At 35.0% G+C, this 144,179-nt stretch overlaps 1 protein-coding gene across 1 annotated transcript; it reads left to right on the forward strand.

The window, feature by feature from the left end:
* The first annotated feature begins 35,254 nt into the window (after nucleotides 1–35,254).
* Nucleotides 35,255–110,564, forward strand: LOC117411784 (contactin-4-like). Its single transcript, XM_058988687.1, has 23 exons — nucleotides 35,255–35,408; nucleotides 74,875–75,009; nucleotides 79,730–79,856; nucleotides 80,709–80,884; nucleotides 84,690–84,785; nucleotides 88,266–88,469; nucleotides 89,219–89,321; nucleotides 89,538–89,722; nucleotides 93,229–93,371; nucleotides 93,993–94,122; nucleotides 94,380–94,530; nucleotides 97,893–98,020; nucleotides 98,750–98,925; nucleotides 99,593–99,710; nucleotides 100,846–101,004; nucleotides 101,915–102,064; nucleotides 103,085–103,155; nucleotides 104,085–104,319; nucleotides 105,057–105,172; nucleotides 105,520–105,700; nucleotides 106,071–106,183; nucleotides 108,555–108,723; nucleotides 109,138–110,564. The coding sequence occupies exons 2-23, from the start codon at nucleotides 74,955–74,957 to the stop codon at nucleotides 109,239–109,241; spliced, it is 3,090 nt and encodes a 1,029-aa protein (XP_058844670.1). The 5' UTR covers nucleotides 35,255–35,408; nucleotides 74,875–74,954; the 3' UTR covers nucleotides 109,242–110,564.
* The last annotated feature ends 33,615 nt before the right edge of the window (nucleotides 110,565–144,179 follow it).

Below are 144,179 nucleotides of genomic sequence, written 5' to 3' on the forward strand. Positions count from 1 at the left end.
GGAAGAACACCCAGGAGGACACCACTTTTGAAAGAAAAACATAAAAAGCCAGACTGGAATTTGCTAAAATGCAAATTGACAAGCCACAATCCTTCTGGGAGAATGTCTCACTTTGGACAGATGAGTCAAAACTGGAGCTTTTTGGCAAGTCACATCAGCTCTATGTTCACAGATGAAAAAATGAAGCTTTCAAAGAAAAGAACACCATACCTACAGTGAAACATGGAGGAGGCTCGGTTATGTTTTGGGGCTGCTTTGCTGCGCCTGGCACAGGGTTCCTTGAATCTGTGCAGGGCACAGTGAAATCTCAAGACTATCAAGGCATTCTGGAGCGAAACGTACTGCCCAGTGTCAGAAAGCTCTGTCTCAGTCGCAGGTCATGGGTCCTCCAACAGGATAATGACCCAAAACACAAAGCTAAAAGCACCCAAGAATGGATAAGAACAAAACATTGGACTATTTTGAAATGGCCTTCTATGAGTCCTGATCTGAATCCTATCGAACATCTATGGAAAGAGCTGAAACTTGCAGTCTGGAGAAGGCACCCATCAAACCTGAGACAGCTGGAGCAGTTTGCTCAGGAAGAGTGGGCCAAACTACCTTTTACCAGGTGCAGAAGTCTCATTGAGAGCTACAGAAAACGTTTGATTGCAGTGATTGCCTCTAAAGGTTATGCAACAAAATATTAGGTTAGCGGTACCATCATTTTTGTCCATGCCATTTTCATTTGTTTTCTTATTTACAATATTATGTTGAATAAAAAATCAAAAGCAAAGTCTGATTTCTATTAAATATGGAATAAACAATGGCGGATGCCAATTACTTTTGTCAGTTTCAAGTTATTTCAGAGAAAATTGTGCATTCTTCGTTTTTTGTGGAGGGGTACCAACAAATTTGAGCACGTCTGTATATATATATACAATGATAATGTTATCTTTTTTCAATTTTTTTGTTTACAACAGTGTGTTTGTAAGGCTGCCTTGATTCTTCTGTGACCAAAATGGAATGTTACCTACGATAACATTTGGTAGTCCAAGATTAATAATAACCAAGGCTTGTAAAACTAGTGTCAGTATAGTGCTGGATTACACTATTTAAGGTTTTAAAAATGGTATGCATATGGAATAAAAATGACTGCATTCCTTATGCACCTGCTTACAGAAACCTGGATGTCAGACCCAACAGATCCATATTACCCTCAGTGAAGAGATCCCAAAAATGACCAAACATGTTGGCTCTTTGAATACTTGTTGGGTCATTGCTATTAAAGGTAGCACAGACCGTATCTGTACAGAGGGAAACCCATTCATGGACATCCCCAACACATTGAAAAATGCAATACAGCCAAAAATCATAGCTATAAATATTTCATACATAACATAGTGAAATGGGTTATTTACACAAGCACTGTCATCCTAATGCTCTTCATCCAAGGAAGTGAGTAAGTGTGAATACATGGCATTAACAATGAATGAATCCCAAGTTCATGCTTAGGTGAAAGAAGGTGATTTACAGAATGGAGGTAAAAAATGACATGTGGACAATACAAAAATACACAGGCACCTCTAAGATGACATGGAACCATTACAGTTTATGAAAAACTAAACATGTGCGCCTACATAAACATGTTACCAAAATATATAAAGCAGTATTCAGCTGTAAAGGGTTCATAAACTTGTGTGTTGAGTGTTGAGTTCTCAGTTATTTGCAGTTGAGCCCAGCAAAAAGACTAAACATCTTAGAAATGACCCAGAACCTCACAACATGGACACAACATGAAAACTATCACCTTGGGCAAATTTCCCAAGGTGATGGTTTTCATTTTGTTTTACCTTGACACATTTGAGACCTGTCAAAGCTGAGGAAAGAGCAAAAAGAAACATTTTCTTCAAGATGGATTTGGAGTCTTGGGAAGTGATGCTGGCTCTTGCTATTAAAGTTTAACAATTCAATAACCATTACTTTGAGCTTTCTCTAAGATCATCCCCAAATGCTGTTTCACTTGAGGAAAAAGAATATATAAATGCAGCCCTGGAATTTAACCCATAAAAAACACACATTTGTGAATATATAGTACAGTAGTTATATACAATGCCTGGACACTTTATTAGAACCTGTTTAACCAGTGGAATGTGCACTGTGCCTGAATGGTGCAACTTCAGGCATCGTCCATGGCCAGTACAATCCCTGTATCCCAATGCAGCTGAGCATGCCCAGGATGAAACTGATTTATGCTTTCATCATCACGATCCTCTGCCTACCTATTTGTTCCAAGTGTGTAAAATATTATTGACTGAATGGATTAACATCCCTTAAGACACTTTCTAGTACCTTGTGGAGTGCAATTACTAGAAGGCATAGTAAATGTACGGTATATTTTTGTTGTGCCATATTATCATCATTTTATTTGTACAGTTTATTATCAACGTCTTACTTATAGCCTGGACAGGTTATTGATTTTAACAGTTTTGTGTAATGTTATTTTTTATCCTTTAAGAAAGTCTCGTTCCTCCTTGTGAAAATTGATCATTCATTGGCATTATAAAGCATATAGATGTGAAAAGGCATAGGACGATGCATCAGTAAAGACAACAAAGTGGCCTTAATCCATTATGAAACGATGCTAATCAAACAGCATTCCTCACTTACATGAAGGCCACCTGGTAAAATAATTTAGGAAGACTTCATTTGAACACTAATAGCACACATGTCACTAACCATTGTTTATTCTATAACAGATAGTAAGAAAAAGGCATTATATGAGTAAAACATTCCAGCTTACCATGCCACCTTGTGCATAATCACTATGGTGCAGATTTTCTGTCAAATTCCTAAATTCAGGCATTGTCGATAATAATTCCAACTGTGCTGCCAATGCCTATAAAATATACTATAATCTCAGTCTTTCTTTATAATAATAAAAGAGCCATAAAAGGAAGATGCAATATTAGACGTACCAGTGTCTAGTATTGTCAAACCCCTTAGTACGTTTGAATGACCCTGAAACTGACATCAAAGCATCCTCAGGCTCATCTTCAGGCATTTAAGGAGGCTGTGTGGTCCAGTGGTTAAATAACAGGGCTTGTAACCAGGAGGACCCGGTTCAAATCCCACCTCAGCCACTAACTCATTGTGTGACCCTGAGCAAGGCACTTAACCTCCTTGTGCTCCGTCTTTTGGGTGAGATGTAGTTGTAAGTGACTCTGCAGCTGATGCATAGTTCACACACCCTAGTCTCTGTAAGTCGCCTTGGATAAAGGTGTCTGCTAAATAAACTAATAATTTTCAGCTGTCAAAAACTCCCTTATCCCATTAAATACTGCAAGGACTTAAGAAACTTACACCAGATTAAGACATTAAAAAAAATCTGGGGTGTTCAATGGTTCTGTTTTATAGACTTGTCAGGAAATGTGTTTTATTTTAAATTTTAAGGTTAATTCAGATGCAGTACATGGTATTGCTGTTGTAAGGTGGAAGAAAAATAGACTTCCATAAAATATGAATCTGGATCTAGGCATAAGGCCTTGAGAGAACAAGTGGAAACCAATCAATAAACCCAAAAGAAAATGACTGAAACCGTCTACACATTTAGTGATGTATGGCTACCCTAATCAGCTCATTCTAGTTAAAAAGTCTAGAACAATGAATTCATCTGAGATGTTTTGGGAATAAAAAATGGTATTGATAACTTCAAGGAGAAAGTCCCTCTATAGCAGCAAGATCCCAACATGTTTTTTTTTTCAATAACAGCCTCCTATTTTTCCTTCAGGCAAGCTGGGGTTGGGAATCTACAGAGATCTCTGTTCTCTAGAATGGCCTATAGTTATCACTTTTGGGACTTTCTCATGAAACATTAGTATTGTGTACAAACCTGGATACAGACGAACCTGTTAACCAAGCACACACACAGCACTCTATCAAAGGCTGTCTTGCAACAGGGAAATGCAGCAATTATATTACACAGAACAATGCCAGGGATACTGTTTTCATATTTTCAATATAAGCCATGTGCAGACCTGGGCTCTGTAAATGCTCATATTTATGATGATGACATTTTTTTTTTCTTCCTCCTACAGTATGAATTATTCAAATAAATCAGCACTGTACCACCTTCCGTAGGCATGACTTGTCACAGCTGCCTGTAGCCCTGAAAGCACAGACACATTTCTTCAAGTAGAAAGCTTGATTAGGGTTTTAATTTTTTTAGGCAATTAGCCTTTTTGTCCTCCGGTCCTTACCATTGGTCATGTTTACAAGGTCAAGTACAATTGCCTGCTGATTTTAACTTTAGGGCCTAGCGTTGATTCCTCCATCTGTCTGATGATTGAATAATTCATTGGGCACTGATTAATTTGTCTTGTACCAGCTGCATCGCTCATACTATACATAGATCTCTGGACATGCTTTTTTCTTTTCAAAATATGTTATGTCATCATATGCCATTTTATACACATAAAAGGTGTTGCCTACCTTGCAAACATAATATATACAGAGTATCCTTGAAACATTCATGTACTTTACAGTAGCTGATGGCTGAAAACCTGACTAGCAACCCAAAGGGTTGTTGGATTTTAATGAATGTAAGATTGCTGCTCAAGCATATATCCCATGAGGTACATAGATAAATAAATACATAATTAAATAAATAAACAAACAAACAAACATACAAGAATCCATACACGCATTGTACAGTATAGGACAACACTGTCAAAAACACATTTGCATGAAGCTTTCTAAAAAGACTATTTGTGTTATGTCACTTCATTTTTAGCAACAATGTTTGGTGGATTAATTTTACCCCAGTATTCAAATTGAAACATCTACCAAACGAAAATTATGTTTAATGCTAGATGTATTTATTATTTCAAAACGACAGCGGAATCAATTAATATGGCCTGATAATTTTGTTTTTAAGTAATTCAAAGTTGTCTACTATAATATTATTTTAGTATGTATTGGCTTCTCATACATTATGTTTTCCACCTTGACTAAAACATCATTAACTTAGCTTTCTCCCCATTTATCAATAATGTACTGTAAGCTCTAAGCACACTGCTGGACGTTTGTAAGATCTATCTGCAGTTTGGGAAAAGAAGACCTCATTATTCAAACCCCCCTCATCATAACACTATGTCATTTGCATAAAGAATTACCCCTGTCCTTTTACATTATTTTTGTAGGTCGTGTACTAGATTCTAGATTCTATGTACAGTACTATGGAATTGCCACATTTTGTAATTTGGCCAAATGTACTGTTGTAGCCGCACCTTTACTTCTAAAATGTAGTCATTTGTAATTACAATTTCATATTTGTCTGACATTTTTTATTACATAGTCTAAAGATTGTCATAGAAATGTACATTTTAGGAAAATAAATCATCACGGTGAACATACTGATAAGTCATTTTTATTTATATTTTATTAAAAAGTACTATTCACAGGGGTTAATTTGTTAACAAAAAGGTACCGGATCTTATAATTAAGGAAGCGAGTTAGCATTTTTGTTTGTAGACCTAATGTACTGACTTTGATTTACAGTCACTCCCATATATGCTTCTAATCTGATGAACAGGAGTGATGACACTGTTGTTGTTAAGAGCACTCGTTTTTTTTGGCATTTTGCCATTTGGGTTGTAAAAGATTTTCTAGACTTTACAACCTAAAATATATAGCGTTACAGTACACTTCTGTCATTCAATTAATGGAACAGGAAACCATTTTTTTTTTCATAAGGTTCCTCATTTCAAAACTATAATTCTGGCCTGTCAGACAAAAAGGTAGCAGATCTGGGATCTGGTACGATCCAGCACAAATGAACCCATAACTACTTAATATACGACTAAACATTGCATATTTTAAAAGACAATGCCCCTGATAACATAACTGCAAAGCATATGGTTTTTAGGTGCATGTTTATGTCATGCTTTCCTCACAAAATGAACAATTGTTTGGATATGCTGGTTTGCTACATGGTCAGAAGGTCGCGTCTTGTTTTTAGAAGTTTGAAAGATTTTGGTAATAACTGATCTGACAGGTTTAGCTTCCTTGCAGTACATACACTTGAGCTGCATTTGACTGCTTTCAAATGTAATGTTTGAAAAACAACACTTGACAGGGTAATACATCATTTTATGTATAAGATGATGTGCTTGAGTACCCTTTATTCAGTGAACTGCAAACAATATTTTTAAAACCACAGTGCAAATAACATCTCTGGTGGTATTTTGTAGAAAAAATGTTGCATTTCCACTTCTGTTAAATCAAAATATATTGATTTCAGATTTTAAAATCATTTGAGATTTTGAGTGCCTTAGGGACTTTACTTAAGAGTGATGTGTTGATTTTTCATATGTGATTTACAGAATGTATGTTCATATTTGCATAATTCTTGGATTCCAGAATTTGAATTATTTAAAACTCATATTCTCTTGTCTGTCCGTCTCTGATTTGTTTCTTCCATGCAGGAGGTAATTATGAGTCTTAATTAATACATATTAAATCATACTGTGTAATTTTTAAACACCCTTCTGTGCTTAAAAAACAACTCTGATGCTTGGTGAAACTCATTCAATTCTTCGATCCTACTAACTTTGACTAAAAACACATTGCTCGCATTAAAATTGTGAGAATCTCTGCTACAGTTCCAAGCTCAATTAGTGTCATATGGTACTGTAGTCACTATTCATTTGTTTAACATGTGTGTTAGAAAAATACATTTAAAAGCACCAAGGTTATACTAGAGATCAGACACGATTTATGCTCAGCTTTCCTTTTTTTAATAACAGATTTCTCTTACTCTTAAGACGTTATTAAATGGACCATAGTTTCGAAACATTTCTTGATCATCCTTGTTATTTACTGAGCTTGTCTGTAATTAACATTATTTTACTATGCCTTATTGGGTGCTGTCAGAACCCCCAGTCACCTAAAGAAAATATAAAGGGGTGCATCTACATTGCTATAAAATGGCTATAATTACTTCCTACTGTTTATCGTTGTGGCCTCTTGAACGCATTTGTTGAATTTCTCTGTTCCAACTTCTTCTAATTAAGTGATAAATGGGATATTTTAAAAGTGAATTGAATCTGGTGATAATTGCATGTTGACCTTTCCAAGTAAGTGGCCTACATTAATTTGCAAGCAAGGAATATGCATCAGCATAGAGACAAAGCTGCAAAATGAGGCATTCAATCAAGCTTTATGAAAAAATGAAAAAAGGAAATCTTAAACCCTATTCACACTTGTTGCATGATGGATGATCTGGATTCATTCTTTAATCAGTAAACACTTTTCTTCACTGTGCAATATGCATTAACATTTGCCATTTCAGATCCAATGTGAATGGAATGCTCATTGCTCATATGCGTAATTCCATGGTATGACTGTGACACGGAATAATACTACACACAATAATATTCAGTTATAGGACAGCAAGAAGGAATGTAGATATAACCATGCAATTATATAAGTTAAAGCAGGTGATGTCAACCACATCGATATTGAGAATAAAGAACGGTAGAAACTCAGTATGGTATGGTTGATGTCATGGATAGGATCCGATTGGCTGAAAGCTCCTCAGCAGTCTCTAATATACATTTACCGGATGGCAGACAGCATCAACTAAAATTAGTTCTGGTGTACTGAACGGTAGGATGAAATTAAATCTTCTGTGGCATTATTTTATATCTGAAATGAGCAGATGTACCCACGGATGTTTAAGATTTCCCTGGACATGTATTGTAATGTATTTAGAATATCAGAATATAAATAATATGTATAGCAGGGCTTTTTACAGTACAATTGGAAGTCAGATTTATTTTCTTGAGGAGAACATCTGTCATAAAGGGTCTGTCATGTAAGATTACATTTTAGATGCTCAAAGAGAGTTATTTCTAATAAGACATTGTTGCAGTAGATTAAGGAAAGACTATGCCAATTAAATGAATCAATGCTACTAATAAGCACTGTACTAATGGGGTTCTAAAAAGGCGTCTTGTAGGGTTAGAGATTAAATATAAAAACGATATATGTGTTTGAGTAGAAGGGAATGAAATACACACACAAATAGATTTTGAGGTATGATTTATAAGTCAGTAAGTAACCAAGTCTGACACAATAACAGATAAGAGTACTATCTTGTCTTCACCATAAAACAGTGGCTGATTTTAAGAAGTGTCAGGTGGCAAAGTTACTGTATTTCTTGTAGGATTTGGTTATTTAATCTGATGCTGTAACACAGTATAAGACATTCATGAGGACAACTGAAGGGGTGAGTTAACACCTCTCTTAATGCCTATGGAGACACTGTAGGTAGGGGTCCCGACTGAACTCATCCTCAGGGCGTATTTGTTTATGTGGCAAATCTGTGATCCTGCTTGATGTATGTGTGAGGATGTTGTGTTATTTCTCTCTCAATACACAATGTACAAATGGTGCAAAATTAGTTTGTTAAAAAAAAAAAAGGTCACTGTACTGACCTGGTTGGAACAAAACAAGTTCATAAAGAAAGCAATGCAACATTAATCTTCCAGTGAAAAACAGGTTTGGTATTTAACTTCAGTGGGATCCAAAAGAAAAAAGAAATACACAGGCTTCCTGACCTTTGTAATAGCAGCAGCTGCAAATAACTATGGGGCAGACTTTTCCATATTGTTTATTACCTTTGTCGTTTCAGTTCCAACTCAACTGTCAAGTACTGACAACTTGTTCGAGTTAATGCCACCTTCAACAGATTTCGTAGGATGCTTAAGACCCAAAAGACTTGAAGTATAAAACGACTGGTGTGTTGTGCTCGGCTTTCTTGGTTTATGTGTGATGTCTATAGAAAAGACTAGACGTGGGTTAGTAAAATGCAAATAATAATACAGATATTACATTTTAATCAATTTTCCTGAGATGAGAATGTTTTATTGTAAAGGTTTGTGAAGGTGAGTTTGTTTCCCAGTGAATTATATACACCTTTCATCCATCTATTAAATATATTTTCTTGCATTGCTTAAAGCAATAGTATTACAACACACAGCTGCCAGGGTCCAATATACAGTCGATCTGCTATATGCTGAGGGCCACATACCAAGACAGATTCTGTAGAGAACACACTGGTGCAACTTATGTTAAATGATTTCAGCAGTGTGTGCCCACTAGACTTACAGCGGCAGCTTTCAGGGTATGATGAATGAGATTGAAGGCAATGTGTTAAATGTCTTGTGAAGAAAACCACAACCTAATGTGATGCTGAGATTAATTTATTAACAGCATTTTGTCTATATGAATAACACTTGACAGAAACATAGTAATGTTCTTGTTTTACATAAAAAGATGGCCTTGAGCTTCTGAGGCAAAAAAATATTTTCATGCATTGGTCAGAAAACGAACTTTTAGCAGACTTTGGTGGACTCGTAAGTTATTTGGGGATAACTGCTTTTGAAAAAATATATACAAAAGGCATACATCTGTTTAAATATGGTGTTTTAATTGTCTTCATGATGACTTAGAAATAAAACACCTACATTATCTCTTGTTGTCAATTGCCTATTGTTGACAAATGCATTCAGTTTCTGGATAAATGATGTAAAGTTTAATTGTATCCTCATAATGCAGGATCCAAGCCAATTCCACAACAAGTACACTACCGGTATATTCTCCAGATGGTAGGAATCTCATTATGATCCTTGACTCAGGTTGGCATATTTTTTCAAAGATACTTTACACTGAGAAATCAGAGTCATCATGTTTCATTAGCAGTAAGGCTGCAGGTTGTGTTTGTGCCATGCAAACAGACCACTTATGGCACAATTAAGCACTATACAATCTTCATTACTGAGACGCCAGTCTTTCTAAAATTAGGTTGTAGCTTTTGATTTTATGTTTTGTCTACGGTTCTCTGTGATATAATTTCCATTTACTTCTTCCAATATTGTCTTAAAAACATCAACCCATCTGTGAACTTACAATCTCATCTTAACTCTTGTTTTTAGCTTCACCAAAGTCTGAAATGCTGAGTGATCAATGTCGTTATTAGTGGTTTTGCTTTTCATTTGTTACATAGGTGACACTCAACTTTCAACCTCTCTGCAACAGCATATATGCATGACATAAAATAGATCTTGTCTTGGGTCATATGATCTGGTATGATCCTTGACCAGAGAGGTCTTATTATCCTGATATCACCAATGTTTCTTTTTTTAACATGGCATGTACCGATGTTCCCAATGAATGCTAACATCTGGGTGCGTATGGCATTTCTTCCATCTAGGTTTGACTCTCAAGTCCCTTGTTTCAAGAAAGCAGCTTGTTAAAAGCTTCTTCGCCCACAACCAGCCAACACATCATGACAATGCTGTCAGCTTTATAGTGGATTTCATTTGAACCTCTGACTTGATTTTGAAGTCCTCCTACACGTTTACTGTGTCACTCATGGTTTTTGTGCCAGGTTAAAATAATATTCTTGTGGTTGAATTAACCCCAAGAATTGTTCAAAAATGTTGTTTTCATTGCTTTTTCCATTTGTAAAGAAATAGGTCATACTTTGTACAATATATGGAATCATTAAAACAATCTAATTTAGTCTTATTTGTCTGTTAGCATTACTGATGTATGGTTGTTGAACCAGACCAGATGTCCCTTTGTCTGCTGGTTTTATTACAGTAAATCATTAATTTTTCAAGCTCTGGATTTTAAAAACCTGCTATTAATTCACATTAAAATCACTTACGGTAATGTCTTCCACTTTAGTGGCCATCACTATGACCTATGCTGCATCAAAAACATAAAAAAACAAAATCATATTGAACTAGAACTGCAGAATAAATGACAACAAGAACTACAAAGCAAACTTCCACACAAAAGAAAGACAACTAATGGTATGTTAAACAAAGATGTGATTCAGATTGGAATTAGGTACAAATCCTTGAAGGAATGCAGCGTATGAGAAAATACATTACAGAATTAATCTTCTTGACAGCCAGGAGTCTGTTGAACCATTTCTACAGAGAACAAAGTCATACATTATTACATGCTAACAATGTACTCGAAAATGAAAATGCATTCTGTTATTTATGGTTTTTTTTTTTTTTTAAGCTTGCGCAATTAGGTTAGAATAAAATAAAGTAAAACATTAAAATGAACAGACAAAAATAGAAAAAGCGAATCCACATAATTATTTCACAACACACCTGCAAATTGTTAAGGTGGCTGACAAAAAAAAAAAGTACAGCCACACTTACATGTGTATTTTAAATGCATATTAAATAAGCACTCCAATTTAGAAACTTGCAAACTGTACATAGTTTAACTACTTTGAAAATTACTGCCTATGATAAAAACAGGATTTTTAATTAAAAGTCAAAGGTATCTAATCATTGGTAATTTGAACTGAGGCTTCTCCCTCGTCTCCCTACATTTTCCTTTTACGTTCTCAGTTATAGATGTATTTTTAACTATCTATCTATGTGCATTTATGTTTCCCACCTACTTTTTATATTTCTATTTTACATTTCCCTTATTTTACAATTTCAAAAAGGGTGGTTCTGGGTTCTGCCAGCCTTATGTGAATGCAGACAAAGAACAGGTGGGGCAGAGTTGAAAGGTCACACTGTCACATGATTAAAATGGAATAAGGAACGTATCTTAGTGTCGGCACTTCGGATGCTTTAGACAAGTTCAAAGCAAGTTGAAAGGCAGGTAGAAAAACAAAAAAAAAAGATAACTCAGACAAGACCCAGAACCACTGCCAACAATGAAATATGAAGGTAAATGAGAAAAAAAAGATATTCAAATGACATCAGAAGCTATTTAATCATCACTGACAGCTTGATAAAGTGAGAGTATTGGTGTATTGACTCAGTGATGTTTTTAAACTAAAGAAATTGTTAACAGAAGCAATGCTTCATTTTATTATCATCGTGCATGTGCATTAGACATTTAAATGTGGCTCCCAGTTGTATTCTTAAAAGTCTACAGTTCAAAGAAAGTTATTTTCAATCATTATATTTGCATACTCCACTGGATTTGATTTGTTTTCCATGTCTGTTCACAGTCTGTCAGGAAAGGAACAATTACTGTGTTGTCCTCTAGTTGGTAATAGTCTTAGTACATTGACACATACAAATGGCAGTGTAATACATATGGCAAGGTATGTCATTAGATTGTCGATGCAGAAGAAAACCTAACCAATTAATAAACATTATTTTAATGTCTGTGTACTTTATATCCATCTTCATTGTTGTAAATCAGTTTCTAAACACCAAGCCACGACATAATTATACATATCTCTGGTGATCATTGCTTTAGTTTAAATAATGATTCTGTTTTTTAAATCAAAGGCTATTATTTCCATTAAAGTAAAACATAATAACTTGGTTTCTTTTTTGTTTGCCTGTCAGTTTACTGTCTTCAGGACCTACAGGCTTTAAGAAAATAATGAGGTAGACTTAGACAACTACAGGGAATAAATAAAGGGCTATTTAGGATGTGATACCTATGGTCACACTTTTCAAATCAATCTAACTTGCCTCCTGCCCAGAGCATAATACAGATGTCAGACTGGAAGGAACCAGCTGTTCTTATGCAAGTAGTACAGTAAATGCTCCATACTGCTTTGATTGTTGTGAGCCAATAATAACAGGAAAAGTCAAGACTCATTATTACCTTGCAGGAGGTTCAGATAGGGCTCTACATTGCCTTTATAGAAAGTCAACGTTTCACAAGAGACGAAAGTTAGCAACCAGCTATGCCTTCCAGACATATGGGACTAAGAGTATTCTCAGTTCCGTAATAAAGCAATATAATAAAGGGATATTTAAGAGTCTAATGGATTTTGCCTTTAAGGTTTACTGGTTGTAACATTATATGTATTTCAATTCAGTACATTGCCTTTGCAGGATATCAGAATCCGTGAAGTCATACTTATAAGAAATGTTAAGTAGATTAACAGAAATATGATTTTTCCTGAAATAATGGATCCGTCAGGTAAGTAATAGATACAAATTATCAGATCAAACTGATTTATTGTGCTATTGCTACACCTGTAAAGTCTGTCAGACTATTGAAGAGCTGAAACTGGGTGATGGAAAACTAAGAGTCTGCATTGGATTGTCTAGTCAGAAATAGACACATGGAATTGTTGGATCATTGATACTGTAAACTCTTAGTGAAAGTGGATTGAAGTTGAACAACCACCTTTTCTAGCAGTAAACGTACATCAGGTGCTTTCAATGTTGTTACAGAGCATAATAACAAACCTTATAAATCACAACAATCTTCAGTTTTAGATGGATTCTAGGATTATGGTAAAACGCCAACATTCAGATTTGGGGAAGTGGGGAGGTCTCAGAATAAGCCAGTTTTGGGAGAAACCTCTATCAAGACTTGGGGAGGGACCGAATCAAGTGGGTTTGATCATAAATACAGCTTTTACTGGGCTTATTTTCCTTTTCTATGGCAATATTCAGTCACGAATTTCAGAAAATGCAGCAATATGGTAAGAGTTTTGCTTTTGTCTCATCTGACCAAATGAGTTTTTCAATTTCACTTATGTAGGGAGGTGATTTGGATGTCTGATTGAATAGCACCATAAACAAAGGAAAATATATGTCTGTAGTTCTGAGTTGTTTTATAGGCTGCTCTCCTAGGTAGAAATATGGTGGAGATCCATACTCCAAAAATACTGGTTTTGAAACAAAACTGTGAATAAATAACATGTAATTGTAGTAGATTGTAGGACTGTGTTGCCGAGGGAGAAATAAGTGTGAGATACCTAAACCTTTTCACATAAATGCATGTGCTTGCTTATGGAAACAGAAATGCAACTTAAAAATTAATCTCAATGTGTCAGAAAAAAAAAATACATTTTGACAACAAAGGAAAGAAGATGGAATGTTAAACTGGGGAAATAACTGATTGTACAATGAAGATGAATGTGTCTTCATCATATCATCAGAAAATCAAATAGTAAAAAAGCAAAGACATTAAAATGGGCAACAGATGGTCAACACATGGGGGAGAGAGCAGTAGCGATAAAAATAAAGGAGCTGGAGATGGGGCAGATGGAGGAACCAGCTCGAGACAGGAGAGGTAGTGAACATGGTCCATGCTTTATACACTACCAAGCTGAAGAGGATTTAGTAAATTACAGTGCAGAGCCACAGTACAGAGATACAGAACTCTGAAGGTGCAAACAGGATTTTGTTTGGCAACATTAACATTGACGGTAATTGCAAGGGTCAGTGATGATACAGTATACAGCAGTCATATGACATTAAGGGACAGGACAAAATAAGTATATTTTATCTCTAGCTTGATCTAGTAATGAGTACTTTGCATTTTATCAGTCTAGTACTGTACCTACACATAGATTCACCTAATTTCTCTTGCTAGTATTCTGCAGATAACGTGGACAACATAGAAAAGGTTGTGTTTTTGCCTGGCCGATCCCTGATGTTAGAACAAGCTGCACACAGAGAACTCCAACTATGTGGACAGCACAGCTCCTTTGCAGATACAAATGGAATTGCTGACATCGAGTGTAACAATGAAAAGCTAATAACCCATATTACTTGTTTTCTATATGATAATACCAGGGTATGAGTAGGCTGCAGCTTGTCCATACCTCTGCAGCTCGTATTATAACATAAACTATGGCTGGACAGCACATTACCTCAATTTGAAATTACTTAATTGGCTTCCGGAGCAATGCAAGGTTTTATTACTGACCTACAAGGACATACTCGTGATCCTGCTTATATTGCAGAGGTGTTAATTCCATAAGTCCCTAGTAGTGACCTGCTGTCGCAAGATCTTGGATTATTGGTAGAGCACAAAGTTAGACGTGCCTTCTCAAACTGTGTGCCAGGAACTCAATTGCAATAGTATTGGGGACCCAGATTATTTTCAATACTTCAAAACTAACTTAAAGATTTATTTATATAGTTTGGCCTTTGCAACTGCTTAGGCCTGTACTGTATTTTTGTATTTTAATAGTGTAGTTTGTTTTCAATATGGACAGCGCTGTGAGGTGTGTCTCACACACAAATCACTGTATAAGCCTGTTTGTTGTTGTTCTTCTTGTTGTCATGTTTTAAATATTAGCTTCTCCAAATTGTAATGTTGCAAAAATGTAACTACTGTCAACATTTAAAATATAGATGTATTTTAAGTATAAGAAAAGCCTATTGACTTTTAAACCTCATATATAATCTGCCTTTACCTTTTAACAACATTTTTCAAGGCAGTAGTCAGTCAATTAACATTATTGAATTGAACAATACTATTAATTCTGACCATTTTTCTTTCAATGCAATGTAATTAGGCCATATGGTTATAATATTAAGGTCCTAACACCACAAACAACAATATGCTTAAATGTCTCCTTTTATTGAACTGAAATACTGATAACGAGAAAAAGCCATGCATTCATTCCATATTTAATTAACAATATTGGCGTGCCCTTTCAAATGGTTTAGACGAGTATCCTGCCTTTTTTCCATCACCCTTTCATTAACTACCAGATCTTACAGTGCCACTAAAATATCACACTTGTTAAATACAATTTCCACAAGCACATAACCACCTTTAAAGCATTAAAGCCAGAATGACCCAGCAGGTGTTTTTTGGTAATAGCCTCTTCTCATGAGTTAGCCTTGTTCATGAGTTACTGTACATCCTGCTTAAATATCTTCAAACAAACAATGCCAGGTCCTCCTTGTAAACAAAATATGAGCAAGGTCATTTCAGGAAGATGTAGAATATCAATTCATATTGCAAATAAATGTATATTTTGCTTTGATAGTTACATATTATCAACACATTGGTTGAGATGCTTGAGATGTAATTAATATATATTACCTAGCTATGCAGTAGTGTTACCACATGTTACCATGGAAATTCAAAACAAGTTTTCATAGAGAAAGGCATAATGGCTCCCTGTTGAATACATATTATGTATTCAATAGCTATGTATTCTTATTTTGTCACCAGTTTCAGTAATGACTTTTGTGACACACTATTTTGTCTTCATAAATATCACGTTTCATTTAGCATTGTTTATAGAAACAGCTATGTGTGATACCAAAGCATTTACATAAAAGCTATATTTGCTTTGCGTCTTTAGGTCCTAAACTTAATGAAACCGGAATGGGTTATAATCTTAACAGACAGGCATCTTTGTTTCTTCAGAAAACAGTCTTTAGCTGGGTATAGACACCTTTCCGACAGATATGAATTGCTGAGCTAATGGATAAAACAAACCCCAAATGATCCAGAATCCTGATTAGATGCAAACACTCCCATAGCATTAGTAATGCAATCCTTAACATGGCTGAGCATTTATGTAAGGAGTCAGGGAACACAGGATTGCATGACATTTTGTATAATACTATCAGTTCTAACTGACTGAATACACTGATTGTGTTTGGTTTCCATTCTAGCATCCTCGGTTTGGAAATTATTCTATTCATTTTCTGAAGTTTCTATTAATTATCCTCCCACATATATGTCTGGATCTCTTGTTTATTAAAGGATTGAGAAGTATAAGTGGGAGGATAATTAAGAGTCACACTTTTGTATTCGGCAGCTAGAAATTCCAAGGCTACAAGGTAGTTGTGGTTATAACCAAGAACACGTGGAATTCCAAATAAGAAAATGTGTAGAAAATGATGTTATTACATGTCTAAATCATTTGAACTATCAGTTTAATAATAGCTACCCTTTAACTCAGAAGTTTAATCTAGAATTGATTATTGTAATGCACGTTTTTCTGGTATCCTAAAACGTGTGGTATCCCACTTGCAGCTTGTTTAGAATACCGCTGCTAGAATTCTGACTAAAACCAGGAAAAGTGAACATATTATCCCTGTTTTGGCCTCTTTACACTGTGCAGTATAGAATTGATTTTAAGATGTTGCTGTTAACTGACAATGTCCTGAATGGATTAACACCTGGTTATTTGCAGGAGTTACTGACCCCGTATCTTCCAAACCGCACTTTGAAATCACAGGATACAGGGCTGCTGGTTGTTCCACAAAAGCAACACAGGAGGTTGGGCTTTTTCTTGTTGAACTCCTAAATTATGGAATGCTCTGCCTTTGTTTGTCAAGGAAGCTGGGACCGTTAAGTACAGACTAAAAACACACTTTTATAAAATGGCTTTCTTATCTTAGTGGGTTTTGATGTAACCTTAAAATTGCTGGTTTTGTATTATTATTATTATTATTATTATTATTATTATTATTATTATTATTATTATTATTATTATTATTATTATTATTTATTACGTGTATACAGTTAATTAAATATGTTATTTAAATGGTCTGATTGTGGCAGTTGTATGTGTGACATGCTATACAAATGTATTGTGGTGTGTTCTTTTTTTCTGCTATGTACTGTACAGTGCTTTGTGATACTTTTGTATAAAAAAGTCCCTTCAATTAGCTAAATAGGTCTCAGATGTGCAGTTTTGAAAGAAACACATGTTATTTTCATTTTAAAACATAATAGTTGGTACTACTTTAGCCAAAGCATGGGTCAAAGCATGTTATTGGCTGAAAACATGTCAGTCAATAGGCGAAGCAGCTGGTTGGTAATGAAAGGAAAGAAAGCAGTGAAGGGGTGGAGACAATTTCACCCTCCAGGTGAAACGACCAGGTGAGTGCAGCACTAACTGCAAACCTATATCACGTTTTAAAATAAAAAAATATAAGTCGATTGTAACGTGTGTTTCTTTCAGAGTTGAACATCTGAGACACAACCTGTAAGGTGGATTTATTTTTTATATATACAGTATATAGCTACACTCTCTTTAACAACTTGTTGAAACTGACCAAACAATAACGATTCCATTCATGCTTTCCTGAGTGATACAGTATCCCAACTCAAATGGATACTATTATCTTTATCCTAATTCACATCACGAGGTACATTTTGTAAATGGCCGTCAAAATACTCAATGCAAATGCCAATGGCAATGCCCACTTAGCATTCACTTTCAAGCCAGCTGCATGTCACCCTGAACATGAATGTTAATGTACCTAAAACTCGGTTATTTTCAGAAGGCAACGGCCAAGTGTCTATAGCTGCAATTGTAAAGGAATACTCAAAAGCAATTTTGCTGGCATAGTTTTGATCTATTCAAATTGAAAGAGAAATGCAACAGCTTCCTGCATACCAACATTGAGGTCAACCACCAAAGTGACTGACATTCAGATTCTTGCTTAAAAGCCTGCTATTATCCTTCACAAGATGATTTCTAACACATGCTTTTAAAGGATCAGAAACATGTATTTTGAATCCTTTGGAATACCACTACAGTGTTAGAATTGTAGTAAGCTATCTTCTGCTATAAATTTAGAATAGTAGTATTATACTACAGAACAGATTTATAGCATATTGAACCAAAGCTTGATGATTTAAAATAAAATACTCTGCTTTGCTATTCCCCGTCCAGACCTAAGGATATGGAAATGGTGAAAGTGCAATGTAATGAGAACATTATATGAACATGAACAGAAATCCTTGGTATTTCTTAGGGAATTAGTGCAATAACACAAATAGAAACAGGCGTATCAAACTATTTGATCCTCAACAGTACATAGACGGAGAATGGATTGAGGAAATGCGCCTCTGGGGCAAATCTATTAATCTCACATAAATGCTGCTCTCTCAGATCAACATTGAAGTATATTCAAAGCATTAGGACTACAAGTCTGTTTCCATAATTATTAACCAGCATCTGTGTTTATGAAAAGTAATTATTACTTTGTTTTTATGGTAGAATTAAAGGTTCAACACAACAGATTCTGAGAACACCTTCTCAGGGGGGCAAAAGTAATGTGAAAGTATCCAGACAATTGTGCCCCCTACTAGAACTAGCATAGTCAAACCACCCTACAGGGTGTTCCTCATAGCCTAATGTGAAATTGGCTTTCATTTTAATATATATAAATCCTTACCATGCTAATAAAATACATCAACTCAAGTACATAAGCCCCTTAAATCATATTTTAATGTACAGTTAATTTAGTGTAAACACCTCCCCCCCCCCCAACCCGCGGTTTCTAGATTAAGAATATCAAACCCAAACAACAACCCCAGTAAAATGTTCAAAGCACTTGAGGCATCATATTCTACACTATATTCTTTCACAGACACTAAAGATTTAACTGATGGATTGAGTACATTTTAATAACGCAGATAAATGTTTTTTTATGGTTCTTCTAAGTGTATCATCAAGTCTCTGTATTATCAGTCTATTGTCTAATGCTGTATTCATAGTCCCAACACTGTCCTGATAAAATGATAGGGGTGTGTGTGTGTGTGTGTGTGTGTGTGTGTGTGTGTTTGTTGCGATGTGCTCATTAACTTTATTACCATATTCTTTTTGTATTTACAGTTCTAAGAATATCATTTAGATTCCACTATATATTAGAATGAGTCTTCAAACTCACAATGCAGTACTGGGCACATCAGTTTAGAAATTGATATTCCTAAAGTATCGGGGCTTGTGATGCTTCAGGAATTGTCTATACAAGTAGAAAGGTCCTTTGGCCCAGTTATCCGATGGTATGTGCATATTTTCAAAGCGTTGCACTTTACCATTGCTTTTTGTGTAGATAATTTTGGTTATGGATGTCATAATCATTTTAGCTGCCATATCTACTAATATACTGTCTATCCTTACCTAATGAACAATTCCTGCTAATCTGTTTCATTCCGTGAGGGAAAGTCTAATATATAAAATTGGTATTACAAAATATTTACTGTACATACAGTACCATTTGCTTTTAAACATCTATACTGGTACTAGTTTAGTTTTTAGAACTACATTAAACCATACTGCATGTCAGTGTAAGTATTTCTAATGTAAATATCTTTCAGATAAAATGTGCTTTCTTACAACTTGGTACCTCTATGCCCATTACATTTCTTAGTTTTAGTGCACTGTGACAAATACAATTAAGCCAAACCCTATTCCATTGTTATATCCTCTCACCCAGAACCAATAGCTCCTGCTATTTCATTTAAAATGTTCTCTTCAGCAACAGAGAGTGAATTACAATTTCACCTCATGAAACCCTTGGCTGCTATCCTAATATTGAAAGCGTTGCCGATTTTCCACCCCTCCCCCTTCCAATCCATCCCAATATCTGTTCAGTCCCGAACTCACCCTTGAGGTGCAGTCAGCATCACAGCGCACATAACATCTATATTCGTAGTAGGTTTAACCTCACTTGTCATTTGTATCAATGTACTGTCCAGTTTCGCGATGGTTGTTATTCATAAAGGCAAGGCATGGCATTGTATATGTTTTTACAGTTGTTTTGAGTATTCTGATTCCAGTAAATATGTAGATTTATAACCTGACTGCATCAAGATCATACAATAAAGAGGCTTTGTTTGTGGTTTAAGTCTACACATTTTGGTAAAGTACGAATGATAGCGCAAACAGCGAAGATTAAAACGAGCTGACTCAATGACCCTCCCAGAGAAAGACAAAAGTGAACATACAGACATGTGTTTAAAGTGTAACACATTTCTTGTGATTCAAATCCAGCACTGTATACCATGAAGAATGCTGTGTAAGTCGAGAAAAGTGTGCGAGAAAAACAAGTGGCATGAGCTCAAACTGAATGTAAAACAAACCTGGTGCTCATTTCACAGAATAAAACTTGGACAACAAAAACACATATTGTGATGTTATTAATTAGCAATACTAATAATTACTATTTAATTCAATATGTTAATGTAACCTTGTTCAGCAGGTTTCATTCAACTTTATAAAGCAAAATGAGTTAATTCTATAGGGTGATGCAAAACCTTCGGCCACAGCTGTATGCTTTAGTTAAAACTTTAGCAGTTTAATATTTAAATCAGTATATTCAATTGCAGTACCAAGTAATTTAACTTAAAATATGTCATTTTCTTCATGACAATGATACTTAAAATGCTTTTGAAGATTCAGATCAAGTCCATAAAAAATCGCATGGTTGAACACAGGGTTATCGCTGACTGCAAAGCTAGAGCCCTAGCTTGCCCATAGCAATATCATCCCATGAGAGTAAAATTAGATCCCATAAGAAAATCATGAATAATGTCTTGCAGTTAATTACTTGGGACTGTTTGAAGTTTTCTATTACTTAAGGCAACAGAAAAATGGTTGACTAAATTCTTGCCAAACAAGAAAATGCTTCATCCATTCAATATTTATTCTGTTCACGAGTCTTTGACTCATTTTCTACTCAATTTCTTAAGGTCATACTATGCAAGAGGTGACTGTAAAAATTGAAATCCTGGAGGTATAGCCATTTCTGTGCTGCCAGGTGGATTAGGTTGTGAACTTTTGTAGCAACAGGACATATTTTTCAGATCGTGATTGCAGTAGACAGGAAGGTCGCTCTCTTTAGTGATCAGGTAAGTGGTCGCCCCTCCTGGAAGAAAGAATTGGAATTACTGTCAGCTCCACACTGTCACTATAACATTGCCTAAGGATAAGCAAATGGTGAGAACAGTGGCTATTGAAGTCCTCCATTTTATTTGCAAAAGAGAGAGGTTAATCTTAAGCAATGACAAATTGAGCACTGATTTCACCACCCTGAAAAATATAGGCCATAGCATTTCTGTGTAAAATTATACTCTCAGATTTCAAGTAACACTTGGGGTAGGGTAACCAGATTTCCAAAGCTCACAACCGGGACACATGGATTTAAAATACTTTTAAAACTTTCCAGTTCATGACCACGTTTAACTACATGTTATAGCCATATGTATTGTGATTTTTACCTTTAATGTCTATCATTTTGCATACTTTAATTTGGTATAGTAATGTATATGAAAAATATTATTCTGACCTCTGATTGTTTATGTAATTTATGTAGGCAGTGCTCTCTGGCGTCATTAAAAACCAGGACTTTTTAAAGTTTTAGGGAAAAATGTTGGGACACCATAAGCATACTAATGTAGTCAAAAGCATGACTTGACCTGAAACTCATCTGTTTCTGTACATTTTTCAAGTAACTAGTTGCCATCATTTGTGTAGAGGAACTGCTTACATTTTTACCAGGTATCCCTGATAAAGTGACCAGTATATTGAAAGCAAGACTGAGGTAGTAAATTAGTAGGAAAGAAGTAAAAAGTGTCTCATTTTTATTTATAGCCAAGACAACAGTGTGTCAGGATCATTTTTTTATTTTAGACTGTGACAGTGGAAATAGCTTCAACTGGAAAGGAATTACACCATGATATTGTTGTGTTTGTTTGTTTCACTTTGCAGTGATCCAATAATTAATCAGCACACTAATGACACATTGTGAAACAGTATATTTTATTATTTCAAAATGTATTTATTTTTAGTTTGCAGTCACAGGATTAATTTGTAAACCTGTTTTATTGCCTCCTTTGTCTGTTTTCCTTTAGGGAATACATGCTGCGTTTCTGGTGAGTACAGTACATAATGAAATCCAACAAATAGTGTAAGTAATCTTACAATCCCTTTATTAGAACCACTGTTTGAATCTCACTGCTGTCAGATTACAGGATACACACAAATAGGAGAGTGGACAAGTACTATTGTTTGTTTTTTTTCAAACTTTTGACACAAATCAAGGTTAGATGCTACCCATCTGCTCCAGCTCATCCAAAACTCTGCTGCTCGCCTCTTATTTTCCCTTCCTCATTTCTCCCAAGCTACACCGCTGCTCCACTCTCTGAACTGGCTCCCTATTGCTGAACTCATCCACTTCAAAACTCTTGTACCCACCTATCGCTGTCTTGACCTTTCTGCTCCCTCTTATCTCCAGACTATAATTTCTCCCTACACCCCCTCTCGCCCCCTCTGCTCCTCCACTCCCTGACCTCCAGAGCCCCCTCCTTCTCCACCCTTGCCCCCCAGTGGTGGAATGACCTAACCACGGATATCAGGACTGCTCAGTCCCTGGCCACCATCCAACGCCTCCTCAAGACACACCTGTTAAGACAGCATCTGTAAACCTCACAACTTTCGACCATACTGGACTACATGGCACCCATTTGTACCAGTACTTGCATCAGCTTGTACCTGCACTGAACTGCTCCATATCTTGCTGCATTCAACTACTGCTCCTAACTATAACTACTTACTGTATCTTGTATTTGATTTTACTCTTATAGGTAACCGTACTGACGTTTTTTGTAATTGCTCTTATTTGAAATCATTCTCATCCATTTATCATACTTACTATTGGACTTTACTCATATAAGCAAACATTTACTGTATGTTTTAACTGCTCTTAGTTGAACTAGCTGTTAGTTATAATTTACTGTATTCTTTATTTTGCTCTTACTTGAATTTGATCTTATTGTACTTTCATAACTGCTCTAATCTGTATTATGATATGCTGTAATGTGATATTTTATAATGTGATAACTTGTAATGTGATATTCTATAGTTCGATACTTTGTAACAATTTGTAACTGTGATATTCTGTAATAATTTTAAGTCGCCTTGGGTATGGGCGTCTGCCAAGAAATAAATAATACTACTATGACTACGACTACGACTACTACGACTAATAATAATAATAATAATAATAATAATAATAATACAAAAGTGCAATATTCACGTTAACACTGCAAACTATTTTCATAACTGGTTGGAAATAGAGTTGTTCCACCACGAGTTTCATCTACCAGGGTAAGGAAATTAGATATAGACTTGGACATGGTCAAGATTAGATATTTTCATCAGTAGGTTTGACATTTTGTGGATGTATTTATCAACACGGCTCAGAAATACAGTTTAAAAAATATATATATTTCACAATTGCCAGGGCAGCTCTTACTGTAGTAGAACATGTTTATTAGTTTGCAGAATACTATTTTATATACGTTTCTGTAAAACATTGTATGTGTTTCAACTCAAGTTAGTCTGTTGATCTGTTAATTATCATGTCTTGATGTGATAATGTATTGTAATTTATTTTAATCATTTCTAAACAGCCTATTAACCATATTTTAAAATACACTTTATAATTATTATATAAATAAAAAATTACAGATTTGTGTATCAACATGCTGACACGAGTTCCTGTTCCTAATCACAGCTTTTATAAATGTGTAAATTACTTTGTTTCTAAAAACTTTCTGCTAGGCAATTTTTTAAAAGAAATGTATCATTAATGAATAAGAAAAATTGATAAAATTATACCCTGGATAAAATTATTTAAAACTAACCACAACTTAAATGCCATAATTGCCGTTGTTCTTAATACACAATGCTTGCTTTACAGGTACTGTATTTTAGTGCTCAGTTATATTCATAACTGCTGCTTTATACCTTGTAGGAAACAAACAATATTATAACTGCATATTAAGTATGTCAGGAGAATTTTAAACATTTAAAAAATGTGAATATGTGTTGTGGTGACTGCCCTTTTAACTTACATGTGAGCAAACATGCAAATGTAATATGGTATATATTCAGAGCTTACATCAGTCATGCATTTTGCACCATACAGTGCAAATTATCATAGTAATGCCTTTGTTAAATAAAATGTAAATCGCATGGCAGAAAATATGTGAATTTATTGAAAAATGAAAAACGTATTGAAGTTAAGCTTCCTCTTTACAAGAAGCAGTGAAAGAGTTACGTTACATTCACAACAACAAGGCCATATTGACACACAACACACATACAGAAAAAAAACAAATTAATTATTCATACATTCATCTTGCGCTATGGTAATCAAGCAAGAGAGTTTTTGAAAACTGGCCCATTACTGTTATGGTATATACTAGCTGATGGAAATCAAGTTCATCTGTGGTAGATTTAATATGTAGTACATTTATGAACCTTACAGCATTTAGGTATGAGATGCCAAGAGGAGCTATGAATACTGTTGCTGAGAGTTCAATCATAGTGGGTGGAAGCTGTAAATGAGAGAGTTTCTTAATGGTGTCAGTGAGGCCTCTGCCACATAAATATTGAAGGTACTATAAGGTAGCAGTATGTAAAGCTGGGCATGCTAAGTGTACATGCCAATCATTTGGCTGCAATCCACTGTAACGTACAGGACACTCCCTACTTTCAATATAACATTGATAGTAGAGTGATGGCTTGGCTGGTGCTGATTGTGTATACTAACTGTGCCGAACATGAATCGATTGTGTGCTGTTTTTCAAGTACAGTAAATATGAATCTCTCGATGCAATTGTGGCTCTTTTGATGCCACTTGTCTCAAACAAATCTGAAAGTGTAAATAGTTGATAAGCAGACTATTGATTAAGAAAATGGGTTTTGACAGTACTATTCTGTATATTAATGAATGCCAATCCTCTTTTTAATATAGAAGTACTGGTAGTGTTTTGAGATGCTTGTTAACGTCCACTTATTCAAATGTTTTATGAGACTTGTTTATTGTGCTATTATAAGTTTGCAAAAAACACGTTTGCTGTTCAGATCTGTCTTTCCTCAATTGCAGACACGGACCACCAGATGGTGCTATGTGCTAAGTAAAAATCACATTAGAATAAACAGAGGATATGACATGAAAAACCATGAGATACGGTATTTCTGTCATGGGCCCTTGGGTGAGTTTGTTCTCCTTCCGCTGATGTACTCCCATGACAGAAATACCATGTCTCATGCTTTTTCATGACGTGTCTTATTTATACTGTGGATGCTTACATCAATAAGAACATACTGTACATTTAATTTTGATATAAACACATGCCGTTGCACCAGATAGTCCCTTCTGACAGGTGGGATGAGTGTGGAGGAATGCAGTCTTCACACTCAGTGTTTTGTCAAGTCTTTTTGAAATTCCTTTATTAAAATATCCTCATCTTAAAATAGTTTGTATTTTGTGATTATTATCATTTTGCAAACTGTTGGTTTGAAATGATACGCTGTATGCTTATAAAATGTAAAAATCACCTGTTCTCTTCTCCATTACCTTACATTCACATAACATCCTTTATTGTAATTTATTTTTTTCAATTGCCTTCTCCTTAAATGAACATGAATATGCAGATGAAAAATTAATTGTCAGTTCCCACCTTTCCCTAATTTTTCATTCATAGCCAATTAACAGGATGTACTGTAACTTAAACTTATGGAATTGAACTGCTTGTTGTCAGTAGTAAGGTCATATGATACAAAAACACTCAAATATTTTAAAATTCCTTTGGGTAAGCAAGACAAAGGGCCCGGAAAGGATGTAATCAGCCTTGATATGACAAACTATTACAGGACTGCAGTGGAAACACATCAATTTGTCTATTGGGAGCTGCCCATTCATCATGGAGCAAAAAAAGAGTTCAGAAAATAAGAACAGGCTGTTTCAATTTCACATTAAACTTTTTTTTTTTTTTTTTTTGCACAATCATATACTGCACATAAGATTTATTCAATATCAATTATTTTCTTAATATTTAAATAATTTATCACACAGGTTATATTATTATAAAATGGGGGTGCCAAGGATCCCCAGTGGCTCACTCAAAAAGCACTTTAGCTAATGCGTAAAACACTGCACAAGGTAAACAGAGATTCACAACATGACATAGCAGGAAAAAAAAAAACTAAATTAGGGCCATTAAGTAGCACCACCATATAGCTGTTTTATCACTTGGATTTAATTCATATACTAATTTCACCACTTTTATGTATGTATGTATGTATTTATTTAGTCAGTTCAACCGCATTTCTAATTTGAGGCAATAGAGAATTTATTATAGTCTTTACTCTTGGCTATAGGCCTTCGGTATCTGTCATATGTGACACTTTCAAATTTGTCACGTTAATGCAACTATTACCATTCTAATAATGAGAGGGGAAAAAGCAATTGAAAAGCATAGCTTATTTGTAATTTGATATAATATAAAATGTATGCATAGTACTGGAAAAAATACCAACCCATCATAGTCTGCATCTGTTTAATTGACCATTATGGCTATTGGAGCAATATAGCCTAGAAATATATTGGAAATATTATGAATGCTTTTGCAATTACTCAAGCTGCCTCTGGTCATGCATACTACCTCATGGGATAGATTTAACAGTTGCTAAGAAGAAAAAAAAAACTATACAAACTTGACAAAAACTCAATCTAAATACAGAGAATCAGAAACCATAGGTCTCTGAAACAAAACTAGTCAGTGATTATCTAACCTCCATCCCACACACATAGAAATCTTGAGTACAATTAAAATTGTAATTGCTAAAAGTTATAATGAAACATCTACTTACTCAGTGATTGTGTTCTCAGAGTGCTACAATGAAGGCTAATTGTACATTTGCAGATTTTACCTTTTGTCGTTTACCATAGGAAATGTGCTCACTTTTTGATGGAACATGTAAAAAGAGCTGTTATTAAGAATTTAGATTGTACTTTTGATCTGTATCATCATAAAATATAAGCTATAACAACAGTTAGTACACGAAATTGTCACAACCTAAACCAAATAACTAGAGGAGTGTTAAGGACGACTTTAGGCTCAAGATTCAGAACTGAAGAGTATTAAAAATGCATAGCTGGCACCATAGCTGTTTCTAGATGAGAAAATGATTGTAAACTTGGTATGGTTCAGGGGTGTGGTTCACCTCCTTGAGGGCTGGCTCTCAGCAATACCAAGGGGGGCCCGCAGCTTTACCAGTACAAACCACTCAAGTACAAAACCACTCAAGCACAATCCAGTCTGGCACTTTGGACATGTTGCTCCTCTCCACTTAAATTATGCATGTGTGAGTTTAAAATCCTAGTACAGTTCATTTATGTTAACATAAATGAACATTTGGATCCCAGCCTGACAGGGAGATCTCAGAGTCAGACTCACAGTGACCTTGTTATGCAACCTACAAGGGTCCCTGCTTGGTGAGAAACTGAAAATACAGTTCCTGTTTAAAACAATATTGATGTAATAACAGGTACACTATATGAGGTGAGGAAAATATTTATACTGGCACACAACTAAGTCAATCTGTTTTAACATCATGTCATACTTGCCAACTCTCCTGTATTTACCGTATTTTTTACCCTTCTCTCGGACGGCTCCCGGGACAAGCTTTCTCCTGTATTTTAAACTTAATATTTTTCCAAAGTAATTTTATTTGCTAATTTATAAGCCACCTGTATCCCATAATGATCCTTTCCAAATTAAGAGCCCTGTTTTGTGATTTACTATTTTTTTTTTATCCATCTTCAAGGATTTCAAGTTGTTTTTCATTCTGTGACACTGAAAATTATTTCAGCTGTGTTTTTAATTTTAAGATTTCTGTATTTTTATTTGCAGTGGTGAGGTTAGCAGAGACACTTCCACAGCTGAAATTTGATGTAGATGAAATGATTGAGTTCCAGATAAGACAGCACAGATATCCTCAAAGAAGGGAAGGTAGACAGATTCTGGGGAGTTGTGGGAAAGCAGGCAAGATTTAGGCACATGCCACCATTAATGAAGGCACTTCTTTGAATCCCTCACAGCAGTGCAAGCAGTGAGAGAAATTTCAGCATGGTTAGGAAGATTGTGACTGAGAACAGGATGAACCTCGATAACTCTACTGTATGCGCTCTACTGTCATGCTAAATTAACTACCTTGAACCGGCTAACAATATTGTCCTTCTAGCAAAGTACTGGCTGCTGCCAAATCTGCAACCTATGCTTACAACCAGAGCCTCAAGGGCAGAGAGAATGTTTGAATTTGATGGCTATGAATTTTGGTTGCCTCTGATGTGACCCAGACCTGGGACAAACATATTTACTCTGTAATAAAAGTTTAAATTATTTTTAAAAATAAAACTGTTATGTTAATGTCAGCATAAACCTATTCATTCATTTAAAAAACCTATTTCGGACACCACACAATATCTCCCTTATTTTGATAACTTAATGTTGACATGTATGTCATGTATGATTTTGTAATTCACAGATCAGGAAATGGAGGTATTTGCAGGCATTGTAGCCTCATTTTATTTAGAAGGTAATCACGTAATTGTTTTTTAAATGTGAAATGAACAGTCAACACAATCATTTCCATCTCAGTGAAAACAACTCTAATGAAATGAAAGTAAAACTGTACAAGAAAAATGCACTAAACACATCTTTTATTTATTTATTTACTTTTGTATTGACATATTTCAGCCTAGTACATTAAACATTTAAAGACCACCCCAAGGGTTGAGACTATAGAATAACTATATCAACAGTTATCTCAATTATCACTCCTTCACTTGGGAGCATTCTTAACACCTGCTTAGCTCTCACTTCACATTGTGCCTTCAATGACCTGTGGCAAAATAGAGCAGAACATTGAGTTAATATTTGTTTAAGAACAAGGACATTACGGCTGTTACATTGTTAGAAACTGGGCTGGGTTTTCCATATTGTTTTAGTAAGCTGTATTTAAAATGTTAATTCATTTAATGTAAATAGACATTTAAAGCACATTCATTGTGTAAATAAATGTCATTAAAAAACAAAAACAAAAAAAAAAACAGGCAGAATTCCAAATGTGATTATAATTTCTTTTTTCATCATACTAAATGACATAAAACATTACAGTACAGAGTAAACTATACATGGGACATCCCATTTGTACGTAGTTAGTGTTACATTAAAATCTTACTTGTCTGTGATGCCAATGTATCATATTTACGGCCTTAATATTTATAATTATAACATGCTAAGGTGTGCTTAGACAATCAGAATGGAGGATGAGCAGTCTGAACTACACGGTATAGGACTGCTCAATGCTCACTATTCGATTCAAGCAGTATTTGCAATCTTGAGCATTTTATTTATTTTGTTATAGCCCTGGCCATCCAGTGTTTAACACTCAATCAATATAAGGGCCATAAGCAGGATACAGTAGCAAGTAAAGCAAGTATAGGATTTTTACACCTGTACATTATCATATTAAGTGAGTAGGATTATATAACTAATTATTGACAGAGTAACACGATTCATGGGGAGAGTGCTGTACCATCTTACCAACTTTACAATGCATTAGTAAGACCTTCTGTAGAATACTGTGTTCAGTTCTGGTCACCTCGCTACAAAAAGGATATTGCTGCTCTAGAAAGAGTGCAAAGAAGAGCGACCAGAATTATTCCGGGTTTAAAAGGCATGTCATATGCAGACAGGCTGAAAGAATTGAATCTATTCAGTCTTGAACAAAGAAGACTACGCGGCGATCTGATTCAAGCATTCAAAATTCTTAAAGGTATTGACAATGTCGACCCAAGGGACTTTTTCGACCTGAAAAAAAGAAACAAGGACCAGGGGTCACAAATGGAGATTAGATAAAGGGGCATTCAGAACAGAAAATAGGAGGCACTTTTTTACACAGAGAATTGTGAGGGTCTGGAACCAACTCCCCAGTAATGTTGTTGAAGCTGACACCCTGGGATCCTTCAAGAAGCTGCTTGATGAGATTCTGGGATCAATAAGCTACTAACAACCAAACGAGCAAGATGAGCCAAATGGCCTCCTCTCATTTGTAAACTTTTTTATGTTCTTATGTTCTTAATAACACTTTTTATACTATGCTTTTTATTACAGTTTATATGACCTTTAAATATAATAACAAGATAGTATAGTATAATATTGCATAGGCAGCCTTTGGCAAACTACTTAGGCATTTCCACATTAGCCTTCATAATAAGAAAATGTGGGCTTATAGTTTCATTTCATCATGTTACAGTTTAATATTATGGTCAATAACCAATACTGAATGTAGTTGTTTTCCTTTGGAATTATTAAAATACTGTAGTCTTTAACAAAGAGCACCGCACTAAATTATATTAAAATGCATTTGTCGCTTCAACACAGATCTTTGCTAAAAAGAGCTAAACAACTTTGAGATACAGTACTAGCTGTGAGAGAACTCAATGTCTAATGTTGTTTCATCTGATAGTAAGTTGATTAATATTGCTTTGACTCCCAATAAAAGGAAGTATTTTAGTTTTTTCTTCAAAATATAGAATGCTGGTTGAAGCCATTGTGTAAAAAAATAAATAAAAAGATGGTTACATTGAGTAACTATAGATTTGAGACCCTGGCCAATGCAAGGTGCACACTATCCTCTTTTTCATGGTCACCTATTGCTACCTACAAAGTTTCACATTGAAATTTGTCACATACAATATGCTGTATTGTTATATTTTCATAAATACAGCCTAATAAGTTCATCTTTTAATGAACTGTAGGAACAGGCTTTCAGGTAAATTGCAATGTCCTTCGAGCTGTTCAGAAACTATAAATTGTTCTTGTAAAATGCAGTGTCCTATTTTTTAAACAGTGCCAGAAAACTGAAAATGCATGCAGTCACAAGTTACACTCATACAAATGTGATATATTTTCATCGTGGCTTCTGTCTCCCAAATCAGTTGTGCTTCATTTCAACCATCATTTTCACCATTCAAAACTACTTTTATCAAGCAACAATGACCTACCTTTGCTACAAAATATACATAGTCAAGAAATATATTGTAGGTGGCAGTATTATTTTACAAACCCTATTTATAAGCTATTCAATTTTTATATTATAATAATTGACAATGCCTGTTCTTTTTTTACTTTTGGTTTGGGAATAGTTTTAGATGCATCAAATGCTCCTGCAGCAGTGAGTTATTCAAGCATAGTAAGTTATTTGCAATGTACTGTAATCATGTAGTTACACTGCAAAGTCTTCTTGATATCCTGTAATTATTTCCTGCCACTGCAAGCTGTTCCACATCTCTAACAATTCAGAGCCCTATAACTGCAAGAGCTCTCTCAGGTAGCAATGGCATACCATGACACTGCGCTACAAAATATAGCAAAGCTGTAAGGAAGGGTATTGGCCAATCTACAGTAATTCATAAACAGGGAGACAATTCACCTGGCTAACAATTAATAAATAATACAGTTTTGAGGAAAGAAGGTGGAAAACAAATGATCTAAGGTACTTAACATGAAGGCGGAGAAGCAGTTTAGATATCCTTATCAAATTCACTGAACAGGCAAGATAATGCTAATTTTCAATTACATTTTTTTTATAGTATTTTCCTATGAAAGCCACACTGTGCAGACATTTGATCAAACAAGCTCCTCAACTGCATTCTGGCCTCAGGTTCTGGCAAGTAGCATCCATGTATTTACACAACCTTGGTGTTAAGACTACCAGTACTGCTTAATTGGAGCTTACTTAGTGATATCAATCTGTTATATTTTGGGAAGTAGTCCGACAATATTTTCAGTGACTGTAATTCTGTAAATATAACATGCTTATTAAAAGAAGGTGTGGTTTGTGTCTATATTGCTTCGTTTGTTTTGGAGGAGGTCAGGCAAGGCTAGTTTTCTGGTTTTTCAGTTGTCATGGAGTCGTTTGGCCTTGCATTACTGCTGTGCAAAGCATCAAACAAATTCAAAACAATAAAACTTGACATGCTGAGGCACCAGACGACAGACAAGATTGTAATTCATGTATGGTAATTTAAATGTTATTAAAAACAGAAGTCACCCTCATGGAACATAAGAGGGGGTACTGAGTGACTGATTCAATATCACTTTAAAATATCAGGTCAAGTGGATGTCCAGGATCATGTTGTTTGTCTAATGTGCCTTCCCAAAAGAGTTCAGGTCACATATCTACTGGATCCAGACAGTATAAAATAGGGATTTGGCAATGCAATCTACATGGGATCTTATCTGTGATTCAGACAGTGATGTCCAATGTACAATTAAATCAATTCTCTCTAAAACCGGTGAGCTGCTGTAGCTATTTGATTTGGTATATATGCACACATAACTTGTCTTTGAAAGCAGGCCAAAGAGTTGGAAAGCTGTCACTTCCACTTCCTCTAACTGCTGAACAGAACAACACAAGACTTTCCACAGTACTGCAGATGCTCATTGAAACCAGCAGGGGGCCAACATTAATCATTTATGAAATGAATACCAATGGAATCCCTGTGAGAGGGAGAACGGGCTCGCCTGATACCCAGCACCAGAAATTAAAATCGTATCTCTTAACCTAAAAGATATTCTCTTAACCCTAATCTTCAAAGTCACTTTCATTTGAAGTCTGTAAGGTTTGGTAGCAATGCTGTAGGTCTGGTCTTCTCCTAAGTGGGATGAGGTTTTGGTCAACACAAAACAATAACACAAATCAGCTAGCAGGGAATGCTGCTTTAACTTGCATGCATTTGCTTGATGACTTTGAAGTTGCTGGTTTGACTCCCTTTTCAATCTTCCCTGAACTAACCTGAGGAAATAACCATACTGTCTACTGTTTCTTATATGTAGTAGAGAAACCCAGCCAAGAAGTGTAAAAGCTGAAATTACAAAGACTGAATATTCGGAATACAAAAGCACAATGGTAGACTAAGACCAGATAGATAAGAGTACATATTATTAAAATGATGAACAAAAAAGTTGGAATACCTACTAGAATATATCAAATAGGGACACGCTTGAGACTGAATACAAATAAAAGACATGAAACATACATAACAGCGTGTGGAAAGAGGGCACAATGAAAGCATTGAAATGGGACTCTGTAATAGCTAGCAAAAAGGCAAATGTATGTCAGAGTCAATAGAATGAAAACATAACCATTTTTTTTTTTACTTCAAGATAAAAAAAAAAAAACTATATGGATGGGCATGCTATTTTCATCATAAAATATACTATTAAGTTTGAATGATAACCAGGACACAACTGTCTACAATATAATAATAATAAAAAAAAAAAAAAAAAAATAATAATAATAATAATAATAATAATAATAGATGCAGTACAGGAATTCCACCCCTCCCCAATTACACCCGCAATATATATATATATATATATATATATATATATATATATATATATATATATATATATATATATATATATATATAAAATACTGATGCACAAAAAATAAGATACACTCAGGTCTAATGGATTTAATCAAATATTATAAACATAGATATCAAACAAAATCACAGAAAATGTGAACAAAAATACAGATTAAAGAATCATACGTTTTCAGTATGAGACGTGACACACTGTCAAAATGAAAACATTACAAAGTTATTATCGGGTCTGACCTCCCTGAGCGTTAACACAATCCTGGCAGCGTTGATGCATAGATCTGATCAGCCTCTGGATAGACTGCTGTGGGACATTCAGCCACTCTTCCTGTGCAGCTGTAGCCAGCTGTCGAAGGTTGGCTGGTCGCAGTTGTCTCCTGTGGATGGCACTGGCGATTTGGTCCCACAGATGTTCTATTGGACTCAGGTCAGGAGAAAAAGCTGGCCATGGCAGGACCTGTAATCCTAGCACTGTGTGGTCTTGCATTGTCCTGCTGGAAAATCGACACTTCCGGATTGGCTTACAGGAACGGAAAAAACTGTTGCCTCAAGGACTTTGTCAATGTATCGTTGAGCAGTAAGGTTGCCCTCAATCTGCACCAAAGGCATTCTTGTGTTAAAGGAGATTCCTCCCCACATCATCACACTTCCACAGCTCCACTGGTTGGCTTGAACAATGCAACAGTCAACATAAAGCTCACCGCCATGTGGTGAGCTGGTGTGGTGACCCTTTGCCTTCCAGGACGTGGCCTGTCCCTCACAGAGCCGGCTTCCTGGTTTCTCTGGACTCATCTGCTGATTGTTGAAGCAGAACATCTCATTCTATGGGCAACTTCTATAGGCAACCATGCTGATAGCAACCAGGCAATCTTCATTACTCAAGCGGGGCATGGTTGTATCTTTTGCTGTTCTTACATTAATTAAAATCATGTATTTTCGAATGGCTATTTATAGAGATTCTTAATCAACTAATTTTGGCATAACTCAGCTTAAATACCAAACACTGAGCACCTGGCATTTTTATGAAATCACATGACTTGAGCTCAGTATTTTGTTATCCCAAGGAACAATTCTACTGAAACAATAAAAAAAAAAAAAAAACCTATCTGCTCACAAGTTTGAAATGTAAATAACATTATTTATGTGCCCAATGAGCCATTGATGTAAAAATTAGACTGTTGCGTTTTCATTTTGCATCAGTATATAAATATGTAAAAAAATGTATAAAAAAATAAATAAAAAATAAAAAAGACGATTCTATAGTTGCTTAAAATAAAAATAAAAAAGTATTAGGTAGATGGGTTATTAATATATTATTGTGTTATTATTATTATATGTATTTTTTTTAATGCATTAGCAAAACGCAGTGCCTTGTAGCGGTTTTCTTCTCTATAATAAAGATTGTATGTGGGACGGGGGAGGGGTTTACTGCTCAGTTATCCTGCAGTCAACAGTCAGGCGTGCAGCAGAGCAAACCTACTCTGTTCGGACAACAGCTTGCATATTTCTGCATCTAAAGGGAGGCTTAAGCGAATGAGAAATATGTGCAATATTCGACTTGCTGTATAAGTACGTCTCAAGAATCACCTTTTCTTAGATCATCCAAAGGTAAGGGGGGGATTTATTTCTTTTTGTTGCGTTCGTCTTTCTCTCTCAGTGTCTTTTTTGGAAATGATAAACGCATGCCAGGAAAAGAGCACTAAAGTGCTCGTGTTCTTTTGCCCTGACCATTGCTCAGCGAAAGCAGAATGATTTCTCTGAGGGCCAATGTCGTTTTAAATGGTGAAATATAATGCTGTAGAGGTTTGGCATTTGCCACCGCGTTCAGGTGTTATGCACCAGACACTGTAATAATAATTCAGATTCATGAACTAGGTAGTGTCAAAACTGGTATGCTTTTGACTGTGGTATTGTCAGACAGTTCATTTACGTATGCATTTTGTTTTGGTGGTAATATACAATGTCAAAGCATAACTTTCACAGAAAAACGAATTTCTATCAAAAGTAATCAAATCTATTACGAATCTGTACTTTCCCAGTGTACTATACCTGTACTGTAGGTTTGGGAATATTAAGGGGCCAGTAGCACAAAATAAGTTCTTTTGCTGTGCACATGTTTACTGAAAATAAACATATTTTCGTTGATTAAAAGTGTGTGGCTTGTGGGTGAATTGTGTTGTCTATTTCCACTGCTTTGGAATAATAATAATAATAATAATAATAATAATAATAATAATAATAATAATAATAATAATAATATGCAATTTCACAATTTAAAAAGCTGTAAAGTAGCATTCCATTGTATTAATGCTCAATTTATTAGAGATTTTTTATCTCTATTTTTGATATTTCTCACACTCTGAAATATGAAGAGACATTTTCATTTATTTCTGTGGAGAGTGGGCTGATTGCATGTTAACAGCTTTTTTGAAACTGTTAATAGGGATTTAGCAAATCCCAGGGAGAACGAATAAACCCTAACAGGAATCACAAATATTCTCACCAGAAAGGTAAGAACTGATATAACATAAGCTGTTTTGTTACAGATGCAACAGTAAACGACTGATTTTGTAATTGCATTGTTCTGTTACTTAGTCTGGAAAAATGATGATTATCTTGCCACTTTGTGGTTTAATTTCCAAAGCAGTGACTTTATAAACCCACCATCTCTGCTGCCCCGTCAATTCAGCTAAAGCTAGCCATCTACCAAATAAATATGTGACTTTTCACATTATACCATAGCCTCTGAAGTAAGTCAATAAGCATAGTTGAAATATTCTGCTCATTGTGCCCAGCTTTAGTGTTTAAGTAAATCTGTAGTCATGTAAGCATAGGTACAGATCTACATGTACAGCTATGGCCAAATGTTTTGCATCACCCTATACAATTAACTAATTTCAATGGAACCTGCTGAATAATGTTACATTAACATATAGAATTACGTATCGCTTTGTAGTTTTCCATATACTTAACGAAAAACTGACAAAAATGTAAACATTTGACATTTTGAAATCTAACATGAAATGCTATACTACAATCGTAGCTTCCAGTAGACAGTTTCTTTGATTACACAATGTTAAATAAAAGATCTGTATTATGTTCGTATAGTTAAAATAATATATAAAAAAGGATGTCTCAATCCTAAAATTCTAGGTGGTGCTAACGGTTTGGCCAGAGCTGTATATAAGGTTGGAATACTGTATTATTGTGCAAATATGCACATTGAAATTATGTGTGGGACTACTTTAGAAAACATTTGAATAGAAAGAAAAAAAGTGAAAACCTATTATAAATTCAACTACTTTTAGATGGCATTTTATCAATATCGCTGACACATTTAAGTAATACAAATGTATAAACATATTAGCCCCCATGCCTGGCATTTGCATAATCCCTTGATTTTACAGTAATGCTGCTCTTATAAAGAAGTGTGGAATGGGTAATGAAATGATAGTTGCTAAAACAAAAAAATTATATGTAATTAATGATATAGGTTATTTGAATATCATTTCACATGAGCAAACCACAAACTCCACCTAACACACCTTCTTTATTGCTGATGCACTGGTATGTTCCATTGCAGTAACAAGACATAGGTGGCTAAGATTGTATCATCAGTGGAGTGATGATAGCAATGCCAAATGGAACAAGCAATTTGGTGTAACAGCAAGAACTCAGTGTTGTCTGGTGGGGTCAGCTGTGTGATCTCAAAGTGTACATTTAGATAACACCTCGCCACCTTCTTATTACTCTGTTGTTGTCGGTGCTAATAGCTCTGGGTGAGCCATAACCGTTCAGCATTCACAGCCATGTTTCTTTCCACAAATACTTTGATTAATGCTGCATTGCTACTCAACAGTCTCAATCCTCTACACACTTTAAATGAAATACAGATTTGGCTCAGACCTAGCTCAGCTGCTGGTTCCGCAGAATAATCTTTGAATGGAGTATGGATTTAAATAGCAGTGGAGACTCATAATTACTGGATATACATAAAGGCACACACAAAAACACACTAATCTAGCTACTGATGTGTTTATTTACCATTGAAGCTTGGGTGGTACAGAGCTTTTCAGTAAGTAGATGGTTAACAAGAGAGAAGGTATACAAGTCCAGACAGGTTACAGTCAGGCAAACATAGACAAGACCAAGTAGGCACAGTAAGCTAAGGAATAAGACTGCCCTAATATGCGTACTTATCAGATGAAGGGCTGTCTTGACATGCTCCACTTTCCACTGTGGTCAAATTGCCTATGTAATACTGTGGATTTGCCCAAAGGGAATGTATGGGTCATTAGCCTTTTCCTGAGGAGACCAAAAAGCTGCCATGTAGTTTCAGATTAGTACTCTCTATTCCTCCATTCAGGACAATAAAGGGTATGATCTGAATTCACTTACCAGCAACTGGCAAAGATATATAGCTATATAGCTATATTGCTTGTATCTTATTTGATTAGTTTAATGAAAGTAATGACACAATTACACTTATATTTTACAACAATCTGAGATCTGAGTCAAAATATGTGGGAGCAAGTTGAAGTAATTATTTTCTGCATTGACCTTTATAGTGTCAGCGTTTTCCTTACAGGTTGAAATGAGCAGGTGGACAATTCAACTCCCCCACCCCCTCAGTCAAGTAATCCAGTTTGTCAGCTTCTGTTAAACAAAACCCCTAGTTCAGCATTTTTTTTCACAGGCTATTACAGCACACTAACATAAAGTCTCAAAAAATAAATGGGCTGGATAAGCATGCTTTATTTCACGCAACATACGTTATTTAAAAAAGGAATAAAGTATTTTTCCGCTTGGTGATTGTCAAGGAATCCTATCAGCAAATTTCATGTGTGGTGTAACAGCAAATGGTTATTTGTGTTACAGTATTATTATTTATTTCTTAGCAGACACCCTTATCCAGGGCAACTTACAATTGTTACAAGATATCACATTATTTTTATATACAATTACCCATTTATACAGTTGGGTTTTTACTGGAGCAATCTTGTAAAGTACCTTGCTCAAGGGTACAGCAGCAGTGTAGTGTCCCCCAGCTGGGATTGAACCCACGACCCTCCAGTCAAGAGTCCAGAGCCCTAACCACTACTCCACACTGCTGCCCTGCAGTCCATGTCATAGAGATGTGGTTAAAAAGTGTTGTTTGACAACTCATTTTGATTCGGAAAACGCTTGTCTCAGCAAAATGTTACTTTTTGCTCTTTAATTTAATGCTTCTCTAACACATGGTTTATGAATAAATAAGACATTTCACTGTAGCAGGGCTTTGAACGAGATGAGAAGCAATGGGATTATCACAGATGCTCTGAAACCAAGAAGACTTCAGTGTCACAGTGCTGTTTTTTCTACTAAGTTCAAACCAATCCTCACTCATGATTCCACTAGATGTGCTTACAGTATTAACAGAAATCTGGAAAACATTTGCTGTCATAGTCTATGCAATCTTTCAAGCTAACTGTATTTGTTTAAACAATAACCTTGTTGGTAATCAATATTTCATCTGTCGGTGACTGTGAATTAGAAAGATGTATTTCAGATAAATCGTTCCCATAGACTTTTGTCTTAAGGAGCAACTCAACTTTCATTGGAACCCCGAATTTAATTTCTTGATATAAGTCCATTTGAATCTGAAGGTGATTTAGAAATCAGTATATTTTTTTGTCATAATTGCTTAGGAAAACAAAATGTTCTTATATGAATAAACAAGTAATATATCATAAGTAATAATAAGTAATCCTTATTTTTTATGGCACAGTGTGTATCTATGTACCTTTTGTTATATAATATAGTTTCATAAATATGTACTGTAATATCTGCATTTCTGTTATTAGAAACAGATTATTCTTGGTTCTCAATATGCAGAATGATATGTACAAGAATGAAAAAAGGTTCTTTCGTATGGGTTATTCTTATGTAAAAAACCACTCATGACTTCCAATGCACTTTGCCTGGCTTTATGCCCAAGTTCAACAACATTTTGACATCAGCAGTTTCTGTGATGTCATGTTTTCTAATCTGTGCCATGGTTGATAAAGCTGTAATAATGTTGTATGTGACCTGACCTTTACTTTTCCACTTCAAGATATATCTGAAGGTCTTTATAATATTGATGTCATCTACTTTACATAATGCACATCTGGGTGTAAATACAGGCATTTTTTTTTTATTTAGCAGACGCCTTTATCCAAGGCGACTTACAGAGACTAGGGTGTGTGAACTATGCATCAGCTGCAGAGTCACTTACAACTACGTCTCACCCGAAAGACGGAGCACAAGGAGGTTAAGTGACTTGCTCAGGGTCACACAATGAGTCAGTGGCTGAGGTGGGATTTGAACCGGGGACCTCCTGGTTACAAGCCCATTTCTTTAACCACTGGACCACACAGCCTCCTATGCATTTGTATTTAGTCAAACATTCATCTAGAAGTCAATGACTGCATCCTAAAGTTCTTAGCTATGAAAATGTTGAAAATAAAATGTGTGACTTTGGCCTTTTACTCAAATCTGTATTGATTTATTTTTAATATCCAGGGTTTAGATTTTTGATTAAAAACATATTCTAGAGGTACACATTTTGAGTGCACTCAGAAAATAACTGACAGGCGGAGCAAAACTTGTGGGCTATTGATTTTACTTTTATAACCCTGGTGCATCAGAATAACAGACTGCAATACACAAAACTACTCAAAATAAGTACTGAGGGCAAGCAACAAAGAAAATAAGTCAAAGCCAGTGAGGTAGTGATGGGGAGTAATTGACTTGCTCAACTCTTCATTCATCATTTGTACAGAGCAAAAAAAAGGAGACAGAAAAAACCCTGCCGGTTTTGCCTCTGTAATGCGACACCACATATTTCATTTGAAAAAATAAATTCCCATTGTTGAAGGCTCAATTGTCATACCACAAGTAGCACATCTCGAGCGAAAGGCATAGGCTTTAATGGAAGTTGAGGTGAAACTACCAGATGCTAGAGCCTTCATTCAGGGTACGATCATTATTTTAAATTATTATAATCTTTTTTTTTTTTTCCTCCAAAACAACATTTAAAGTCTGAATTTGTCTGGTACCCTTCCGCGTAGTAATTTAAATATCGTAGACAAATTTAGGAAAAGTAATGCTAGACAGGAAAAAAAGTGAAGCCTTTTCATTATATGTCGTGGTTGCTTTAAGTTTATCTGGACATTGTCAGAGACTTGTAACATGTAAAAACAAGCTGCCTGGAAACTGAACTGCTGCTTGTTGTTGTTGAAGCATGAAATATAGGTTGGACTGCAGAGCATATTCTGAAGTTATAGCTGTGCAGCTTTTGAACCAGCATCAGGGAATCAGATGCTAATCTGTGCTGATCTTCATTGATCCCATATGGACTCCAATAGATAGACATCCAATTATTGTGCAAGATATGGGAGATTTGTGAAAACCTCAATGTGATTTTAAAACAAATCCCTGAGCCCTTAAGATCAGTGGATAGATGCTATGTCATCTTGGTAGGCTCCCATCACAAAATAAATATGTCTTTATATTCAGGTAGACTTCAACTACCATATGTCCTTTCCATGGTCACAGACTGATCCCAGTACAGATACAGCCTTATGGGAAGAACTGATGTCTCTATGCCTAGTACTGCACATTCTGCTTGTGGGTGCAAAATGGTTGATTTCTGATGTATCAGGGGACCGTTGAAGCTTTTGTTACAGTAACATGCTACAGTATTTGTGTTGACTGTAGTGTTTTTTTTTTCATTTTTTTGTTGCTAAACTGCTACTGAATTGATAGAAACGTAAATGTTTATGTTATTCATTTAAGTGAAAGAAAGTAATATAGACCATTTCTGGGATTCTGGGATTTATTCTTTTTTTTTTTCTACAGAAGCCTGAAGGCCCATTTGTTTATACTTAAGCAATACAAATTATAGGGCATTACCATCTAGCTGATGACAGTGTCCTTGAACTTGAACTCTAAATACATTGGGCATGGTTGGCAGTTCGATTTTTATGCAAAAGATTTCCAACATTCCTAATGTAGGCGACTATATAATTATGTGTTTCATTGTATCTAGTGTCATAGCTGATGTTTTTGACTACACATGAACAAACAGTATATGCTCTTTTACTTGACAAATAAGTCACAATGTATTTCAAAAAGGATAACATTCTTCTTTTTAGATTTTGTTCCTTGTCTTTTGCTTTGGGTACAAGATTAAATTAATTGAAGTTCGGCAATGTTAATAATATCAGTTTTATGAGATACTTGCTAATGGATTGGAAACATTTCAGATTTATTATTAGAGAAGAATGTTTAGTGTCTATCTCTTTGAGGACAGACACATATGTATAATTTTGCAAACTGGAAGTGAATGGATGCATATTTATTAGTTGGCTGCACATAATTTGGTCTTCCATGTGGTTTAGCATTCAGCTTTTCAAAGTTTGCAGTATTTGCTTTTATTCAAATACAGTTTATAATTTACATTTTTGAACATGTTTAAATATAAATCTGTGTATTTGATTTAAATGTAAATCAGATATGAATGTATTCCTCTGCAAAGCAAATGGCTAGATTTAAACTTAACCTTCAGGTTCCTGATATGACATTAAAACATTCACATGTAGTGTAGGGCAGCAGTGTGGAGTAGTGGTTAGGGCTCTGGACTCTTGACCAGAGGGTCATGGGTTTAATCCCCGGTGGGGGGGGGGGCAACACTGCTGCTGTACCTTTGAGTAAGGTACTTTACCTAGATTGCTCCAGTAAAAACCCAACTATATAAATGGGTCATTGTATGTTAAAAATAATGTGATATCTTGTAACAATTGTAAGTCGCCCTGGATAATGGCATCTGCTAAGAAATAAAATATTAATGATAAAAAATAATAGTGTGTTTGCATGATACATAGTGTGTTTGCATGATACATCAATTTAGGTTTCTGCTCAAACCTTCCAAAAAACATAAAAATAAACCAGGAATAAGAACTGTAGGTATACCATTACCATATTATTATTGCTAAAACATTTAAGTAAGGTTTAAAAAAAGGTTTAGCCAACCCACTCCAAATTTATCTGACCCTAACCTATGGCAAAGTACAGGCATTGGGCCCAGGTTTGGATTTGTTTTTTGTTTTTACCTTGCACTGCCCCTTTAAAAGCAAGCCTGACCTCTTAATCTCAGTCACAATTCTTTGAATTGGGCTCAGATTGTCATGCATCAGCCTGCTATTTCATACTGTCCAACAGAAAGTGCAGTAATCCATCAACAGACAGGTGGGTTGCATTATAACAGCCGATGTTGACATTTGGGTACTATATAGTAAAGTAAAGGAGAATAAACTAATATTCCTTTTTTATTGCAGTGAGTCAGACTTTTGGCATACGATAAATAATTAATTATATTGATGTTGGGTTTCCTTACAGTATTATTGCATCCTGCTCTTGTCACTGCGTCCACAAATTAGATAACTGGGTAGGGGGCTATGACATATGATAAATTAAATTAGATCAACATTGGTGGGGGACTCAACATGAACAGAGGCTGTGACAAAAGTGAATCCAGTGATAGTGTTTTGTCAGTACTTTTTGTCTAAATTTCTGGGTTAGCCTTTCTTGGTACTACAGTATGAAACCCACCCTCATTTCAGGATATCTGCAGGAGCTCAGGGAATGTGAATTACTCCCTGAAGATACATATAAACCAGTCAAGGAAGTGAGAATGTTGGGGCTACATCTGGATGGAGGAGTCATGCAAATGGGTGAAGTTGGCTAAAGGGCAGTCCCTGTTAGCCATTCTCGAGTGAGGTTATATGGAGGTGGCCTAAAAGAGTTGGAGCATCAGCTGGCTATAGCAGGGGAGTGCCAGAGGTTCCATCTGAATCACAAGTCTGTAAAATGGCCGTGGTGGCCACAGTCAGCGAGCTTGCTTGGGAAAGTGCACACAATGGCAAAGTCTAAACAGACCCCTTATGCCATGCAGCTGCAGCTTCAAAAATATAGCCGTAACAAGAACACTTATTTGCAAAGAGGATTCAGACTGGGTTATAGAGGGCACTGTTTCTTCACAAAACACACTCAACCCAAATGCCATTGAATTGATGGAACATAATTTATTTCCAATTGGAAACCTGGCACTTTGAAATACAGTGTACACTTGGTACAAAGCTTTGATGTTATTTTGAAGCTTTCTTGGCAGTCTGCTGTGGCCCCAGTTTCATGTTCCTGATATTAAAGACAAACAGACCTCCACACCTACTGTTATGGGGAATGGACCGTTACATGCTGCAGGCTGGTTTCAGCCAGGCCAGTGATTTCGATTGTATAAAGACTGCATATAAAGTTGCACCCTAACAGTGTTGGTTCACTTTATTTTTATTTTGGTTGATAGGCCATATAAACTACTGCTGATGAACATGAAGAGTATGTCATCTTTAGCTGCCATTGCAGGTCTGATATACTGATGGCTATCCCAGAAAGGTCTTAAGCTCAGAGAAAGCTCTGAGAGTGTATGACAGGGTGTTTTGCACTTATATTTCTCCAAGTTGCTTTGCATTGCTGTTCTTTGCTTGGGAAAATGTCACACAAAATGGTTAAGCCCCTACCACAGTTTAAAATGGTATACATATATGTAAAGTCATAACTAAAACTATACTGTAAATACTACAATACAATTAAAACATGTTTTAGCTCTTGGAAAGTTACTGGGTGAATGCACATTTCAAGGAACATTTGATGGCAATGGTGATTATCTGGGATAATATGCTAGCTAACATATTTCTTCTAAAGTTTAGTTAATAATGCAAAGGGGTTACACATATCAAAACAAATGTGATACCGCATCTCTTGAGTTTACACAATGCAAATCAAAGGTTTAATGTATTAATGTTTTCCTCAGAGAAGTACATTTTAACTTCTAAATTCATGCTCACTTTGCCGAGTCACTGTGAGAAGAAAAAACATTTGTATGGCAAACATTTGTATGAGGCTATAATATATTTACCTGGCATTATAAAGACATTTTACTCAGCGCATTTGTGATGACACAAGGTTTTATGAAGTTGGCTAAAGCCAGACATAAGACAGAAAGCAAAGAGAAAAGCTAAGTATTTTGTTAAAAACAAAATGTTACAGTTTAAAAAGTCTATAGTCCTGGTAGTAAAATGTTGCAGTTTGTATATGCTGATGTTAATGTCTAGAACATGGTTGTTAGGTGAAAAGTCATAAAGAACAGCTTCTCATAAGGTGACACATGGGCTGTAGCTGAACCGGTAAAAAAAAAAAACAACAATGATGGATAAATTGATGGGTGGCTATGGTACTAAAACTCGCTGCATTTGACTAAGAGTGACTGGTCTGTTTTGGTATCCATAACCTCCCTAATTACAATAAGGTTAAGGACCTGGATGGTACCCTTGTATATACCACAACACCATCATGCATATCTGTCCTTGAGTCTGCAGGGGAACCATTGCAAAGCAGCAGGAAACAACGTTCAGACTTTATCACCTACAAATGTTATTGCCACATGCTGCATTCTACATCAAAGACCCTAGTAGAATTACATTGCCAATTTTATCAAAGTACAAACACCTTCAAAGCTGATTTCAATGGGTGTTATTATTTAGGAGCAGTGATTACCTTTATTCCAATTAAAAGTGTGCACTTTTGTGCATGCTCACAGAGCTTGGCTATGTGTATTCCACTTTAATCTACTGTATTGTGCAAGGGGACTCAAGCATTTGAAAAGCATTTTACTGTTAGCTTTTTAACTTTATTCTAAATTAAACAGTTGATATTGTGCTTGAAACTCCTTCTGTAGGCAAGGATTGATTTCAAAGACACATATTGTACTAAAGGGTAATCTTGCGTGTTTTGCGGTCCTACACTGTATATATTTGTAGCTTGTGTTTTTTATTAGCAAAAGCTGCTGTCACTTCACAGTTTTAAAAAATGATGATGAGCACCGGTGATTTTGTCAATGTGTGTGTGTGGAATGAAAGTGCTATGATCTGTAAAATTAATAATAATCAAAAGGACTTATTTACAGTTATAAAATATTTTAACTATGCCTTACCCACATTCCAGCTATCTTCACCTGTCCTCCAGTATTGTTATCAATGAAGACGTGTTTTGTCAACTCATGTACAGAATGGTTATTCACATCATGGCTTGCACATTCCCTTGTGGGTGTTAAACGCTTGTCAGAGGTCTTAGTACAACTGAGAATTCAATGACATGAAAATAATTAGATTGTATTCGATTCTTTGCAAAGCTACTCAATTCCTATTCTAGGGATCTCAGTCTTTCAGCCTAGCTTTCCTCCCAAGCTTCATAATGCCTGTAGCTAAAAACATTGTTACAAAATGTTTGCATCTTTTTGTGCTTTATGTGTTGTCCAGTACAATAACACGTACATGTGCACAATCCTCTTGAGATTGTCAACAACAACAGAAAAACTTCCTTTCCATGTCTCTCTCATTTTAAATGTATGTGCTAACCCACATCTACACATATAGAAAAGGTTAACCACAATTATGTCAATATTTACAAACATATCAGTGCAGAAATGAGTTTGGTAATCAATTATGGAAGATAAAGCAAGTGTCTGAGAATGAAACATTCTGATTTCCTTACACCTAAAGTGTATGAACGTAATCCATCAGAAATAGTTTGGGCATAATATTTCTTAATATGTTTATAAACTATATGCTGTTACGGTAAATTGTCTCAAAAATGTATTTTACTCAGTGAAATCAATGTTTTGTTTCGTGGTGTAGCATTCCTGTCTACACCACTGAAACTCTGCTCTGTTGCTGACATCATTCCACTGTATTTCCATATACAGACCAATATCAAGCAGACATCACAATGTGCTTAATTAGAGACCAGGCACCTAGCATGTCCCTGTTGTAATCCATCAGTTTGCATGCTGTTGCAGGACCATGGACAGGGCCATACAGTATGTTCACATCTTATTGATGAAAATGTAATGTTGCACTGAGTCTGCAACTCTTTATTTAAGAACCAAAATCATTATGTTATAATTCCAAGGTAGCTATTCATATCTGTTTGTGTCTCTACGTGCATAGACATCCCCATATAATGCCACATGTTCAAGCAGTGTGAAAACGCATGGATATTTTTGGGGAAAGTGCAAGGGACTCTCTCTATTAATATTTTTGTATATTTGTCAAAACAGTTTGGATTTAACTAGAAACTTGCTGAATTGTTAATTAAATTATTTCTTAATCATAACATTTAAAAAAATGTAAGAAATGTTCATATTAGTTACCCTAAGCATATTTGTACTGTACTCAAATGTAGAAAATACACATACACTCAAATCATGCACTATTAACCCTAACAAGATCAGCTGTGTGAATTGCTATTTTGAGTCCATGCAATTCAAATACATCTTTATAAAAAGACTGCCAACCCATTTATCAAAATCATATGGCTGAAGTGATATGAAATTGCTGATTATCAATGCTTTGCTCTGACAGTACTGTCATACAGTTCAATAGTTAGACATTACTGAATCTTGTAGTAAAAAAACACATATTTACTAAAATGTTCTTACTTTTGAATACATAAGTGTTATTAAGAATAAAACCACAAAGAGTAAAAATAACTTATTAAATCAATACCAAGGAAAATTCAATTGATACCATACCATTTTAAGATTTAAGATTCAAATTTAATAAGCAAGCCAACAGCAAACTTTATTTAATATGTATCAAATCAGACCTAAAAAAACAGATCCATCTTCTAAAATACTTTTAAAGAGGTTCACTTTTCCCAGAGTAGTCGTCAGATGTCATTTAACTTGTTTGAAGTAGTTTAAGTTGGAGTGCCCCAACCAGCATGGAATGATGTTAAAGGTCAGGGTAACTAATATGAACATTTCTTATTTCTCCTCCTAATTGTAAGTCACCCTGGATAAGGGCGTCTGCTAAGAAATAAATAATAATAATAAATAATAATAATAGATGAAATCTAGCTCTGTAGGTGGTCACAAGCAAGTCTTAAGGGTAGAAAGTGCTTTTTTAAAAAAGAGATCTTCCAGTTCCCACTAATTCAACTGTCGTATTTCTGAGAGCCCTGCTGAAATGAGTGGTGCAATCTCTAATGCTTCTTTGGTGTATAAAAAGGTTCTCTCAGAAGATCTAGCTGATGTGCACTGACAGGATAATGGTGCGGGAATGTGCTGTTGTTTCATATCTACAAGTTGACCTTAGGAACTTTTGTCTTGGGGAAATATAGCAAAAAAAAAAAAAAGGAAATACATGTACACATTTCTCTTTTATCAAATTGATTGTTAAATTGTGAAAAATACTGTAATATGGTACTGTAAATTACCATAGAAAATATGGTGTAATACGATTTATAAATGGCAAATTAACGAGAATGGTGTTTTTTAAATAAGTAATACTAGTTAAAAGTATAACTTACTATAGTTGCTGGATTTTATAAAATACTATATATTGTATTACAAACACTGATGAAAAGGAACTACCTGAGGTGATGGATCAAAAAGGTCATTGAGATTAGAAATAGGGTGTTAGTATGCTGCCAAGGGCTGACTGAAGTGTTGACAGTGCAGTGCTACAGTAGTTGTAGGTCATCCTTCAACTACTTCCTACAAGATGCTGACTGTTGATTTTTAAACAAACATTTAAGCCTTGAAGCTTTTGTTTGTGATTTCTCAAAATAACATTGATTTCTCTACCCTACTCACATATAAAAACAATTCTAATTCAGGACTGGTTTTCCTATAACATTAAAGTAGGTAAGGTGCTGACTGTTTAAAAAAAAAATGGAATTGAAATTTCTGATCGAGTTGCATTAGATCACGTTCTACTTCCTACCAGCCAGAATGACATGTGCTTTTGATTGCCATGAACTAGAAATGGTATGCTCCATGTTCAGTGATTCAGCTGTTCCATTCCAATGGTATGCTCCATGTTCAGTGATTCAGCTGTTCCATTCCAATGGTATGCTCCATGTTCAGTGATTCAGCTGTTCCATTCCAATGGTATGCTCCATGTTCAGTGATTCAGCTGTTCCATTCCAATGGTATGCTCCATGTTCAGTGATTCAGAATCAATACCAGGAATTTATGTTCGAATGGTTCCCTCCATATTTCTCATCCTCCCCCTTTCAGGCCAGAGCAGCTTTTTTATGGAATTTGTTGCCAGTGGAAATTAGAACCTCTTCTAGCCTTCTTAAGTTTAGAAAGCTGTTAAAAACCTTTATCAAAGAACATTTGGCTAACTTTAGAGAGCTGGAATGGTTTCAATAATCTAATACAGGATTTGAAACTGTATAATCTTGCACAGTATATTTACGTTGTACTGTACTGTGTGTTTTTATATTGTTTATGATGTACTATGTTTTTATCATATGGTATTATATGTTAAATGATTTTAATGCTTTTTGCCTTGTACAGCGCTCAACCTCTCTCTCCCAAAAAGTTAAAAGTCAAAAAGTCTTGCTAGATATTTATGTCTAATATAACACAATTATAGACAGGTCTTAAGATAACAATGTCTTACGAAAATTAACCAAATATTATTGCAACCGTATCGTACTGTTCTTAAAATATGGAAGAGTTATATGGTTCCAGCTTGCTTGTAGAAGAGGTCCTTTGGTTGTCACATATAGCTGCTGGTGCTGGGTGCTTCTCTAAAGTGAAGCAAGCATGGGTCTTAAGGCTAGCGCTGATCCATAGGGCCTCTAGTTGAGATGAAGAAGGCGTGAAGGAAAAGAAGATGAAAGAGAGAGACGGAGAACTGGAGAAATAGAACACATGTTGAAGCAGCACTTCTTGTTGGAATCATCCAATTAAAACAAATCCACCCAGATGATGTAGAGAAGTGAACACTCCTCTCCATGTCTTCTCCCTTGCTAATAACTGTGATATTGGTTATCATATGGAAAGTGGACAGTTATTACAAAAAGGTTACCAAGAGGACATTTTATTTGGAACTCAGGGTCTGCAGCAACAGTGACACATCTTGGTTAAATAGCCGCATGGACTCCAAAGAGTCTGTGTAAGGCCATAAAACACACACTTTACTGATCACAGAAATGTACACTCTGGGAAGTGGCAAGGCAGCCTAAAGGAATCTTTCCTAAAGACAGATACTACTCATGTTACACAGGCTGAAATTACAGAATAAAACATGCATTTAAAGTAAAATACAACATTTTTATTCCACAGTGCAGCAAAAACTGCAGCAAAAAATTTAAATGCAATTGCATATAAATACAATTTATTAAAAGATTGTATCAACATTTCAGCACACAGAACATCTGCTCACGATATTGATCATTTAAACTAAACAACGGAATAAGTTGCAGCTTTACATAACATAATTGTACTAAGAAAGATTGCTTTGGTCATTCAGGAGGGTATCATTGTGGGTACTTTAGAATGAATGAGGTAAATCTTATTGTCATTTCTATTATCTTTTATTGAAGGCGTATATCAAAGCTATGTTCTAGATGCCATGCCTGATAACATACTGTGTTTATAACCAACCCATAGCATTCAAGAGAATATAATCAGAAAACAGCATAGTGGGTAATAAATCCACACATTGTGCAGGCATACAAGACATGCCTTCATTTCTTTCATATTAGACGCAATTACGAGCAAATGTAAAAAGAAAAAAAAAAGGCTTGTTTACAGAGATATGTGCTTAACTTCTGTCTGGAAAAAGATTACCTTGCAGATATCTGGCACTTATTGTATGCTTCCATTCAACCTGTAGGAGAATCATTTCATTTGTATCAATTAGCTTCTGCATCTCCGGGAATCAATGAAGTTGATCAAACAATACATTTCTTATCAGAGCCTTTGGCATATATAATGAATGTTTTTATTTACTTTAGCTATGCTGGCATTTTAGAAATCAGCGCTGTCAGAAAGAATGTGTCACGTTGTGTATTGGTCCAGCTGAACTTTGTCATGTCCTTAATTACAGTATGAGTCTTTTCTTTTTAAATATCTCTGGGCATTAGGGGATAGCTAAATAAAAATGTTTGTGCTTTTTAAAACTGTCTCCACTGTTTTCCACAGATCACATTATTCCTTTTTCAACCAGATGGAATTAAAAGGAATGCATTATGTGATGACCTTGGTGTAAATGAATAGTGAATTGAAAGATGGACACAAGGGATTTTAGGAAACAAAAGAGGAATGTTTTGCCAAGATAGCTCATACACTTTCACTTATCTCTACTTTACCCTTTTTCTGAAAAAGAAATGCATAAGCAAACAATATCCATTTATACTGTTTGAATCATTGACCTTCCTGCATGATTTTTCCAGTAGTTATTTGAGGATGTTGTACGTGCTACTGAAATGCCTGTGTTTGTATTATTATCAGACTGTTATCAATACCAATAATACTGTATATATATATATATATATATATATATATATATATATATATATATATATATATTGTGACAAAGCTCTTGCTGGGTAAGTGAACTTGTACACAAATCGGTATTGGAGACACACACAAGAAGGTACAGTCACAAATAAAGTTTGTTCCAACAAGATGGTGCTTGTATGTTTATTACCTTGTGCCGTGTTGGACACATGGCCCGCAGGGTCAGGGATATCAAGGGTCAGTTCACAAGCTGGGTTCTCCGTACAAATCAAGTTCACAGCCAGTAGGGTTCTCAGTTGGTCCAGGTCATACACAGTAAATCAATTCAAAAATCCACAAAACAGTAATAGCACACTCCCCAATGCCCCAATGCCCCAATGCCCCAATGCCTCACCACCTTCTACTCCTCTCTCTCCTCACTTTCTGGTCTGTGTTGACCCTTTTTTATATTGGCCGGCCACACCCCATGACTGTTGTGGGTGTGGCTGCCACGCCTCGGCACATTGCTCTAGCTGTTGGGGCTTGTAGTCTTTTTGGGGCGGCCATTTCGCGAATTGTAGTCCCCCCTCTGGTCGCAATCCAGTGAGAGGACAGAGCCCTGTTAGCAGTTCCGCCCTCACATACTTGCCATTTATAACACGGCCCCTTGGTTTGTCACAATATATAGATAGATAGATAGATAGATAGATAGATGGTTCAAAACACAAACATTTAAATGATTAGTGTTAAATATGTGATTTAGGAAGACCGCCACCACTGGAACGAAAGTCATTTTCCTCAGTTTAGTAACTACAAAATCTTTGGGCTTGTGAAAATGGCTGCTGCTCTGGTCTAGCCGCCCCCACCTCAGAATATGAGATGTGATGCTAGACGTAATAGAAAGTGTACAGTTTACAGTACCTGAATATAGCAAGGGTGTAGACCTTTCATCAGAATAGATGCTCTGTTTAAATAGACTGTTTTACTTTTAGACAGAATATCAAAAACAGGACAAAACTGAGTTAACAGACAGATGGAGACACTTGAGGAATTGTTTGTATTTTCTAGAAGTTTTACCTGACTTGTAGTTCTTGATTGTCACCATTAAGTGATGTACAGTCATTCCATAAATAACAAAACCTAACCTGTCCAAAACCACAAACTATTAGTAGTAATGACATATGCATGTATTGCTTAATTACAAATACGTAGGCCAATAAATAAATAAAAACATGCATGTGTCAGCATTGGAAAGCCTAAGGTACACACTAGAGAAAATATCAAATCTGCTGAAACGTGTAAATTAAGCCAGTGAACTGCTGACTTACGTAAGCTGCACAGACCCTCTGTAACCAAAAGATAGCACTGGTGCAATTAAAAGTGGGTTTGTCTGAAAGAAAGCTACTGTTAGGAAAAGTAGACTGCCACCACTGGAAATCATTTCAGTCATCCCCAAGTGATTTATGTCTTTAGGAGGTTTTTCAGTCAGAGTAAACCTTTTAATTGATGGCTGGAAGATCAAAGTTCTGAGGCTTTGGCAGGGATAAAGGATAAACCACTGATAATGCACTGCAGTCTGGCAAGTGTAGGGAACAAAGGGTTCAGAACAAGCACCATCATCCTGAAAGCATTTAGACAATTGCTTTTATATTTGCACCTGTAATCCAAATTCTACAAGTATGGCAAGGTCAAGGAGATTACAAAAGTCACTACAGTTCTGTGGGGATTTGAAGATTGTCATGTGTGCTTTTGAAATCAGATAAGCATGTATAATCTGTGTGTATGTGTTTACCTCTGGACAAAAAACTGTTTTGAAATGCACTTAATGATATTATTATCCTATTAGCACAATGCCACGGGAGATTTTTAAATATGCTGTAGGTTGCCTCTCCTCAGAGTTTGGTAAACCAATAAATAATCTTTAATCTTATGCAAATTAACTGTTAGATTTCAGTGGTACATGCAGTGTGAGGGCTAAAGCATCTGTGTTATTTTACAAGATTATTACAGTGCCTTTTTATATAATGTTTTACATTCTAGTCATCTGGGTACAATCACGAACATTGTATTAGTGACAATTCATATTTACACCTAACAGGACAAAGTACAGTTTTGATAAACAAATGTCACATAGCATAGCCTACAGCTGGGTGATTGATTTTGCTGAAGACAGATTCAAACCGGTATAAGGACTCAACTGTTAAAATCCACAGCACTGAAGCTTATGTGACCCTTAAGCATGTTCAAATGTCCATTAAAATAGGAGTGAATGTGTACTATTCTTCAATACACATTCTATGGACACTACTTAATCAGAACCATGTACCAATTTCTATGTATTTTTAGTTTTAGCAGCAGGCACTCCTTAAAGCTTTCTTGATACTGGCCTCTGTTACTTTATAAAAAGCTATAACAATACCAGAGTTATTATACAAATCTATTTAATTTTATATAATAATAATGGCAGTGGTAAAGCAAGCAAAATGAGCCTGTTTTATAAAGCAGCACATCACTTTAGATGGACATGTTTTTATGGTGAAAAAACAAATTATAAATGTTTTACTTACTTTGATAAAAGGCTAAACACATCAGCACTATTCGTTGCTAAAAACAGCACTGACAAAAAAATGAGCTGAAAAGGAAAAGGCATACATTACAGTGCCTTATCTCCCAAGAGCTTTTCATTCCTGGAGGTCTAACTGACTAAGCCTGACTGAACATCTATTTAATTGAGACCTGAGAGATCAATGCCTTAAGGGTAAAAGAGGGGTAAAGAACTACGAACATTTTTTTTTTTGGGGGGGGGGGGGGGGGGGGGGATATCACGTGCAGGCGAAATTAACATTCTTTATATCTTTCATACTTTGTTATCTCAACTTGTGGTGCTTTTGGGATGGCTTGAATTAAAGGCTTGCCGCAGTTTTTCAGGTAAGGCAGTCAGAGGTGACATTTGCTAGGGGGGCAGGGGGGGCGGGTAGTCCCCCTCCCGATCTATATGATATTATGTCTTCCACTCTTTGACCCCCCCCGACACATAATATAATCACATATAAGATGGTCGAAGTTTTCTTCACACACGAATAAAATATGTTTTTCAAACATCATTCTTTTCTAATCTAACCCGGATCCAGAATGAAGTCAGCGACGGTTGCTATGTGATGTAATTGCTTGTGCTCAGAGTCTCAAGGCATTGGTGGCAGTCATTCATTTTTGATTGATAGTTCATCGTTGTCCAGTGATTATATCGACAACACAGAATTACATTCTACTATTTCTATACTAATATAATATTATTGCTATCATGATGAGTCAAAGAGAAATGTCGGATATGTTTGACACAGCAGGAAGAAACTAATAATATATCCAGTTGAAATTATTTATACATGCTCTGAAGAAAAGGTACCATAGATTTGAAGATTTTGGCTCGTGTAGGGCTGTGCTTTGCGTTTTTGGGTTTCAATTTTACCTTATTTCAATTTTATGTGAATACAGCATTATTTAAATTATCAATAGTATTATACGATATAGCGGTCCTCGCAGAATATAATTTAATCACCACAAAAAAAAAACATGGTACTAGTTTTAGAATGGTACTGGAATGCATAGCTGCTCTATATCACAGTGGATTGGCAGAAAATGATATTAAGGTGGTACTACAGTATTAGATACATCCTGGTTGACATTTACTGTTTGAATTACTGTTTTAAAATGTTACATTGCTTACATATGCATTTATATGGAAATAAATGATTAGGCATTGTTATACATGACAATCAATGGATTTTTATTCTAACATATTTTTCTAACAAATGTTGCTATTTTGGTTATTGTGAGCCAACTCGACAAAATAAAAGCATTAGACTTATAGACTGGTGTTGACAAATTTGCCAAATGTGATTATCTGTGTAAACATGTTATTTAACACTTTAAAATAAGTAGTTAGACTGCATTCTTACCCCTGGCTCTTTTAGTAAAGCCATACAATACATGACATTTCTTTCATTTTTTTTTCAATGATCTGTGTGAAAGCAAAGCGTCACAGCCAAGGCTAGTGAAATGTCAGGCAGCAGACCCAGAGACAAAAATAACAGTTTAACAGTGCTGTTGCACACTTGTATTAAACATAAAACAAAGAAACAAGCATAAGGGCCAAAATAAAAGGTTTGAACAAAGCAAAATCACACTTGTAGTCTGGGCGTTCACCTTCACTACTAAGCTACGTTTGACACACAAATCACAAAAATAACACACAGGTTACTCACCCCGATTCCCTCTCCCAAACAAAGGATTTCTGGCTCCTTATATGGAGCTGTGGCTGGAGCTTAATCATCAATTTTTCAATTATTCACTCCAGCCACATTCTCAAGTGGAGTTGGCAGGGAGAGATTAACTCCTTCCCTGTCAACTCAACACAACCCATGTGCAGGGCCATAGCCCTGTCACACTCTGAAATGAGTAGGCTGATGTCCCTGGCAGCTACTCTAAAACGATTTTTAAAAATGATGTTGTACCGCTATTTGTTTACACTTATACTTAACTGTGATATTGGAAGCTGGCAGAAGGTAATCTGGTTAGCGTTAAAGCATCTACCCACTTTTAAAACACAAACGTTCAGTGAAAACGACGACCCTAACCTTACACACTTTATTACCATAAAATGAGACTGAGTGGAATGACATTTCCGAGTTTGTTAAAAACCAGTGCCGTGCTTTAAAAACACTTGCATTGCAATTAGAATAATTTATTTTAAGAATAAGAACGATGTTGACAAAGCGCGACACGCTATCTCGCTGTAAAGTGGCCCAATTACTGTCTCTTTTCTCAATCCTAATGGTATTTGGGACAGAGAATGTTCAATGTTGACACAACTTTGCCGCCCCTTCCCCTCCCCAGCATTTTTCTGAAATGACGCCCCTGAAGGTAGCAGCCCTGCTTTGTTTCTTCAGTGGTTTACTTCAATCTCTTAAAGGTGAGATTTACCACTTTCCCGATCTGAGGAAGCTTCTATCATCCTCCTCTTGATGGTTTCTCTCACCCGGCCTTGGTTGACCTCTGGCAGCTGTCAGAAGTCTCAACTTGGGCCACAAGGCAATATCCTGGGCTGCACTTATCATTTCCTCAAAGAAATATTCTAACGCTAAATCATTCTGTCTCCTCACTCACTATCTATAACACACTAGAGCTAATAACCCGAGTACCCTCCACATTACCCAATAGTTGTAATAACATAACATGAAGTACCCCTGTGTATTAAGAGTACCTTTTATAAAACATATCTAATATCCAAACATCTGTCCTTATCAAGTATTAATGTCATTGAGTTTGAAAGAATCCTGTTCCATATTTTACCAGTGTTTCTGTGTCAGGTTAGTATATCAGATATCAAATAAACTATGTTATTGCTGATGTATATTGTGCTTTCAACTATCTGTGTATTATTTAATTGCTTTAACTCCTTACATTTATTAGAATGCTCCAGCACATTATGTGACAGTCTTTAATATTAATATACCTGCTTTTAATAACTAGTAACTGAAAAATGTGACACTGGCTCTAAACTTGTATATGTATTATAGACATTGAATATGTACAAGCATTTGTAGTAATGCTGTAACAAAGAAGAAATGTCATGAGCGCTATCTTTAGCACACTATTTCAGCCACACTCATATCAGGACATATCAGACAAATGGATTTAGACATGGACTGTAGCTTTGAAAGCAGGGTTTGAATGAGAATAATTATTTACAGAAATATCCTATATTACAAACAAATCCAGGCTTTGTTTACAGCGACGCATGTGAACTGGCCTTAAATACATAACAATAAAACAGTGTTCATTGTTATATATATATATATATATATATATATATATATATATATATATATATATATATATATATTAAAGTTAATTCACTGGTTCTGTAAGGGTAACATTAAAAGAAACATTTTTTCCTTGATGAAAAACATATTCTTTTAGGCTAGTTATGTATTTTAGGACCCCGAGTAGAGATAAGGGGGTTAATTTTAGGACTTTCTTTTTCTTTTAGAGAGCTCTTCCCTCAGGTTGCAGTCATTTTTTGCAATATTTATTTGTATTGTTCTTTATGTTTTCAGAGGCTGTATGTTAAACCCAATGTCTTGTTTGTTTGGATTAGCACTTCTCAGAGAACCTCATCTTTTTTCATTGCTACTTATGGTCAGTGTTTGTACTACTTGCCAGCTACTTTGATCTTCTTGAATTTGCAGATGTGGTAATGCATGTGGGTGGTGGCAGCATGGCTCTTTGAAGCTGTGTGACCAGATGGATGAGACCTTGCCTACCAATCTTTAAGAAAATACACTCTCATTACACAGTACAGTGCTTTGCCAATTATTATAGACTTGCTCTCTCGATTCCCAACTATCATCTACAGGATACTGACATTTTGCTGCTTGTAGATTTTTTTTTTCATTTCATTCAGAACTGTACTGAAGACTATTCAATTGTTAAGGATACTAATTGCCAACCTTTTTTTTATTTCTTCAAAGCAGACTGCAAGCTACAGTAGTCCATATGTTCTGGTTTTGAGGGCTGAATTTTCATGTTATACTACAGCATAGTGTTGCTATTAACTGCAGCAAGATATTTTTAGAATATTAGGTATATAGCTTGTTTAGCATTCCTGCGGTGTTTGGAATATATTTCCTAAAATAATCTTCAATATAAAGTACTGTATATACATTTTTTTTGAGTGTATATGTTCAACTTATTTATGAAGGTCTCTCCTAGGTCGGTTTACATAGTGTTTATCATCTTTATGTGTTTATGACCTATAAGTAAGATGGCACAGAATGCTTCCTTCATCATTCAAGTAAGTGACAGTAGTCTTTCTCTCTTCCATGTCTTGAATGACCCAGTAATGTTGACACATGTTCAACAGACACATTCTTTGTTAAAAGTGTATTAGTGGGCTCTATTTACAAAAAAAAAAAAAATCCTTTTATACTGAAGTCAATATTTAAAATGCAATTAAGCATAGATGTTTCTTTTCTTTTTAAAATTTCTAATACAGAGTAGTTTTTGCACATTTTCCATCGTCAAAACCAATTTTCATTAAACAACTATACAATCAGATTTGGGTCAGGCGAAACATACAGCATTTTAATTACAGAATAATTCTCGTTTTAAAAGTTTATCTTGCTATGCGTTATCATTTAAAGGAAGTGGCTATTGTTACAATTGACATGTACTGAATTATATACAAGGACAGAATTACATAATAATAATAATAATAAGAGCAAGCAAGCACTTTTGTACAATGAATGATTAAATGCATGTTTATAATTGCATTGTGGTACTCTAGGGTCATGCGATATGCTGAGGTATTACAACTGGAAACCTCATTTAAATCAGCAGCCATTGTAATATCCTTATACTTTGGTTTTCATAAATAATATATTTTAATGTTCAAATCTATAATCACCACCAAAAGGAAAAAATGACAGGTTCTATTACATAAACAACTGTTATATTTTTTTGTAAGGGGAAGAAAAAGGGTGCTTCTAAAAGGCTATATTTTATACAATCAAAAGGAATTTGGTTCTCATGTACTACAGAATGTAGGTGTCCTTTCCTAATGGTAAGGCATTACATGGACTGATCAAAAGAATATGAAAGCCATAATACAACAGACTTGAATCTTTCTGGGACTGTCATTTGATTCAATTAATTATTCCTAAGCAGGGATGTAAATGAATGTAAAAAAACGTTTATTTATTATTCATAATCTAAGCAGCAACAGTAATATAACCTCACCGTTTAACACTTTGTAGCATGTCAAGAAGGCAATATTATATTGAAGCATTTAAAAAACAAAAAACTTTTATTAACTAGTGCACAGTATAAGAACCCTCAATGGCTTTCTTACACACTATTGAGGAAAACATATTGTACACTGTGCATTACCAGTCATTTCTTATTCAAGAAGCAAAGATGTTCCACAAACCAACACAATCTTTGGCATGTGCAATGTCTATAGAGTGAGGTGGAGGTTTTAATAGTTTTGGTTTGGTCTAGGGGTTTCAATCTGTCTCTTTAGTGAGAAGGGCTCAAGCTTCCAAGGAGCAAACACCATGGCAGAGGTGGTGGAGAGACATGCCTGGGGTTTAAATAGAGAGACAGGTTAGTGGATAGAAAGGGCGATATAATGCAGTAGAACAAAGTGAGTGTCAAGCTCCTTTTGTTTTATCTCTGAAGCAGAATTGGATGAGTTGTTTATCTTTGTCACTAAACAGTTTTATGAACAAAATACTTTGTTGTCAGAGAAAAGGGATTCTCATTTCTTTCTCAGGAGTGGCAGTTCATTTACAAGCGATCAGCATTCTGAACTTTACTGTCACAGCTACATATGTGGATCCAGACAAAGCACTCTTAGAAGACGATAAGAAGGGAACGTTGAAGGCAATTTATTTGAAGGAATGTGGTAAAGTGCCCACCCCTTGCGTATTTATTTATGTATGTTTTCATTTGTTTTTACATATGATGATGTGAGCTTTTGAATTACAGTAAATATTTAAAAAAGACAACTTTATTTCATTTTGCGTTTAACCCTAAATGTCCTTTATGCATTTATTTGCTGTTTTGATGCAAATATTTGGTTTTGCGCATTGTATTTCAGGATTTGAAAGTATTATTTAATTTTGCAAATTTATATGCAGTTTTGCAAACAAGAAGACAGTTTTTTTGTGTGTTAACAGTTTTTATAACTCAATAAATGTGTTAAATCAATTGAGAAAAACTGTAACGCGAATTAATTATTCATCAGAGCTGATTAAACGCCACAGAAAAAAACATTAAGACATTTGTGAATTACAATGGAATCAAGGAGTAAAGTTTGGAAGAGTGATAATAACACACCTCCAGTCTTAACTGCAGTTGTACCATCAGGCCATACTTAATTAATCATGTGATATGGGCTTCAGCAGTCAAAAATGTGAAATGTATTTTTACGTCATAGTGTCATTCACGAATCTACTTTGGCTAGATCCTACAATGTATGTGTAAATTCAAGATTAAATTAACATGCATTTTACAGGGTAAGGGAGTTCTTTGTGAACCTATGAGGCAATTGTGGAATGCGTGATTCATTTGTGAAATTCAATAGTTGAAACGCATTTGTTTTCCAGGTTAGTAGGCTGTTGAGCATTTTAAACGTGGAATAAGATACATGACTAAATATAATGTTCACCAAAACTTTTTATTTGCTGAAAAGTTAACAGCAACTATCAACTCAATAATGCTGGGAAACTTTGATTTTACCAAAGTGAAGATTGATGGAAAAATGACATAATAATATGTCTTAATAAAAATGTCTTAATAATTGTGAGGGGGAAATGCAACATGGCAAATGGTTTATGATTACCTGTTTTAGACTTTGACAGCTCAATATTTTAACTTGTCTTTTTCTGGACGTATTTGTATTTTTACTATTATGTGAGGCACCATGTGATGTCATTGATTATAAGGTACCATATAAGTCAAACTATTTCTTCTCTATCTTTTTTCATCCTTCATTTCTTGCTAACTGTTCAAATCAAATCACCATGATTACTATTTCTGTTATTGTATACTAAATATGTGGAGAATAAGGCTTTCCTTTCGATGCGACAATAATAGCGACCATACCAGCAATAAATGATTGCAGATGCTGGTGGGTATACTTGTGATTTGGAAGATGAACGTCCTGAAGTATATATCGTTAAATGGGGATGAGGAAAATGCATTAAAAATATATTTAATCTTTTTTAATATATTAAGTTTTAAAATATTTATAACTTTTTTTTTTACATGTTATACCTTCAACAAATGCTCTAGATATAACAGCATACAAAACAATCAATTTGGTAACCTTGATTTTAAATTCCCCTGGAGATCAATTATAATGGAGCAAAATATTTAAATATTAATGCAGTGAATCTCCCTGTAAATGATGAGTGAATGACACTGCATAAATTGGCGATGTCCTTCTTCAAATTGATTTGTGTATGAAATATTAGGCTAATGGACTTTAACAAAATACTGTAGGCAGAGTTCAAGATTAACAATGTGAATTTAACTTTTTAGTAAGAATACTAGGCTAAAGTTATTTTCTGCATTTGAGTAATCTAACACTTGCCCACTGACATTAAATATAGAGAACAGATTTACAGATGTATTTTGTGATGTTCTGTGGCACAGTAGTTTCCATACTAGTTGATTAAATGCACAGTATTGATTATCGGTACTATGTTTTCTTTTTTGTTAGAGAATAGAAAAAAAAAATCAATATTAAAATATTCTGAGATTATCCATCCTGCTGCAAACTATTTCCAGTGCAACTTTTTCTATGTTTATACGGTTAACTATTACAATCCAGTACAATTATTTTTGTGTTATGAGGCATGTCTAATATATTCCAAAAAACTTGCAGAGATAGACATGAAAACAAGTTGCTGACTGCCATGCATTATAAATAATTCATTGTAAATTAACTGAAACAAATCCGCTTTCTAATCGAATAGCATAAATAAGTGCTGATGGTTAAAAACACAAGCCGTGAAATCCGAACAGTGTGGTTTTGTTGCATATGTCTGAAGAACGTGATCAGGAATGGTTCATAAATATAAATAATCCAATGGGTATCATTGATGTAAAGTGGATTATATATCTGCTAATCAAAAGACGGATTACGTCTTGTAATCAGTTGTTCTTCTTTTACGCTAATCATGCTAATTCAATGAAGCAATTTCTCTCTACAGTCTTCCTTCATTAAATACTATTTTCAGAGAGTTGGTAATTCCAGTAAAACTGGATCTTAAATATCACAGTTGCTGAAATGTATTGAAACTTGAAGGCTAAAAATAAGAAACCAGTAACAGTCAGCCACTCTGGAGACCTGATGTTTGAGACATATGCATACGGACAGATACATAAAATGTTCCCTTATGACCTCTGTGGCTTTGTATTCTCTTCATTTTGGGTTAAAGATCTGTAAAAGCTGGCTTGTTGTTTCCTGCGAAAGACCTTGAATAAAGAAATAAAAACCATCTCAAATAAACACTAGTTCAGCTGTGATTTTGTGGTGCGTAAAAAACAGGAGGTGGTCTTGTAGCATTCTTGGAAACATTCCCATGTTGCTGGCAACATTTTTGATAATGATACAGTGGGATGCTCCCCCAGGACTAGGCGTTTTTTGGCTGCATTTGACGCTTCCTATAAAAATTCACAAAACATCAGTTTTTTACAGTAGCATGGTATCCTTTTTTTCAGAACACTCTGGGGGAACATTATAAAGTACTTCAGAAATCATACAAACTTTTTGCTTTTTGTTTCAACACAATATTTCATTTTTTTGTTTTTGTTTTTAGTATTTTTGTATTATGTATTCTGCTTAGAGATACATGTACAATGTGTTATTCTGTGACCCGAGGGACCTTACAATACTTCCTGAAAGTTTTGTTGAAAAATATTGATGTTTGGGTAAAGATATTGTTTCACCCGAGTGATTGCAATGACATAATACACATTTATTCTCATGGTCTTCATAAGTAATAATGGACACTGCACTTGATTATTTTCTCAAAATAAAAGTTAAAGGGTTAATAAAATGTTATAAATGTATTGACTTTTTTCCAAATATTATTATTTTATACCTATTTCAGGGGTAAAAATACCAATTACAATAATTTCAAAATCTGGTACGTGGAGTTCACATTCATTTTTGCATCCTGAGGAAGAGGTTAAAAAGCTTTTGAAAAGGAACTTAATTTCATAGCATGGCATTCTCAAAAATGACATTTACAAGCATTTGGCTTGCAAAGTTCTTGATACGTTTCTTTTGATTAAAATTGTATATTTTAGTGCTAAAGTGTACTACATAGCCAATAATGTTTAGCACGGTAAGACTGGGCTCATAACATTTTAGACAGAGCTGTAAAACAAGTGACACACATATCAGACCTTTATAGGCCTTTTGCAACAGCTGTTAAGCCGCAATTGAGAGGAGTGGCAAACTCTCCAGTTTTAAAAACCTTCTGATTAGATTACTTTACAACAGTTGAAGGACAAAAAAAGTTCAGAAAATTGCAGCAATCTACATTTAATTAACATTAACATATAGTTATGAAGCTTCATGGATGGTGCAGTGTTTAGACAATGTGGAATGTATAATTACTGGATTCTGCCCCCGACCCCCCTCTCTCAAACAATCTCCCCACCTCAAATTTAAGATTAAATAATTTGTGCCATGTACATGTAGTTTTATCCCCGCATTGGCTCACAGCAATACTGTATTGGATTACAGAACACCTGACTGATTTGAATAAAGTGAAGTAACAAGCCTATAAAAGGAACGGTTGTTGCTTATTTTCGTCTGCATTTAAGGTCGTTGTTCAATCCGCAGATAATAGACCCTTTTTTAGTAACAGAATCATTAACAGAAAGACGGAATCCAAATAAGGTAAGACATTGCTGTTTTTCTTTCATGAATAATATCTCATTATACTCGTACATTTTTTTAAAATCAGCTAATACAAAGTAATGTTATAGTATCATCTCTTGTCAGTGACCCAAAAATACAAAAGTCAACATCATCGCCTCTGTCAAGAGTATCTGAGCAGAAGTGTAACATTGCAGGCAATCTATACCCAAGTGGTTACCATTTCTAGCTGAATTGCATCCCATCACAGATTTTCAGAGTGCTAGTTTCTGTCACAGAAAGAATTGTTAATTTTTTTTTCCCTCCATGAGTAAAATGAGATTGAGAGAATGACTGCTTTGTTGTTTGCATGGGAAGACAGGTTACTCTTTAAATGAATACTACCTGGAAATGTGCATCATACACGTTAATGGGCATTTCAATGCAATAGTTGTAGCAATTGTTTGAATTAGGTTTAGTTGCTAATGAATAAATAAAATAATTGGGTGCAACCACCAGTTTGAGAACCACCACAATAATGGATATTTAGTGTTAAAAAAGGATCCTAATCTAATCTATATAAATATTATATTATCCATCATGAACAAATAATAACATGAATTGTATTTATGGTTGCAGCAATAGAACACTAATGCCCATGTTTTGTTGTTTGCATTAATCATGCTTAGTCATACAGACCCAGAGGAACTGGTGTGCAGGGCAACTGTTTCCTCCTACTTAGTGCATGTCTCATGACTGAGAAATAAGGTTAACTGCCGTGCTGTGGAAACCTGAAAAGGTCCCAATTATTATTCCAGGCTTTTTTCAAGGTTTCTCAATGCAGTAGACATGCTTTTGTGTACACATCCTTGGCTTATAACATTCAGCTTTGGTCATCTCTGTGATATATCCTGTATATAAATAATCATTCCTGTATAATTTGCTCCTGAAAAACCCTGGACACGTACTTACTGACTGAATGAATGTACAGTTGCACAACATTCAGGTTTGTTTTGTTTTTAGCACTTCTGTACCCTTGATGTTGTCTTGAATGTCGTTCAATTGGCTGCTACTTTTTTGTTTAGCCTTCAAAAACAGCTTGTCAAGCCTTAATTGTATACCTTTATACAGGCAGTGCTGTTTTTTTATTTGTAGATGTCATCTTTATTTTTTTATCTTTATTTTTATATAGCACCTTTCATAGTGGACCACCATCACAAAGCGCTTTACAGAGGTAGGCTGTGAACTGTGCATTATATGCAGATTCACTTACAGTAGGACATTGATTTAAGATCTCATCCACAGGATGGAGCACAAGGAGGTTAAATGACTTGGTCAGGGTCACACAGTGAGTTAGTCAGTAGCAGAGGTGGGATTTGAACCGGTGACCTTCTGGTTACAATCCCTGGACTTTAACCACTGGACCACACTACCTCCTCATAGAAATATTTCCTTTGGAAGATTCCAATTAAAGAGCTTTTCTTTCATTACTTCTATACCTACATTTAGAGGACATCTATATTGCTGCAAAATTAATTTTCCTGAATGCAAAATCTTACATAATTAATAGCGTACATGTTAATTCATTCATATAACTGAATATTAAATGGTTAATACATAGTTACCACTGAGTTATTAAGATTGTGCTTGTGTTGTTTAGGCATGATTTGCTGGTTAATCATCTATTGCGGCAAAAGCTGTTTGCAAATTCCAGAACTCCATGTGCTACTGATTATATCACTGTCTAAACACAATGGGCATCCCATTACAGCTATATTAACATCTTCAAAGAGATTTCGCAAACTCTTGGAAAATAATCTTCTGATCTTAAAGGCCTATGCCTATGAATTAGTGTTGGTGTGTTTGTTACAAGATATGCATTGCAATGTCGCTCTCTGTGCTGAGCTTCTATTCATTTCATTGAGCAATGATGTGTACAGCAGATTGGTGTATACAACTGAGATAATCTGCTTTATCAGAACCTTTCTCTACCTGAATTACATTTGAATGGTTCAAAACATGCAAGATAATCCTAGAATTTCTGAAGTGACTCCATCCAAGTTCACATTAATTCAAAGCAATTCCTCTTTATCATTTTAATCAGTAGGCCAGCTTGTTGAAAACAGTAATGGCAATTTACAGTTTTTCTATAGGCTTCTGTTTTAAGGTATCTTGCCATGAATATGTAGAGCCCTTGCTGAGTAGGTTTGATTATTGTGCTAATTGTGTGTATTCTCTGAGGAATACAGAATAAAGAAGTATGCTTTCTGATTGTGGTTGGTGCAGACACATGTGCTCAATAGATAGCAGTCAAGCATCTTGTCCCAGCTGAGACAATGATTTCATTATCACATAGCTTTAAATTCAACTCAGTTTGTTGATCAGTACAGTGGGACTTGTGTGAAAAGTGAGTGAATGCAACCATTCTGTAAGTGTATTTTTTGGGTCTTTTTGTTTTTGTATGTGTCATTAGTTTACAGGCTTATCCATTAATGACTTACAAAATTACAATTTCCACGTACTGTAGTCTTTTATAATGTAAGGCAATTAATGTGAGCAAGGTTTCGTTATGTGCTTTTGTTTTTGACGGTTTTGTATATTTAAAGGCTTACAGAATGGTGTTGTGTGTAAATATATTTGATGAATATATTTGTTAAAGGCAATGAGAAAATGCTGTCTGTGTTTCATAAACTGTGTGTGTTTGTATCCACATCCCCATAATACTCCTTCCATGATCTAGCTGGAAAGGAAAATAATTACCTGTATCAAAAGGAAACCTGTTTTATTTTAAACTTTAAGATCTTGAATTCTCCATGGAAACCTGTCATAACTCAACCAGAACTTTCACATTATTTGGAACACGGACAATTAAGTCTCTTCATAACAGTTTTATCCATGTAGGGCATGCAGTTGACACAAAAAGTTGTGTCTTTCGTGTAAAAATAAAAGATGATAACGTGTCTTCCATCTCTTTCTGTAGTTTATTTTTTATGACAAAAAGAAACAACTTACCCTGATTAGCACTAACTGTGGACCACCTTGCCCAGTATAACATTTGTAGCCCAAGATAACTGGTAAAAAGGGTCTGTGAAACCAACCAAAAGTGCCCGGGTACATAGTTGGCCTAGTTGAATGGTTTTGAGATTAATTTATGAACAAGAGAGTTCTGAAATAATGCAGCTGGAAGACAGTAGCCTAGAATAAAGTCCATGTTATATAACAGGTAACTCAAAATGTCCTTGAGTTGTATAAGCTGCTCAAAAAACCCACAAAGTCTCAGACACTGCATACTCCACACACAACTACTAGCCTACCCTATTTATAATGTCCTCTGTCTGCAGCACAGTGAACCACCACTAGATCACCATCTTTCTCTTATACTCTAGCTGTCATTGTATCCACTCCTCCATGCATCCTCTACAGCAAGAGTGTCAGTCATATCTTCACCAGCAGCATTAGTCACCTTTGCACCTACAGGTGCAGTCATTATGATTTCCCCCCGACAACGCGATTCTGTGTGTTTTACGGTACATTGTCACTGCGTTGGGGCTTGTTAAGCGTTTTTCTGACCACTAGAGGGCAATACCTAGTTAGAAACTGCTTTGACTATAGATTAATAGCAGGGTCGAGGTCACGTGATAAAACTAACAAATAACAAAAGGGCAAAGCTAACTTTTAGTAAACTCTTTTGTGTAAGGCAATAGCCCAAAATAAACAAACTGTACAGTAGCATATATCAATAAGTTAAAGCATGCATGCATTATGCACATGAAGGTGGTTTTACGTTTTCCTAGTTATTATAAAAAGTACGTTTTTGTTTTTGTTTTTAAGAAAACAAAACTATACAGTAGGCTACTAAAACCATTCCACAAATATTTGCTTTTATCAGTAATAGCTAATAAAACAAAACCCGGGGTAGCCTATAGTTTGACACGTAAAAACAGAATTTGATTTATATTTTCCCAGGACATTTGGCAGCTTTAACTTAAAATAAACATGACAAGAAAGGTTTGTACTTACTGTTTATAAGCCACTTCTCTCGCGCAATTTTTTAAAGAACATATTCTGTGGTAGAAAGGTAAGCCTTATGCAGTAATATTTTCTTTATGATGCACTAGCAATATTACGACCTTGGTCAAACCAAACATGCAACGCAATTGTTTTATTTTTACACATTTCAGACAAAAAATAAAAAATAAAATAAGAATTATTTGGATATAATTTTGGGTTCTTGTGCCATTTACAGTTTGCTTCTATCATGTGTACATCCAAAGTTATTAAACTTTTAAGTTTGAAATACAAACCAGCGCGTGGCGATTTCGTCATTCAATACCGTAGCCTAAGTGTTGTTCTTAAAAAGCTCCACATGGGGTTTGTGTTTGTCTGTGCAGAAGTGGGAACGCAGCGTTTGGAGCTTAGAACGATGAGTAAGAGAGGGTGAAACGGACCAGTAAATGGAGCATCCCGACTAAGTATTGGGCTGGTATGCTAGTGCTGAATAATGAATGGGAGTGGCTTGAGTGTTTTTAGCCTGGCGGTAGACGACAGGAATTTAGGAAGTGGTACAAAATAGGCTATACTGTGATGCTGGTTTCTCTCTCTCTCTCTGTCTCTATCTCTACGTTCCCGCCCCTGCACTGACATTGTGTGTGTGGATTTTTTATAGACCGTGATATTTTGTTTTTTTGTATTATGACAGTTTTACTGTGTCCTTAAATATGCATATTCCCTCTATTCGCTGGGTAGCAGCGTTGTTGCACTTTAATACATGACCTCATTAATATGAGCCTTGTTTAACAGTTCGAAATCCCATTAGCTACTCGTGGATAGAATGATTGTCTCTTAAACAAGTACCTTGTAAACAATGTGTGGCTACTTTAGGATTGTACAATAAACCGTACCATGTATACTACTACGACTACTGTTATTGTAGTAATACAGTAATATAATAATATGAACATGATAAAATAACATGTCTGTACACAAATCGCATTGTTTATTTTGTCGGGATCTGCAATACAGGAAAGCAACCAAAATTGCAGCTTCTCTTTCTCAGAAAGTTTCTGAATGGTGTTTGCAGCAAAACATTAGACCATGCTGTTTACTCTTTAAAAAAAAACAAAAAAACACATCAATTACTTTCGCCATATAGATTAGCCTGCTAGTTGATGTCATACTAAAGAGGCGCATTTTATATTTATTTTGCTCCCTTGCGCCATCTGGCGGTTGACTGGCGCCATCTGGTACTGCGTCTGTATCGTGATGTCGGGAGACCACAATCTGCCTCCCACTGTACTGCTGTTCTTTTCTTTCAAACATCTCCATCCGTTCCAGCTGCTACCTCTTGGTAAAGCATGCCAAAATATACGAGGGTGTGTGAAATGAAAAGGGAACTAAAAACAAATCATGAGCACAACTTGGCAACTAATGCAATGGGTCGACTATCAAGCCAATAATGAATTCAAAGTGGTGGGTGTGATAAGCAAATGCACTTTTGAAGAACAGATCTAAGATTTTTTTTTTATTAAGAAGCAATGCTGCTACAAGACTCTTATTCTATGATTAAGTGTATTAAATTCCCAACAACCCAACTCATGAAAACCTATAACATATATCATGATAGTGGTACAGCATTCTATTGAATATGATGCTGGCAAGAAATCAATACTTGATCTTTAATCTCATTAAATACAGTTATTAGAAAGGGTGTTTATTCCAGAGAAAATGGGAATACTAGCTGTAATTTCTCATCATATGCTCATCATAAAAATGCTTTAAACTATTTAAAACAATGGACTTTAATATCCAATTGCTGTGCCCTTCAAATAACAAACGTATATTCTAATGTGCTTGCATGTTGGTGGCCAGACACACAGCTACTGTATTTTCAGCAGTTTTAATATCACTTAAATATGGCAAGTGGCAATACTGCAGTAATGATCTTAATGTTCATATTGAAGTAGATTACAATATTCTTTTCATTAAAACGTGTTGTTCTATGTTGAAATTAATGTTCAGCTTTCATATTTTGTTGTGTACTCATTTAATCAAACCAAGTAGTGTAAGAAGACGTTTTTCAAAACAAGTAAGCTTATTTGTAAATAAAAAACGACAACAGACTCAGTCCTTGTTGTGCTGCCAGTGTCATTAAAATCATAAAGTACAACTTGGCAGCGGCCGTTCTCTCTTTAGCGTGGACGCAAGAACTGTGTTGAGAACTTTAAGAAAATGAATTTGAGAGCAAAAGAGATATAATGTATACACAAATTATTCTACACCAGATTATGTTTTCTTTTCTTTTTTTTTACATCGTCACAAAACTATACAATCATCACTCTGGTTACAAACAGTAGTGACATCTACTGTCAGTTCTACAATGACAATACGTATGATCAATGGATTGTACCACCATGCATGAGCTTAGAGTTATAAATAACAATTGATACAGGATATGCAGGCTACTTCAAACACATCGTAATTTCTTTGTACCATGTTTGTACATCACCGTATTGCGTTCTTTAACTACTATAATACTGGTATCTAACATGTAGGTTAGTGATCATATGTAATTGTGCACAGCAAATCCTCTGGTACTTTTTTCTATAGGCAGATCCTTGACTTAAGAATTAACTTTAAAGAATCTTAACTGATGTGTTATGAAAATGCGATCTCTTTTCCTTGTTGTTTCAAGGCAATAATAAGCCATGCGGAAATCCTTTTTTTTTTTTCAGCGTCTTCAAGCAGGGTTGCCAATTTAGCAAATTTCTCGCCAAATCTAGTGACTTTAAGGGCTAACTTGGCAAGATTTGTTTGTCATCGGAGAATTTCAGAGATGTAAAATCGGTAAAACGTTTCGATTATCCTGTATTAGCAATGTCCTTTTATAAGAATCATTGTCAGGGTAATTAAATGACATCCAACAATGCCACACCAATTCAATACGTCATTTGCTTAGCAACGGGCTTAACAATGAGCCTGTTCCCAGGGAGACCAGATTTCGCACCGGCATGATCACCCAGCCCCCCCCCCAGCATTCCCGTACTTGCAGATTTAGGGCTACACCACTGCTCCTGTATCATCAGCAATACATTTTGCAGAACAAGAAACCGTGATCTAAGATGTTGACATTTTACGACTAAATAAATGTGACGTATAAAATATAATTATGTACCGTTTTTGCTGCTTCCTTCAATTTGCCTCCCTAGGCGGCCGTCTGTTCTGCCTATATGGTTATGCCGGACCTCTGGACATCTGGACTGATTGCTGGTTTATGGAACTCTGAAAACACACAACTCTATAAACCAAATACCCAGGTAGCCTGTTGGGTTTCCAAATCACACTGAAATGGATGTACACATATTTCTGTTCAGTCAGCATACATAAACTGGTATTATAACAATTCTGAGGGTTGATGTGATTTCCATGAGAACTAAGGGAAGTGTATACTAAATGTAATAAAAATGTAATAAAGATGTGTGCGTGCAGTCAGAAAGTTATAGGGCCCTATTTCACAACAAATGCACATTTTCGGAAAGGAATACAACAATTTTAATTTTGAAATTTTCAAGAAACAAGTTAGTTGTTCTGAGCAATTCATTGCACGTTTTATACTTACAATTGTTTAATACCTTTTAGAAAATGTGCCTTTGAAAACACCCTTCACTGGAGCTATAACATTAGATTTAAACACCATCCATTTCACCACCTGTCAAAAATTAAATAGTTAATGTCCTTCGGTATAATCACGATTGCTGCCAATTACTCAACACATAATTCCCTGGAAGATTGCTCATCATAATGCTCCAGGTGCGCTTTTGTCAATGTAATTGCTTTTACGATGCTATGGACCATGACACATTTATATGAAAAAATAGTTTTCAAATACACCATTTTGTAAAGAATATAAAATCCTTAAAATAACCACAAAAACAACTATACCGTTAAAGCAGTGTTACAGATCAATGTGACAGTTACTGCCATTAAAAAAAAAATAATAGAAACTGCATGTAATAAAGAAGAAACAATTTAAGATATTTTTTATTGAGTAATATTTTTAACTGTATCAAAAAATGAGAACAGCTTAGAGAGCTGACTGATAGTTCACAGGCATCATTAGCCAAGATTCATCCCACTTGGTATTTTGAACACCTGTGACCAGTGTCAGATGGGCATAAGAATTATTACCACTTTATATTTCTTGGGTATATTAATTAATCATGGGGATCATGAACAACTACTTCAAATTTCTGGACTGTAACCAAGAAACACATCCTCCCAAAGGATGTCAAACAATCTATGCATCATTAAAAGAAACAGTTTTGATTGTGTGAGCAGACAGACTGTTGGCCTGTTGAATAGGATCTTCTTGTGTAATGATAACCAAACACAAAAGATAATTTTACATTGACAGCAGCAATAGAAATGTATGACTTTTGGGTTCCTCTGGGCAAGACATACATTACCATTAGTGTTATTTCGGTTGAAAGGAAGTTGATATTATACAAGGGAAAGGGGACAGCTAACTTGCGTGAACATAAATTAGCATGAATCACATCCCCTGAGCAGCCACATTAGTCTGTGGGGCTTGAAGTGAAGTGTCTTTGAAGGGTGATGTTCTTCCAGCCATGATGCAGTGAACTCTCTTTTGTGAAAGTTGTTGAAGGTGAAGGTGGCACATTATTTATGCTAGATACATTTAGCATAATACAACATTAAAACAAGTAATGAAATGTCATACGTGCAGTAGAACACTCCGTAGAATGGTAATTTATAGAATGCTACCAGTGCTGTAGCTGTGCGTTGACCAAGCTTGATGCTTACACAATTTACTTTTGTATAAGGCTAGATTGATTTGGGATTAGAAAACTTAATTTTAAATATTAGTTTACAAATGTTTTATTCTGCATAAGATAAAGATAACATCTTAGGAGCAGCTGCATAGGAGTAGAAAATGTCTCTAGCTACAGACAGCCTTCGAAACCAGAATGTAGGAAATAAGAACCTGCCAAAGACCAAGATACTAACCTTACTTTTTAAGATTTCAGCTCTAATGATTGGTGACAAATCACTCCACATTTTCCAACAGAAACATTCTGAGCATTAACCATCATGGTTTACATAGTAGATATTTAGAATACATGTTTTTTTTAATTACTAAAAATGACTTTGTAGCTTTCTGAATGTGTGTCCAGATGTTATACCTATTCAATCCTATGAATCTCATATGCATTTGAAAATGTTACTGGTAAGTTTGTTTTATAGAGGAACATAATGTTGATTAAAAATGACTTAGTGCATTATTTTCTGTAAATCCTGAAGTATAACCAGGCAACAAAGAAATGTTTCCTGTGACACCGTGACAGGAAAGTAAGGATTAGTTAAAGATCACTGAGTCCCCTGTTGGTGGTGGAAACAGATACAGCAACTGTATGAGAAAGAAATTCATCGTTTTCAGTATCTATTATATGGAACAAAACAAAAACAAAATTCCTGTTATTGACTGCCTCATCAGTATGTTAAGACTCTGTTGGGGAAATTGACAAAGAAAAGGCACGAGGTTAACAAATAATAAAAAAATCAATAATCCTGATTTAGAAAATGAAGGAAAGAAGGTCCTTAAGTAGATTATAGAAGTGCATAATCAATTCCATTAAATTAAAAAAAAAATATATATATATATATATATATATATATATATATATATATGGCATGGCAACACAATATGGATTTGTCATGAGATTTAATAAATACTAATAGAACCTTTATATTGAATCAGCTTTCTCATGTGGTTAGTAATAAAAGGGAACATTTTGTTTACGTTATTAAGCATCCATTATATATTTATAAAACATTACTAAGCAGTACCTTAATATAAAGTGTTACCAGCATCATGTACAGATTAGTCATACCTGTAGGACCGGTTTCTTGTCTGGTTTATAGTTATGGAGTAGTATAATACATCGGATAAGGTTCTTCAGGGGATAGACAATGTACATAAGTCAGATTTAAATATAACTATATGCTATTCTAATAGACAAGTTTGACCATTAAACTAATATTGGTACCAACTGTATTCATTTCGATAAGTGCACTACTTATAGTGTTATACAATGTATTGAATTCATCCTGCAGGGCTTTACACTATATAAAGTAATACTATAAAGGGAATAAAACATATGGGAATATTTGACTTTCACAAATTGCCTACTGCACTTCTAATTTAGATCTTATTGCTGTGCGCCTGAAGAAAGATGGGCTTGTATTTTTGATTGACATTTATAGGAAGCTCTGGGAATTAGTTGCATGGAAGGATGCTAAAAAAATTAGAGATTAATTGTCTTAAGCTTGGAGATTTCTCAGAGGTTCGATAACAGTTTAAAGCATCTGATATTTCTGATTCTGTGTCTTTTTAAATAGAAAAAGCAACATTCAATTCCGTTATAATTGTAAACATTTTATTCTAATTGCAAGATTTCCATACTCTATAACAATAACACATAACACAGTGTCTGATTATGGTGCTTCAATGTATTTGACTTTGTTTTGTACTCCATAAACAAACTCCATAAACAAATTCAAACACAGTCTTTGTTTGCTTAGATACCCAGACAATTTGAAAAGTTTGTTAACAGATCGTTGGCATTTTCCAAGACGTTTTATAACTTTCGTATTGTAGTATTGAAGCACACGTCCATATAGCACATGTATAGATGTAATTATAAATGCAGCAGTGTGTGTTCAATAATTGTGGAAGCCTGGTTCTAGCATTGCAAAATATATTCCTATTGTATTTATTACCAGGCTCAGACACTGGCATCTTTCAAGTACTTTAGAGGGTAATATAGCCTGTGTCATACTTTTACTTTATTTTACTCTATGTAAGTTACTTTCAGGCAATAATGCAGAAAATGATATATTACATTACCAGATTATACCAAGTAATAAAGAGTAAATATGTAAAATAGTTTCAGGGAAAACCAAACATTGCTCTTGGCAGTGATTTGTACTAGTTTTTTGCAGTTGTAATGCTTTAAATGTTTTTTCTTTCTTTGCTCTTGGGATATTGTCGTTTCAAAATATAAGTACACTAAATATCAGTGCCAGAGGATCTCTTCCTCTTTTCCTACCTTAGGCATGCTATCTTGGCTTGAATGTATTTGAATGTTTGAATTATGTATTAATCACCAGTCAATTTCTCTGTACTTGAACAAATTGTACAAGATTGTATTTTTCATTATCCATTGCCCTTTTTTATTTTACAGATAAGAGGTACTATTTGCAGAAGAACATTTCTGTTCTGTGGTGATTGGATGGGAGGAATCTTTAACCTTGGAAACTGAAGATGTTGTTACTATGGAAACTGCTAATACTGTTGTCATTCAAGGACTGTCTTGCAGGTACAGTGTCCCACTCATTATCTTTGATTCAAAACATTATTTGCATACTTTCTTCTTTATTACAGTAATATACTGTTTGAAGAAAACGTATTAGCTGCTCATGTATAGTTTACTTTGAAAATTCTGATCAATGAGAATTAAAGATTGCTAAATGACAAGCTTGGTTTCTTCTCACCCAAACTAAGCTGTATTAATAACAATCAATGTTGTTATAATAGTGGGAAACACTAGTGGAGGAGTAAATTGTTGATGCTTATAACATCAATATATATTGTAACTCCTAAATGTGTCTAAGACTTTTGCACAGCAGTTTATATTTATATATATATATATATATATATATATATATATATATATATATATATATATAGGTATTCAGTGTGCATTTGGGCAACTCTTTGCGCTGGACTGAGTGTTCAGGCAGTTGTGCTTATTTAAATTTCTACTGTAATCGTGGTTGTACCTTGAGCTATGAAGTGTCATATAATTCCTTTCAATGTGTATTGAACATTTTGACACTTTATAGATTGTGAATAGTTTATATAAAATGCATCAATAAGCACACAGTTCAGATTTACTTTGGTGTTACTACATTTTCTGAGTAGTTTACAGCGATGATAATAACCCCACACTAAAAACAGTCCTGATTTCAACAAACTCTGTAGAGAAAGGTTACAACAACATCTTTACATAAAATGTGAGAAAGCTATTGTTGTGTGAATTTAGTACTGTACTGTAACTCAAATGTAATATAGATCAGTTATAATATTCTATGGAATTTGTATTACAGTCATACAAATCAATCCATTCCATATTCCATACATATTGAGCAATACCTTATTTTTATCATGACTGATATTATGACTGAGCTCTCATAAAAGTCCTTTTAACTATTAGCATTCATCATATTTTATTACCCCAACTACACATCTATGGTTCCTAGAGACTTATAACATTTTGAAATAAACCTTTGAAGAGTGTTGTGCATCTAGTGCATTTTAATTTCCCTGGTGTTCCTTTGTTCAATGAGGCAACATCACCTCTATGTTAGTTACTATGCTTCTTTAAACAGAAACCTTTATAGTTCCCTTTGGACAGAGTTCGCTTTGTATTAGTGGAGTAAATTAACTTCCTCATGGGACCTGCAACATGGCTACTCATAACAATGTCTAGATTTGTTTGATTGAGTGTTTTCTACCATGCACTAATACAATAAATACCAATGCTACACGTCCAGGGTAAATTGTATAGGTTGCATTTCTATATTGTTCACTTTTTATTGATTGTTCACAATATTACTATTGTTGATGTACAAACAACATATAGTGGTCGCACTGATAGCAATACATACACTACTTGAAACAATACAGATTTAACACATTATACTTGAAATTATTGTTATTTGTATTTTTAATTTAAGCGATACGGAACATACTGGGGCATTCTCACTATTGTTAATCCCTATAATTCTTGCTTCCTATATACTATGTTTTATGAACATATATTTTTAGTCAGATGGAATGGGACTTGTATTTTGATAGAAACATGTAACCACATGACATTTGGATAGGAACTTTCTACAAAGACAATACAGTGAGTGGGTTGTGACATTATCCCACAGTTAATTTAGGATTTTATTTTTTAAATAGCAAAAGTTTGCAACAATATGTAGTACAATTCTTTGAAATCTGTTGAAACGTGTATAAATGTTTTTTTTTTTTCTGTAGTAATTAAATTAGTTCTGATTTCTCATGTAATAAAGATGTGATATAATTATCTGGTGCATTACCTTTGCAGTACGGTATAGCTTAGGTTTTGTTTTGAAACCTTCTAATTTGACTTTCTCCTTATGACAGCTCTTTTGAATTTTATATCACTACAGGCATGTACATCCTAACAAAGCAGACTTCTCCCTTACGGTATTTTACGGTTCACTGCATCTAATTAAGTGATTTCATTGCGTACACTAAGGTTAATTAATTTAAGAAAATGACATTCTGATCAAGGTTAGGTAGATATAACAGCACAGATGTTTTAGGATTCCACTATTAACCCTTGCTTTTTGGCTCCCTGACAAATATAGTTACGTGGACCACAGTGTTATACCCTGAAACTCTGTACAGTTCCCTGTTCTGGTCACATCCATATTGAGGCTGTTTGGTGACTGAAATAGAGGTTTTTCAATGTATGTATTATGAAATAAATATTACCAAAGAGCTCATTCTTAGAGCTTATGGTACTACATAGGAATGCTTACCAATGATAATATTTCTAACCCTGCTCTTAACAGTTGCCTGTAAGCATGTGTTTAGGGTTGAATTTCAGTTGGTATCAGAATAGTGAATTATGACATCAATTAATCATTTTACTGCTCTTGGCTCAGTATGTTTAGAGATATTACTCAACTGGAGCGAACCTCAACTAGGCTTTTTTGGACGCGGCCAGCAAAGATAGTTCAGTCTATGTGAGGTTCAAGCTTATCAAGTGTTTCTATGGATGCAGTGTTAATAATATTGTTTGTGTTCAAAGTAAAAACAATTGATTCTCCCAAAAAATAATAATAATAAAATAAAAAAAAAAGCCTTGCCAATGTTCTCACAATGTCTTTAAATAATAAATTGAACCTATTAAACCCCTAACCAAGTCCTAATGCACTTCATTGTTTATTTATTTAATAAAATTAGCTTCCTACCCCTGGTAAACAGTACTTAGTTACAGAACTTCAGTTTGTTTCTGTAGGAGCTCTTGTTTGTTTCTCATGTGTTGTTTTTGTATAAGTTTAGCCTGTGATTTTGCTCATGTAAAGAGCCAGGCCAGTTAATCACATTATTAGTGTTCAGCTCAACAGGTAATTAAAATAAATCGCCTTGAGCTGCATACAAAAGCACATTGAAACAGATCAAATACAGCCTTTTTAAACGCAGCTTTAGACTTGTCAAACCTAAACTCTGCTGCAGTTCTCAGAAAAGCTGCTCTTAGAAACCTCTCTCATAAGTACACTTTGAAGTAATAATTAATTTATTATATTTATAAGACATCCAAAGAGCGAGAAATTAAGGTTATCCCATTGGAGTCTTGACAGGTAGTCCATTGCTCAAGGCAAAGTTTTGACTGATTCCCTCGTTAGCATGCGTATGCACTATCAAGCAGTATACACTTCGTCCTAGCCAAGGTTACAAACCTTTAAAAAATGAAACCAACATTATTCTGACCCAAGTGGGGGGGGGGGGGTGTTTTAATTAAAAATAAATCTCATATACAGTAGTACACATTTGAAAAGTTTGAATTATGATTTATTTCCTTTGCGAGTAAAATGCTTTACATAAATACAGATACACAATGCTACTCAGCCAGTTGATTCACACATTATCATGTGTAGTGTTCTAAAGCTTTCAGACTGTAAATGAGTTGTGTATACTGAAACCAGCATCTGGGTTACCGTAGTACACTCCTCAATCAAAAACACCACAGTAGCCTATAGTATAGAGAATACTGAGCAACCTGTATATAACTCACAGACATTTTTTAAAATATTGTACAAAGGTGCATAATATAACTTTAACATCCTGTTACTCTACAGCACAACCTGTGATTAACTTCAACCCAAACATATTTGTAACAGTCACAGAATCAATTCCACCCCTGTGTAAAGAAGGGATACACAGGGATCCCTAATTGTAAAGAAACACATATTGTTCAATCTTAAACTTAACAAGTAAAGACAATTACTGTAATCAATGGTCTCCTTACCATCGAACACAGGATCTATTACGCCCCAGTTTTGAGCCTGCTATCACCACTGTCTATACCTGTGTTGTTTTGAGTGTGATGTGAGAACACTAATGATTGGCTGTAGATGAGCTAACGTGACTGATGTTGTCTCACACTGTTTGGATTGGATACGGGTCCTGCATACCACTGGCTGAATGGATTTTTGGATGTACCTATACATTGAGTGGTTTGAGGTTGAAGACTGGTTGCCAACCACAAGCCTGTATAGTTTAGTAATTGTTAAGACAGTTTCTGTCATGCACGTTGTAGAGTAAATGTGTGAATAGGTGAGCCCAGTTGAGGTGTAAGAGTAGGCTTATTCCATGATAGAATCGCTATGATAATACCCTTATAAAAGTGTACCATAATAAAAGTTTAATGAGTTTAATGAGTGAACACATAGTGGAGCATAGATAAACATTGCAAAACTCAGAGAGTCTATGGTAAAGCAAATTAAAAAACATAGTGAACCATTGTAAACTATAAATAATTAATAGTATAGCGATTAGAGCGAATGGAAAAACTGCAGAATACTGTGCAAATTTACTGTGGTAAACCTTTATAAAGGTAGATGTACAGTATATGTGGTGGTGTACTTTGTGTGAAATATAATAATTAATCAAAGATACTAGTAGACTATACACTTGCTAGTTAAAACCTTGAGAGTAACATTCCTGGTACTTGTAGTATTGCAGCCTACGAGTATATTTCAGCCACATATTCAGTATCTCCAATATTAAGACATTAACGGTATATATTGTCTCAAGGCACTGTAGTAAACCCAGTAAAGAAGTTGTATATATGATATCACTTTGTGGTTTGCCACGCTAATTGCTTTGAAATGTTTTTTTGTGCGTTTTTTTTTTTTTTTAACTGACTGACTGATTGTCTTCATTTGTTAGCACTAACACTTGCTGTAATCTAATCTAAATTGTTTTTCCCAACGCAGAGAGACATGCATTACATGGACCAGTGTTCACACAAGAGCCAAGTGACATTACATTTCCTTTGGATTCTGAGAACAGGAAGGTTTTTATCAATTGCAAAGCACAGGGAAACCCACTACCAGAGTACAGGTATTATATTTATCCTTTTCAAGTTCTGTCTCTTCAGTGCTATTAAATTGATTGTAGATTATATGGCTGTGTTTTTTAATTTCTGTATTATATTAATGCTGTGGTAGGCAAGTCTGTGTCTCATGGACCATTTAACTCAAATTTTAATAGGTACCATTAGATAATACCAAATTTTTAAGACACCATCAAGGTTAATAGATTCAATATATTGCTGTGTTGTAAAAGTGCAGTTAAGAGCAGAGGAGCTAGTTTTGATCATAATGCATGGATATATTATAGGAGGCTGTGTGGTCCAGTGGTTAAAGAAAAGGGCTTGTAACCAGGAAGTCCCCGGTTCAAATCCCACCTCAGCCACTGACTCATTGTGTGACCCTGAGCAAGTCACTTAACCTCCTTGTGCTCCGTCTTTCGGGTGAGACGTAGTTGTAAGTGACTCTGCAGCTCATGCATAGTTCACACACCCTAGTCTCTGTAAGTTGCTTTGGATAAAGGCGTCTGCTAAATAAACAAATAATAATAATAATAATGTATTCATTTTAGGATAAATGGTCCATGGTAATAATAACAATATGAAAATGTAAGCCCATTTTTATGGATAAACCATAACTAATCTCCATATCTTTGAATAGGATCATTCATAATACAACAATAATTAACACAGTAAATACTATTATGCATTACTGGGATTCTTAGTATGTTAAATGGTTTCTTCTCTTAGTTTATAGTAAATATTAGTCCTGTGTGCATTTGGATTATTATTTATTTTTGTCATGTTGGTATTTTTTCAGGATCCTTACCTTTGTTTAATGCATTCTTGCACAAAACTACTTTTCTACTAACCTTTTTCTGTAGGTGGAAGATAAATGGAAGAGACATTGACCTTGGTATGGATTACCACTACAGTTTGGTGGAAGGTAACCTATTGATCAATAACCCTGACAAAAACCGCCATGGTGGAACTTACCAGTGTTTTGCAACCAATTCATTTGGAACCATTGTGAGCAGAGAAGCAAACGTTCAGTTTGCATGTAAGTCATTTCCTGTTTATTTGTACTTGACTTATGTTAAAAGGTCTTCCCTTCTGTACAAGAGTTCACTGTTTGTCGAAGGTGAACTTTTTGATTCTCACCCAGCCAGAATGATTTTTTTTTTAGCTCCTCACTAGTTCCAGTAAAATGATGGTTGATTTTAATTGACCTGGGCATTTCACAGAAAAGAACTGAACAAAATAAATCTTCCCAGGACACAACCAAGGTTAACTTTATCAACGCACAAGAACCATGTCTTAGTGTTTCAACGGTTTTGTAGATTGTACATTACATTTTCTGTCTTAGACATTCAGCCCATAGAGTAGCTGTTGCTATATTTTCCATATTGCTAAGCAGAAACGTTTTAACACTACAGTATTTATTTTACTTCCGCTGAAGAATTGACTTGACATAGGCAGACCCTCAAGTTTGTACCCTATGTTTATGTTATCCAGTAAAAAACAAAGAAATATTTATAAGTATAAATCGATCATCATTCTAGAGCAGCATGACCTAAAACCACTGAGGAAAAATGTGTGACAGATGCCTAAATATATCCCAATTTAAAAAAAAAATGTAACCAAGTTTTATCACAACTTAATGAGAGGGTCCTCTATTGCTGTTAGAAATACAGTGCTCACCCGTTATAACATGCCTCGTTATAGTGTGGAATCGGTTATAACACGGTAGGGTCGTGGCTCCCATTTACTCCATAATGCCATTACAGTGACCCTTTTATACTCGTTATAAGGTGGAACACAAATAGCACATTCTTGTAACTATGGTTCCCCACTATAGCGTTATAAAGGGTGAGCACTGTATATATATTTAAAGGTTTTTCTGTATATTTAAAAAAAAAAATGCAGCACTAGATTTTGTTGAAACTCAGAATTCCAAGTGTTGTCTGGTAACCTTCAGGCTTCAGTATCACAGTGGTGGATGCTGTCGAGTCATGGGTATTTGCAATAGCTTAAATAATAAAACTGTACTAAAAAAAAAATTCTACTTACAAGGAGCTGTTCTTCAGTTCAGGTACCTCGTACACAAAGCGAACTTGGTTAACAGTTTAATCTTAAAAATTGAGAGATGCTGTGTTCTAATGATGATATAAATAATTGTAGCTTATTAAAAATATAATAATGCTCCCCCAGGACCAGGGATTTTTTGGCTGTATTTGACTCTTTTTTTCAGAACACTGGAGAACATTAAAAAGTACTTCAGAAACCATAAAAAAAAGTTTTGCTTTTTTTCAACATGGTATTTCTTTTTTTTAATTTATCTTAAGTGTTGTTTTATTATTATGTATTTGCTTAGAGAGAAAATGTGTTATGCTATGACCTGAGGGACCTAACGATACTGCCTGAAAGTTTAGTTGAAAAGTATTGATGTTTGATGCAAATTACAAGACAGTGTTTCACCTGAGTGATTGCAATGCCATAATAAACGTTTATTCCCAGGGTCTTTCTAAGCAATAATGGACACTACTTTCGATTATTTTCTCAAAATAAATATTTATAAATAAAATAATAGTTCTTCATTCCATTATTACCAGTAATAAGGAAAAAAGACTTGTGTGATAAATTTAGAAATTAAATATTATCTGTTCCAATCACAGGCCCAGAATGACACTTCAGTATGATCTTGTTTGCGCGAGCACGGTCCTTAAAGGGTTAATAATCTACAGTCACTAGTTTGAACACATCCTCTAAAAGAAATAAAGAAATAAAGTTGTATGACTAGTGGTCATACAACTTTAGTTGACATTCTATATTGAATAGTTTTTTGTCTTCGTTACACTGACAGTTTGGATGTAATGAAGCAATCTGTTTGGCAGATGCAGTGTTCAGTACAAAGTGAATGAGACAAAAGTCTATCACCCAACTGTGGAATGTACATATGCTGTTTGAGATAGCTCTCAGAGTCCAATGAGTCAACGATGCATATATCTTCCATTTTCAATGTATTTCCTTGGTGGTTAAATGGGACAAAAATCCTCCCACTGCCAAACAGATTGCTGTATTATAACTCAAAATGTTGGTCTTTACAACTTCAGATCCCAGTGGTTCTTGGATATTAATTTTCAGCATTGGAATGTAGACTGTCAAAGTGGAAGAAAAATAGTCTATTGAACCAATATGCTGGTACATTAATAATCTTCTGACATGCAGGATGATAAGTATTTTAAATGAATCAGGAAATTCAGCTCAATGGTTCCAAGGATGGTGCTTTGCTGAAAAGATCAAAGTGAGACAAAGGTCAACTACATTTTAATAAAAATGTTTTTAATATGGCATTTTCCAGATTCCTTTTGGGATATTTGATTTATATATAGATCCCCAAAGCAATTTATTCCTCAGCCTATATTGGTGTTTGATGAAAAGTTAGTTATTTACCACAAGTGAGTTCGGAATCCATTACACATGTCAGGGAAGGTGGTTATAAATATTTTGAAATGTTATGTCTAAATTGCAAGAGGGCCTTGTTAATTATGTGAGGAAAAAACATACAAGGCATGCGTTGATTAATACACCCTAATACTCAGTTAAACACCATGATTTATTTTAATCTGGCTAATTTTCCTATGTGGGTGTAGATTTGTTTAAATTATTGGTAATACAATTTCTTGCAGTTTGGAGCTGTTCTTTGCTTTAAGTTGTGTTCTTCCATTATACGTAATACTTTGCAGTTGTGCAGGTTAAGTATTTCAGAAGTATTTACAAACTGCTACTAAAATTGCTTTTAATCTGCATGTGCAGTTTCTTTCAGTTATACCCTTACATTCAATAGTTGCATGCAAAACAGAAATAGCTGAATGGAATACTAATGGCTTGCTTCTAAACAGACTATCCAGCAGCAGGCTCTAATCAAGTATCAAGTAATCCATGTCAGAATAACAGCATATCACATAGATAGGGCTATTTTAATGATGCAAACAGTGGTGGGTCATAATACTGCCACCTTAAACTTTCCAACTAGCTGCTTCACTGTATCCTTAACATGTAGTGTCAGAGTATGCTAATAAACTTAGTTTTAAAAGCAGAAATATACATGTTTCAAAACACTTGTGATAATGAATTGTGCAATAATGGAATAAAGTACAAGATTTATGAAGCCAGAAGGATGTCAAAGACAGATTTGATAAATATATCTAAAAAGTCTATTCAATCTTTTTATATTTTAAGGTTAAAATAAAACAGTACATTTGTGTTTAATTCTAGATATTAAATGATTTTGCAGAGAAAGGTGGATGATTTTTTATACAATATGTCAGTGGCTATACAAGTGAAACTCCATGAATAATTCAACGTCCACAGTTATCAGAACACAAAGTCTGCTCTGTTGTCTGATCTTTTCAAGAAAGCGTGGTTAAGGAACAGAAAGTAATTGAATAAGAATGTACAATGTGTGTAAAATAGTATGCTTCAGATATATTTGTAAAAATCCTGAGATGTGTTTCTGTGCTGCAGTTTATAAAATAAAGTTTTTTTACAGTACATACAGTCTTCAGTTTTGCTAAGGGAAATATTATTTAATGTAGAATGTCCAGTTATTTAATGTAGAATTTACAAATTAAAAAAAAAAAAGTATGATTCTATTTAAACCCTATATTGTTGTTTATTTAATTCTATTACATTTTGCTTTTGATAAGTTGACAAGTTGTAGATATGGAGGAGTCAACATGTTTTAAGCTTATTTAGGTAAAGTATTTTTTGTTTAGTTTTGTTTTTTAAATACAGTGTTGCCAGTAAACAGCATTTGTCAATAACGGCTATGGTTAAACAAATAACTTGTTATTTTTCTCCAGATCTTGAAAACTTCAACAGTAAATTAAGAAATGCAGTTCCAGTTCGAGAGGGACAGGCTGTAGTACTGCTGTGTGGACCACCACCACATTCAGGAGGTAAGGCAGTTAACCCAATATGATAAACCTCACCAATCGTCTCAGCCAGTCAGGTACTGTATCCCACAGTATGATGCCCTCTAAAAGCTAACTGAATTTAGAAGCTCACTGTAAACAATGACATACATCTCAAGCAGCCTGTTATCCAGTACAAAATATAGCCTAAAACATTTAAAAACACAAATACATGTGTTTGGTGTATAATACCATTAATATCATCTGCAGATGGCATTAGCTGTAGATAATTTACCTTTTATTTTGTTAAGTGGAGATAATTAAGGGTTCTTTAACTAGCAGGTAATGAATGAGTGGGAAAACTAAGCATAAGTGTCAACAACTAGGTAGCTGAAGGATGCCCACTAGAAAAAAAAAAAAATCTTTTAATATTTTATTTTATAGCAAACCAGAATTGAGCCTCAAAGGTTTTGCAATAGTTACTTTTTTGACGTTTTTGTTCCTTTCTGCCTCATTAGGTGGAATAATACTAAAGAGTATGCCAGTATGCACATTAAGTGATTTTTTTAAGGCCTAAATTAGTCTACCTGCTGTTTGATGGCAGGGTATTAATTTGTTGGACCAGTCAGTCATGAAGCATCAGCTAAAAGCTAGACATAACATATGGAGGTTATATTTAAACACCAAACTAGAAAAAAGGAAGCTGGAGGTATCTCCATTTTAAGGGTGTATATAAATGAATGACACTATATACTGTATTATCAAATAATGTGTTAGTTAGAATTTTGGTTAAACAACTCGTGTTTTATTTTAGGTTGTAATTGGCATTAGTTATTAAATAATTTTGCTCATAAAAAAAAAAAAAACAAGTTGACCTGACCCATTAAATATTTTTATTCAGGCACTATAATAGACAGCCCTGCTTGCATGGCATGGTTCGAAACAGGAGATTCACAAAATGAGGTCCTAGACGTGTTTTTCCAGTATAGCCTGGCACTAGAGAGCCGTGAATGCGAGTGTTTTGCAATGTTACTGCTGCGTTCTATGACAGCCCTACCTCGGTGAGGTAAACAAACATTTTTTAGACAAAATCTTTACAAAAGAAGAGAAATAGCGACATCGAACGCACAAGTACATATTTTCTGATAAATATATATTTGTTGTTCTTCTTAACTTCTTTACTGTTTATGGATCACAAGTCAGCTGTTTGGGTTAGGTTGCCATGGTCGTCAAGTAGCCACAGTGAATAACTCTATCTTGCATCACATGATCAGGGCCCTGAATAATTTGAATGCGTTTCTTTTTTTTTTTCTTTTGCACATTTTCCAATGTTCAGTTATTTTTGGTTGTTTTTGGTATATATGTCCATAATTCCTTTATTTATTATCCAATTTGTTCATTTTTTGTTCCCTACATGTTCAAGTTTTGTTGTATGCTGTCAGATTTGAGCTGGCCATGCCAAAAATAAAATTATAAACAATAAATCATTTTCTAAAAAGCGTCTCTCTTTTTCTGTGGTTTTTGTTATCTGTACTAAACAAACACAGTCTTAGACTATTTAACTTTTTTTTAAGGAAGCAGTGTGTGTACATTCATTTCATGTATGACATGTACCTGTATGCTTTATAGTTAAAGAGTTATAGGCACACATCTAACAACAGTAAAATAAAACAGGCGAAAATAGCATGGACCCTAAAGAGTTAATAATATTACAGTGTTTGTAATATAAAATAGATTTGGTGGAACCAAACATACAGGACATTTAACTGTTCCAGTGCAGCTTGTCATTGGGCGCCACTTCCAGCAAGTTGCTGGAGGACAGCCTCTGCAAGTTGCATGTTGCAGGTTATCAAAAGTGCAGTTAAATCATGTTGTCAAAAATGAAATTAATAGAAATGTGAGAGGGACAGCAGCAGAGCAGCTGCAATCAATACGCTGAAAAGAGTATACAGATGGATTGGACACCACAGAAATGCTACAAAACATGTGGCAAGCAGCTAGCTGTCTTGTCTATCAGGACCCACAGAATGTGCAGCAAATAAGTGTACCGAGCAATAAGGTGGCATAATAAGTCACTGTAAGTAATACAAAGACCCTTTAGGGTGAACAGCTGAGTGCAAGCAGTAAAATAGTAACAGAATTAAAACCGAATTAAAGCAAAACTTGGATTCAGATTGGAAATGGACAAGTCCACATCGGAATGTTTAACCAATTCACTTCTCAGGGGTCATCTATACAAAAGCTGTTAAATATTTGATCTACTGAAACTCTGTACTAAAATTAATGGTAAATTATTGAATTGTAGTGTCAGAGTCAAAAAATATATGAATACTGTCTCAGAATACTAGATGCATAAACAGATTTGTTTTGCCTACCCTTAACCCTTTGCAGTCCATTTATTAAGTGCGTGTCAGGCACGTCAGGTCCAATTTATTTTCACACGCGCAGTTAATTTTAGACGCGCTGTTTAAAAGTATTTTTTTCCACAGTCAAACGGGTTTAAAAGGCCCTGCATAACAACAAAGCACTCACTAGGCATCTCCAGCCCCGCCCCACTCTTTCGTTCGCTATAGCTTTCACCTAAGAAATAAATAATAATAATAATAGTCGTACATACCGATCAATCATCCCCTGATCACTCGTTTTATCACCAAACTCCTCAAAAAAGCTCTGCAAATGTCCTTGTTCTCTGTGCGCTGACGCACTATCAGCCAGCTTGTTTGCTTATGACCACCCCGTTATCTGATACCAGGGCCATGTATTCATTCATTCATGAGATACGCCTTTTTTTTTGTTTGTTTTCCGACTTGTCTCGGCTCTTGTCGCTCCCACTTGGCCATTGAATGGTTTTCTTGGCTTTTTCCGGAGAAAAAATGACTAGAAACCCGTTTTTTGCGTTTCTATAATGATGTCGGACAGGGTCTGACAATGGACCTGATAGGAATAATTGCAATGTCGGACCAGGTCCGACAATGGACCGCAAAGGGTTAAGATATGTTGTGACATCTAAAGTTGTGACATTAGTCATCTGATTACCATCTGTTTTCTAACATTACGGGCGCTCAACTAGACCCAAGTCCCTACAGAATTTTACTGTTTAGCTAGTATGATATTGTTTGTCTGCCCAGCTACATGCTTGGGATAATGGGTGCATATTGGACATCTGGTGAACTTTTCTTCTGACATTTACATACTGTAGCATCTCCAAGGGAGTAGCATCATACTTTGTTTATTAAAAATACTTGTGGTGATCTCTGTATTATAAGGTCATGCTGCCCTGGTTGGGGTTGAGATCCTTATCATATCTTCATTTATATTGTCTGAAGTTGTTAGCCCAGAGCTAATTCAAACTTTTTAAGTATTTGTTACTGTTATGTATGTATGAGGGTGGGACAAATAACTTCTAATCATATTAGGCTACCAGTGGTAATTTATATATAAATGATACATTCATAGCAAGTATTATAACATATTTAACACAACTCTTTTACCCTGTATAATACAATTCTTTATTTTCTTTTTTAGAACTAACATATTCATGGATTTTCAATGAGCATCCAAACTTTGTGCAGCAGGACAGTCGTCGGTTTGTGTCACAAAAGACAGGAAATTTATACATAGCAAAAGTGGAAGCATCAGACGTAGGCAATTATACCTGCGTAGTCAGGAACGTTGTAACCAACACCATCGCTTTGAGTTCTCCAACTCCTGTAGTACTACGGAGGGATGGTAAGTCTTTTTATTATTATAAGATACATTGCTTTCACAGACTCAAGTGTCACCTATCTCGGACTATCTTACCTCAGGTAAGTCCAAGTTTACTTCCAATCAGGGTTTGTGAAACCAGACAAGTGCTATGCGTTGTGTAGTATACAGCAAATAATAAATGAAACAAAGGTACAAAACAAAACAATGCTGGCTAGCAGCATGGAAGTAGGTTATTAAAACACTACATTTCAGCTGCCAAGACCCAAGGCTGCATTCATTTTGCTCAGAAACCTTAAGAAGGTTAATCAGCTTGGTGTCTAAACAACACTGATCCCAGTAGAAGAATGAGGCAAATTGGTGAATCATTGAACTTGGTTCTGGCTGTCATTCCACTCATATTTCAGCTCCTTCTTCATTGCTGCCAACTGCTCACTGATCACTGTCTATTTTCATTGCTTCTTGCAAAAATATTGAAATTACAAGTTCATGGCATTCCAGAGAGTCAATATTAACCCAGGTACAGCCTTGTTGCTGCAGATAATTTGTCATTTCACTTCTGCTTTTCAAGGACTCAAATGCAAAAATTACAGATCTATTAATACTGCATTTTGTAGACTTTTAAAATCGTGTTCTGAGTGAGTTTAACAGAGGTGGGTTATTTGATGGTTTTCTGTTTTAACGGAGCTAAATAAGTGACAACTGCTTTTGATGGAGAGATTTTGCTAAGCTAGGTCAGCAAGAATTCTAATAATCCTGTTTCATTTTAACAGCTGTGATGGGAGAATATGAGCCCAAAATAGAAGTTCAATTTTCAGACATAGTTTCTGTTGCTAAAGGATCATCAGTAAAGCTGGAATGCTTTGCCTTGGGAAAGTAAGTCTGAACAGTTTTAATTAATGCATAAGCACTGAACAGCCACATGAATAGCAATCTGTTATAAGCAATTACTGCTTATAAGGTAAAACAACAACATGCAACACTGATCACAGACAATTGTCTATTAGCAAAATAAGTACTGCTAATAGTTGTTATTTGGGGACTATTTTTGGACCTTGTTATTTTTTTTTTTGTTTGTTCAAACCTGCCTAGCCCTGTCCCTGTAATAACATGGAGAAGAGCAGACGGTGCCCCTTTCACAGGCAAAGTAAAAATGAATAGTTCCAATGGGGTCCTTGAAATTCCATACTTCCAGCAAGAGGATGCAGGTGCATATGAATGTACTGCTGAAAACTCAAGAGGAAAGAATACTGCAAGAGGAAGGCTGACCTTCTATGGTATGTTCTTGGATTGATTCACATAAAATAGTTCCCATTGAATTCTAATGGGTGAAAACAGTTTTCTCTTTGCACGACTATGCCATTGTTACGGGACACCTGTAATCTTTGTTATGTTTAGTTCTGTACTGGTGCCATGTATTGCTGTATTATGCAGTTACACTTAAGCTTGGTAGGTGTGGTTTGTTGTTTTAAAGGGAAAGTCTTGTTGGTATCTGGCAAGTTGTGCCCTTGAGATCTAGCATTGCAAACGAGTGAACTGGAATTGCAGTAGAAAGCAGGAAGAATGCCAGTACACAGATTTCTCTTTCATTTCTCAACCACTTGACCCGAGTGTTTATTCTGATTTAGGCTGGGACCAAATCAAAACTTTGACAACCCGCTAATCGCAACTTAACACAACTGTTTTTAATAGCATCTTTTTTGTGTATCTCATTTCTTCTACTCATAAAAAGAACATGCTATTAAATACAGTTTTGTCAAGTGTGATTAGCGGGTTGTCAGAGTTTTGATTTAGTCCTAGCCTTAGTCTCATTGTTATGATCAGTGCCGAGGCTTTATTTTTTATATGTTTTCTCTGGGGCTACATTGGGATCCAGTGCTTTTCAATAGTCTGTTGTATGCAATGGGGTGAGCTGCTATCTCACAACATCATGGACACTGGAATGGGATTCAATCCTACTATTCTAAAGCCCCTCTCTCAAATTCAACCGATAGTTGATTCCAGTTTGGAGTTCTATGCATGTGTTATGAGGTAAACTCCAGACAGCAACAACGTCAAATGCCAGTCGAATTCTCTTATTCATGGCACAGGACCTTTAAGATGTTGTACACTTGTTTACACAGACTGAATCCTCAAGGGGATATACAGAAATGGTGAAAAAATAGTCAATCAGAATTAGAGTAAGATAAATCCAGTCTAAATGAGACTTCCTTTTTAACTGTCACATTTTAATTTGGTAAAATGAATCAAGAGTTGGTACAATAATTAAATGTGTCAGATAACACAATATACCTAATGGCATCATCACTCTGAATGAAGTTATCTAATTATTGTCAGAGTTCACTGAAGCAATCCTAATTAAAATGGTTGTTCTATTAATTATATAGTGAGAGTAATTTAATAACTATTATTTTCTCATACTGTGATAGGGTATTAGGCAGACAAGAGTATCCAGAATGAATTTGTACCAATTAACCTTTTAAGTTTTGGGCTTTTGTGGGCTCTAAAGATGATAGTCTGTTGTTAAGCACAGATATCATAGGGAAAAAAACTTAAAAAAAACATGTTTGTTTGCCAGTTAAAGGACAAACTTCAGTAAAGAATGTTTCCCTAAAGACTCTTTGTTACCATTGTACTGTGCGTGTGATGACCTTCATTTTTGCATTTACTTTTATCAACAGTACAGTACTACTTATGCAGCAGGAAACTTGTTTTAGCATTGTATTATTTTCCCCTACATGGAACAGGGTAGACAACATTGGCCTTTACATATCAGCGTTTCTCTTCTCAGAATTATTGTCCGTCAGTCTATTGAGAGTTGAGGTGCCAATTTAACTTTTCACAAAGGATGAAAGCAAAAAAAAAACACAATTGATTTTAATATATATATATATATATATATATATATATATATATATATATATATATATATATATATGCACACTACCGGTCAAAAGTTTTAGAACACCTCCATTTTTCCAGTTTTTATTGAAATTTACGCAGTTTAATGTCTCAATTTACTCTGAAATTAAAGCATAGAACAAATAAACAATTGGAGATAAAAAAGAAACCATGGAATCGTTTTGTTTAACAAAATTTAATCTAAATTTTTGACACTTCAAAGTAGCCTCCTTTTGCAGATATAACAGCCGAACACACTCGTGGCATTCTTTCTACAATGGAAATCAAATATTGTTTGGAAAGTTCTTCCCAACACTGTTGTAGAAGTTCCCACAAATGTGTTGCACTTGTAGGTTGCTTTGCTTTCACCCTTCTGTCCAGTTCATCCCAAACCAGCTCGATGGGGTTTAAGTCTGGAGACTGTGCTGGCAATTCCATGATTTGAAGCCTACCGTCTTGTTCTTTTCTTCTAAGGTAGTTCTGACATAGCCTGGAGGTATGTTTTGGGTCATTATCTTGCTGTAGGATGAACCCCTGACCAACTAGGCGTATACCAGAGGGTATTGCATGGCGCTGCAAAATGCTGTGGTAGCAGTTTTGGTTCAGAGTGCCACTCACTCTGTGCAAGTCGCCGACTCTGGATCCAGCAAAAGAGCCCCAGACCATCACGCTTCCTCCTCCATGTTTGACAGTTGGTGTCACACACCGAGGAACCATCCTTTCGCCTACTCGACGGCGTACAAAAACCCCGCGTGATGAACCAAAGATTTCAAATTTTGATTTATCGGTCCATAAGACCTTCTTCCAGTCTTCAGAAGTCCACTGGCGGTGCTTCATGGCCCAGGCAAGCCTCTTTCTTATTTTGCCATCTTAGCAATGGCTTTCTTACTGCCACTCGACCTGTCAAACCTGCAGCTCGAAGTCTTCTCTTCACAGTTGAAACTGAGACTTGCTTACTTCGACCAGTGTTAAGCTGTGCTTGAAGCTGTTGTCCTGTGAGCCGCCTATCACGCAAGCTGTTGACTCTCAGAAACTTGTCTTCTGATTCTGTTGTGGCTTTGGGTCTGCCAGACCTCTTCCTGTCAGAGTTTCCTCCAGTTTCCAAGTGCCTTTTGATAGTGTAGGAAACTGTACTCACTGACACCTTGGCTTTCTTTGCAATTTCTCTAAAGGAAAGACCTACACTTTTAAGGGTTATAATGGTCTGTCTTCCTTTGTTAATTGCCTTTTTCTCGCCATTATGAGAGCAATATACTACTTCCTGCAGTACAATATTGTCCAAATAATGCTTAAGACGGTGTAGTAACACAGTCTGTTCCAACACTGCTTTTATACAGACAGAGGGTTTGTAAGTAATCAACAAAAGTTGGGACACCTGTAGGAATTGTTAGCATCAACTTTCAAGGCTTAATTTACTTCCATTGCTGCAGAACAGCTGTAAGTTGTTAACCCATTACTTGTTCCCTGAAAAAGGCCTTGTTGTATAACTCTGGAATGTACATTATTTTTCAGTTTTTGGTAACCTGAACTTTTTTTTTAACCACTGGCAGTTTACCGCTTACCTTTGTACCATTTCAGGTTATTCACTGGACTTGAACTGCTTAAATTTCAATAAAAACTGGAAAAATGGGGGTGTTCTAAAACTTTTGACCGGTAGCGTATATATATATATATATATATATATATATATATTTCTCCATATCTGTGTATTTTTTAGTCATTGAACAACTTCTAGTATCTTCATAACTGTACACATCTCATTTTCAGTTATGACCGCTCCAATTATGTTATTACAGTATACAGCTAAAATGGGACTATAACCAGATGGTTTGTCTACAACTACTATAAGATTTACAATAATTATTTTACTCTTCACTCATAGATTTTGAACACCTGCAGTGGGTCCAGACACTGAAAGATTCCTATATGGCTATTGAAGACACTCTTTTCTGGGAGTGTAAAGCCAGTGGAAAGCCAAACCCTATGTACAGGTGGTTGAAGAATGGAGACCCTCTGGTATTGGAGGTAAGTATGTATTAAGTATTGATATGTGCCTTGCTTGTTGATTAGAAAATGTACTTAAATAATTACACAGCTAAAACCTTTGATATACTGTTTTAATCAGATTCATTTCTGTATGTTTGTATGCATATATTTCACCCTGTGGGATATATCGTAGATTGATTGGCTGACAATAAAGTGCTTAGATTTAAAATTGTTAAGAGTGTTCATGGGTAAAGTTTGACAGAATCCAATTATCCTTGATTAGATCATTGTATAATGCACCCAATGCACACACTTTTTGATTGCATGTAACTGTTTTACTTGTCTTATACATCATGTACTTAGAAGAATTAGACAGCCAGTGAAATCAATAATACATTGGAAGCATGTGTTCTAAGGAAAGGTCATGCAAACTTCTAGGGCAGATTGAATTAAGTTTATTGAATGCTACCAAGCTTATGGACAGCTTGCTGTTTAAAGTAATTACCGATTTTCGTCATTTTCGAAGTCGTGGCTATACAGAATACCATAACAATTGCATTATTTTTTGTATAAAGTGCAAGGTTAACTAGCGTGTTCTGTACCAAGAACTACATTTATGAAGCAAATTAAGTTTTATGTGCTGTTGTTCTTTATCAACAGGACAGAATTCAAGTAGAAAATAGTTGGTTAACAATTACAAGACTCAATTTGACTGATTCAGGAATGTATCAGTGCTTAGCAGAAAACAGTCATGGGACCATATATGCTAGTGCAGAGCTTAAAGTTATAGGTAAGCAGAATTATTTTTTTGGTAGTAGCATGATAATAAAATGTGCATGGAATAAAACTTAAAATTGTCAAGAAAGTATGTATGTGTCTATGCATTTATGTAAATTGTTAACTGTAATCCAAGCTGATTCTATCCAAACCTTAATAAATTAACCTTATTATTTGCCCTTTTTTGGGCAGAGACAGATCTGTAAATGTTTCCGTTTTCAAAGGGCAATGCGTTAGCCTGCTGTGCTAACTATGCTCTTTCTGTCTCAGCTTCTCCACCAGATTTTTCCAAAAGTCCAGTGAAAAAAACAACACTTATCCCAGCAGGTGGGGAAGTTATTATTGAGTGCAGGCCCAAAGCCTCTCCGAGAGCAACGTTCTCTTGGAAGAAGGGCAGTGAAGTTCTCAAGGAAAACAAAAGGTAAACTAATTGAAAAAAAAAGTACAAATCACATTAAGAAAATGCACTTATGCCATTATAATACACCTGTTCTCCTAAAAATGATATAAATGTGGCATACTGTACACACTGTAGTTTTATTTTTCCTGGCAACAGGTATTTTGTATGCAGCGTATAAGAAAAACACTTATCTGTGGACCTTTGTATGAACATTCTTTAAGTTCATGGTATTTACAATGCTTTAACATGCTTTCACACAATGTACAGAGCTAACCTGTTCATACTTTCTGCACTTAACCATTCTTACCTTGGCAACCCTCAGTAAACCTTCATAAGGGTCTACTTAAAAGTGCTATATACATTTGTTTGTATCTTTGCCTGAGTGAGTAGGGGTTGGTCCAGTTGGAGAACAAGGGTAAAAGTAAAAAAAAAAAAAAAGTTGCCTTCAATAATGCCTGTATTGAAATTTGGTCACAGAGGCACCGGTTATTCTACCAAAACTTGTAGAGCATGCTTACCTTAGTTGGTATTAAGACACTGGGATAAAGCAATACTAGCTTTTAGCACCAGACATGTACTGCAGTGTTGCACAAGTAAATGTTCATTTCCTACAGCAAGGGCAGCATCTTGATGGAATGCAGTGCCAAAGGATATTACTACCATTACCTTGCTTAATGTCTTTAAACAAACACTTATTGGAACTTGGTTGATACATTTTTGTGTGGTCATCTTTGCGGACACAGATACTTGATGGCTCCGATAGGAACGAGGATATATCCTGAAGCAGTGTTGATTGCTAGCTGCAGCAAGCCAAGCTATTCCAGTGTTCTTGATGATGAACTGTAGCAAGTGCCAGTAATTAGGATTTATAAAGAGCATGCCGTCTGTCTCTGTAAACTACAGAACACGATCTTCATTATAACAAACCTTCGGCTATAACGAACCTGGCCCCTGGACCCCAAATAAAAAAATAAAAAAAAAGATAATATAAGCACACACTGTCAACACCTCGGTCTGTACGCACAGGATGCCACCTCCGCAGTGAAGTCAACTCTTTTAATAAAAAGCACGCGCTGTGTAACTATGCCTCTGAAACGAAAATAATTTTATGTTGCAACAAATCTGGAAACTATATTGATCGTTTAAAAAAAGCAGTAGCGCAGGCATATCTCTGTCGTGAATATAGATTGTCAAAAGGCACTTATTTGGCTTTTTCGGTGCCAGTGTTAGAGCAACAAAACAATTAAAATGCCTGTAGACACCACATGACCTAGAAAAGACAAACACATTATATATATTCTTGATAGTACAGTAGTGAAACAATTATCTGTTTGCCTTCAAAGTTTATAGCCCAGCAGAGGTTTGATTTACAGAAAAGACAAGGTCACCCTTTCAGAACTTAGTACTAGGGGCAATATTTTTTCTAGTAATGATTCAATTCATCTTTTCTATTTGAGACTTTAGTTTCCTCTATGGATTGGAACTCCCACATGGATTGGACAGATATGCTGCTCCTGCTTATAACTGACACTTGACCTAAACTTGCTAATGGTATCCAGTAAAGTTTTATATGTATCCCTGCAATATAGATACAGTGCATATTGCATCATGCTTTTGTATAGTAATTCTTAACACTTTACCAATAAAATAACACATTATGTCACGTGGATGTGGATGTTGAGGTTTATTCGGCAATCTTGCCATTCATCTCCAAAAAAAGTTTTTTTGAGTCATAGTCTAGCCTATAGAAAACCCTATAATGGCGAAGTCCAAAGTGGTAGTCCAATAAATTCTTTGATATCCCCTTTTGTTGATATCAGTCTTTATTCTGTTATATAACCTTCAGGAATGGGTTACACACCTTTTATTGCATTGATGTAATCACAGAGACTTGGAGAAAAGACTTCAGTCATAAAGTCATTCCAATTTGTATTGTACCTTTTCAGACTCCCACTCATTTTGTGATGTGATATGTATTCGGCCATTTAAGCCTCACAAGGATTATTTCAAATATGCAAATTAAGTAGATTATTGTCATGAATGTATTTAAATGACAAAGTATAATCCACCCATGGTCCTGCTAAAAATATAAAGATCAGAGGTAAATACATGATAATTAGTAGCAACAAATATACAAATGAATGCTTTTTTTTTTTTTTTTATAAATTTAGTCGTTGCCAATTAGTTTTTTATTATTTTCTCCCCAATTTGAAATGCCCAATTATTTTTTAGGCTCAGCTCACCGCTACCACCCCTGCGCTGACTCGGGAGGGGCGAAGATGAACACACGCTGTCCTCCGAAGCGTGTGCTGTCAGCCGCCCGCTTCTTTACACACTGCGAACTCACCGTGCAGCCGCCTCAGAGCTACAGCGTCGGAGGACAACGCAGCACTGGGCAGCTTACAGGCAAGCCCGCAGGCGCCCGGCCAGACTACAGGGGTCGCTGGTGCGCGGTGAGCCGAGGACACCCTGGCTGACCTAACCTTCCCTCCCCCCGGGCGACGCTCGGCCAATTGAGCGCCACCCCCTGGAAGCTCCCGTCCACGGTCGGCTATGGAATAGCCTGGACTCGAACTCGCGACGTCCAGGCTATAGAGCGCATCCTGCACTCTAGCGAGTGCTTTTACTGGATGTGCCACTCGGGAGCCCTGAATTCTTCTTTTAAAAGGTTTAAATATATAGAATATGTTTGGGCCATTTCAAGAAAATTGTGTGACTGATCACCAAAAGGTGGTTATTGGAATGACAAGCATTTACTTGGCTAGCTAAAAAAGTTATGTATGTTGATTCTGATGAAGTTTAAAGCTTGTGCAACCACATCAGTTAAACCCTCGCTTGCAGACTGTGTGGTTGCTGGTTTTCTCCCATCCTCCTCTCTGTTATGCTTGGTACTTTTTATGAACTTAAAGAATCATAAATATCTGAGCATCATCTGTTGGGATAAATAGTCCTGTCAACAGGGATTAAGTGAAAGTGCCTGTAGATTTGTTAGCCCAAACCTTGTACATTTTTTATTATACTATGAATTTGTTATGAGATTCCGTTCTGCATGCTGAAGATGTTTGCAATCTAGTGACATACTTTTTCATAATACTGACACCTGTTATATCATTTAAAATATCTTTGGCAGGGAATATGTATGGTACTGACATTTAATGGTTTTCAGACAAATACACTCAACATAACTGGTTACACACAGAATTGGCCATCATTCTAAAGCATTTTTAAATCATTTTATCATGAGTTAAGCATGTACCAGCCTCTACACATATAAAAGATAATTGGTTTGAACGTCTATTGAACTGCATTGTAAAAGTTCAACGCACTTGTATATGTATTTGGTGATCTGTGGTTTGTTCACTGTAAAATATGTTTGTCACAAGGATAACATTTCTTGAGGATGGGAGCCTTCGAATTGGCAATATAACCAAATTAGATGACGGAAGATATACATGTGTAGCGAGAAATGCATTTGGAAAGTCAAGCAGCTCAGGAAGCTTGGTGGTAAAAGGTAAGCCTTTAGAAGGGTGATTTTAATGTATTTTCAAGATGGTGTTGAAATAAATAAATAACCCAAGCATGAAATTGATAATGAAATATATAGTTGTTTTATGTTCCTAGTTGTCTGACAGTAACATAACTCATTCTAGGCTTTGTCAGCTATGAGTTATTGGTTGTGTGCCTATGTCCAAGAAAATCATTTGGCACCTACTGAAGAAAGTTTATGAAGTATCGCTCTAAAGTAATACATTAAATGCTTACTTTAAAAATGAACATGCTGTGTTCATTACTATTAATCACTTTAAAAGTATGCAGATTATGTTGAAGAACTGCTATTTTTATGAGAAAGTGAAATATCTATTTTCTAGTTCTTATATGCCTTTGCTGAATATGTCACCTAGATGTTATTTATTTCCCATTAAGATATTATTATTAGTAGTAGTAGTAGTAGTATTGATATTACTATTATAAGCTAGTTCAACATTTTATCACTGGAAACTATCAAAACATGCACTCTGTCTTCTACATTTACATTATGTGGTACAGTGAAAACCACTTTAAAAAATCACTGGTAATTTGATGAAGAGCATATTGTAATTGTATCGCTTTCTGTAATCAAAATTAAATTACATAAACATGACAACATTATAAGGTTCTCATCTTACCATCATTGTCATTTTTTTTTTATTTATGTTAATTGCAGTCAATCTCAACTGTTTCTTTTTGTTGTTTTTCTTAGATCCAACAAAGATTATTTTGCCACCTTTAAGCATAGATGCAACTGTTGGGGAAAGCATTGTTCTACCATGCGAAGTATCCAAAGATTCTACACTAGATGTCACTTTCAAATGGTTTTTTAATGGGAAGCTAATAGATTTTAACCGACAAGGGGACCACTATGAAAAAATTGGAGGAGTAAGTATTTAAAGCCAATCCCAGATAAGACCACTGTGACACCAGTATTGATAATATGTTGATTGAATCCAGCAAGCTTACAGTATTTGGTTCAAACAGCCTTGGTAGAGTCTCGGCATTTCTTAAAATGTTCTACTGGGGGATTTTTTTTTTTTTTTTTTAGCTCTGATGAAAAACATGATCAGATTTTCTACACTGTATTTTTGTCTTTGAATGATCAAGGAGAGTAACATTATTGAATTTAAAGATCAATAGTGTAAGTGCGCCACATGAGCAGCCAAAAGGGCAGGTGTCTGGAAACCCTGAAATGGGCCATGCGTAATTGGTCAGAAATGATAGTAACCCAAACATGTCCCTGCTGGGCATGGATTGTAGAGTAATGTGTTGGTGACAGAAAATAATGTTAACTGGTCATCCGATGCAGGGCATTTCAAATTCTGAAAACAAGTTAGCAGTGAATAATGAAAGTTTCATTTGAGATTTGGAAAATGCTCAAATGTATGGTATTTTAAATCTTTTGTTTGTTTGTTTTTTTCATTAGAAGGGGCGGGGTGTTTAGGGATTGTGGATAATCCAGTGACAGCTGTATACATTTCTTATACATGTGTTTTAATGTGTTCCATAAATTGTTCTGTCTGGTGACATTTTATATTACATTTCCTTTTAGAGTTCTGCTGGTGATCTGATGATCAGAAACATTCAACTGAATAATGCTGGGAAATATGTCTGTATGGTGCATACAGTTGTGGATACTGTGTCAGCAGCTGCAGACCTAATTGTTAGAGGTACATTCGTGGAATATTGTCTGTTTAAAATGATTTGGTTGTGTTAAAACGTGTTTAATTTCATGGTTATTCACTTGTCAGACCATACTATGGAATGCAAACATATACACTTTTTTAAACTTCAAAATCATTGTTTCCCCAATACTATACTATTTCAACAACGAATAGTCAAATGTAAATCCATTCAAGGAGCCTATATTCTGAACCAAGGGTATGAATTCAGGTACCCTAAAGTGATTAATAATACCAGTTCTGCTGCTTTGTTACTTATCTATCGGTGTGGATTGGTTTTATGATATAAACAGCTTTACAGTGACTATATTTATGGTATTTCACTGCAGTATTCCCCAATAGCTATGTTTTGCCCTTTTTATTAACATCACTAAAAAGAATTCAAATTATGCCTAAATGCTTCATGTTAACTAATCTTGCTCAATATGCAGTTGTGGCAATAAGTATTGACAGCTAGTGAATCAATCGTTTAGTTCTCATGACAACACTTTTTTTTTTCTCTGACAGGATAGCGTCAGGCTGGGCATTCACCTTCACTGAATAGTGACAAACAAAACAGTTTAAACACACACACACACACACACACACACACCAAACTCCTTCTCCCAGAAGAAGTATTTCTCCTCCTTTAAATAAATGTGGCCACTTCCCAATTAGCACTCAATTACCTGTGTTTGCTGGCAGTGACAGATTTAACCCCACCCCTGCCAACCTTACATCCCCCCCCCCACCACACACACTATTCTATCCAAAATAATAATAATAATAATAATAATAATAATAACAAAAATTCAGTAAAGAAAGTCTTGATAAGTAATAACACACATTACCGGTGTATTAGGGATGTACCACAACTTCCTGACAACTGGTCATAGCAAGTCCACAGGATATATTGTGACACTCAGCTCTCTTAAATCTTTGTTCGGATTCAGAACTGGAGAAACCAAGCAAATGTGATTTTTCCCACCAGTGTTACACTATGTAGCCAAAATCAACATGTATTGCATGCTGTTCAAGGGAGAGGGTGTCAATGCTTCCTACTTGGGTACCACTAGATCATCCAAAGAATAGATTTCTGTAGAACCAGACCGAAATCTGAATGTGGTTTCATTTTCTATGTCAGGTCCACCAGGTCCTCCAGAAAACCTGCGAGTGCTGGAGGTTGCGGATACTACAGCCCAGCTATCCTGGAGGCCTGGCTCTGACAATGGAAGCCCCATTACCACTTATACCATACAGGCAAGGACACCGTTTTCAATAGGATGGCAAGCTGTTAAAACAGGTAAAGACCTCAAAAAAAAAAAAAAAAAAAAAAAAATATATATATATATATATATATATATATATATATATATATATATATATATATATATAAACAACTATTATATATATTAGGGCTGTCAAGGAATGAAAAAAATAAATAAATGTGATTTATTTCACGATTAAAATGTGTAATCTTAGTTAATCTTGGTTTTAAAATTGATACAATTACTGCATCCATCTCATTTGTTTTATTATTATTATTATTATTCTTATTCTTATTATTATTATTATTATTATTATTATTATTATATTATGGTCTTGGACCTTCTTATGTTCAAGATCTGTTAACCCCATATGTGACTGGTCGTTCCCTGAGATCGGAAAATGCTAATCTTCTGACAGTCCCTAAAATGCATTTAGTTATAATGCCCCTCGTCTTTGGAACTTGCCCCCGATTCATATCAGGAATGCTAGCACAATTGAATCTTTGAAATCCCATTTAAAAACGTATTTGTTTGGGTCTGTTTATTTGTAGCTAGATTATATATTAGACAGGCTTTCTTATATTTCTTTTGTAAAGCATGAAGAACGCTATATAAGAGAAATTTGTATTGTATTGTCGTTGTATTATTATTATTATTATTATGATCAAAAAAACAACCCAGCATAAAAAATGGTTGTCCTATTTCTGGATTATTTTCTTATCAGTTTCCTTTAATATGTGTGTATATGTGTGTGTATCATTGTTTATAATAATATGTGTTTTGTATTTACAGTATGCTGCAATTCTATTTTTTTCATTGAGCAATTGGCTTTTTATTACATTATGTGTAGCAATATGTTCTATACAAGATTATTTTACACCTTTTTAACAGAATACCTGGAAGAAAATATACATAGCCAAGTTTTTTTTGTTCTCTAAATCATAGTTCCTGAAGTCATACCTGGAAATATGCTGAGAACAACAGTAGTAGATTTAAACCCTTGGGTGGATTATGAATGCCGAGTGGTGGCGAGCAACAGTGTTGGGGTTGGGGAGCCAAGTGCACCATCCAACCAATTCAAAACCAAAACAGCAGGTATGTGCGTGGTGTGACACCAAGAGTGAGAAAACATATATTACACTGCAAGCAATATACCAAAAAGGACAGCACAGAAACAATAAACAATACATGTAATCTGACTTTGACTAAGATCAATGTTATGGGGCAGTTATTACAGTGATTAATTAACCAAACCAAGATGAGGTTTTTGTTGATTTGTAAATATTAAATTGTGGGAAGGGGGAGGGATTTTATTTGGCCATTTATTTGTGTGAACATAATTTATCATTGCCCCCTTTAAAATAAAAGTATTCCGTTCACAATGCATTTGGACTATACTGCTTAATGCAGCAGCTCAGAAAGTACTGTAGCGTTCCCCATCGGCTGACCCCCCGGAGACACTCCGGACCACATTACTCAGGTACAAAGAAGTATTTATTGCGTTAAATATTGACAGTGTACCGGCCCACTGTAACAGCGTAAAGGAAGCTTGCAACCAGCTCATCTCTGCCCAGGCTAACCCCGAGCACCCCTATATAATCATTCCCTTATCCTGAGCATCAACCTCTAATCATAACCCCAAATTAAACTCGCGAAAAACACCCACGGGGCCCCCACCTGTCAATCAAGACCCCATAACGTGCCGTAGGCAGTCCCTGTATGGCGACTCTTTCGGGGACTAGAATGTGAATTACAGTTAGTGTTTGCAGTAGTATTTCTTATGAGGTAGTGTGGGCCTCTCCAGGGTAAAAATTAGCATTCTAAAGGCTGACATTGGAAAAGCAGTGTGTGATTCATGCTTACATCCACAAAAATGTAATGCCAACTGTATCAAATATAAAACATATAGAGTCCTATCCTGAGCTTCTGGGGCAAAAACGTGGAGCTGCTATACTCACCTATGTCTTAAAGCAATTTCAATTCCTATTTTCTGTTTAGCCCTATCCTTAAATGTATCACTACTACTGTAAATGTTTTTTAGGAAGAGTAATCAACACAAATATTTCAAGTTTATTATTATTTATTAATGAATGTATTTATTTTGAAAATACACAGTCCCTGAGGTGGCACCGGCTAATGTGAGTGGGGGTGGAGGCTGTCGGTCTGAACTTGTCATCACATGGGAGGTAAGGTAACACTGTCTACTTATATAATCACTTTTGTATGGAGTTATTTCACCTACAAAGACAAACAGTAAACCCACATTCAGTAACCAGTACATTTCTATTTAGATTCTGTATAAAAACATTTAGCGCAAATAAGTGCCAGAAATGCTGTTTTGAGGCGATTCCCACACCCACTTCCTGTTTGACTCCAAAATCCTAAAAAAAAAAAAAAAAAAAAAAACTTGCAAATGTGACAGCTGGAGAATATATTCTGTTTTGTATTTTATTTATATATTTCCATGTTCTGTTTATTATGAAGAAATTGCAGTCTTGTTGCAATCTTCTGACAAATGCCCAGAGGAGCATCATTTGTTAATGATGAAACCTTTTTAATTGAATTTTTTTAATTAAGGAAAAGATACCCAATATGAATCGGTGGCCTTTACAAAAAAAGTGCATACTGCCTCAGTGTACAAGTAAGAAACTATGACTGTGAATATCGAATGAAGTGCATGAAATTCTAAATGAGAACTTTTTATGTAAGGTTCAAGGTGCTTTTGAACAATAAAGGGATTGTTCCCAAGGTCTTTTAGCAAATGTATTTCCAGAAAGTACAGATAGATGCAAATTTCCTTTAAAGTCAAAGTAACTGTCTCAGAAATCATACATCAAATGTAACATTATTCTTTACCCCTGGAGATCTAAGTTTAGGATTATCTTTCGAAATTATCAATAAAAGATTTTCTCGGATATTCATTTCTTACTTTTTTGCTTATTACCATTAACTTTGTGATGGATCTCAGTTTGGTGACAGCAATTAAATTCAACCCTATGATTTGTCTTTAAACAAAGATGAAGGCAGTACAAAATCTCTTCAAAGCATTTCTGCATTTGATGTGTTACCTTACATATTTGAACCATTTTGACTTCCATTTTTTTTTCACACAAAGCCTATTCCTGAAGAATTCCAGAATGGTGAAGGGTTTGGGTATGTCGTTGCTTTTCGACCAGCTGGTACAAGTACATGGATGCAGACAGTGGTGGCATCAGCTGAGGCTACAAGATATGTCTTTAAAAATGAAAGCATTCCACCACTATCTCTGTTTGAAGTCAGAGTTGGTGTCTACAATATTATTGGAGAAGGGCCATTCAGTCAGGTTACCACTGTCTATTCAGCGGAAGAGGGTAGGTGTATGAATGTATTTTTAACTCATTTGAACCATACTTGGCGTATTAGATGTAATTATCAATTAGCTCTTAGTTTGCAAACACTTTGAATATTAACAATTTGATTATTCCGTTTACCCATCTTCTGGTTTTGGTATTACTCCAAACAATTTTTTACAGCCTTAGATTTGCTTCTGTAATAAGCAACACTTCAAAGAGAGTAACACACACAAAGTCAATGTAAGTGATGCATCTCTTGTTTCACTATTAGTATGCAGGGTTTGTTTTTTCTACAGTCAGCACAAAATAATTAGTAATTAGATATAAAAATATTAATTTAAAAGTAGGCTGTAAAAAAAAAAACTAAACGCAGAGTCTACAGCGCCTGCCCACAGCTTTTTGTTTTGTGGTTTTCACATCATTATGTGATGTTTCTTCTAAGAGCTCAGGGATCACACGTTTGGAAAACTCTTCATGGAAACATGTATATTCACCCCATTCTGAGTTCAATAGCATACATGATTTGCTTTTATCAGGCAACATCATTAAAAAAAAACAAAGACTGTATGAATAGGAAGAAAAAAATCCCATAGAGAACAAACTGTTACTGTATTTTTCCTGTTATACTGCATACACTCAATTATATAATGTAATACAACATTTGTACTGTATTTTTGTATTTATATATTTTTGGGGGTTCATGTATCCCTTATTTACTTTTGAACACCAAATGCTTTATCCTTTGGTCAATCTAGAGCCAAGCATGGCACCAACCAGAGTACTGGCTAAAAGTTTGTCTGCTTCTGAAATTGAAGTATACTGGGATCCTGTGCCATGGGAAATGAGCAGTGAAAGGATTCTAGGTTATGAGGTATGAATTTTATTTGCGTGACAATGAGATTATTTCTGACATGGTAAAAAGGTTGTCTGTACAGTGCAATTCCCATTCCCCTGCTTAGTTTTGGAAATATGTTTTTCTCCTTTATGTTGGCCTAAGTAAATAAATAAATGTACTAACAAATGTGTCTGTCTCTGTGTGTGTGTGTGTGTGTGTGTATATATATATATATATATATATATATATATATATATATATATATATATATATATATTCTGGTTGTTTTCCCCTGAGGTATGGGATGAAATGCATTTAGGATGGAATACAGCAATGATACATACTTTACGAGTACTAATGTTTCTTTACATTTTAATATTCAGGTTGTATACTGGGATAAAGATGAACTACAACAGCAGGCTGAGAAAGTAAGATCAACAGAAGCAACAGCAAATATTACAGGCCTAAAGGGAAGCACACTGTATTTTATAGAAGTCAAGGCTTATAACAGTGCTGGGACAGGGCCTTCAAGTGCACCAGTAAACACCACCACAAAAAAGCCACGTACGTATCTATCTATCCCTATGTTCAGCACACAGGAAGTACAGCATAGCAAATGAATGGGAATTCCATAGTGACATTGTTGAAAATATATCATTTGTAAATTGTAAATGTGTTGTTTTGTATTAATACACTACCACTGCATCTATGAATGAGCTTAGAGCTAGGATAATTACCCAACAGCAAGTTTATGGGTGCAAAGCACACACACACACAAAAATGCCACAACCAAGTTAATTCTGTGTTGTACTGTTACTGTAAGTTATTTACATCAAAATGCAATTACATATTTCAGAACAAAACCAAAAGTATGTTTTGAAACACCGAACATGATATTGATTTAATTGTAATATGTATCTGATTTCTATTTTAGCACCTAGTCAACCTCCTGGAAAGATTCAGTGTAACTTGACTAATTCAAAGATCTTCTTGAACTGGGAGCATGTAAAAGCAATGGAAAATGAGTCAGAGGTTATTGGATACAAGGTAAGTTGAATGGTAGGCATGTGCTTGACACAAAGGAATACCAACTGCTGTCTGCTTCATTGTACAGTTAATTGCCAAGCTGATAAAACATAGTTCTCAATAGTTTTCATGTTCTATAAGTTGTCAAAAAGGGTTATTGACGTGTATGGTCTATATTTTCTCAAACATAGTTTAAATAATTATTAACTGTTCTTCACAGGATATGGAGGAGTGGTGATGGTGTTGTTGGATATCATTATTTTTATTTTTTATAATGTTTCGTTTTATTTTTCACAAATTTAATTTTATTTAGTTTTATCCACTAAAAATGTTGTTTTATTTAGTTGTATTACAGATACACATTAATAAAATAACTCATAGATGTATATAAATAAAAACAAAGTGTACATCATGTTTTAACTATATACTCTTTAAACATTATCCGTTTTTGTATTATTATTTTGACATAAACAGACCAAGAAAAATAAATTAGTTACCATAATTTCTCATTAGCAGCAGTAACGGTAACATAAGTGAAGTCCCCCGCTATTTTTAATTAACTGCCTATTAACTGTAAATACTGCCCATGCCCTCATAAAAATATAACAAGATGAAATAAAAATACAAAAATACTTGTATTACTGCACAATGGAAATCAAATCAGCAGGAAGGATATTAAATCAACAAACACAACAAAAATTGCTTATTTCAAAATGTGCAATTCAGCATTAACTTGAAAAGCAGTTTCCTGAAAGGAAAGTCCTATATTTTACGCATGTATTCATAAGGAGCTTCAATCTAGCACAAGTATTCAAATTAAGAATTAAACACAAACATACAACAGAACTCTACGTTTTCTTTTTTCATGGTCTGTCAACTGTCACTTACAATCACTAAATACTTTGCAAAAAAAAAGTTCACAGTCAACAGAAACCACAGGGTACATGAGACATGAGCTGGCATTCTGGCACCTGAGCCCAAACAGCATGTCAACAATATCGTCAGAGCAATCGAAATTATTCTTAACTGCATCTTTCACACTGTCACTTAGTTTCATGTACCACAACACAAAATAATTTATTTCCACTTCCCTCAGCAGAGGCACGTTCACAATACATTCCTTCAACATATTTGTATCCACTGATGCCCAAGTGGCTATCTTCAGTGAATTGAACAGTTAGCCAAGAGAAGTCAGGAGAACATCTTTGCAGCGTTGTTTAATTGTTATGTGCGGTTTAGGCATTTTAGAAACAAATGTCTCTTCTCTTCCATCACAATTTTAATTCCCAAACGACTCACTACAAATAATACTTCTGCGCAAGTGCTAGTCAGAGCTTCCGTTTCCCTTCAGACCGTGTCTATGGTAACGGCTGAGTCTTGACAACTAAAATTGCAAGTATTTCTTGCATAAACCTCCCAATTTAAAAATGTCATTCTATGTTTGCTTTATAATTTTTCATTTTATTTCGTTTTATATCTTCACTTTGTTTTATTTAGTTCGGATTTATTTCGTATTTACGAAAAACCCAGGGCTGTAGATATCATTATACCTTTGAGTGGGTGGAACATTCACGGTTGTACAGTTTTGAGGAATGAGGGAATTGGAGACAGTTCCTATACACGTAGCATTAAAAAGCGCAGATCATCTTAGCTGGAGGCTTTGGGCATTGGTAATACATATATTTAATCTTTCACAGGTGAATCCTAGTTATCATTTTCTTGAATAGCATCATGGCTTGTATTGTGACCAAATTTCTTTGCACTATTCTATCTTTTCAAATATGTAGTTGCAAGCAAAAAAAAAACAGCTTTCCTAATGACAGAAACACTATGGATTAAAAATGTCAAGCCAATTGCTTTGGTGCTTGCATTTCAGATATGGAAGTTTTATGCTGTGCACTAGTATGTTACAAACAGCAGGGAGGAAAAATCAAAAGCTTAGAAAGGCATCACTTTTTTCTTTCAAATGTCATAAATAATTAAATAGTATATACTTCATAATTGAGAACCAGCCTTAAGATCTTGACATTTGAAGTAGAAAATCTGCTTTGTGATAGTATTCCCAAACCACTTTCCTTATACAGATTTGGAGCCCAATTCACTGAAAACTGCTAGGGCTTGTTGAACCACCCTCAGATTGCAATTTGCAATTGAAATCATTTTTTGTTAAACCCACCCAAGTAAAATTTAATAGAATACCGCATTTGTATGCAGCACCTCTGCCACACAGTGCACCCTTCAATATGCCTGACATCGGTAATTATGCTTATCACGCACAATATTTAAGACTTTTAAATGTGTGGCCTGGCAATACACAACTGTTGCTCACATAATAGGACAAGCAATTCTTCATCAAGAACTGTCAAATTCAGCAATGCATTGTCATTTCTAGGTCATATATCGGCCAAACTGGCATAGTAGAACAAATGTTGTGGAAACAAATAAAACATCAGTAGAGCTCCAGCTTCCACCTGGGGAAGACTACTTCATAGAGATAAAAACGCTCAGTGATGGAGGGGATGGCAGTAGCAGCGGACCTATTAGGATTCCAAAGATGTCAAGTAAGAAACTATTGTTGTTTTATCTTAAAATTAATTTCAGGTAAAACAGTATCTTGGGATATGAAACGACTAATTAAATGTGTGCACTGCCACACCAGAATAGAAATGATTTAGGAAAGGAAATGAACTGGACCATTTACTGTTAATAAAGTCTATATTATGCATAATTAGTAAACCAGTTGTGTTCATTCGTTGGTACATCTGCCATCCTTATTCAACACCATTCATTAATATATATTTTAGAAAGGCATATTCTAAGATTATTACTCAGGGGGTTACTGCGGTGAAATAGCTGTCCTAAATATATAAGAAACAAAGTAATGCTTGACAAATGTCTGCAGAAATGTGTTTCCTCTTTATAAAAACAATGAAAGTGTCTGTCTGTAACACTTATGTTTCTCTTTTTATTTACAGGCTTGAATTCAAAGGGACTGAGCGCTTTCATATCTAATGTCGGCACAATGACAGCTTTTAGCACAGTTGTGTTTTCATTAAGTTCAAGATTAGTGTTATTGTGATTCAATTCAATGGAATGCCTTTTATGGCACAAATGGTTTCAAACTGAAGTGAAAGGAATTCAGAAAAAGTGATTATCAAAACACATAGAACTTGGACTTGATTTACCATAACATAATGAAATGCCTTAAAAGAAGATCCAATGCACTAAATCATTAGATAAACAAACATTTAACTTGGAAAGTGAGAAATTATCAAATTATGCAAAATAAACAGCGTATGGCCTTTGCACATGTGGACAAAACATTTGCAGGTTAATTGGACCATGATTTTAGTGTCAATAAGGCTGAAATACTTCCTTGCTTTGGTACAGATGAGGGCAGTTAAGTAAAAAGTAGTTGTCCCAGTTATTGTAAAACAAAGTGTATATTGAGGAAATCCAAGTCTTTCAAGTAATGAGTTTGCTTCAGAGTAATCAATGCTTTTTGAAGAGTTTTCCTTTTGTGTACTGTAAAATGCAGCTGTGTATTGCATCTGATTCTGGATATAAATGCTATAATGTTATAAGATGGTGGGAATTCATATTTTGCATGAGGTACCCAGGATTTTTACAGAGCGTCCGGGGTATTTAAACCTCTGTTGATATTTTGTTTTCACTGTACAGGTAACACTTTAAATTGATAGATCATACTTTTATATGAAAACATCATAATGAAAATGTTAACTCTCTTAGCAAAGGTGTAACTCAGAAGAATAGTAAACTCATGCAACACTGCTTACATGTGTAATAATTAACTGCAGAAAGTAATTACCATGCAATTCAATGTAATAACCGTGATTTCAAATTAATGGACTATACATTATATGAAAAAGATCAAATAAAAGAGGTAATTCAGCGAACATCAGCTGTTTTACAACATAACCATCCCGATAAACAAATAGTATAAAATATTCTCTATTACTGGAGCAACCTAGTGCTTCCCTGTGCTGATTATATATCGCCAACTTTAGATAATGATACAGTAATACAAGGTTTGATGTCACCATTCAATAATTATTGCATTTTCATACTAAGATTTGCAGTTGATTGTTAAATAGAAGGTGGTTTTGCAAAGCTTTGAGTTTTTTCTTTTATTTCTCTCTTAAAAAATTCTGTTGCCCCTTATTTTATTTTATTTTTTTACATTTTCCAAATCTTTCAGACATAGAAATATTTGTTCTTGTTTGAAGCTGTGTCATATTGCTGTTTAATGACGTATTGTTCTTTAGGTTGCTAGGATGCTTTAATACTGTTGTATTAATTCAATATCTTTAAAGTACAAATCTCTGTGAGATACCGTCAAAATAAAATATTTCACATTGAAATCAAATTGTTTTTTTATTATTTTTATTTATTTGACCTTTTGCAAAGTTGAGTTTAAATGATCATGTGTGAGTTTAAACAACTTTTGTACTGAGACTCAAGTAATGAAACTACTTGTTTCAAATACAAACTATTTTAGGTAAACTAGAAGTCTTGTCCCACTGAGACATACTGTAGATATACACTTCAATGGAAATGTTTCTCCCTCAGTCTGTAATGGTATAATAGTATATTGTAGCCAATAGATCTGAGTCATACACTGTCTTGAAAAATGTCATATTTATCAGACAATTGTTTTGTTCTACACCCCTTGACAGCCAGAGGTTTCCTCTTTTGTAGGGTCTTTTCCACTGTACTGTTGGGTTAGAGCAGTGGTTGTGACTGCATACAAAACGTTGTAAACAAATGCTAAACCATTTTAACCCTGTTTACATCAAAATGAAATCTCTGCAATTGAATGACCTCTTTCATGAGGGAAAAACCTTTGAGCTACAAGGAATGACAAAATGATGTATGCTAAGAGAACAAACTTGTTCAGGCCGCTCAATTATGTCTATACATAGAAAAGGTGAAAGCCATGGCAGGTGAAGATGCTCTAGATTTATGTTTTAAGCTACTTGATTTTTCTGAACAACAACAAAGAAAAAAATCCCATATGCTGGCCCATTTGCCCTATATATAGAAAGAAAGAATATGTAATTGTCTTTCGTAAGATAACGCATTCATCCCCACCAATGAGAGTGAGACCTAAATACTTTATAATTGTAAATATGGAACGCCACACACATGCTGTAGTGAATGCAATAATATAAAATGCCACATATCTGTATTTTTCGTAGAGGTGCCTGCAAGGAAATGTCAGATAAGCATTTAATGTTGCTTGAAAACCATCAATGCTGCTGAGAGCATTGGTAGAATTCGATAACAAATTCACTGAAATTAAGCCAGAAAAGAAATAAAGAAGACCTGCCAAGACTTTGAAGAAAAGGTACTTCAATACCATCTCAGGTATTGCAGTGATACACAAGAATTTAGATTTTCCACACAGCGATAGCGGGGACAAACCAAAACATTAGAAACATAAATGATTTGTAATAATCTAACACAGATGTGACAGCCTTAATTGGGTGCAAACATTTCACATGTACAAAACATTTCAAGTGCATGTAAGAATAATGGGACCAGACATATAAAGATGTGTTATCTACAAAAGGGGCCAATTTATATATTAAAAAAAGGTCAGCCCTGTAAAGATGCAATGTAAAAGTGTCAAAGTTATCCCACAATTGGGGAACACCTGGACTCCTTTATTTACCAGTTGGAACGAGTACAACCAGGGGTGATTCTATTGCCCCTCTTCTTAATATTAATTATGTGCAGTTCTTTTGAAATTGTAAATTATTGTCTCGCAGAAACTGTCATTTTTCTTTCTTCATTCAATGAAAAAATAACCTTGGCAAAAAAACATGCATGTTAATAAAAGGTTCCTTTTTTATGGGTGAAACAAAATAGACTTTTTTTAAGGGTCTTTAAAATCCATTTTCTTATCCTTGGCCGCTTAACATCTTATTGTGGCAAATTAATTGTAATGTTAAGAAATGCAATGTACTGCGTAATGGTGTGTACAAATCTAGGTTATAAGCATGAAATGAATGGAATGGAAACAGGGAACACATACTTTTAAAAGGATCTTGGGGTTATAGTTGACTCGTCATTAAAAGTGTCTTGCCAATGTAGTAAGGCAATTAAAAAAGCAAATCGAATGTTGGGCTATAGTACCATATAGGTTATGCTGAGATTATACAATGACCCAGTTTTTGGTCACTTCACTACAAAAAAGACATTATTGCACTTGAAACAGTACAGAGAACGGCAATTAGGCTGATCCTAAGACATAATGACATGAGCTATGAGGAAAGGTTAAAACAATTACATCTCCTCATCCTAGAAAAAGAAGGGATATGATTGAAGTCTTTAAACACACTTAAACAAATTATACTATACTACACTAAAAATAAAAGACTATTATTTTCACATTTCAGCACACTCAAAAACTGAAGGATTAGCCTTGAAAATATCCCAATATCAACGATATACAAATATTGATACTTTTTTAAAAGTATATTTTAATCAATTATATATTTTTAGAAAAGTTGTTAGGAAATCTCTTTTTCAAAGTGAAAGTAACATACTATATCAAAAGAGTTTGTCTATCAAAAGAGTTTGATTCTTCACCGAAAGTTCTGTCTGTCCGACCTCTTAACTCACACAACACATGATGCTTAGCTCCACTGTGTCAGAGACTGTCACACTGGTCCCTCCTCTAACTCCCCTGGATTGGCTCTCTATCTCTAAACTAAAGATTGACAGTCATCATTGTCCTATTGGAGCTGGAGCTGATTCACTGCATTTTTCTACAATATATATATATTTTTTTCTCTCCAAATAACGAGTAATAGCAAAACTACAAATTTTTACTTGTACTTGGGCACAACTCAAATAGGAAGCACTTTTTTTCACAGCAAGTAAATGCATGGAATAGCCTACCAAGTGAATTAGTAGGATCTAAAACACTGGGAACATTTAAAAAACCGCCTAGAATGTGTCTTATTAATGGGGTGCTTAAAAGATACGACACTTGACAAGCTGAACAGCTATTTCTTGTTCCCAAACTTTTCTTATGATTTGATCCTAAATATTTTTTTTAAATGTAAGATTTCAAACTTGTACCTTAAATGTGTGGCTTATCTTCAACATTAAAAATGTGTCTAATTTCAACCCAGTGAGACACAAACACACAAGTCTGTCAATTTGTCTGATGGAAACAAGATGTTATTCACAACTGTGCAGTCACATGCAGACAGGCTTAAAATACACTCATAGCGTCTTTGAGAGCAAGATATATAAGCAGAAACTCTGATTGAAATCAGCTTTACTTGCATTTGCTAATTAATGAGGTTCAGATGAGATTTTATATGAATCAGAGCTGACAATGGAAATGGAAATTAGATGGCTAAATTTAAAATATCTTCTTATCAACACTTTATCTTTGAGGAAATGATATTCAGTTTTTTTATTTTTTTTATTTCCAATTTGTTAGACATTTCAACATTAAAATCAACACTGAGGGAATTGAGGGCTTATGTCACCTCATACTCTATCATGTTACAACTTGAAAGGGTGGTTAAAGGAACTTTTTGAAACGACAGTATAACTGATATTCTAAAATATAATATTACTGTTCAGCTGCTGCTACAACTGAATAGGATAGTAATTACTCAATATTAATTATTTTCAAAACTCTGCAGTAATTTAAAGTTGCAGGCTTCAAATATTGTGTCTGGGTAGAAAATGTATTGCAGTGAATATACTGTTATTTTAAACACAACCTACACAAAACAGTTTCATCACATGCATTTTTTTTTTTATTATATAAAGCCTCCTACAGATTGCATAAGCATAGCACTGGAATGCAAAATTCCAAGAGGCAAATTAAAAATTACATCAATTGCAAAGGAGCAACATCAGTTCAGTGTCAATTTAGATTAGACTTTATTAACCAGGAGTGGAAAATGTAATTTAACTATTTAAGATTCTGACTTTCCATTTCAACTCTTGAGCTTTGTCAATTTTGCATTTAATAATTCAATTTCCCATTCATGATACATGGGCTATTACAAAAGATTTGGGTTGTGTGAGCAACATCAATGTAGTCTACTGAGCCATGATGTACACATGTGAATGATATACCTACAATACAATACAGAGGAAGATGTTGCTTTTCAAGTATTATGACGATCATATGCTGTAATGAACACATACAGTTTTACTTGTTACAGTAAAGTGCATACAGACAATCAGTAGGTGTGCATCAAAGTTCTAAAGTTAAAAAAAAACAGTGTCATTTTAGAATTACACCTTCCAAGTTACATGGTGCCAAATGGGTTCATTTGTGTTCATCTTTCATGGGAATTGTTTTTATACTTCCTAAACTTTACAAAGTGAAGAAAAATAAAGGTTTCTTTTAATATCCTTACCCTAAAGAAAAGGCTGCCTTGAAATTAACATTTTTTGGCTGATATTCTGTAGGCTTTTGTCAAGGGATTCATTGTTGCCAAATGACAGATGGGTGATTGATATAAAATAAGGCAAGATGGGTTTATCATCAGCCGATTAGATGATGCTATGCAGAAAAAAGGGGAATTCATATAATAAAAAATTTTAAAAAATCCCTAAAGGAACTTGCACCATATAATGGTTGTCTCTTAAATGAAGAGAATTAAGAGAAAACTGTGCCAGAATTCCGTACAATACTTTCACAATTTTCCAGATTTGAATCCAGTAAATTACCATGTCTGAGCTGCTTACAGCAGATGGTATAGAAAGTCCTATTCACCAGCTTACATCTTGAACGTGGGATAAAACACATATGGAACCCAATGGTATAACTGACCAATGAAACCAAGCCTATGCTGACGTATTACTTCAAATATATCCTCACACCAAAGACTAAGTTATGGTCAGTGAATGCATTACACATTCTAATGAGGTGGCATCTCAGCCCATTGAATTGAATGGAAAGGCAGGGGCTGGACGCAAACCACAAGCCATACGGTTTGAAGATGCAGGCTCTGTAATTGAGAGGCAAAAACGTGCCTAATGCTGATGTCAGTATTTGTAACTCATCAGCGGCTAAGAGAAGATCCATTGCAATGTTGTAAAGCTTAAACTTATTATATCTTAAATCACTATTGACCATATCTATCCCATACATACCAGTAAAGCAGTATCATGTTGTACAGGCGTAATGTTTGTGCTATTTTAACCTTAACAACCCTCACAGGACGTGTTCTGTCAAGTACATGTTTATCCGTAACTAGACAGAACAAAATCTGCCTCAGTTGTTTCTATTCTATTTTTGTATAGAGTACTAGTAGTAACATTGCAGTGCATGTGTGCAGCTACTGTCTCCTAGGACAACGGCAAAAATGAGGACACAATGGGGTTTCTCCTGTTAATTGAATTGAACTGGAGGAAAAGTTGTTCCAACATTATACATACTGTAATCAAAAGAATATTAATTTAACTGTTCACATTTTGTTTTTCATTCTATATTTCAATTGGAGTTTTCACAACATATACTAAATAAGTTAAATAATATATTTTTTCATGTTTACATTGTTTAAAATAGGGGCCCTGCAGAAATATTATTTGGGCCCCCCGCCCTACTCCCCTTTTAGGTTTTTATTTTGTATTACCCACTCCTTAATGTTGTAATTGATTGCTATTAATCCAACTCCAATTCTTACTTAAAATAAAACGTTTAGATTTTTTTTTAGTAGATTTCAATAATTACTGTATCATTATTAGAATGCTTGGTCCCCTTGAACTCCTTAGGGCCCTAAGCTTTTGCTTAGTCTGCTTCAAAACAGCCATTTGTCTAAATGTATGTGTAGCACAATACAAAGGTCAACTTAGCAGGAGGGACTCCCTCAGTTTTCATGTAAAGCAGGCAATGAAAAAAAAAACATCACTGGATTGCTGCATGAGCCAAAGAGTGAACTACATGATGAGCAGATACCATTAATGAGGGAGTAATAATGAATACTTGTCTGGCTGGCTGTATAGGTTGACCCAAGTCAGAAAGCATTATCCTTACTAAATGAGAACATTCTCAGTGGTTGAAGCTGCAATTGACAGATTAGCTTGTTAACTATGTCTATAAGGTGCTGGTCTGACCCTACATATCTGTTGCCAACATTTTCAAGGAGTTGCTTTCTCTTTTCGTCAGTAATAAGAATACAGAAGGAGTAAATGTAAAAGTATATTCTCCTCTAATGTAACTGTATAATATCTGTGTCAGTATCTCTTGAGGAGAAGATCTGACAAGGCCAGCGCAGGAGGGTGGACCATTCCCCCGCAAGGGGACAAGCTTCAAATAAAGTGGAGGGTGAAGCTGCAACTCGCATTGCCTCAGTAACAGCCAAGTTTCCTTAAGGTTTAGATAGTCAGGGAGGAGAGAGTGATACGAGAGACCTGTTCTGTGAATGAGAATAAGAAAATAGAGCTGGGATGTAACAAGCAAACTAGCTCGGGTCTAAAAAAGAATAAAGATCTGCATATAATGTTTTTGTTTGCTTCTCTTTTTAAACATATTTATGATTTGATTTTACATGGCTGCACAATTCATAAATACAGTTTCTCAGTTCTCATATATGTCAACAGACAGTATGTTAGCTTTCTTTAGAAGATGTGTAAAATTAACCAGATTTGCATATCTATTACATATTACATTTGATTTAACGATAATGGGATCAAAATTCTAAATGTTACGAGGAAACATTTATATTGTATATGTTGAACTGGTATCAGATTTACAGATGCTAGCTCTGCTCAACATCTATCTATTTGAGTGTCCTTATTTTCAGTCAACATAATTTAATTGGTAAAAGTTTGCTACAGATCAGTGAACTTATGCAGAAGAAAAGTGAATATAAATAACAGGTTGAATATGATATTAGGATTTCATATTGTTACTTCTGAATCCCAAATGTCAAATTTAGCTTCCACCATCCTTGGCTACTGTAGTTATTGGCTAAGTTTAAGTTACCATAGGAATAGTTTTGACTCAAGAGGCTCTGGGCTTAGAATTGAGAAATATTGGTATTGTAAAAGTACCATGAATATAGTAGATTTGATTTAAAAAGAAAACAAGATTACTGTACATTTCTATAACTGACTTTTCATAACTTTTTTACAGATTCATCAATATTCTGCAAGAGATGAACAGTGAAGAGTGCTATGTACTGTCATACTGTACATTGCCTAATATGCACAGTGTAGACCGTGAATGTCACCTAACAAATCATTTGCTAAACAGCTACACACAGATTACCTTATTTGACATGTTCCCTAAATCTCCATACTGTCACGCTTGTTTAGCTAACAGATATATCTATTCCCACAGTGCCGTATTTAATGCCACATGCTCCATTTCTTACAATGAGTTGAGGTTGTACAGAAGTCTTGCATCTATTTACCAAGTAAAGCAAATCAGAATGCTTTTCCCAAGGTTACATACGTAGATACGGAACACAGATTGCCCTTTTGCAACCTCAGCTTAGAGTAAGTCGTGAATAACACCAATAGGTTTTACATCCCTGCCATAAGCTTCCACCTGTCCTCACAATGTTCTTCTTTTGTTGATTGGAGAAGGCTGGCAGACATCAAGAAATCGACTTATGAAAAGCCCATCTGCTGCCTCCCCTTACCTGAAGTTTAGTTATACAGCAGAGGAGGGTAGGCAGTTAAATCAATACTTTTTTGGTTCACTGACATAATGGCAGCCATTACAGTGATACACTGAGAAATGAGCAACAACTCAATATAATCTAAATAAAAAAATTTCTCGCCTCTGCCAGAACAGGTTTTAAATAAAACAAAACATGTCAATACATAAATCATAAAACAAACAAATACAAAACAATAACCTGCACAGGGGCGGAGGGGGAGACCCCGTTCTAAAAATAAATAAACAAATCAATGTACAGGGCTCCTCGCCAGGAGTCCAGCTGCAGTAGTACAATTAGTGGAAAAACAGCACACTCATGAAGGTCTGTAAACAACACGACCTGGGACTTCTGTATCCTGATGTATTTGACCTACTGCTGCTTTTGGCCATGCTACCTGTTACAGTTGCAACTGCAGAAAGATGGTTCAGTGTTAAAAAGCTCCTCAGCGTACACAGCGTTTTCATTGAGAGTGTAATGCTATTTATTTATATAACCATATCAAAACACGCACACACACACACACATTATATATATTCTTTAATGTGCCCCCCCAATAGCAGTCACATTTTTATTGTCCCTGTGTGTGTGTATATATATATATATATATATATATACATATATATACATATATATACACACACACACACACATCCTGCTGAGCTTCTGATAACACACAAACTTCGCAGACACTTTAAACTTTTCATTCAAGTAACCATTTCTGTATGCTTTAAGAAGTACAGTAAACATGCAAGAGTAACTATTTCAATGAAAGGTTGCTGTAAATAAATAGCTACAGGTTGTTAAAAATGCAAATCACAATCCACCAATCTTGTTTCAATTAAACCACTTAGCTTTGCTCTCCATGCCAGGAATGCAGCACCACCCAGCCTGATCCCCTGCTGATGCACGCATTGCTGCCAAACTAATTCATATTAGAAGTGCATTGTAAAGATTATCAAAGTCACTGAAGCAACTTCAGACTGCAACTCTATCAAATACAGTCATTAACATGGACCAGCAAGGTGCCCTTGAACAAAAGCAATGATGTGCAGCATGTCAATGAAGCCTGACACAAGATAGGTGTTCACTAAGCTGAGGAGCTCACTAATATGAATACCACCCACAGTCAAGTAATCCTATTTGTCAGGGTACCTCTGTGGAGAGTGACTTGCTCTGCAATCAATGTCAGATTGCTAATATATACAATTCCCCACCATGCTTAAAGAGCTGTTGATAGAAGTCAATCATAATTTGAGTATGGAAAATGTAATATCTCATCCTAAGGCCATGCATAAGGATGATACCAAAACCAAACTATGCGTAAATAGGCAATGACAGCCAGAAGACAATATTTTTAACCTATGATACACAGGAGGAGAAAATGTTTAGAGTAAAGTTAAATGTATTTAATTAAATCGTAATTAAGAGGAAACAATTATTTGCAGAACAGGCTATAACATTTTTGCAACGAGTCATTAAGATTTTAAATCTGGGAAAGGCAATTTAACCAAACTCGTTTTATGTGTTCGGTTTGAATTAAAAATAAGGATTTATTTTTTTTTTACATTATCAATGAATCATAGTCTCATTCAAGTTACGGGACAAAAAAACAAAAGTGGTCTTGTTTCACAATCAATGCTTTTCCAAGAGTTTAACTAAGAGTCGGCTCAAAGAACAATAATGACTGAGAGTAGTTAAAGTGGCACACAAGGACTTTTTTTTTTTTTAATGGACCCTAGGTCAAATATCTATTGTACCAAATAAGTGAAGACCATGTACACTTGTTAAATCAACCTATTCCAATAGGAAGGAATAGAACAGCCTGAATTGAATCAAAATGTATGGCACCTGCATAGCTATGCTTTATAATGTCTATGGCAACGACACAGTTTTAAACTACTGTAATCCAGGAACTTGTTACTTACAACTCCAGATAACTTTGCATGAATACATTATTGATGTGCTATAGATCAGCAATCAGATTAATTTACATGTATTACAAAGAATCCTCTGAGAGAATACTCACTACAATGAGTATTGTACCTGCTGTGTCTGACCAGTCAGAATCTCACAACATCAGTCCTTTCTGAAACCGCACAGATAGAAGGGGCCATTGACTTTAATATTACTGCAAACAATTTGGCGACAGAAGACAATATTTACCCTTCAGAAATGAAATAATCAAGAAGCAGCGCCTGGTGACCTCTGGAATGATTATACTTCCAGTGCAAATATGATGTAAAGGACTGTGTTCACTAATGCTCGTCATGTGTAAACATTCCCTTGTTTATCACACACCGCAATTTGACAAAATAACATGTTTTCAGCTTACGTAAAACACTTTTAAGACAACTTCAATTAAAAACAAAAAAGCAGATGGAAATGGACAATTTTAAATATACAGTATGCTTCTTGTTCATTTTTATTATTGCACAGAGACTAAAACCTTATTTTTCCACGAACAGACACACATCCAGTAAGTTTTCATGTTGTTTTTGTCCTACTCGTTGATAAAATGAGTAATGATGATGTTTATTTTTTATATTGTGGAGAATTGAAATGTGCTGTAATAAATGCTGGTGTTTTGGGGTTGGTAACTGCGTGGAATGGAATTTTTAATATTGTTTTAGTATTTTCAAAGTTCCTAAAAGGTACTGGCGATAAGATTGGATTTTGCCTAAATCCTAATAATTTGGAATTTTTTTATATAGATGTAGGTTGATGGATATAGTCCATGCAACTGACATCATTGAAATATAACACTACTAAAGGTGTATGAACTCACCATATGCCAAATCAATCTTGTTTTGTTGCTTCCCAGTAAAGGGGATGTCTTGGAGAATGAAGTTGCCAATGGTAGTGAAGTTTGATTCTCAAATGTATCCCTTGCCTTCGAACAGCACATGAAGATTATATTGATTTTAGAATGCAGATTGTTAATATTGATCATTAGGAAGCTGAATCATGCAGCTCCCTAGATGCCACATTTTATAAAAAAACAATGCTAATCAGTTCAAGCCTGGTTACGTTATTTTGTTTAAAGATTATCAATAAGGTTATGATTAACACTTCTTAATATATGTATTTACTTAACCAAACGAGACAATGTGATGACAAGGGGATTCATTTTGATGTTTAGATGGGTTAATTATTTTTAGAGTCATTTCATTAAACAACGGTGATATTCTAAAAACAAGCTATCCAAGCTATTTTTGCTTTTTTTCTACTGTTGTTAGATCTGTGCCTATAACTTTAACTTAAAGGTTACAGGTACATGTCATAAATGAATGTACACAAATGAGGCTTCCATTTAAAAAAGTTAAATAATATATATATAGACAGATAGATAGATAGATAGATAGATAGATAGATAGATAGATAGATAGATAGAGTGCTGTAATATTATCTTTAGTGGTAGACTGCTTTTAGCCCAACTACAGTAGTAAACATCTTTTAAAGTATCTAAAAGGTTGAGTGAATACCGTCCTATGTGTTGTGTACTGGAAATATTCTGAAGTAGTGAAGGCTGACAGTGTTTTCCTTAGATATCTCTCATTTCAATCCTGTCATGCTTCTGTTGTTAATATCAATTTCACTTTACCATCCTCCTAAACCCTCAAGTAAGTAAAAAAGAACACTTTTCAACTTCTTTGCATATAAATCATAGATAGAGCTGTGTTTATTCATGGACAGTGGACATGGGTTAGGTGGCAAGTGTTCTCTGATGAGCATGTATTTAAATATATTACAATATGAAGAAAAAAACAACAAAGAAAACATAAAAAATATGATTGCATTTGTTGTGCTAGAAGACTATATTTTTGTTATCATTTGGTGTAGGAATTGGATCAAGTATAGTGGTTAATACATTTGATGTCACATATTCCATTTGGACAGCTTAGAAACAATATATTTGTCCAATAATAAAATAGGGAGATGGTGTAAAATGAATATCTAACAGAAATGCTAAATAATCTAAGCCTACTTTTCATTCAAACATTCTCTTCACCAAAAGCACATACACTATAAATACTGAACTCACCAATGTATTTTCAAGTTTTCCTGTCTGATGTATGAATAACAAATGCACCTTGCATCACCAGCTCTGCATATGTGACTTTTGTGTATACTGCATGCAGTTGCTCTGCCATCTGCTTTCTTGACAGGGTGATAAATGCTTGTGTATGGTGGGACTTTGGTCACATAGTAAAACCTCCCTCTTCTAAGAGTGTTGTTTTGTTTAAAGGAAATCTCAATTATATCTTAGGATCTTAGCTGACACTTTATTAAAATGCCAAAGCTCAGGACAACAGAACAGCTAGGTAAGACGAATAGCCCAATAAAGGTAACTTTCTAAAACAGAGGAATAGGTCAGGGATTCAGCTGGTTAAATACTAAACTGGGCATATTATTTTACCTGTCTCTAGTTCTGTCAGCTATTTAATCCATAAAGCAACCAGTTAATATGGGGGATTTTTTTATTTTTAATTTCCTGATTATGATGGATCTGGGGGGGACATTCTATATCATTAAAACCTACTATACAAATAGCCTTATCAATCAAAAGGATCTTTTTTTTTTTTTTGTTTGGTGTGCTTTTGTTTCATTAAACATTACTCAGCTGCAACACCTGGATGGTATTTAAATGAGAGTTGCCTGGGCAAAGTGGAAATCTGCAGACTGTGAGGTATGAGACAAAACAAGGACCGCTTTATTTATGGCAATTTAAATGCAGTTCAGCACTGGGGGGAAAAAAATGTACTCTTGGTACAAAAAACTTTTTCTGAAGTTGACAACTGTATGTAAAATTTTACAGTATACAGACCTTTCATGTGATGCTGTGCTCACCCCAGGATCAGTAATTAGTGACTTCCCCTGCTCACATCCTCTCAGCAGATAACATGACTCAATTAAATCTCGATTATAAACAACAATTCACTGTGAAGACTTTTGATATGTCAGAAGCGCTTTGATCAAAGTACAGCACCTAGCAAGGAACATGTGAAGTCCAATACATTTGCCTTGGTTATTTGAATAAGAGGTCTAAATTGGAAGCAGTATACAATTATTACTATTTATTACCTTGGTTGTTGTCCAATATAGGTAGGGCTCTTTGTTTAAGGTTTTTATTTTTGATCATGTGATGCCCTTTTTTTTTTTAGCTGACTCTGTTTACTTAAACCCTTGGTAAAGAGATTGTGAAACAAGTTCACTCGAGTTTTTTTCTCCCATAACCTGATTGAGACTATGATTCTTTTTCAGTGATAATGTAAAAAAAAGGCAGCTCCTTATTTTTAATTCAAACTGAACGCAAACAGCGAGTAAAATTAAATGTATTTAATTAAATCGTAATTAAGAGGAAACAATTATTTGCAGAACAGGCTATAACATTTTTGCAACAAGTCATTAAGATTTTAAATCTGGGAAAGGCAATTTAACCAAACTCGTTTTATGTGTTCGGTTTGAATTAAAAATAAGGATTTTTTTTTTTTTTTTAACATTATCAATGAAACAAAAGTGGTCTTGTTTCACAATCAATGCTTTTCCAAGAGTTTAACTAAGAGTCGGCTCAATATAACTTTAAAAGGGACATTACGCGACCAGAAATAAAAAACTAAAACGAAGAACCCTGAGTATAGGTTAACCTTTAATTCTATGTTTCAACTCCTGGTCATTATCTGAACTAATCTATAAGCACATGTATCTGGACATATACATGTGCACATACAGTACTGCAATCTAAGATCAGAACAACAATCTGCTGCATACATCCTGTAGTATAATATAGGTTCAGGATCTTCTTCATTTTAGAAGGGTGTCAATACTTTAAAAAACAAGGATTATTCTTTGAGAATGTCAATAACGGCAGAGTTCAGCACCAGTTCAAAACACTGATATGCTTACTTTATGAACATGTCCAGAATTGTGCATATATACAGTTGCTCCAGACAGTTCTTGTTTTACAGTATCTGGGATCAATAATGCGGCTGCAGTTTATTGATATAGCTGTCGATAATTATCCCTAACAAAGCATTGACTAAGCTGATTTCTGTTTTTTATTTTTTTACCATACTTGCTATTATCCTTGATTGGAAGAGTGTAAAGCTATTGCATATTAACTATCAAGTTACAAAGATTAAACAGATCAAGGAAGACATTGTATTGAATTGAAGCTAGCACTACATGGTGTACATTGATCTAACAATGACTTTAATGTATTCAAGATTAAATAGAATAACTAGCGTTAACACATGTTCAGATAGTAGCTATAATGGTTTCTGTCTGATATTTAAGAAAATATTACTATATGTATACTGTGCTTTTATTGATCACTGTGTCTGTTATGAATACTAAAATGTGTATTATGGTAATTTGCACACAGACTAGTTTCCCAGGAATATATCTACTATAGAAGCAAAACCCATCACAGAAATCTATATTCTATTTCGAAATAAATAAATTGTAACCCATATCATCCTATGGAAAGAGACATGTATACAATTTGTTATAGTTGTTTTATCTGCTGATTGTATTCCTGACTTCTTTTCTTAGGATTTCAGGCAGCTTCTTATATAGGCTTCTAGTTTTAATTTGACAAGGGCCCTTTGTGTTGTAGAAATATGGCAAACCTCCCAAATTAAATTTGATTCCATCTCAGATATCGTCCACTCCCAGTTTCAGAGGAATGCAGATACTTTGCTACCCGAACTACCATCCATTTCCAAGATTTAGATTAATTTAAGTAATTACACAATAACAGCACAGCCACTCTGGCGTCAGTACATTTCTGGTAGGCTGACATTACTCCCCATTAAAAGGACAAATACTCTTACACTCTTGTCAGTCATGGTATTGTGTTTCAAATTCAATCCTGCTTTTTTTTTTTATCACATCCTTCAAAATGCTTTACCTAATGTGACAACATATCAACCCATTAACAAAACCCAACATAGAAATATGGTCTTAATTTGCTGGCGCACCACCCAATAACATGCCAGCGCACTGCCTTGCTGACTTACGTGCTTTTCACACCAGCCAGCCAGGGAAACTAGTGACCCATTAAAAAGTGTAGACTGGCCAGGCCGTAAAATAACATAACTACAAGACAGGTCCATGAGCAACCAATCCAGGCACATTTTAGTCTTGCTTCATCTGAACAGCCACTATTCAATTTTCCAAACAGAAACTTCAACTTAAGTTTAAAGCTGCCAAAGTATCTTTCTGATGTAAATCTAACCTTCATCACACTTCCCCAGTCGCGGCTCGAACAGCATCTCTCTTAAAGCTGCAGCTGCTTTCATAGAGACACAATTATCGCATGCAAGGCTTTAAGTAATGCATTTTAAATCGGGCTTTGAGATCTTGTTACACTGCTATAGTAAAACTGCTCAGTAAATCTTGCTCCTCCCTACAATCAGGATGCAGGTTGAGATTCATGTTATAAATGATAATAATAATTAAAAAAATGCTAGTGCTCTGAAGATTCCATTATATACCTTAGATTATAATTGAAGGTATTTCCAATTTAAGGCAAAATACCTGTTTAACTACAAACATATACAAAATCTAATAACATGATGTCATTTTAATACTCTATTCGCATATGCTAGGGGGGACTGTTTCTCCACACTGGTTTCTACTGGAGTAATCAAAAGGTGAATGTAAAGCAAGCAATTAGAAATGGAAACCAATTATGTTTATCTGTTGAAACACAAGGACCTTTTGCTCTTTCTATGTATGAAACAAACAGAGGTGGGTAGAATATAAATGTTTATACTGTGGAGTGAAACTTGTCTTCTTGTTGCCTTCTCTGCTATCCCGTTTTAAAACAGTCCTTGCATGTAAATCGCAATTCAGTGTTCTGGTTGTATTTCAAAACTTATAAAATACAGTATTCTTTTATGACTGAAATTGTTTAATTTAAAGGAGACATAGTGTGATAAAATAAAGTTTAAATCTTTCTGAACTCTTGCAACTAGAAACCTGCTTGGACTGCCAATTTCGACCTATTTTACCTATTGTAGGTAACATAAGTTAGACCAAGATTAGTGCTCATCAAGTCTGTGAAACTAGTCGATATAGTACCGCAATTAAATCCGAAACTTCAATCCTGTTGAAATCAGTACTGTTGTGGATGAATTCTGCATTAGAGTTCTGTGGCTGAGTGACTAAAAATAAGAATGAAATTGTAGGGGATCAGATTTCTGGAAGGCTCCTCTCACATCAAAGTGCAATTTAATTTGAGAAAAGCACATTATCGTGGCTATCCTCAGATTTACATACAGCAAAGATGGGCAATAAACTGGGTCTTATATCTAGTGGACAACAAACATTAGAAGGGAGCATTCAAAACATCAAAAATATATCTATATATATATATATATATATATATGACAACATGAACAATATGTGTTATTTCAAAACCATGTTCACTAATGTGGTCAGCTCGTTCAGTTTAAAATACTACATGAAGTAAACTGAATTCCATGTGACTCATAACAAATAACACATACTGGAAATGTAATTCTCATGAAGGCATTCTGAATACAAGAGTGGAACCAATTCTCAGAGTTCTATGTTGACATTTTTAACAGTATCTCTAGTTTTCTGAAAAAATCCAATCTTTTTTTATTTTAAACTGACTATACTGGGAGATTTAAATGCCAGTATTAAGCAATTGGGTTGCAAGACCTACTTAATGGCAATGCACCTAATCCTTCTATTATGTAAATTCAATAAGAAACATATCACTCAAAAGAGGAATAAGTACCTTTTAGAGTAACCCAGTTAAAATGAGCCACTTGCAAATTGTCATGTCTGATACAACTCTCTCTTTCTCTGTGTCATAGTCTATATGACATTGGCCCCTCAGCAGTTGCTCTAATGGAGCTGTTATACCTAGTGGAGGCCTTTTACCACATGTGCCTGGGAGGTTTCAAATTAATGAGGTCAACAGTTCATTAAAGCAATGATAAGTACACCTGTAGTCTTTCACCACAGGATATTCAGCGAGTGTTCTTTAAAGCAGATTGCATTTCAGTTTGCTCAAACAACTGGCAAATAGCTAGCTATGTGGTCAACAGGAAACTTGTGGCAAGGTCAATTAATTATTAAACTGGTCCTTAGACAACTTTACAAACTGCGGATTTGGTTCCTATGTTAATGGGGGTGTTTTTCAGAAATATGTTACCAATATTTTTGTATTGCACCGACCGTTAATATCTATAAATTGGATGGAAATTAGCAACTTGTAACCGATTACATATGTTTGTTTTTGTTTTGTTTTTCTGTGTAGTGTAATAACCCATAACATTTCTGTGTAAAATAAAATGATTTGCCTGCTGTAAAATAAATTCCATACAGGTCTAATTATTTATTTATTTTTCTTCCCAGGAAGAAAAATAAATAAAAAACAGCAATAGCCATAGGCATTTGTTAGATGATAAAAGGATTCATTTTCTATTGCACATATTTCAAAAGACATTTCTAAAGTACACATAGTGGTTACCCCAGGTTAATCTTTAGTTTAGATTTACACATATATGAAGAAACACACACACACACACATTGTCATTAAGCAGCTTTGTGGTATGGAGCACTGTTACTGTCTATCTCATATATATATATATATATATATATATATATATATATATATATATATATTTATAATCTTACACTTGCATTGGCAAACATCCATATTGATTACCCTTTCTGTTCCAACAAAAACTGCAATTATATGTGCTCGCTTTTTCCACATTCTTCCTATTTTAAATCCAAGATTTATGTATTTGCTGAGTTTCTTTATTTTTAATCAACATTTTAATCTGCACAATTGTCAGGTCAGCACATGATGCAGAAGTTGTGCAGCCAGAAGGTGAATTCATTTGAAAACAAAACAAAACATTTTGTCATACTTGAAATTAACTTCCATTCTTACATAAAACTGTCGAGACACTGATAATTACAAAAAAGGATATACCCTAAATAATAGTGATTGAATTAATGGATAATTGGAATATATTTTGTGTTCATATTTGTGACCTAAAAAGTTAAATGTCAGAATACATTTTTCTTCTTCTATGGTGTTCATATTGAAGTGATGCTCCCAATGTACCATGAAACCAGACTAGAAAAAAGAATAGGTAAATAAGGCATAGTTAAACCTGTTCTTTGAGAAATTCGTAGTTTGAAAGTCAGCTCCAAGGAACATATGAACTGGTCAACAGCATTGACATTCTTTATGTAAGTAAATGTGGACTATCTAAGCAATGGATGCAATACTGTAATGCCACAGGCTGTGTTTCGATCTCTATAATGAAGGAACTTGATTGTGGATGAATGAATGAACTAAATGAATCACAAAACAACTGTATATGTCCCCCTTTATAAGTCATTTTTAAACCAGAAGGTCTTTACACCAAAATGGAACAAACTTTTACTTTTGAGTCATTCAACTAACCTTGAGTTTTTTATTTATTATCTAGCATAGACAGTTTTTCACAAAAAAGAAATGTACAAATTGCATTTGGGTGTAAAGACACCTTGATAAATCAGTCCCATTGTGTATTTCGATAAAATCTTTTTTGTTGATATTAACTGGTACCTTGATATTGACAGGCTTATTCTCTGTTTGCACTTTGCTGTCAATCAGTATATATATATTTTCGGTTCAGGTCTAGGGGCTGGAGTCAGTTCTTAGGAAAACCATTTGCTCTGCTGTTGCAGAATAAGATAATCACCTGCAAGATTAGGAATGGTTCCAGAATGCAATACTAATAACCTTGGGCAAGTACCCATACAGTTAATAACTGCTCTTCATGCCTTCAGGCTTTTGACACTATCAGAATCTCACTGCTGTTTTTTTTTTTTTTTTCTTCATACTAAAGTAGTCAATACAAGTACATTTCTTTCTTCCACAGCTTTAAATCACAGACCTTGGACTCTTATGAACTCTGTACCAATATGTGATAGATTCATTAAAAAAAGAAGGTCTTATTTCCTTGTATTCAAAATGGCTACTCCCAGAAGAACATACCACTGTATAAGCAAAAGCATCAACATTGTAGGTTAGCGTTCTAAGTTCGTAATTTTAAAAAATGCACTACGTCTTTGGAAAGGCTGTTTTAGCATTGTCATTGAATAGGGAAGTATGTAGATGTTGTATGATAACATAAACATCCACACCAAAAAATGATGAACATATTTAAAAGTCTGAACATATTCTCAGTGCTGGTTGCCTGTAATGCTGTTGGTACAAAATGAGAAGGAAATAACTGAAGCGTCAAGTCAAATATGTTTGGCAAGGGTGACACTTTGAACAGACTATATTATACCTGTTTCTTTTGTATAAGATTGGTTTATGGTAGCAGCAGATAGGTTTAAGATTGCACTAAAAGTAGCTGTTCTTTTCAGTTAACTTTGAAAAGCTCAGAATAGAGCAATGGTTTGTCAAGAAGTTTAAAAAGCAGACAATCTCATTGTTATCAGGCCATTAAATAGAAAATGATCAAGGGTTAGCGCTCCCTTTGTATGGGCCAGTAAGATTGCATTTGTAACCTTACTGGCATGAGCAGAAAAAACTCTTAAAATCCCCAAACACCCTTAATCCACCCCCTCCAGTACATTAAATTAGTACATTGATTATTAAAAAGGCAAAACTGTGTCTTATAACTGGGTTGAGAAATGTATAATGTCGTCATTTGTATTGACCAGTTTGTACATACAGTATCAGCAACTGGCCCTTGATGTAGTTGTTTAAATATATCATCATGTTTGTTGTCACAGTTTGGACTGCAATTCATTTTATATAATCATATCACACCTACCTAACATCAGACTCATACAGTATATGCAGCTATGAAAACAGTATTATACTATTATTATTGCAAAGTACACATGCTTCACCTTTATGTTCGACTGCTTTACAGCAATACTTGAAAATAACTTGTATTTTACATTTTCAGCTGCCTATGATATTCTGGGCTTTCAGGGAAATAAAATGCTGAGCATCTTATATTAACTAGGCTTGAATGGTGTTATTTATGCTTGTTTTTTCAGCTAGTTTCCTCCTTTGCCTTAATATGAACTTTCATTGACCATAGCATTTAGCTGAACTTGGCAATATAAGAAATTACAGTGGTTGTTCAGTTATTACCTGCACTGTCTAGCCTGACTGAATGCTATGGCCCATAGTATTCATTAAAGCAAATGATGGACAAAAAAAATGTAGTATCAGGAAAGGTCTACCAAAATATGTAACTATGTCAAAACTGTATCTGCCATTTGTCTTGATTGTACCTTGAAAGTATATATTGTACTGCCCTTTGCCTGACATTTTCTGCAATTTATTTGTTTCTACTCATGTACTAATATGCTTTTCTCTCCTTAAGGCATTTTTATTGTTTACCTTCATTGATTTTCAACATTTATTTTTATTCCCAAAGGTACCAACACTATCAAGTAGTTTTTTGTAACCGTATTATGTTTTCTGTGAAGTAACAGTAACTAGTCAAAGGTAGAAAAGTCCAGGATGTTTTTTTGTTTATTTCTGTTAGTCTTGTGCCACATTGTCACACAAACACAGATAACAATGTGTATTGTTTAGATACGGCATCAGTTTCCCAATAGATTTGCCTGTGATTGATCCTGCCATCTCTGAAAGTGGTTTCTGGGTCATAGCTAATCAGCTGACCTTCTGAAGGTCCTGAGGTTTTACAGGAGACCCCTTTTCCTCATCCTTACCAATATAAAATGTCAGCATTGGTATTTGCCAATTAGCAGTTTGACTATAAGTATAGATAAACCTATAATTGAGTCTCAGCCCTCAAGAAAAAAAATGGCAAGGTCATTAATTCCATGTAGAAAATAGTCAAGCATCCTTGATGTGTCATTACGTTGAATAATCATGCATTTTCCAAATTGGCCTGCTGTGATTACTGGAGGTGTAGGAGGTTAGAATTTGCATCTCAGGGTTCTGTTATCAGAACTTTGATGCAAATAATAACCCTAAAATTTAGGAGAAAAGGAGCTGCTGATTTTATAAAACTAGAACCAAGTACAAGCACGACTATTCATGACTCTTTATACACATTCAAGCTGTTTGCTTCTCGGTTTTATATAATTTACATGGAATGTTCTCCTTCCAAAAAACAGGAGCTAATCAAATACTGGAGTAAACATTTTGAAAATATGGCCTATGTTATCTAACACAGGTTTTATACAATAACTTTAAAAGTACTGCCCAAACTTTGATGCCCTGTAGAAGTAAGTGGAGCCAACAGACACCAAACAACAAAAAATCTAATTTCAAATTCAAAGCCAGGTAGAGACCAAAAACACTGTTCTGGTTAATGAAGTACCATTTCATAGAATCACTTTATTATAACAAGAGGAAGAGTGTGATTGCAAATACAATACTGAAGCAAAGTAACTTGTCAGGTACCTTGAGCTTCCCTTTGTAATCCCTATCTTAACTGCTGTTTCCATCCATTTCTTTGCCATCATTGTGTGTCAGCTCTCTGTATTCAGAATATCACAATGTGCTAATACATTGGAAATTTTATTTGAACACAGATTTCAAAAAAAATATGTGCAATAAAAATGCAATGACCTAGCATGTTTGCAAATTGCTGGGTGGCAGTAATTTTGTGATTGGTAGGACTTAATTACCCTCACTGAACGGCTGAAGTGAAAGTGCAAGATGATGCGAAACAAATCTGTGTAGATAAGTCAATTCATCATTTTTATAGATAGCCAGTTGGGTATAGCAGCAGTTAATGAATAAGATGGCCTAGTTATCATTATTTTGTGAGCTGTAAGAACAGGACTTATTAAAGGCGTCCATTAAAATGTATTTCTCTTTCATGCTGTAACTTAATATCAAGCCCAATTAAATTCAAATTGACTAAATTAAATAATAATTAACATATATTTAACTAATTTTAAACTAAAGAATTGGTTTTAAATGGACTGTAAATTAAATAGTTAATTGAAATATGTACCCATAATGGACAGTAAAGAGCATGTCATTTAGAGCCTACTGGTCGACAAAAGCCATCATGTCACCAGTGGACTCTGCATGGGCAACAATAATATTAGTAGTTTCTACTTACAAATTGTCCCATACTTTCATACCCATTCAGAGTGGGGACCACCCTAGTTCAAGCAAGGCTGCACCCTGCCTCGGCTGCACCAAACCTCCATCACAGAGTATCCACCTAAGTATTACATCCTGGGGAAACAGGCACAAAAAGCAGTACAAATCTTCAGGTAGTGTGCACAAAGTCTACATCATGATTCTCAGTTCATCAAGAAAAATAATAGCATTTCTTTTTATTTTATTTACCCCCAGGTGTAATATACTGTAGACTTTGCATATGTCTAAAATTAATTGAATAGGACAAGCCCTTTGAGAAGTTTTGTATATGGACAATGAATAAACTAGTACAGATGGTTTCACACTTCATTATTAGCACATCTTGAACTACCTTGCCCAAAATAACAGTTGGTAGTCTAGAATAATCTGGGTCAGGGAAACTAGACATTAGACCTGCGATTTATCAGAATTAAGAGAGCATTAAAAAAGGATAGATTTAGCACACAGATGATGACTATAGATTATTCATTTGTGCTGTTCATGTTACTGACTCTACATTTGTTAAGCATTTTCCCTTCTATATCAACAGAGAAAAAAGGCTAAACCAATTTAAATTCACCTCCGGCATAATAAAAGGGTTGTTGATAAATTGCAGACTTATGTACATAAGCACAGACACCAACAAAAGTAATAAACACCCTTGGCTGTTATTACCTTAGGTAAGGCAGTGCAAGATTAGTGCTAATCTGGGTCTGTGAAACTATCTGCCTGTTATTGTATGCTCACTAAACTGTAAAACCTAATGTAGTTTTGCGGTTGACCCCTGGTTTTGGTGGTTGTGGACAGAATATCTTAATTCTCAAATACACAATTAGATACATTTTAGGTTAAAGTATCTCATTCGACTTTAAATATGTTTGCACATAATAGTTGACCTTCAAAGAAGATTTAAAAAAAAGGCCAGTGATAAGAAATAAAATGCATGTTCTTGTTAAACAAATAAAATGCAGTTATTGTGTAGGTAAAATGACCATGTAAAATGGTGAGTTGTGTCAAGCTCTAAACCACACTGTAGTGACCTTATGAAGTGGAGATAAACGGATTTTATCAGTAGAAGATTGGCTGAGGAATCACAGTAGGGCTGACTTTCCCAAGTTGACACACTGTACCATATATAAAAATTATTGCCAAATGGAAGTCTATCCTGTGACCTATTACTGAATGCCTCCAGCTGTGAAAAGAAAGAGCATTTTTAAAAAGACGTGTTTAGGTTCACTCACCCCTATAACCTAACACAGATTACATGCCACGTCTTAGATCCCGTATTCAGCATTTAAAATGCAGTTATCACAGTGGTAAAACAATGACAGTGGCATGTGGAATTTATTTGAGGAAGAAATGTTATGCTATCTGTATGAAGATGGAATCAGGGGCAAAATAGTATTTTCCTTTGTATTAATATTTGAAAAAAGAGCAGGGTCCATTGCATATAGCCTGTAGTATATCACATTACCAGAATGAAAGGAACACATTGTGAAATAGATCTAGAGACACAGTGGAGAGTTTTTGTTACAGTTTTTTTTTTTTTTATCATCTTAGGTTATCATGAAAACAATTGTTTAAACCCATACCCACTATATCATGCTGCCCATAATTTCAACAAACAACATTGGTATCAACTAGAAATAGAGATAACTTGAAACTAATCTGCAGGGGGCAAAACATGAACAAAATACAACAACATTAACTGTAGATGATATCTGAATATCACAAATACAGTTTTATTTTCAACAGCACAACAGAACCCATCAAATTCTAAAACGTATACATTTATACAGTACTGTATACAATATCAGTTGCTGAATTCCATAGGCAAGAGGATAACATGTACAGGCCCTATCACCACATCTCTCTAATTGGAATCTGGGGATAATCAGCTGGCCAGTATATGATGGTCTCAGAATATATGTCACCACATTTCACTGAAAAAACAGTTTATTTCCACTTCGCTTATGCACTGCTACTTGGTTCTATAGCATAGACCTATTCAAATGAGGTCACGTTTTGCAGTATTTTTTTAAAACATTTGAATGCTCCTCTGCTGCTGCTGTACAGTTGTCATGTCCCTGCCCATGGTCACCAACATGCATTGATTCTGAGCCCAGCATTATTGAGAAAACATTAAAAGAAACAACCACAGATTTGCCCTGGAGTCTTTATCAGTGTCTTCAAATCCTATTGCATTTATATATATATATATATATATATATATATATATATATATATATATATATATATATATATATTAAAAAAAATAGTAATATTTGCAGTGTTTCTAAAAAAAAGTATTGGCTAAATTAGTGATGTTTAAGCTATAGTATTACAAACACTTCTTGAGACCATATTAAAATTGTATTACTTTTTATAACACTATCAAATTCAGTGAAAATAGCAAAGCCTTCCAGTGGCAGATAACGGGATAATGGTATTGAATCGTTAGCTGAGAATAGTAATAGTTTGACTCCTTTTACCTTGTCAAAAATAAAGATTTTTGCCCAGATTCAATGTGCCTTTGTAATACCAGAACTGAATTGTTCAAATAAATCAATATGCCTTTTTTTATTGTAAGGTCAGAGACCTATCTTTTTTTAATTATCTTCCTGTCAAGAATGGAATTCTTATTTCTAAATTGATTTGTCACTTTCTAAAAATGTCCTATTGTTATTTTTTATTTTTTAGATTTGGTGTTAAATAGAATGACAAATGCTGGACCTGGATCATTGTAATATACAAATAGCTAAATATTTAATGACATTTTGCAAAAAGCTTATCAAAATTCGATATTTTTTTAGAGCAGGGACACAGACTTCTTAAAATGAAGAAAAAAACAAATAATGAAATTGATTGGATTCATTCATTTATTGACCAAAAAGACCACGTGGACTTGAAATATGTTTGTTTTGTTGTTATACATCAAAAGATTTTTATTGCCATGCTATAGTCTGGCTTAAATTAAGTTTTGAATCGTTCTTCACAAATCTTAAAGAATGCGGGGTAGCTCAAAAGGATTTAATTGATGGCACAAGGTGGGATTGTTATACATGGCAATATATTTCAATACATATATATCAAAAGTCTGGATGGGGCCAATGTGGTCTTAATCAATGTAATGCTTTCCTCTAGCATCATCATTACTTGTGTGTTTGGTGAAAATAGAGAATAGCACCTACTTGCAAGCCCCTAAATTAATTGTCTGGGTTGTTACTGTCTGGTTTGCTAACTTGGGTGTGTTTTTCATTTTTGAAATGTTGATTTACTTTATCAAATGCAATATCGGCAGTGATACTGTGACAGTTATATGTAGCATTTTATAATAGACTCCATCTGTCAATGGCTAAATGAGCATGATGGATTAATGTGAGATAGATGAACAGGTGCTGATTGTATGGGACATGTTGGATTTATTTTCAGTGTTCATGATCTAGGGCAGGCGCGGCTTTAGCGGATAGGCAAAGTAGACAAACTCGTAGGGCGGCGAGATTCAAGAGGGGGCAAAATCAAACGCAATTCTTTTAGAGAACTGACTGGCACCAGCTAACTTATACCCTATGTTGTCTGTTTTTAATATGTACACTGTATAGTAATGTTGGTAGTTGGCACCACCTAATTGGAATACTGATAATCGGGGTTTCTGCTTAAATGGGATAGAACTCTGGGAGGCAGCTCTTCCCAATGCTATTTATGTCATTTATTTGGGACATGATGTTTAACTAGGATACAGTATTTTAAAATGATGAACAGAGATCGCTTTTCAGAGCAAGACAGGTTTGCATAGCACAGTGAGTATGTGATTACGCTGTGACTTGCATAAATTGCGTAAAAAAAAAATGTTTAACTCTTGGAGTCTCCTGTGCTTTCTCAGGCTGCTGTTGTGATAAGATGTGATTTCATTCTTTTTCAGTTCATGTAGAAATAAAAAAAAAATTCATTGTGTTTAGGAATAAAAAAAAAACAATTGACTCGTATTTTAAATTATGTATTTAACATGTAATCATAATGTGACGTGATTTTATACTTTTTCTGTTAATTTAGAATCCAAAAAAGTGTGACTAAGGTCATCTCAAATGCCTCTCGTTTAATTGGGACAGCCGCTTAATCGGGTATCTTTACTTCTCCTGAGGCGTCCCGATAAAGCCACGCCGACTGTAATGGAATCATGCATTTGCATATTTTTGTGCAGCGTCTCTGTAACTGAATGTAATGGCTTCAGGATAATTTCTTTGCTCCTAAATAACTCCGTAATATGAGGCTTGCTTGATGGGATTTTGCTATAAGATTTATGAATTAAGGTAAACATAGAATTAATTACTTTGGCCCGGACAAAAATCTAAATTTTGAAACCCCGCTAATCGCACTTAACAAAACTGTATTTAATAGCGTTTTCTTTTTTTTGTATCTTATTTCTTCTTCTTATAAAAAGAAAACGCTATTAAATACAGTTTTGTTAAGTGCGATTAGCGGGGTTTCAAAATTTTGATTTTTGTCCCAACCTTTGTTATGCTATAAGGATGAGACCACACCGTTTCAAATTTTAACAATGTTTACCATTTATTAGTTCCAAATACCCACACTACATTCTACATTGAACGCTACAGTTTATATACAATATGTGCTACTAGTATTAACAGAGAAAGACAATTGATCATATTACCTCAACCTCTGGAGGCTCCTCAGACTGATTCACTGATGGTCCCCAATGATCCTGAAGGTATTAGAGGCTTCTCTATCTGTGTCATCTTCATGCTAAATTTAATAGCATATGAGCTTAGGACATACGTGACTACAGTCCATTTTTGTTATCTTACTAATTAACAATAGAACTGAGCCCTTAGCTGTTACTCCATTCAAGTGCAACCGACCATTAGCCAATCTCTTTTACAAGGTTACCGTGGTTAATTGTTTACCATATTTCATCCCATGCATTTCTACACATGCTTTATCTCTCCAGTTTAACATTTTACTATCCTATGATATTTCCAATATATTTTCATCCTACATTGCGTTTAGAATTTTAAACCAGGTGTTGAACTACTATACAATTGGTTAGCTGCTCTACAATTTAACATTTTTCACAGCTTCAGAAACATAGTAATGTATTAAAAATGCTGTACAATATCCGCCAACTGGCTGAAATGAGCAGAAACCAATTACACCAGCAGTGCAGTGTTCTTGAACTGGCATTGACAGATGGAGACTGAAAAGACATCAATGTGCATGAATTATGTGATGAATTAAAAACTCTTTCCAGAAGAGCAGATTCGGAATGGAACCCTAAAAACTGTATGCGAACATTTGCAAGAACACTATGGCTTCAGTGTTCCTGAATGCATTCCTTCATTCATTCCTGATGCTGGCAGGAGTGTAATTTCACAAAGTTAAAACTAATAAAAACCCAGGGGTTCATTTGTGCCGGATCCTGTCTGACAGGAGAGAATTAAACAGTTTTCAAATAATGAACGTATGAAGAAAAAAAAACATGTTTTGTAGCTGTTGAAAAACAGAACTCTACATAGATAACATGTACAATAAAAAAAATGCTTTCATGTTACATGAATTGAATGAAAAAAGTGTAGGCAAGGATCAGCTTCTGACACCAACAATAAAGCATGAATCCACAATGATCCACAATCAGAAAAAATGCTACCACGCTTCCTCATTATAAGATCTGGTACCATTTTGTTGTTTGTTTGTTTGTTTGTTTTTACATCTGAACCTCTGTAAAAACCTACCTGTGGTCCACAATGACACAGGATTGGTTAGTCAGTTGATGAACTAGCACAATCCAACAAGTTCTAAGGAAAAAATGTGAACCAAATTTCTGTGCTAGGTTAAATTGTAAGAATAGCACACTGTGACGGGGTGAGTTAAAGTGTATATTTGTATTTGGGCACAGGTAATGCACAAATTAGTTCACGTGCAGACTGTGCCTGGACTCAACTGAATGATTGATTAGCAGTCGAGTCATGGCACAGCTGTATCAAAGAGGCACGCATTTCTCACTCGGGGTTGGTGTATTTAGAGTGGAGAACAAGAGAGAGACAGGAGAAAGAAATATAAAAATAATAACAATTGCTACTCGTGCTGGAAGGACCAGCACGATACGTGTTTTGGGTCAGTTGTTTGTCTTTCTTTTAGCCATCATGCCGTTTATTTTGGTGTATCAGTGTTTTGTTGAAACATTTACTTTACAATAAATCTGAGCACCAGCGCATTGCACTCACAATACTGTGTTCTGTACTTCCTGGTCTGACATCACCTGCAAGCCATCAGCCTTTCCCTTCATACACACTCATTTAGTTTTGAAAAAAAAAAATATTACACTACTGTATGTTGATTTGCAAATGTAATGCCACAAAGAAGTGCAAATGCAACCAAAATTATTATGAGCGGTCCCCCTATAACCAATTACAGGATAAATGTGTCATATAGTTCTGCATAGGAACACAATCCTTACAGAGACAGGAAAGCTGATTACACACATTATTAATCTTAGTTTTAGATGCATCACTATAATAGAGGTGCGGGAGTATCCGCTGACATAGGAGAGAGACTGGAGGTTGTGGTCTACACGCCAGGCAGGAGCGCACAATTTATTTACAAATATAAGTAAAAACGAATAACAATAATACACAGTCAGCTCTTTTGGATGCTTTTTGGCATCAACCCACCGGAGCTTCTACAGGACTGAACATACAGGCCAGGTGCAGCCTTTTATACACCTGCATCATTTAAACCAAATTGAATTATCAATTAATTGGACCACCAATCAAGGTCCACGGTTTCTTCGATTCCCGCCACATTCTCACATGGAAATTAAGTGTTTCACATCAAGGCCCAAACGTAACCCTTTGCTGGGTCCAGTCAACACACGCATTTACACTGTAGAATATGGGGGTGAATGAAAAGAAGTACTGTCACCAAATTGGTTAACACAATAAATCATAAAAATAACACTATGTGTAGGGCTTCTGCCCTGTCACAATCACCTAATGAAATAAAACAAGTATTGTAAAAAATAAGAAAACATCTCCTGAAATATTTCTAATTTCTCTATTTACTGAAGCCAAATCTAAATATGTTAGGATACATAAATCTCAAGGAGCCCTGAACTTCATAGTTCTGCCACATCGTTTGAATATGTTAGTGAGTTTCTAGAGTCATCAAATATCTGTTATGCTTTTGTAATGTTGTGTCTTCTAAGATTTGTATTTGAAATGTAAATAAATGTTTTAATAATTTTATTTTAGTGAGATCAAAGCGAATGTAAAATCAGTCTGGTAGGAACCTCACAGCTAGAGGCCTATATGTGAGAATTAGAAGAAAGGTGCTTGTTTGTTTTTAATGGACTTGGTTATAATCTTTTTTTTTTAATGACACTGCAAAATGAATTACATTACACTGCCAACATCTTGAACTGTCTATGGCCAATTAATCAACCGTCCAATTAAACTATGGCAATTAATTAACATGCATCTCCCACTGCATGCAGATACCTTCCTTTTCATAGGAAACCTCAGTCAGTTTTCAGCAAATTGATGCAATTTGTAAATACTCTAAATCCACTTAATGTTGCCAAAAGAAAACATGCCCTTTAAATAATTGCCTAGCCTTCTATTCTTCATAATGTCACCAAACAATGTTCTAGATTTAAATTAACTGAAACAACACATCTAGAACAATAGGTTGGCTGAGTTGCACTAGCCATTTCCTTTGATATGAATGACCTGCAGTAAAGTCATTTTGTTTCATAATCCAAAATAAGTTTGAATATCCCAATACTTTGCAGTGAAAAGGATAATATATGTGTGCAGTGGTACAGAACAATAGCGTAACCGTTTGGGGTACTACCTCCCTTTGGATATTTTGATATTTTAATAAAGAGAGAGAGAGAGAGAGAGAGATGTACTTCTGAGGATTTTTAATGTTATTTTTTTTTGCTTATTGCATATCATTTAAATGATTGTATTTCTCCTATAAATTACAAAATGTATTTGTCATGAATAGGCTACTTTATCAACTATGACAGTTGTTCAGAATGACATATTTCTAACAAACCACATTCCTTTTTTCCATTGGTGAAACGATGCAAAACCAATTCATGGGGAAGATTCTGAATGAATGTCTGCCATGAATTGGTGATTGTAAATATGTATTTTAAAGATTCCCAGATCATGTAGTCTAGGGGGTTTCATAACAATTGAGTCTTTTAAATCCAATTGAGAAATTCAGTCACTCCTTTGTGTAAAACCAGCTGCCAAGTTATTAAGGAACCATTTAATTAACTCTCTCCATTGATTTTTATAACATCTTAACACATGTGTATTTGACCTGCCATACCTATTGTTTCACACACCAGTGAAATAAATGTAATTTTGAATTAAGCACTCTATATGTACAATGCTTTTGATACATGCACCTTTGGTATAGAGCCTTTTCATATTGTTTAAATGTATACGATTAGCTTTAGTTCCCAGCCTAGTTTATTACCTGTGTAGCTGAACAAAGAACTTCAAAGTGATTTTAATTGAATTTGGGTACAGAAAATGAGCTGGCCTTTAAGGATTTTGACATATTAAATAAAAACTGACACACAACTGCAATTTATGGCCATCCTCACTGACTATGTTACCTGCTTACATGAGTTAATTCAGGATATAACTTCAGCTTTACACACCTTAAATCTTGCCTAGTGACTCATTTGTTAGTGTCTGTGGATCTATTATTTAGAGGGAGATTTTAGGGTACACTTGGCTATATTCCGTCCACATCCTATATATTAAAACCCCCCACCCCCACCCCCACCCCCTTTACTATTGTACATGCAAAACACTACATGTATTTTCATTAATAACAATGCAGGTACTGTAATTGCACATGTGATTACATGGTAATTACATAACCTATGTGTAAATACAGTGTACAAAAGACATCAACAACTGCCTAAAAGTTGCATTATGTAATTCTCTAATTGTCATTGTACCACACAATCATCTGTGTAATTAATCTGTTACAGTGTGAATAAGTATGGTGTGTCGTGTAACCAAATGTATTTAATGTAAAGTGGTGGTGAGGTGGGAATTATGCAGATATATGGCCTATTTGGCATGGAATAACACTGTAGTACCGGTACTTTACTTTTTATCTTCTAAGCTACATGTGCATTTTTAGGTAGTTTATTTGTTTAAATAAAAACAGTATTCATAAAATGAACCTATGTCTATGGGTCAACAACAATATTCATTGATTAGCTTCAAGGAACATGGGATTGTGGCAATCAATCCTATTTCAGAAATACATCTGTTGTGCATCTATTTTAAAAATCTAGTCCTGGTGCCTAATTTGATAGCGTGAAATATGGGAGACTGGGGCTTTGATTAATCTCTGTCACTCTCTGACTGTCGTTCTAATTAGCTCTTAGCACAAATAGCACGAGCCAGGTTTTGATAAAATACTTTTGATTTCTTAGTGCACACTAAAGGAACACCCTGCGTGACACCCTCTTTCTAAATTCCCCCCTGAGCTGAGAAAGATAAATTGCTCTCAGTCATAATTTGTTTCAGTTTCAGTTGCAGTATTAATGAACCTGCATCCAATACTAAGTTGTTAAAATACATATCTTAAGTGTGTTTTTAAAGTTACCATATTCCGTTGAATTTAAGGTGCACTTTTTTTTTTCTCAAAAATAGCCTGCATCTTAAATTCGAATACAGTATAGTGATGCGTGTATGGAGGTGGGTGGATGACGACTGTGTGAATGGAGAGAGTGTGATAGAGGGATACGAGTGTTTTTGAACTGGAAAACTCTTATTTTCTTTTGTCGATTTCTTTCGTTTTTTAAACACTCAGCAAAGCAAAGTTTCTACGTGTCTAAAAATTATCATATCTACTGAATTGTCTATTGTGGAACACTTATTTTTAGAAGAATAAATACGTTTTAAGTATTAAAAGTTTTATTGTGATGTTTATTATCACTGTGCATCAAATTGTGTTACCATTTTGCAATGTTTGAATTGCAAAGCATGTGTTATTTAATTGGAATAATATACATAAATATTACAGCTTCATATGCTGCCGCACGTTCTGAATTAGTTATCTGAGGCCACGTCTGATCTACAAACAGATGGAGATTAAACTAATGTAGAGAGGCAGAAAAGAAGAAAAAGAAGGTATTTTTTAATTAAAATTTCACTCTTCATAATTAGAGCATTGACAAGAACATTTATTATTTTCTATTTTCCGAACTAATTGGGACCAGGTGGTCTTCGGATAGTGGAATTGTTTGGATAATAGAATAGCAATTATTCTGAAGATGAATACATAACTACATCAGTACATGCAGCTTTTTTTGTACATCGTAGTGTTTTGGAAACACATACATTTAACTGAATGAAATGAAAAAAATAAAAACCATTGCAATTAATTGTCATAATTTAATTTCAAGACCAAACAGGAACTATATTTCATCGGATGAAGATGAGCCCTCTTCACCTCCAAAAAAGCATCCAAAGCATTCAAGCCAGGAATCTGGAGCTGCCACTGCCCCCTACATCCCCACCTCAAATCCCCACACCCCCACCTCAACCCCACTCCATCTCTGCAAATGATGACACCCATGCCTTCATTGCAAAACTGTCAGACTTCCGCTCCTCAAACAGGTATAGAAACCCCATTGAGAACAGCTAACTGTTGAACTTTTCAGATTCATATCACTCAACACATAGGACGGGAAGATTTGTCTAAGGGGCAATAGGTTTAATGTAATACTTTCTCTCACTCTTCTAGAGAGTCGTGCACTTTTAAAGCTCTGAAGTCTAGCACATAAACACAAATATTTAAAAATGTGTTCCCGGAAACCAAAACTATACTTTCATATTTCCTAACAGTATGCCTCAGATTGCATTGTAGCATGGTGAATTGCCAATGGAAACCAGTGTGTATTCCCTAAATTAATCAAGCACCATCTAATCTTTTCAGCTTTTCAAATGAAAGTATTGCAGTGCTTGGAGGAACTAAAAATGCAAATAGCACATAACACTATACTTCTCAATAGCATGATCTCTGCTGGGTCAAGAGTACAAGAAGAATTTCAACTACCGGAAGATGTCCAGCTTCCTCTTACAACAATGGAGGCAGTGAAAAAAAATAAGAAGCAGAATCGTTCTGCAAAGATATAGTAAGTGTGTTTTGATATTATATTGATACCTTTATAGGAACCATTTTGTAATATTTTCTTGACTATTTTATTTCTTTGAAATTGGAGGGGAGAAAAGTTCAATTATTAATAGCAATGCTACCCTGAAACTGATAATTGATTGCAGTCACAAAATCCCTTTAATTGAAATACATTTATACCCATAGTGTAATGTTTTCAATTAGTGTCACCTATGGGCTTGTCTGACCAGATCATTAATCTAACAGACAGAAGCTTATTACATAACCATCATGTTAACAAGGCATGAAGCACTTAATATGTTAGGGTTGTCAATTGTTGCTATATATTCATTTTTTTAAATAAAGTACTGTATAGTTCATAAATAGAATATTGGCTACAACTAACAGGTTACATTTGTAGACTGGGTGTGATAAATTGTACAACAATTCGGACTAATGGACATATTTTAAATACTGCTCATGTAAACATATCTTCTGAAAAAAACACCCATCCTTTATTTCAGGTTGGCATGCTTTCCGCAATTGAAGGTGAAAATCTCAAAAGCACTAGCTAATAATCTCCATTAAACTACTCATGTTTAACAAAAACAACAATGATATTGGGCCAATGTTGGGTTCTGACATAGGGCCAATGTATTGTCTGACATTGGGCCAACATAGTGCCAATGTTAGCATGTTTACTGGCATCTTTGTAAATGCATATTTATTTGATGTTTTACTTTTTCCTCAAATTGAGGGCGGGAAATTTGTGCTGCACCTTAAATTCGAGGGTGTCTTACATTCGAAGGAATGTGGTATATGGCTATTTCACAGTAACTTATATTTCTCCTTTCTTTTTGGCATGTATGTAGCATTATTATTATTATTATTTGTTTATTTAGCAGACGCCTTTATCCAAGGCGACTTACAGAGACTCGGGTGTGTGAACTATACATCAGCTGCAGAGTCACTTACAATTACGTCTCACCCGAAAGACGGAGCACAAGGAGGTTAAGTGACTTGCTCAGGGTCACACAAT

Source organism: Acipenser ruthenus, chromosome 16, assembly GCF_902713425.1.
Source record: "Acipenser ruthenus chromosome 16, fAciRut3.2 maternal haplotype, whole genome shotgun sequence".
Classification (NCBI taxonomy): domain Eukaryota; kingdom Metazoa; phylum Chordata; class Actinopteri; order Acipenseriformes; family Acipenseridae; genus Acipenser; species Acipenser ruthenus.

Coding starts and splice junctions, on each gene's coding strand:
- LOC117411784 (XM_058988687.1), top strand. CDS start 74,955: ATGTTGTTACTATGGAAACTGCTAATACTGTTGTCATTCAAGGACTGT. Junction 94,531..97,892: donor GTTCTCAAGGAAAACAAAAG/GTAAACTAATTG, acceptor GTTTGTCACAAG/GATAACATTTCTTGAGGATG. Junction 105,701..106,070: donor CACCACCACAAAAAAGCCAC/GTACGTATCTAT, acceptor TTTCTATTTTAG/CACCTAGTCAACCTCCTGGA.